This window comes from Podarcis raffonei, chromosome 3, assembly GCF_027172205.1.
Source record: "Podarcis raffonei isolate rPodRaf1 chromosome 3, rPodRaf1.pri, whole genome shotgun sequence".
Taxonomy (NCBI): domain Eukaryota; kingdom Metazoa; phylum Chordata; class Lepidosauria; order Squamata; family Lacertidae; genus Podarcis; species Podarcis raffonei.
The window spans coordinates 37228415-37372593 of record NC_070604.1 but is presented as its reverse complement, the minus strand read 5'-3'; the positions used below and the strand labels follow the sequence as shown (position 1 = coordinate 37372593).

General features: G+C 41.7%; 1 protein-coding gene across 1 annotated transcript; it reads left to right on the top strand.

The window, feature by feature from the left end:
• The first annotated feature begins 55714 nt into the window (after positions 1-55714).
• Positions 55715-142910, top strand: LOC128411569 (protein eyes shut homolog). The gene is made up of 5 exons (XM_053384009.1): positions 55715-56486; positions 59768-59881; positions 133440-133544; positions 135180-135319; positions 142737-142910. Exons 1-5 carry the CDS (start codon positions 55733-55735, stop codon positions 142908-142910), a joined length of 1287 nt encoding a protein of 428 aa, XP_053239984.1. The 5' UTR covers positions 55715-55732.
• The last annotated feature ends 1269 nt before the right edge of the window (positions 142911-144179 follow it).

The window sequence follows — 144179 nt, the reverse complement described above, 5'->3', positions numbered from 1 at the left end:
TTTTTACCTCCTTAGACATATCCGGTTAATAGCTTTGTGGCACAAACACTTAGGACTTTGGGGATATTAATTAACAGCAAGCAAACCAAAGAATAAAATCAATTTATTCTCTCGATATATTAACATTCTTAAACGTTCCTCCATATTCTGCAGGTTGATCTATAACAAGCACATTTTCCTTGGCAATTGGAAAGTTTACTGAAACCACATGTGTGTGGTTTTTCCTGTAACCAGTGGAGGCTTACCCATTAGGAGAATGGGGCCCTGCCCCATCACTCTCAACTAGCACGTACCTGGCAGACAGCACTGGCTTTCAACTTCCTACTCCTTGGTGTCAGTGTCACCCTTGCAAAACCCAGCAGGTAGAAAGAGGTACAAAACTACAATCAGTTGGTTCTGCCTATACTAATTGAATCTAGTGTCACCTACTGTAGCCTTCTGCCCTACCAGCCCCAATGAGCACCAGCCTATTTTTAAAAAGCCTAAGCAAATTAAAATGCAGCCACAGAAGACGTATTCTGAAGAACGAAGTGGGGTGAGAGGCTTCTGTCTCTCCCCTCTCTTCTTCAACAATTAAATGTAATCTATATAAACAATTATATCAGTCGTGACATGTGCTATAGGACAGAGATGTTGAGCCACCTTCCTGACACCAGTATTACTGCTGTTGACCTGGATGGGGCAGGACAGGGGGGCAGTGAGGCTGGGGAGCACAGGCACACTGGCATGGACCTCATCAACAAGGTAGTGCTCCCAGTGGTGTACCCAAATGTCATGGTCCTAGTGTATGGTATGAGGACACATGAAGCCACCACATTGCTAAAGTTAAGCAAGTCTGGCCCAGTTCACTGTTTGGATGGCTGTCCACCAGAGAACCATATGGATGCTACCTTGGCTTTTCTGCAGAGTCTTACCATTGCAGGGGTGGAAATTAGTACTGTGCCCTGAAATATTAAATCTTAAGCATCTTAGATCTTTCTAAGGAAAAACTCAGTTCCCCATGAATTGTAAATGGCAAAAAAGAAGCCTCTTACTGTAAAAAGAGTGCACAACATGTTTACATAACTGTACTACAATGCCTATTTTAATCATAGAAACATTACCATAAGTAGCCATTGTATTTCTTATAGAATGTATTTTGTTGTTTCAGCCTTGGAAATGAGCTGAAAGTACACTGTTGCAAGCATTTATTTGGAACATTTATATGGTATATTCCCCTTTCTTCCATGATGGAATGAAAGTTCGCATGGGGTTTCTAAAGAGTCTCCCATCCAAATGCTAACAAGACCACAGCCAGCTTAACTTCAACAAGGTAGCTTATTGAATGGCCTCAGACAACGACCTGAGACCTCTGTAGAGGTTGAGAAGCAAGGAACTCACAAAAGCATCCAGGGGAAAAATGAAAAATTCATGGATCATAATGCTATCAGTGTCTACTAGTCATAATGCCTAAGCTGTGTCTCCATGGTCAGAAGCCATTGTATGCTTCCAGTTGATAGAAACCACATGGCCGGGGGAGTGTTCTTGTATTTAGCTCCTGCTTGTGGGTTTCCCACAGGCATCTGATTGGCCAGTGTGAAAACCAGATGTTGGACTAGATGGGCTATAGCAGGCTTCCTCAACCTCAGCCCTCCAGATGTTTTGAGACTACAGTTCCCATCATTCCTGACCACTGGTCCTGCTAGCTAGGGATCATGGGAGTTGTAGGCCAAAAACATCTGGAGGGCCGAGGTTGAGGAAGCCTGGGCTATAGGTTCTCCTTATGTTCTTAACTAACCTATAACTATTTAGTTTACACATGTCTAACTCCCTGTTGCTGTCATGCACAAAGGATTGCTCCAAGAATGTTTACAGTGTACTGTGTACATTTCACTCTCTCTAGTGGAATATTTCCAGTTATCTTTATGTCACCTTTCTAGTACAAGTATTTGAAATTTCACGGAAAGGTTAAAATAACTAACATTTCACTTTTTAAGTACTCCAAATTTTTCTATCACATGGCAGAGTTTTGCAAATGGAAGATAAATGGCCATTTATTCTTCTAATGCACATAGTTCAGCACATCTTACTAAAAATGAAAAGAACTATTTTATTGCTGAGACTACACAATTCTCCTCTGTATTGTGGAAGCAATTTTCTAATGTTTTATCACTTGATCACATTGAAAACTCAAATTATTATTCATTTCTGCTCATGCAACTAAACCACAAATAGCATAGTTGGCCATTCACAGCCTAGGGAAGAAGAAAATATAATAAATCTTCAATTTATTTATCATTATTTTTTTCTGGATCCTTTTCCCTATTTCAGCATAGATTATAGCAGCCACTGGGGACAAAACACTAACCAGATTGCACCATTATTTCTTGTGTAGGTTCTTGGATATTGTTTTCAAAAAGAGACCACTAAATTTATCTGGACTAGAGAGCTTGCTACATAAGATTGATCAAATTGAGAATGTGTTATCTGTACAGTGAAGCCTCCCACAAAATTCAATCCCTATTGTTTGAAGACAAGGGTGGTAAAAGGAGCTTGTGGTTTTTTAGAGATACACCAGCTACCAGCAAATAGTAGCAAATTATTCATGTGAGTACTGCTGATATGAATTACAAGCCCTGGAATGCATGTCAGTAAATGTGTTGTGCCAGAATGAGTAGAACAGTCCGTTTGGGGGGCTTAATGCGGCCCGCAGGTCAGTTTAATCCAGCCCCCACAGGCAGTTCCTTCCTGTGGTTCTAAAAAAAGGTCAGCAACTTTGGGGTAAAAAAATCCTAAAAAAAAGCTTAGCAACTTGAATCCTTAAAGAAGCTCAACAACTTTGGGGGGAAATCCCCCCCAAAGGTCAAGTTGTAAAATGCCAAAATGCAATTCTTTTATTTTCTCATTTATTTATTAGATTTATATACCATCCAGCATCAAAAGATCCCAGAGCAATTCACAAGATAAAAACACAAGATAACACAAGATAAAAGCACAAATAGTTAGGCAGGCAGACTGACATGAAAGCTAGGGAAGATTCCAAATTAGCACCAAGTTAAAGTCCCTTAGAAGTGTAATAGTTGCACTAGTAGAATGGCTTGCACAAGAGAAAGTGCAGGAAGCCAGCATGTTTCTCATGACTAGTTGCGCCACAGATTGTTGAAGGCCCAATACTTCACATTGCGCAGCCTGCTGCACAACTGGTTGCACAAGAATCTTCCTCTGGAGCCACTTTGTGCTGGATTTCATACTGGGCACCACTCTTTTTCTCGTTCTTATGCTGGCGCAACAGCCCTTGCGCTGGAGGTCAGGGAACATTGAACCCCAGCCGTATGCCATAGTGCCACATCTGATTGCCAGTATAAATGAGGCAGTCATGAACATACAAAGCATAAATAAACATGACATCAATCAGGCTTCCAATTTTCCAAACAAACAAGGTTTTTGATGGGGCCAGCAGAGAGCAAAGTGGGCTATGTTACAAGATTTTTCCAGGCACAGAGAAATAATTCTTGGGTACTGAAGACTTATGAAGAAATGTACCCACACTTTGGGAGTGTACATATACGGCTTAATATAACCCCTGTTCCTTTGCAAAGATGCCTTTAAAACTGGTAGCTCAATGTTAAATATTCACAAGGTGAGTGACACCAGATCCATTATAATTAAATCATATTAGAATCACTGAACTGAATCATTTTATAGCTTTACAATTATCTTGCAGACAATGTACTCAGTAATTTTTGCTAAATGCTTAAGTATCCAATTTGACCTGAAGGGTGCTGTTTTCGACTTGCATGATGGCTAAATATATTAATGTCCCAGAAAACGTTTCATACTCCATTTATTGTAAAATATACCATTTTTAATAGGTGGCATTGTAAAACTTAATGCTAAGATGTATTCTGTTCTAATAGCATTTACAAAAGTTCAGGCAGTGGCTCCATCCAAAGTTTCATTCATATTTCTAATATTTGTAAAACTACATGTCCATTGAATTTCTTATGTACATGGATTTATTTTAAGCTATCAAACTTTTAGAGAGACAATAATTATATTGATATCCAGTTATTATATTTTCTTGCAAATACAATTGTATGGCTTTCGCAGAAGCTCATAACACCGTACTTCCTATACACTTAAGAAAAGTACCGTATTTTTCGCACCATAGGACGCACTTTTTCCCTCCTAAAAAGCAAGGGAAAATGTGTGTGCGTCCTATGGAGCGAATGCAGGCTTTCGCTGAAGCCTGGAAAGTGAGAGGGGTCGGTGCGCACCGACCCCTCTCGCTCTCCAGGCTTCAGGAAGCTATCCGCTAGCCGTGGGAGACCCAGCTCTCCCACGGCTAGCGGAGCGCTGCATTAATCCCGAAGCTTGGGGCTTGCGGAGCTCAGCGCGCCCCAAGCTTCTGGGTGCCGGCAAGGTCTCCGCTAGCCGTCTAGACCTTACTGGCACCCAGAAGCTTGGGGCGCGCTGAGCTCCGCAGCCCCAAGCTTCGGGATTAGCGCTCCGCTAGCCGTGTCTAGGCTGCGGATAGCAGCCTGCTTCCCGGAGCGTCGGGCGCCCTGAAAGCAGAGCGCCCGGCGCTTCGGGAACACATCCGCAGCCTAGGCAACCCTGCGGGACCTCCCGCAGGGATGTCTAGGCTGCGGATAGCAGCCTGCTTCCCGGAGCGTTGGGCGCCCTGAAAGCAGAGCGTCCGGCGCTTCGGGAACACATCCGCAGCCTAGGCAACCCTGCGGGAGATCCCGCAGGGATGTCTAGGCTGCGGATAGCAGCCTGCTTCCCGGAGCATCGGGCGCCCTGAAAGCAGAGCGCCCGGCACTTCGGGAACACATCCGCAGCCTAGGCAACCCTGCGGGAGGTCCCGCAGGGATGTCTAGGCTGCGGATAGCAGCCTGCTTCCCGGAGCGTCGGGCGCCCTGAAAGCAGAGCGCCCGGCGCTTCGGGAACACATCCGCAGCCTAGGCAACCCTGCGGGAGATCCCGCAGGGATGTCTAGGCTGCGGATAGCAGCCTGCTTCCCGGAGCGTCGGGCGCCCTGAAAGCAGAGCGCCCGGCACTTCGGGAACACATCCGCAGCGTGGGGAGCCTTGCAGGAGTTCCCCGCAGGGCTCCCCATGCTGCGGATAGCAGCCTGCCGCCCGGTGCGAGGAGCGCCCTGAAGCAGAGCGCCCCTCGCGCCAGGCAGAGATCCGCAGGGTGGGGAGCCCTGCAGGAGTTCCCCGCAGGGCTCCCCACGCTGCGGATAGCAGCCTGCCGCCCGGCGGGCGGGGCGCCCTGAAGCAGAGCGCCCCTCACGCCGGGCATACATCCGCAGCGTGGGGAGCCCTGCAGGAGTTCCCCGCAAGGCTCCCCAAGCTGCGGATAGCAGCCTGCCGCCCGGTGGGCGGGGCGCCCTGAATCAGAGCGCCCCTCGCGCCGGGCAAACATCCGCAGCGTGGGGAGCCCTGCAGGAGTTCCCCGCAAGGCTCCCCAAGCTGCGGATAGCAGCCTGCCGCCCGGCGGGCGGGGCGCCCTGAAGCAGAGCGCCCCGCGCGCCAGGCAGACATCAGCCAGCCCCACAAGCTCGGGGGACAGCAGGGAGGCGCAGCGCCACTATCCCGCTGTTCCTCGACCTGGTTCGGTTTCCCTGACCTGCTCTTGGGGGGGAAATAAAGGGGAAATTATTTTCCTTTATTTCCCCCCCAAAAAACTAGGTGCGCCCTATGGTCCGGTGCGTCCAATCGTGCGAAAAATACGGTAACTCTGTGATTTATCTAAGCACTTTAAATTTGAATATTATTGAGGGGGATTCCAGAATGTTAAATAATAAAAAAGAGAAGAAAAAACAATTGTCACTGAGGGGTTTTTATTTTTTGTTTAAAGGGTTTCCTTATTTCAAAAAGGGAGTGGCTGAGTTCTTCTCAGTAGTGTGGGCTAAGCTACTCTGGTTGAAAGTGGAAACTCACATTATAGAAGGCTATAATTATAGAAATATCCTTAATTAACTTTTAATTGTTTTTATTACTTCAATCCATCTCAAATCATTATTTAAGATTTTGGTTTTATTTCATTTTTATGTGTATTGTGATTTAGTATATATTATTTATAGTTTAATTAATTTAATATTATTTTATGATTTTGCATGGTATATTTGCCCAATACCAAATCAGTTATTCTGTATATTGTTGTTGTTTAGTCGTGTCCGATTCTTCGTGACCCCATGGACCAGAGCACGCCAGGCACTCCTGTCTTCCACTGCCCCTCGCAGTTTGGTCAAACTCATGCTGGTAGCTTCAAGAACACTGTCCAACCATCTCGTCCTCTGTCATTCCCTTCTCCTTCTGCCCTCAATCTTTCCCAACATCAGGGTCATTTCATTTCATTTATTACGGCCATAGGCCCATACAGGTAAAAACAACACATAAGTGACAGCTTAAGCCGTAGGGGGGGAAAAACAAAAACAAAAAACAGTCGCTAAAACACCACTATAACAATAAAATACTATAAGATGGAAAGGCATACTACGCCTTAATTAGCTTGTAGTGCTCCTTGTCGTCGCTTTTGGGAAAGGACAGCGACCAGGAATCTAGCCACCTTCAGGGTCGTGTGGGTATCCTTGTCCTGCAAGATTTGGGCAAGGTGGAATTTTGGTGGGGTACCCTCTAGTTTCAGGGTCTTTTCCAGGGAGTCTTTTCTTCTCATGATGTGACCTCAGCTTCAGGATCTGTCCTTCCAGGGAGCACTCAGGGCTGATTTCCTTCAGAATGGATAGGTTTGATCTTCTTGCAGTCTATGGGACTCTCAAGAGTCTCCTCCAGCACCATAATTCTAAAGCACCAATTCTTCAGCGATCAGCCTTCTTAATGGTCCAGCTCTCACTTCCATACATCACTACTGGGAAAACCACAGCTTTAACTATACGGACCTTTGTCGGCAAGGTGATGTCTCTGCTTTTTAAGATGCTATCTAGGTTTGTCATTGATCACTACTATGGAAATTCTTGTTTTGGCATTTTACAACTTACATTTTAGAAATACAATGGTTGCTGTTCTTGTTAATTAAAAAAGTAGAAATAGAAGTCCCCTTCATCTATCTATCTCTGAGTTTACTGTGCAAAGTAAAAGGTAGCATTTTTCCAGACCACCACTTCAGTGTTGGAGTAGGCTAGGTGAAAGTGCTACCTTTTACTCTTAAAAGCACGCAGAGCCTTTTATTTCTGTTCTTGCCACTGCAGTGCTTAACATGAAGATCGGAGATAAAGATCTATCTGGCTGCTCTTTAGAGATCCAGCACTGGTGTGAAGAAACACTTTGTTTCACTCTTAAAGAGCAAGCAGAGTGCCTTATCTGAGATCTTTGTGCTACAGTGCTAAACAATGACCTGCAGGCGGGCAGGCTGGATCTGTGCCATGGTTTTGCCACCCCTTTCCTTATGTAGACACCCTGCTGTTAGTAAGTACAGTACAAGTGAATTCTTGCAAATGATTCACACTGCAAGAGGGGATAGGTGTGGAGTAGGGCAGAGGGAGTGAGATTTCCCCCCTCTCTTTCCCTGTTTGCACATTCACACAGATGTGCAATCTCCTTCCTGTTATTTCTCTCCATTCATATTCGCATTGCTTCACATGCAAATGAATCCTCACTTTTTGCACATGTTCCATCATATGCACACAACCCTGAGATTAAGAGTTGCATATTCTGCCATCCAAATACATTTTATCTCCCATCCATATCTATATATACATTTTCCCCACATGCCTATCTACAGACATGTATGTTTTCTCTGACACACCTACACATGCACATAGCATGAACCCTTCTTCCCACCCCACTTCTATCTTCCTGCATCTTCTGCTCCGACATCTCTTCCTCCCTGCCTCCACTTACTGGTATATATGGCAGTGGCAACTGCAGCTGCAACAGTGCCTGCTCTGCCATCCTCAAAGCTTGGTATGGATAGATGTGCTGCATCAGATATCTAGATCTCAAGTTATTGTAGTGGAAATGTGGAAGAAAATTGTATTTCGAGGAGTTAGGTGGCATGTCCCTTTCCCTTTAACATCCCCAGTTTGAGGTCTGCTGGATTCTTGTGTTTCTTGGGTTCTTCTGTGTTGCAAGTGCTGGCTGGATGCCGGCTGCAGGTAGTGGGAGACTCGCAGCCGCTCTGTATTAATTCCATCTCAGGGTCCTGGGCTAATCATGAGTAATGCTACGTGCACTTGATTACATCAAGGCAGGCTATAAAAGCCATAGGTGGGAGGGGCCCAGGAGAGCTTCTAACCAGATCAAAGGACCTGATACTGGGAGACTGATGGTCAGGGTCTTTCTCCTGCTGCTCTACCTGGGGCTCCAGGCAGCTGAAGGGGAGATTGGGTAGCCCTTGTCGGGTATGTTTTATTTTATGCTTTGCACGCCTGCTGTTTATTTGTTAATAAAACTGTTTTGGTTCCGCATCCACTTCCTCATTCCTTTTATCCTGATATCTTTGGAAAGAACTGCTGTATTTCGCAGCACAGTTATTCAAGGCTTTTTGCATCAACACTTTCAATTGGGAATGTATAGGTAGCTGCTGCAGACCAAGCAAGCTAGGTGTTACACTGGAAGCTTGGGTTTCTGTTCCATATAATAGCAAGTTAAAAGGTGCATTTGGGTACAACTTTGGAGTGGAGACCAAACCTGTACCCAGGAGCAGCTTGGCACAGTGGGGCAGGGAATAGCTGCCACTTACCAGGATTGGGTGGAGGCAGATTAAGATGGCTGCACTGATTGGATAGCATTGTGTGTAAGTGTCCAATTGACTGTGCTGGTGCCCTGACTTAAGGTTGAGCTTGCCAGCCCTGCCCCCATCCCAGTAAGCAGCCACAATTTCATTGCTGGGATGGAAGCTCTGTGCTCACCCCATGCCAGCCCATCCTGCTTGCTTTCTGCCCTTAGTGATGGCAACCACTGAGGATAAAAAGTCTCTCACAATCATTATATAGCCTCATAATAGATCCAGGCTTCTGTTTCTTAGACATGTTATTGTTTAGTGTTTGGAACAGGGGTGTTTGTGTGTCGTTTCACTAGTTGTCTCACATTTTGATCTACACAATGGCAATAATAATAATAATAATAATAATAATAATAATAATAATAATAATAATTTATTATTTATACCCCGCCCATCTGGCTGAGTTTCCCCAGCCACTCTGGGCAGCTCCCAATCAAGTGTTAAAAACAGTAGAGCTGCAAAACGGGGGTGAGAAGGCAGAGGGAATAAGGAACAAGACAGAAATATTTCTCAGACAATTGGTTTAATGACCATTCTTCTTGTCTTTTTGAAAGGCCTTAATTGTTTTATATAACAAAGATATGAATGCTTGCTATCGTGGCCATGTTTGAAGCAGCATAGCAAGACATAAAGTGGGGTGGGAATCTGTGATGAGTAACACAAAAGAATAGCAAGCACAGGATTTCAACCAACAGTTTATTATTATTAGAATAAGAAAACCAAAGCAATAGATAAGAAATACCTGTTACAAGCAGGCATCAGGATAAAGAGGCAGAAGAAATGAGTTCTTGATTGTAAATTGCTAGCAACTCTGCTAATACAAGATTTGTTATAGAAAATTAAATGCACTGTTTCTATCCAATGCCCATTTCCCCAGCCAGGTAATTAACTGTCCACTTGGATGAGTTGGTACAACTTGCTAGTAATCAGTCTCCTCCCACTTAATTTGAAAATCTGGGTAACCCCACCCTAGCATTTTACAGCCTATACACGGCTCAAGATTGTTCCATTAATCATTCTCTTTTAGTTGCTCTCATCTGTTGTGTGGAATGGAATTTGTTGTGCAGCATTGTTTTAATCTGAGTTTTTTATGGTGCTGTTTTATCCTGTCCTGAAATCATTTGTTACAAAGAGTAGACTAGAAATATGTTGAATATTGAGTCACTGAGTCACCACTCCCCCAACCTTGGTGGGAGGGATGGGCAAGCAGCCTCCAATTAGAGCCTTGGGCCACATCAGAGGGTGAATCTGTTCACTATTATCCCAGAAGACTTTGCACTCTTGTACCAGAATTCTTATCCTCGCATCTCATGCTCTCCTGGACCTTGTAAAACTCTTGATATGTAAGCAGCTAAGCTTATTATTGTTTGTCCATCTCTTGTAATCATATGAAAAAGATGGGATAGCTTTGTTCTCATCTTTGCTTGATTCAGTCTCTGCCCTTTTTGACTTCATCTTTAGCTAAGCAGTCTTTCCATCAGTGTCAGAACATTTGCTCACACGCACCTATAGATCATTCTTAAACTCAGGGAAGAAACAGAATATGGTTCAGATACAAAATTCAGAAGAAATATGAATGATTGGCCAGTAAAGATAAATATGGTTAATATTTCTGCTGGTGAGATCTTTACCAACCATAATTTGTATTGGAATTCTTTTAAAGACTTTTAAAAATTATTTTAGCACTTGTTTTTTGCAGCCCTGGGTGCCTTTGGGAAGAAAAGTGGGATATAAATTTAATTAATAAATATAAATATATCTGTATATGCTTTTCAAATTTTAAGCAGATACCTAAATGAGAGTGACGGTGATAATCTCTGCATGATATCTGGCAGTGAGATCTGCAGTCTACTAAATCGTGTCCTCCAAATCATGGAGAGCCACGTGTTGCGGTGACATCACCAAACTGCCTTCTTGTTGCTGGGGTGGGCCCATTTGGATGACCTCCGCACCTCATTGGTTGCCCCTTTGTTGCTGGGGAAAATTTTCTGTCAGTTGGGGTTTGATTGGCAACTAAGGGGCTACGTACAGTCATACCTCGGGTTGAAGTAGCTTCGGGAGGAATATTTTCGGGTTGCGCTCCGCGGTGACCCAGAAGTAACGGAGCACATTACTTCCAGGTTTCGCCACTCGTGCATGCGCAGACGCTCAAAATGACATCATGTGCATGTGCGGAAGCGGCGAAATGCGACCTGCGCACGTGCAGATGCCGCTTACATTTACCTCAGGATGCAAATGGGGCTCTGGAATGGATCCCGTTCGTATCCAGAGGTACCACTGTATTTAAGGGGCTGCACAAGGCGAAGTACTTTCTCTTTTGCATCGTGCAGCGGATCTCCCTCCCTATAATTTAAGGTTGTGTTTTTGACCTTGCTATGCCTGTCTAGGGGTCGTCTGTTTTTGGAAATGGAAAGTCACGATTACTTTGGAATCATATGCAGGGCCCTTTTTATTTTCTTCTTGTTCTCCTTTCTTGTAAGGCACACAGATAGTAGCTGATGCACTAATTTGAACAATTGATTGTTTGTACCACAGTGATGAATAAGGGTTAATCATCTTACAGCTGTTGCATTGAAAGACACATAATTTATGAGTGTGACTTGCCCTATGGTTTGTTCATTTTGTCAATTCAAAAGCCTACTGCTAAATGGTGTATTATACTACAGTACAATTAATTGAACAAGCATGTTTGAACATATATTGCTCCATAGGTACTATAAATCAGACTAATCTTAGTTTGCTAAGAGCGATTTTACTGCCTTAGATGTAGTTTTAATGAGTTTTTCAAATTCGCTAGATCAATTACTTTGAACTGCTTTGAACTGCAAACAAAAAAAATCTGTATTTTCTTAAGTCTATTTTTCTTCTCTTTTTAGCATTTGTATTAGGGTTATGCATTATACCTAGTATCTCTCTCTCTCTCTCTTTATATATATATATATATATATATATAAGGAAAAGAAAAGCATTTCTGTTAGAATTCCTGGCATGCCTAATACTCATTTACAAAGAATTAATGAAAGAATTTTGATGGCCAGTAACTGCTACACACCATTATGGCAATGTTGAATCGAAAATGCTTTGTGATGATGTATAATCTGAGCGCGTCTTATTTCCTTTGAGCAGCACCAATGAGTTCTGAATTACGTCACTAGCCCAGGTTTTCCTATGTTAACCTACTTAGCCCTGGCCATGATTCAATGATATGACATATATGTCAAATGGAATCTTTGTGTCTATTTTCTGTTCTGTGGCTTTAAACAAAAATTCAAGAGGGTAGATCACCCTGCATTTTGTAATGTTCAAAATCCAACTGCTAGCAAAACCTGTTTCTGCTCATTCTTTAATGACATAAGAAGCACCTTGCTGAGCCAGGCCAAAGAGCCATCTAGCCCAGCATACTTTTCTCACTGTGGCCAAGAAGATGGCTTTGGGGCAGTAGTGGGGCTAGTGGGGCTGTGTGGGTGCTGCTGCATTGCTTTCCTGTCTTCTCAATGCAGCATGTTGCTGCTGCTTACCGAGAAGGGAAGGGGCATGCTCAGTGTGGTGCAAGCACAACATGGATGCAGCATCAAATTGGCTCTGCCACAGCATCCACAATGTGCCAAGCTCCCTCTCGCTTGCCCCTCCCCTCTCAATAAGTGGCAGTGATGTGCCACATTTGGAAGACAGGAGAGCAACATCCCTGCCTGCACAGCACCATTTTAATGCCCATTCACCCAGTCTGGAGAGAACCTCTTGGAGTTTCTCACAAACTCTTTTCATTTTCACCACACCGAACAACCTGGTGTCAAAAACAAGCTTGACCACCTCACTGCTCATCCCTAAATCTGGGCCATTTGTGAACAGGTTAAAATACAGAGGTTCCAATAGCAAACCTTAGAAGAACCTACCTACTTCTTTGTTTTTTTCACCATTGTGAGGACTGTCTATTTCTGCTCTCTGCTTGCTTTTCTTTAAGCAGTAACTGTTCCATGAGAAACCACTCCCCTTATCCCATGACTACATAGCTTACTCAGTGCCTATTGAATCAACCCTATCTTGCCATGCTTCTTGACATTCTGAAAAAACCTTGAAAGGTTAGTTAGATGGGGCTTTCCTTTGATGAAGCCATGCTGGTTCTTTAACTAAACCTGTATGATCAGTAGTGGGTGGCATTGGTTGGGAGGAGGCGCTTACCTGAATGCCCAGCAGTTGAGTCACTGCTGTTTACTGGGAGGGAGAGCAGGGGCAAGGTGATGTGGAGGACAGTATGGTGCAAGTGCACCAGTTTGTTATTAATTTATTGGAAAGTGTGAACTAGGTGAGTTTGCCTCTTAATTGCTGCCCCATCCCTATATACCACATTTGATTTCTATTATCATTTTCCCAGGGCAAACATAGAGGACATAAGGCTTGAAGCCAGGTATCTTTCATCCAGTTCAAACAATATATTCACTAGACCACACCTCCCCATTGTTTCTTGTAAGGGTTAAGGTTTTAAGAAACTGGCTCTTCCACGGTAATGCTGAGGGAGACTATAGCTTTTCTGTTAAATGTAGCATGTAATGGAATTTCAGTGTCCATTTTAACTTGGCTCCTTAGTGAAGTAATGCTGATTTAACTTGGCAAATCGTTTGCACAGTAGATATTTGTGGCATGTTCGGTGCCCACTAAACACTGCAGGAATGATCCAGCCAAAGCTAAGCACTTTTAAGTCCCATTGTTTTCAATGTAAGTTAAGCATGTGCTTGTTTAACTCACCTACAGAATCCAGTGGAAATCAAAACTGCTTTAGCTGGATTGTGATACATATACTGTTGAACTAACATACTGACTTAAGGATAGTGTTGCTACATCTTCTTGGTTAATATGTAAAACATCTCCACAATATGCCTATCCTGTTCAAGTACTGAGGGCTTGGCAACTATAATTGTGACCTTTCTTCCAGCGGCAGCCCAAGTCAGTGACTACATCCCCTCTAGAAGTAATAATGAGCCACCAAATACACAGAGACTTAAAACAAACTGAAAATATGAGCTATTTTACATGCTTTTAATTCAACTGCCACTGCCACCGCCCCCATCCCCTTCTGCTATCAGGTTTACATTAATTTGCTCTCTAAGCTCACATTCCTTATCTGGTTAATTAAGGACCTTGCATTTTTCATTCCATTGCATTTTATATACCTTATGACAACTCTAACCTCTCAAATACAGGTCTTCTCATGCCTTCTCCTCCCTTTTCTTCTGGTTCCTATTTCTAAATTCATTGGCTCCTCTGGACTTTGCTGTCCTCACCTTGATTATGACCACCCTGCTCCTCAACTTCCCTACATCCTTGTAGAGTCCTCAGCAATAAAATGTGCAACACTTTTGATAGACATGTAGCAATCTTAGAAGCTGAGGTGTGAATAATCCTGGAAAACAGATAAGTTTTAAAAAAGAAAACTTATGTATTCTGTGTCCAGGGCAGCTGTTTACCAGCTCCATCTGGTACGCGGCTGAGACCCTACTTGCCCACAGACTGTCTTGCCAGAGTGACACATGCTCAGATTATCTCCCACTTGGACTACCGCAATGCACTCTGCGTGGGGCTACCTTTGAAGGTGACTTGGAAAGTACAACTAATACAGAATGTGGCAGCTAGACTGGTGACTGGGAGTGGCTGCTGGGACCATACAACACTGATCCTAAAGGATCTTCACTGGCTGGCAGTACATTTCTGGGTACAATTCAAAGTGTTGGTGCTGACTTTTAAAGCCTTAAACAGCCTCGGCCCAGTATACCTGAAGGAGTATATCCACTCTAATTGTTCAGCCCAAACACTGACGTCTTCCTCAGAGGGTCTTCTGGTGGTTCCCTCACTGTGAGAAGTGAAATTACAAGGAACCAAGCAGAGGCCTTCTCAGCAGTGGTGCCCACCCTAGGGGGTGTCCTCCCTGTGGAACGCCCTCCCTTCAGATATCAAGGAGATAAAGAACTACACAACTTTTAGGAGACATCTGAAGGCAGCCGTGTATCAGGAAGTTTTTAATGTTTGATGTTTTATTATGTTTTTATATATGCTGTAAGCTATCCAGAGTAGCTGGGGAAACCCAGACAGATGGGCAGGGCATAAATAATAAAAGTATTATTATTATTATTATTATTATTATTATTATTATTATTAAGAAAACTCCTAATTTAAAAGCTGCTTCTGAATTAATATGAAAGGGGATCACCCATAATTATTTCCAACCATATGTGTAAGTGATGAGATGTTTATTGAAGGGTGACTGTGTGATCCCAATTCAGCCTGGGTTAACTTTCAGTATGCCACAGGGCACATGCCACAACTGTACCAAATGCTGAGGAGAGCTAAAATATTTATCACATGCTCAGGGCTGTGCCTAAGATGAGGGAATATCTAAGTGATATTGTGATGTATACACATGCTGTCATCTTAGTAACTGTTTCACGGAGCATATCACATCGAGTTCATGAAAACAATATGCACCTTAATGCTTTTTAGACTTTTTTTTTTAAAAAAATAATACATCAGCTTTTACTATTCTTGCTCTTTAGGCCTATATTACCTGTATAGATGAATCTACCAAATATGTTTCCCGTATAACAACTTTCACTCATCAGTCTATCCATGTAATAATTGACTTGATAAATAATGCTCCCCAAGGCAGAGTGTAATTTGGAAGACATTATTCGTAGCAATAGGTTTAACACGCCTTGCTTTTGTAATTAAAACAGGCTACTCTTTCACTTCAAAAATCCTTTAACCATTCCCGAGGAGGATAGGAAAGCTCTGTGATTTAGGAAATCAATATAGAGTTTTAGCAGAGAAAACACAAATTGATACCGAGACAACTGGTTCCTTAGTGGTTTGGTGACCAAAGCTTGTGGCAATAAGGTTAATTTTTAATCTTGTATAAATTCTCTACTCCTGAACCTAAAGTACTGTATTAAAGGATTTGTGCTCGTGCAGATTTAATGACTCTTCTAAGCTGAAAGAATCGCTAATCAGCACCATTTAGTTTGCTCGGACTTGTTAAATCACTAATAGAATAGAACTGCACTTTTTAAAAGTGCTAAGAGATTATTAATATTGCTTATTTAACTACTCAAGAGGTAAGAAAAGACTAGACCGTAGTTGCAAAGCATATCTTAACCAAACATGCTATAAAAACAGAAGTCACCCCAACAAAATGTTCACTTTATGATGCCTTTTCACCTGAGATTCACTCCCATACTTTAGGTCCTGGGTGAGGTGGCTGAAAGTTGAATTCTCATTTCTTCCCCTGCAAAGCCATAAGTAAGTATTTGCCTTCCATCCTTTTCCCCAGACAATGCCTCTCTGGATGTTCCATTACACCACAAAGCGTGTTCTCCAATAAATGAGAGCACGTGTTGCGGTGTGGGCCACCAGGCCAGGCCTCTTGTTGCCAGGCAGGTTAATAGTTGTTGCCTGGCATTGTGATTGGATAACCGGGTTGCTGGGGCAAATTGTATGTTGCAAATTGGGTGGGTGGGACCATAGTCTTTAAATATTGGCGCACTCTGGTTTCTCTTTCTCTTTGCAGAGTGCATCGGATCACCCGCCCGCCCGCTCTCTTTTCCGGTTGACCTTGCTTTGCCTGTCATGGGGTCGTCTGCCTTGGCGCAGGGGCCTAGTAGGAATTTTGCCATTTGGTGATTGGCTGTGCCATTTGGTTTTTGCCTACTACTCAGCAATTCGTCACAACTTGTAAGGTTGCGGTTAGGCATTAGTTATAATATGCTGGTGGTGGAGGGGTCAGGATAGGCTGTGCCTGCCCCTCCTATTGCGCTGAAGGGAATTCCGTTAAAGGAATCCTGGGGCTTGCCACAATTTCATCCAATCCCTGTCATGGGACCAGGGCCGCCCAATCCCTGTCATGGGAATCCCTGTCATGGGACCAGGGCCAGCAAGCTTTCGGGGAGCTGCTGGGGTGAGCGGCGTGGGTCCGACGCTTAGCTCAAATGACCCCCAAGTTTGACTTTCTCTTCTACTGGCTACCGATCGGACCTCGGGATGTCAGTTCTGTCCCAGGCGGGGCGACAGATAGTCATAACCAATGTCTAAACAACCACTCACTGATTTTGTATTTTAATAAAGTTGTGGCCAAAATAGTGCCCAAAAACCAAAACTAAAATTATGTGTTATGTGTAAAGTTATTTGAGGGGTGGCCTGGGGACCTACACACGCAACCATGAAATGATGTACAAAGATAGTTAAAGTATTTTGGTGGCAAATGTTGTTATCAAAGAATGGGGTTAAAATGCCTAATAAATAATAACCTCATTAGAAAGCAACATCATGTAATTAGAAAGCAACATCATCTAATAAGGATACCTATTTACAACAACAAGCTTACAATAAATATGCATTTATTTGTTGTAAGGAAGGTTATCTCTGAAGCTGGTCAACAGAGATGTCTCTGCTCTTAAAATGAAGACCTAACTAAGCTTGACAGAAAATTAAATATAATCTGCTGCTCTGTCATAGTGAAAGAGCATATCTAAAGTACGCCAGACTTTCTTTTCTTCCTTTGCTCACAGCCATTTAATTGTCTCCAGCATGACTGGCCTTTCTCCTGGAGCTCAGACCTAATTAAGCTAGAGCTAGACACAAGGCCTGGAGCAAAGATCTTCGGCTGCCTGGACCAGTGTTCTAAAAACATCCAGGGAGATAACGAAAATGCCTTTGGTTACCCAGATGCAGTTGAAGAAAATGTCCTTTTAAGACCACCTTTGTTCTAGCTTCCTCTAGCCATTATAGCTATGAACTTGATGTTTTTGAAATGCACTCCTTCAGGTTATCATAGTAGCTGTAAACACAGTATCTGAACTGGTAATCTCATCTCTTTATTGCTGAAAATATCTGAGTGAGAGTGAGCAAGCAAGAGATGTTGCCCTCTTCGTTTAAATAGGGTGTTGGAGAATTTGCATAAACAGCAACATACTGGAGTTGAGGTTGCAGGTCAAATTATCTGCAAGTGCAAAATGTTCCAACTCCTCTTGTTGTCTATCATCATTGGTAACAACTAGTCCCAATTCTGCAAAGAATTGGGTTCCCAGGCACAGGGCAGGGGACTTCCAGTGGTATAAATTTCAGCATGTATGACTGCTTCCTGAGGCCTGTCTGATGGCTTCTGGTTCAAGTTAGGATTGCTTCCTAAATGTTTTAGATAAGTACTATAACATTCATCAACACATCTCAATACTTTGCTGAACCTATTCCCCTGAAGTCTGTGAGATCCAAATGCATGCAAAATAAATAAATTAAAATGAAACATTAGCATGATATTCCCCTGCCTGGAAGTATTTGTTTTCATTGATTTGTTCATTGTTTTTATGCTTCTTAAAAATGAGGACAGAAAGAAGAGAACAATGCATGTTGTTGACAAAAGAACTGTGCTACTAGACTTATCAACATCATCACTTTTCTTCTGTCAAATTGAAATTTAAGATAGGCCAGGCAGGTGATTGGTATGTGATGCATTATGCCTGCAATGACTTCCTTAACAAATTAAGCTTAATCTTTGGTATTACCAGATAACTAGATAATCTACACTAAAATCTACCAATGTTTGCATGCATGCTCATCCCACCAACCCCCAGAAGGCCTGCTGTCCACATACAGAATCCAAAGACAGGCAAAATTCCTTTGAAACTAACAAGAGCTTAGCAAATAGTGAGCCACTTCAATGCCATTGATTTCATTTAGGGTCTGTTCTCACATTACCCATTTTTACATTAGTGGAACGGTGCAGCCCTTACTCCACTGTGGCTCAATCCCAGTACTACAGAAATAATAGGAATGCACAAATGATACGGATTTTACGCAATCCGCTGCCTGATCTTCAAGTGTAGTGCTAGCATAACAAAATGACATAGGCAGCTATTGGCCCACCCCATGAAATTTCCTTTATAACAACCATATCAGAATGGCACATATGAGATCCACAGGGAAGTAGCAAGATAGCCAATCCAGTACCTTAAGAAAAAAAATCACTGCAAATGCTTAACATTCCCCAGATGGCACATTTTAACCTATTTCATGCCACGATGTCTTGACAGCTAGGCACTTCCCAATCAATGCTTGAAAGTTGTGATGCCATCTGTGTAGGCTATGTAGTGCTCTGTCAAAAGTAAGAAGGTAGCAAAAGAAAAAAGTAGAAATCTAGCGCCTGTGTCATTTTGACATGATAAAAGTGCCTTAACGGTGCTGTCACAGGAAGAGGAAGGATTAAATTCTTTTTGAATTCTGTCAACCTATCACACTTCAAGATTCCCTGCCAAAGAGTAACTCCATTGGTTTGCCCAAATATCATATAAGAATCAGATGAAAGTTTGTTTATTTTTGTCCTTCTGTGCTGCAAAACTAAAGAAGAGCTTTGGTTTGCTATTGTGCTATAAACTTCAGTGCATCCTCCTCCCCCTTGTCTCTGGTAGGCATGGGGAACTTTGTTCTTTCAGATGTTGCTGGACTACAAGTCCCATCAGTCCATGTTTAAAGTCAAATTTACCTATTTCACACTTAGATAAACAATTCAGGAGATAAAACGCAGTCATCCTTGTGAAATTTGCACTTCTCTGAATTTTGCAATGCAGTTCTGTGGCCAAGTAATGGGTACAAAAATTCATATAGGGTACAAAGCTAAACTCTGCACAAAGATGCATATATTTTTGAAAATAAGACGCCGATTGCATTATATAAGGGGAAACTGCTTTGCAAAAAATGTGTATATTAGGACAAATTTGCTAAAATGCTAGTTTTGATAAGGACTTTGTTTTATCACAAATTTATGTGGAAATTAAAATTGGGGGGGGTGAGAAACTGAGAGAAACTGAAATGGACATATTTGCCTGTCCCTCCTGGGCAGACTAAGTGTTTTGTATGAAGAAAGTCCCAGGTTTAATCCATGGAATCTCTAGTGAAAAGAAGCTTTGGTAACAGGACCTAAGAATCTACAGAAGTGTTGTCACTTCAGGTAGACAGATCTAGGCTAGGTGAATCAATGGTTTCATTCAATATTAGAAGTCAGTTTCATATTCCATCACTTTAGTCTACTTGGCTGCATTTACTGCTATTCACCATGGCCCAATTCAGATAATGCTCTCATTTACCTTTTTTTTAAAAAGAGCAGTGCAAAAGTGAGATTGAACATTTCTGCGCAGCAGCTTGAGACACCTTGTCATGCCTCGGACAGCCCTAGATGATTTGTGAGTGTGTTTGATGTATGCAGTCATACCGCATAGCAATTTTACCCCCTTCTGTGTGTGTTCACCTTATGCCAATGTTATCCCCAAATGTTAACATCTGAGGGTGTCAGAGGCAGAACAAAAACACCTAGTGGCACCAAAGTATATGGAGAAAATATAGCAGTTTATCATCTCAGCTGAGCTGTTGATGCTGTCCCTCCTAAAACCTTGGATGAATTTTTCATGGTCTTCTTGGCCTAATGACAGATCAGCTCTCAGCCAAGCCTAGCAACAATACAGATTTTCCACCTTTTGACCTTGTCTTGTCCTTCACTGCTACAGCTGAGTGCTTCAAGGGATACACAAACCTTTTAACTCATAGGGGCAATGCTAGATTTTTCTGTACTGTACTGAAAGCACACAGTGCCAAGTCTGCTGGGATGAAAAAGAGAAAGGTTTAGTGACATGGGATGAAAAACTATTTCACTTGGCTCTAGATTGGATCCTCAGTCATTTCCTTCTGTTTTACACTGTCTATTTTAGCCTTTGGGGTGTCATTTTTCTCCTGGAACCCATTTTAAGATTGCAGATCCGTTTTACACTGAACAGATCTTCCAAACTCACTAACATCTTAGCTTGGGTAGAAATCTTAACACCAGCTCCACGTTTGTTTCAAACAGAAGTACTCGTAGAGGAGCTAGATTTGTTTTTTAAAGGACAATAATTGTTGCAGTACAAAAGCAACACTGCAAAACAATAATATCCCAAATCACCAAGAAGAGAAGTGTTAGGATAGAAAAATGGGCAAATTCTAGGATGTGGAACCATAATGGCTGTTGTTTTCCTGTCTAAGCCCTTTATTGCTTTGTTAATTTGATAAATATTTCCCTGTGGAAATGAGAGGTCTATAAGTAAGGAAATTCAATAAGAGGAGAGACAATAAAAGTTTGCAGGAAGGTAACAGTAAACTGTGCACAAAATGTCAACAGTGTCTTACAAGCCAGGAAAGCCAATTCTCTTTTATACATTTTGTGCCTTAAATCTTTCATCATCTTTTTTTAAAGAAGTTCTCACTAAGTATCTAACAGTGACAACCCAATTTTCAGCAGAATAAAACCTTCCTCTTCGCATAGATATTCATTTAACAACAACAATAAATCTAATGCATTATTCTGCTGTATCTAAAACATTCCTCTTCATGCATCCCTGCAACACAAGTTTGGCAAGTCTGTCCCCAGACTATTTTAGGTAATTGCAGCAGTGAGAGGTGTAGAAAATTAATAAGTCAAACTTAAGTCATTTGCCGGGTGGGTGGGGGTTGTGGCAGGCAGGGCTGAGAATATTTGAACAAACACCAAACAAGACCTTTACTAAATATAGATGATAAAGAAGAGGTAAAAACAGAGGTGTTTCATAAAAGCCTATGTGTGGAATGATGCATTCCTATAAAAGTAAAATATTGCAATAGCTTCCAACTGTTCAATAGGAAGAAAATTGAACAGCATATATAAGTTTTAAATTGGTCACTCTAGTGTGTTCTAGGGGTGTGCATCAGGTTCAGCTGAATGCTAAGGTGAAATTGAATGCCTCACAGGTATTTGGGGCTTGTTAGAAGCAAAGCAGGACCTCTGTGAGGCGACATTAATTGAAGTGGAGGCCCTTGAAGCACTTTGTGGTACCCTGGTGATTCAGACATTTTTAAAAAGTTTGCAGACAAATTATCTACTGAAATTAATGTCTCTAAGCTTGTCATCATGCCATAACTGCAGGGTAGGGTGATGGGGTCAGGAAGAGAGAGAACAGACACCAGGGTGGGGATAATAATAATAATAATAATTTATTTGTACCCCGCCCTTCTGGCTGGGTTTCCCCAGCCACTCTGGGCGGCTTCCAACAAAGATTTGGAACACATGTGAGAATGTGCATTGAAAGTAACACTAATTCATATCTAAATACAAATTGCAGACAAAAAAAAAATCATGTTCAGATTTGTATTTTGATGAGCATCCTTTTCTCTATGCACAAATGTTTGAACATCCACATGCCAATTATTTCCCACTGCCTTCAGTAGGAATTAAGTCAGGCAGAACCATCCACACCAGCAGAACAATGCCCATATTGGAGGGTTGAGCAAGCCTGCCTATATGGATCCTTACCTTTGGGGCTTAATTCAGGGTTTATTTCAGTTTAGGAATGAGGCAGAAATGTGATAGTGATTAACCACTGGAACAGATTGTCCCAGAAAATGGTAAATCAAGAACAGATTCCTTTCTATAATGTGAGCCAAGTGATTTGATAAAGTTAACTTCAACAGCTTGTATTCTACAGAGAGCCTTTGCTTTTAGGATATTACAGTACTCAGGAATGAATGTGCGTCTTTGTTTTCACAGCCTTCAGGTCACATTGCCTCCTTCTGAGGAGTGGGTAAGTGACACGAATCCTTCAGCATCATGACTCAGATATCTGTGACTTGCAATATGTCCACAAAGCTATTAACTGAGGTTTCAAGAAATGGTTTTGCAGGGGCAGGCTAATAACATAGGGATATTAGCTGGATTTCCAACCTGCTTTTTACTAAAGTGCTTCATAATATATCGCCATGACTCATGTTTGTAGGTAGCAGAGCAGAACAGGGCATGGTGAATCCCACTTCTAAAGCAGATTTGATTGACTAGACCTTTGCAGATATATTTATTTTTGCAGCCCTCAACTGGTTTAATTGCACTGTTCCTCCATCTCTCAGATGGAGGTGTGCTTGCTCCACCCCTGTTTAGGAGCAAGCCTCTTGAGTGGTGCAGCAATAAAACTGCGAGAACATTGGCAAAGCTAAGCAGGGTCCAGTATGGATTCAAACTGGAATGGGAGACCACTTGTTGAGATTCCTGCATTGTAGGAGGCTGGGCTAGATGACCCATGGGGTTCCATCCAACTCTACAACTTGGTGATTCTATGTGTCATGAAGTGGCAGGACAACATGGAAGAAGAAAAGGATCCTGGCGAGGGGTGTAGCTGGGACTGGGACACATTGGGGCAAGTAGGGGATGGGGAAGGAAGTACTCACAGGGTGACGGAGGATGGCAAGGGGATGGGGGTTAATGCACAGGAACCAAAGCAGCAGGACCCATCACCAGAGTCAGTGGCCCTCTCTCCATGAACATGGCAGGCTCTGAGGTATAGGGAGCAGTGGGAAAAGCTGGGCTTCTCCCTTAGCTGGCCAGGTGGAGCTCACTAGTTCTAAGAGAAAGTGTGTGATTCCTCAGCTGGAGTAGGCTTTGAACAGGTAAGGGTCACATGCTTCATCAAGCCCAACATGCAAAGTACAAAAGGTCAGCAGTGCTTAGGTGCTGGGTCTGCTCAACTGCCCATATTGATGGGCCTTGTATTGGCTGCTCCTGCACCTCTCCAAGCCTGTGCTTTGGGTTTGACTCTGGACTGCATCCTGACTGCTGGAGTTAAGACTTGGCTACTTGGATTGACCCTGGACTGTGTTTCCTGAACTTTGGGTTTGGAACTTGTGTGGATTGACTGCTGGTCTTTGAACATTGGGCTTGGCATACTGGCTTGTGCCAGGTAGGCCAGGGGTTCAGGACACTCTGAAAAAGAGAGGTGAGGGAATTTGGCAAGGTGGACACGTGGCTAATCAGAGGATCTGGGTGCTTGACCTGTTTATTAATCATTCATTGCAATTTGTTTGCAGAGTGGTGCAGCTGTATTTGGTCTTTGTTGAGCACTTACAGTATTCTGAGATTTTTGTTGGGCAGTTATATGCTAATGAACAGTCATCCTGATAGGCTTGACCATAGTTTGACCTATCCCTTGGTGTGTTTCTATCACACCACCCACCATAAGCTACGCAGGCAGAAAGTCTGTATTCCACGTTAGTCTTCCTGTTTGTGTGCTCATCCTTGTTCTCTTCTCCTGCCTTCAATGTTACTTCAGGTTCTCCAAAGAACAACTAAATTCTCCTATGTATTTTCCCTTCCATTCCCCCCCCCCCCTTTCATGATTGGGAGCTCAAGATCCTCAAGAAGGAAAACCACATTGTCAGGAAGGAATTTAAGCCCTTGTTTTAATTATGCTATGATGCCATACGTGTTTACCAAACAACCACCAAACAATTAACACCCTACTCTCATTCTCACTGTAGATGACATTGCGGGGAAATGCTGTAATATGTGGTGCTAGGTTCTGATTAGCTCTCACAAGTCACCAGCCAAGAGAGTCGCATTTGAACTGCCAAAGCTATAACAAGAACCAGAGAGATGTGGTTCATCTTTCTTGGGATTCATCTATGAGCTGGAGCTGCTTAATTAACTATCACAGCTTCTTAAGGCGTGACATTTTCTCTGGATGAGACAGGCATCCAACTAACTTAGGAGCTCAAGCACAGCTTGAACTAATATCCAAAACGTTGGAGAGATACTGTCAATTTGCATTACAATATATTTTATTTAAAAAGTAGCTCAGTTGCCTAATGGAATGCTTTGTTATTCTCCTTTATAGTAGGGACGGTTCTGATGTGAGAAATCATATGATGAACATAAATAGAAAATACTTCAAAGAAAACAATAAAAGAAAAAAGAAAGCAAAATAAAAGAAAGCAAAAGGGGTCACGATCCAGTCGAAGGAAAGTACTTTTAAATGCTCCCCAACAGGACAGTTAAGCATGAAATCTCTCCCACATAGCTCAGTAAAATGCTTATTCTTAGCTCGGTTGTACCTGTGATATTTGTCCAAGTCCCAGAATCCAAAGGTTGATTAAAGGAAGTGTTGAAAAATCAAAAGATGTATATTGAAGAGGTGCACAGCAGCTCAGGGTGGAGGCCAAATTTTGAAAATCGGCATGATTCAGGCCCCCTCCAAGTTGAAGCATTGTATAGGATGAGGGCTCTCTCTCACAAAGCAAGAGAGTGCCTGGTTGCCCTGTTTTTATGAATAGCTATATGATATTGTATATCTTCCTGTGCCCCCTACACACACTGAGGACAGCAGCACAAGAACAGGCCTTTTCAACAGTGGCTCCCCTTTTGTGGGATGCTCTCCCTAGGGAGGCTCGCCTGGCACCTTCATTACATATCTTTAAGCGCCAGGAGGAACTTTCCTCTATAACCAGGCTTTTGACTGATTAAATATTGTTTGGCCTCCAAAATGTTTTTTGGGGGGGTATTTTTTTGTTTTAATTTTATTATGTGTTTGTGTTCTCAGTTTGTATTTTTATGTTGTGAACTGCTGTGCGGTATACAAATTTAATGAATAATAATATATCCCTAGATCCATGAGCTATGCAAGAAGTAGGTGCTATCCAAAATGTTGCCTGTAGAGCACTGAAGAGAGATGGCTATTCCTGTTGTTGTTGTTCTTCTTCTTCTTCTTCTTCTTGTTGTTGTTGAAATGGGTGTGGTGCTAAAGCTGATGGGCAGTGGGGATTTGCCTTGTTCCAAGAGCTGGAAGTGGTTTTCACTGAAGCCACTTCTAAAATAGAAGCTAAGTGGCAAGGGTGCACCATGCTCCAACCAAATAAACCATTGGGAAATGACGAAAATTGGTTTTATTTCACCTGGGTCAAAGACCCAGTTTGGCACCCCCCCCACACACATACTCATACATTTGTGTATACACACAGAGAGAGAGAGAGAGGGGGGGGCTGGGAGCCTCAATGGTGGCCCTGTGGAGGCTTCACTCAGAGCAGAAAAGCTGGCTAGCTCCCTGCCCCCTCCGACTATGGCACTGAATTGGGAGCTCACTTTCAGGTCCTTTGAAACTGTGTCTTTGCCTGGCTCACACCTGACATCAGGTGTGGACTGGATCGGCATATTGGAAGCCCTGGTGAGCCAAGTTTTATTTCCCCCATAAATCCCCTGAACACATTTGGCAGGCTTAATTCACTCTGCAGGGGCTCATGTGACTGCCAATTTCATCATCTTTGGGCAAAATAGGAAACGTTATATCTGTTTTTAGATTCCCCGTATAATGAATGTGGAAACACAGAGCTTCCTTTTATTCAAAGTGATGCAGGAGCCAAATTAGAAGGGCAAAGTAGGAAGTAGAAAGTTCACAGAGAGACTCAGAAACGGATCAAATTTTTAAAAATGCTATTTTTAGATGCTATCCACACCCCTAATACCGCTATGTGTGAACTAGGCCAAGATTTAGATCCAATCCCAAGTACACTTACCAACTAATGCCTTCTAGTCAGGTACACTTGGAATTTTAATCTACACCCTTACATCAAAGCACAAACTATTCCACTATATATCCTTGTGGTGAAGGATGGTATATAAATCTAATAAATAAAATCCTTGTTCCTGTGAAGTCTACTCTCTATATTAAGTATCTCTCTTGAAACATCCTATCACGCATAATTCAGCTTCTACTTGGAAGCAAATTCTGTTGAAATAACTAGAAATTTCTTCTGAGAAAATACAATAGGATCAGCTTGTTAATTGTGTAATACAATCGTGTCCATCACAAAATCCATCTCACAGATTACACAATCATAATACCACCATCCCAGCTCCAAACAAATACAGGTACCAGCAGCTTCAAATATGCACATCTGTCTTGATAAAGAAACAAAATTTTTTTTTGCAAAAAATGTGTGTTTATTTTCTCTCCTGTTTTAATTAACATTTTGGTACTTATTTACATTCTCAATTTAATTGATGATTATGCACTCTACATAAACATTTTAGAATGCCTTCTCTTGCGTTATTCAGTCTCCTATCTTACATTACTTCACTTGTTCTTCTGCAGAATTGTTACACACATTCAGGAGAATCAATGGAGCAGTTCCTTAATTCCTAAGCTCTTTTATCCTCTCATGCATGCAAATAAGTGAGGTTGTTTGTTTTGTTCTGGATACACTTTTAGAAATAATTGCATTTTGTCAGTGATGAATACATTAAAAGTAATTGCTCTAAAAGAGCTGTAGGTCTGGATAAGGTGGAAGATGATAGAATATAAATGATTTCTGTTCATCCATTCATGATTCCCCCCCTGTTGTGTTGTCTGTTATTCTAACAATCAGCTTAATTCTGTTGCTATTTAAACATATTCTAGAAAAATAGCCACATATGGAGGTGTATGTATATATACACATAATATACATAATATTTTAAAATGTTTTCTAAGCAGTTTCTTATTTATTAGGAAAGGAAGTAACAAGCTTAAGGTGACAGTATATCATTTTCCTTCAAGTCTTATCAAAAAGATTGTTGTGAGAATAAAGGTAAAGGTAAAGGTACCCCTGCCCGTACGGGCCAGTCGTTTCCGACTCTAGGGTTGTGCGCCCATCTCACTTAAGAGGCCAGGGGCCAGCGCTGTCCGGAGACACTTCCGGGTCACGTGGCCAGCGTGACGAAGCTGCTCTGGCGAGTCAGCACCAGCGCAGCACACGGAAACACCGTTTACCTTCCCACCGGAATGGTACCTATTTATCTACTTGCACTTTGACGTGCTTTCGAACTGCTAGGTTGGCAGGAGCTGGGACCGAGCAACGTGAGCTCACCCCGTCACGGGGATTCGAACCACCAACCTTCTGATCGGCAAGTCCTAGGCACTGTGATTTAACCCACAGCGCCACCCGCGTCCCAGAGAGCCCTTAGACCACCTCATAAAAGCAAAATGAGCAGAAATGAACCATGTTTAGAAAGGCAAATCCACATGCCTGCATTCTGATCGAAGTATGATCTGTTGAAGGCAGACATGGGAGGTTTATGCCAAATTGTGGCATGAAGCAAAATACTCCCCATCTCTGCTTTTGGGGATATACGGAAGCAGAATCGGATCAAGATTAGAGTGTTAGACAGAGGATAGTTTAAGCTTTTCCAACTCCATTTTCCAAATGTTTGTGTTATTGGAGAAAAGCACACTTGGCAATCAGTTTGGTGGTTATTGCAAAGCAGTGGTGTTGTGTGGGAAGCACCAGGTCACCTTCTGCAAAAGCTCTAGAAGTAAAAATATACAGTCATTGGCTCCTAGCTAGGGACAAGATCTTTACGATCTACTTCCAAGATCCACTGTACTTCAGAGAACTGATGAGAAGTTAAATTTCTGGGTTCCCACCCCGCCATAAAACCCACCTGGGAGATTTATTTCATAGCTCTTTTTCAGCATAAAAAAAAACCACTTTGAAAAGGATGGAGAACGGAAGAAAGACGACACACTGTTATACACATCTTTGTCTAATGCTTTAGGGAATGCTACTGTTCATGCAGAAATTAGCAAGGGGGCAAGTATCATTGCCTCTTGCCTCTGGAGACTCAAGTTCAAATTCTCATTAGTTCACAAATGAAATCATATTTGTTGAGCTCATCTTAGCTGCTGTATGTCCTTATCATTAAAATACAATATGCTTCTACATAATTGGTTTGGAGAATGAGACACAGAGAATGAAAGTGACAGCCTGGATTTGACTGGGTATCTACCTAAAATAAAATGCAATAGTGTTGTATTCTTGTACCGGCATTGGATCTAAGGCATATGTACGCCGGCTCCCTTGGCCAATAAAGCGAGATGAGCACCGCAACCCCAGAGTCGGCCACGGCTGGACCTAATGGTCAGGGGTCCCTTTACCTTTACCTTAAAGGCTCTCTAGCTCGTTTTTATTTTCTTCAAAAACAAAACTAAACACCCCACATCTAGCGGCTTGGAGCAGCTTAAAAAAAGTGCAGTGCTTGTCGGAGTTGCTGAAACAGTTTTGGCAAAAGGCCCTTATAAACAGCAATATGTTCTGGCATGCCACCACTTACTGGATAATTGTACAGAGAAAAAGATGGCTGCCCCTATGTACCTAGGATGGCAGCATATCTCTCTCTCCACCCCCACCCCACCCAATCCAATGCTCTTGGTAGCTGCCATGACACCAGGAAATGCAGCATTTGCCTGTAAATTGGCCTTAAAATCCACATGGGTATTTGACCGAATTGACTTACTGATCTGCTAGTGAGCAAGGGTCAGGAACTGGATTAAGACTATTCCGTTCATCTTTACTGACAAGTGGCTACTGAAAGTGACATAGCCTTACCTGAAGATGCTGGAGATTGAAACATGATGCAAAGCATGTTCTAATGGTTCATGGGCTTTGCCTTAACAAGTTCATAAGTGCTTTGTTGAAAATAGTGATTCCTGTTACTAGAAATAGGAATTGGACCATTCCTAGAAAAAGTCCACCCTGGACCCATTGGTGTATGGCAACTACTGCCTGGTCACAAATACACACTTTGGGGAAAATATGTCCAAGAGGATTGTGGTGCAACACTTGCAAGTATTCTTGGATGAAACAGATTACCTTGACTCATTTTAATCTCAGTTCAGTTTATGGGATTGAACCGGCTTTGGTCACCCTGATGGATGGCCTTTATTGGGAGAAGGACAGCTGGGCATGTGATGCTACTATTCTTACTTTATCTCTCAGCCACTTTTGATACCATTGGCCATGGTATCCTTCTGAGCCAACTTAGTGGGATGGGTGTTGGAGACATTGTTTTACAGTGGTTCCAGTCCAGTCTCCAGAGTTGCTTTCAAATAATAGCTTTGGGTGATTGTCTCCTTTCTATATGAAACCACTGGGAGCAGCTGTCAACGGGAAAGCAATTGTCTGAAGCCCAAGAAAACTGCTAATCTTTGATATTACGTGTTCTGTTCATTCAGCCATACAATTTCCCTGACCCCAAACATTGTCAGCTGTGGCTGCATTACACTTAGATTGTAGTTCAACTGGTTCTTGGGAGAAATTTTTAATCGTTAGAGCACTTTGACAACAGAATGTCCTCAGATCGGGACTATAGTATGTTATTTACAGCTGACACCACCTGACACACTGGCTATTTCAATCACGCCATTATTCTTTGTCCCATCCTTTAGGCATTCTCAGAGGTTGCCATTTGCTGATCAATAGTTGCAGAGCTTTATTTGAGAAGTAATTCTGGTAACGAAATGGAAAACTTTCCCCCAGAGCTTGTAGGAGACTCTGAGGCTCTATGGGTACATATTTTGCAACTAGCCAATTTAATTACATTCTTCCCCACTTCATACAAGCAGTCATGCTACTTAACAATGAAGTACAGCTTTCAATGGCCTGTCTACAAAATAATAACCCAACGTTGTGTGATTTCTTTTGGCGTGCTTCCTGTTTTGTGCCATTTGCTCTTCAGTAGGGTTTCTGCTTTAATTTGGACAAGGAAAGAGGGTACAATATGCTCATGTAGAGATGTTAGAGAATTGCATAGTAAAAAAGAATAATAATAAGATGAATTGTGTTGGGTTTGATTTGAAGATGTTGAATCTGTCAGACATTATCTCCAGTTTATAAAAAAATATTAACCATAGGAAGTAGGAAGTAGTATAATTCCAAATTGTTGCTCCTACAGGCTTTCCATGTGACTTAGCATGCATTCTGATGTGAGGAATTTTGTGTTAGTTTTCCTAATTATAGTGCTATATTCTGAACTGTTTTCCAATGTTCCTTTCACACTTCAGGACCTGTTGTGTTATGGAACTTTGGTTTTTTACCCACACACCGGGATGTCATGTTAATTTCCATTCACACCACTGGGCGTCTTGTGACACAACAGTGAATATCACTGGACAACATCACTAGATCCCCATTCTTTCTGTACATATGTTTCCCCCAGGAAAACAGCAGAAAAGCAGTACATGCCAGTATGCCGTCACAAATTTAGTCACTTCAGATGATTTTCTCAGCTAAGGGGGCTGCAAGCAGATTTTTCTAGAAGCAAATTACAGTGGTACCTCTGGTTACGTACTTGATTTGTTCCGGAGGTCCGTTCTTAACCTGAAACTGTTCTTAACCTGAAGCACCACTTTAGCTAATGGGGCCTCCAGCTGCTGCCGCTCTGTTCTCATCCTGAAGCAAAGTTCTTAACCCAAGGTACCATTTCTGGGTTAGCAGAGTCTGTAACCTGAAGCGTATGTAACCTGAAGCGTATGTAACCCGAGGTACCACTGTACATGGAAGTGAAAGCTAAGCATGCACTGTATTCCACCAGTTTTCAGGAAGTGCCCTTTACCTCATGTGAATGCTAAAATATAATGTGGAAATTAACAGTTAGGGAAATGTTGGAAAATGGAATAAACAGCCATATGAATGCAGCCATGATCACATTTGTGAGCACTCATCCTCAAATGTTCATTAGTAGGTTCAGGGGGAGCAGATCGCTCTTCACAGCTGTTCCTTGGAGGAATGGTGCCTGCAGTATCACTTTCCCTTTGCAGATTCTGGGACTGGTAGTCCTAATGCCAGTGCCCAGTAGCAAAAGATGCTCAGGTTATACCACCTCTGCCACTGGCTGCCAACTCCAGATGAACACCCTTCCCCCACCCATCTCTCACTCAAGCAATCCTACCAACCACATCCATCCTCAACTTTTCTAGTCTGTCACACTGGAGAGAGCACACAATGACCTCTAGTTAGAGGGTCCTTCCACAAGCTATCCAAATGGCGGTGGGCAACCTCACCCTTTGGGCGACCTGGAGGTCCTGGAACTCCGCACTTCATTGGTTGTCACTGAGGCTGATAGCAGTTTCGTTCAACCTGCATTTTTGTTGTAAAGAATGACAAATCTGCCGCCTTTCAGTTTATGCCACTTCTGCATGTTCCATCCATAATTCCATTCGTTTTCCACTTTAAATGGTGACTTTTAAAGACACCTGCCAAAATATGTCTGTTTTGATATGTTTAAGCAGCAGACTATCGTCACAGTATTTAGAGAGATGCAAAATTCAGTGAATAGCCAGGTTCCAATTCTTGGCATGAGGCTGAGAAGTGTGGCTCAGGTAATTTTGTGTAGAAACTCACAAAGATTGAACTCCTCCAGCTTCCCTATTCTTCAATTCAGTTAGAAGCAGAGGAAAGACTGTCACAACAAGAGAAAGGAGCATTTGTTTCAGTTATATCCAATATTCCATTAATGAGCTGCTGCTTTTTCTTTTTTAAAAAAATAATCAATTACCTAATTGCTGCTTATTGTTATCTAACTCAGCAGGAGCTTGGCATGCTACATCTTTCTTGTTAGTTGCATTTTTTAAAATTTCTGTTTTTACTTACTATGCTATTCTGAGTGTTCATCTGGTGAAAATTTGCAGCAGCTCCCTCAGACAAACAAAAAATGCTGTATTTCTTCTTTCTTCTAAAAAGTGATGGCTCAGTACCTGTGAGATTACAACTTGTTTTTTTAAAAAAGAAGAAGAAGAAATCCACACTGGATCCATAAACCATACCACAGTTAAGAAAATGCAACCCTAAAAGCTTACACTCTCCATAGTTGTCACCCTATGACAACTTCGCCTTGCTAAGTTATGTGAACTGGGTTATGATTTCCATATTTTTCCCAATGAGACTGTGGCTGCAACCTGCTTTGAAATGTGTAGTGACTTTGATGAAGCTTGCTTCTGAATACATATGCTTAGAACTGGGTGGTGTGTAGAAAGAGGGTTTGCTTTTGCTTATTGAAAAGAGTAGGAACTCACAGAAAACTAGAGTTGGGAGAATCTCAATTGTTGGTTCTCCTGGTTTCTAGTTTTTCCAACTTTTCTAGTTCTCCACATTTCTTCATCAGTTTTTAACTTTTAAAAAAATGTTGTCAGGTGTGTGGTAGGAGTATGTGGTAGGAGGGGGAAACAGCCTCACAGGCCAAATTGGGAGCCATATTGGAAAGCCAGGTGGGGACCCCTGCTTCATTGGAGCCAACCAAAATTGTGGCCAAAACATCACAAAAGTATTGCAAGTTTTCATAAGCCTGCCACACTTTGGTGACATTTTGGTTGGTCCAAATAAAGGTCTTGCCCAGCTGTGGATTGTGGAGTTTCTTTTCCTGTAGACTAAAATGGATACCTTTGCTTTTTATACACCGTATGGTAAAACCATGAAAAAAGACCCATCCAATATCTTTGCCCTATTGCTAAGAAAGATCCTCATGTTCTCCATGTTAAATATGATTTAGCACTCATCCTTTGAAAATATGATGGCAAATGTGAAGCAATAATTCACACAGAAACTGACTTGATCCTCTAGTAATACATTTTCTTCTAACACCCAGGCCATTAGGCGACAGTTTAATGCACACTTGTTGAAATATTAATATCTTAATGTATGAGCAATAGTTCACAGTAACTTGTGTGACAAACAGGCCTAATAATTTTCAATAAGGTGTGCATAGTGTGTGACAACTTTTTTTAACCGACATAATTTGCTCTCTGGGCATCCCTTTCAAGTTCTTATTTCACTCCTCCCCCCTCCAACTGTAACTTGATCTTGCCATAAAAAGGCATCAACACAATCTCTCTTGAGTGCCCTTTCTAATGCTGCAGAGTTCAGGTGGCTCCCTGGAAGAGTAGTTCCATGAGGCAAGTCAGGTGGTTGGAACTCAGGTGACATAACTGCAATGACACCTTGGCATGCAAAGACACCTTGGCAAGCAGCTGTCCAACTGAATTGTTTCATGTGGTTGGGGTGCTGGTGACATTGACCCCGGCATCTGGGATGCTGGAACCCCTCAGGCACCTGCTATGACAATTTAACTAGGTGTGTTAAGGATAAAATCACTCATATGTGGGCTGACCTGGATGCCACAGTTGTAGCAAATCCTAATCAGGTGTCCAGTTTTGTTGCATCAGAATTAGCTCCGAAGCATAAGGATGTGGATAAGATACTTGCAACTGGGCAACCCACCACATGCTCTCTTGAATCTTGGCTTTCATGGCTATTTTGAAGAAGCTGAATGGAACTGATTGGATAGATCCAGTGTGTGGATTGTGCATCTTTCCTTGTGTGAGGAGTGGGTCCATGGTGTCCTTAAGGGGACAGTTGTCCACACACTCAAGAAACCCACATGGGTCCAGGCTTGATTATGAGACAAATAATGATGGGTGGCCTTTATCAGGAAAGAGATGGAGTGACTAACTTTTCCTCAGAGTACATTAATTGAAGTTAATGGCTCTGAATAAGCCATCTCCAGTCCTTCATCTTTGACCTACGTGTATGTGCAGTGTGATCAAATGCCAAGAACTTCTAGAGCTCTGTCTGACTTGCACATGAAGTACAGTTTATAAGAAGGGGATATTTACTGAAAACCTCAGCATATACTGGGTCTTTGTTTTTTCCTATCATCTGCTGCCTGGTCCCTTTAACTGGAATTGCCAAGGTTTAGACCAGGGAACTTCTGAATACAAAGCATGTATATGACCAGTGAGTTGTGGTTCCTCCTCTTTTCATATTTGAAATGAAATACAATGTTTGAGTTCACATATTTTATGTAATCAGTCCTCAGTGAACCTATTCGTGCCTCATAATTTTGTTTTGTATATTCCATCATCTGAGGTCCCTCAGCATGTCCACCTCCAGAAGGCTATTTGTGCTAAGAGAATGAAACTTGACACTGAGTGCCTCCAGGTTTTGTTAAGCTAATGCATTACCCTACCTATCATTACCTTCATTAGTTTTATCCCTAGGACTTTTAGCCTAATTTGCCTCATTTTTTATTTTATTTTTACTAGAGCCTACAGGCTAGGGAGGGCTTATCAATCTTGGATTAGCACTGAATATATTGACTGGTCAAGTGGGGAAGAAAATACCCAGCGAAGATTCAAGTTAATCTTTTTTCCACTTCAGGCTATCTGAAAGAAGAGACCGCAATGGGATTTTGTCTACAGTGTAAAGCGGTTAGGGTGGGGAGAAGCTTGCACACTATTGCCAGTGCTTTTTATTCAGATACCTTTTTGAGCAGCTTCTTGCTGGAGTTTAAATTAACTCTTCCTGACCTGAATGGCATAGCGATCAAACCTGACAGTATTTTATTTAGTTTGGGATTAGAATTGGAGTCATGGAGAGCAAAGACTTTCCCAACGCAATTGTATTGTCTGTGATTTGGTCTGGACTTTGCAACCATCCCGTATTGATTTAATTCCTCACTACATTTTAAAGAAGTTGTGAAATCACTTATTAAACTTTTCCCAATGAAAAGGGGGGGGGTTGGGGGGTGAGTGCATATATGGTGTAGCATACCCATGTGTGAAAAAGTAGTGCCTTTTGTAGTGTGAGGTGCAGCTCTGTTGTGAGGCAAACACAGCTGCCAAACAGTGGTACCTCAGGTTACAGACGCTTCAGGTTACAGACTCCGCTAACCCAGAAATAGTACCTTGGGTTAAGAACTCTGCTTCAGGATGAGAACAGAAATCGTGCTCCGGCGGAGCGGGAGCAGCAGGAGGCCCCATTAGCTAAAGTGGTCCCGCAGGTTAAGAACAATTTCAGGTTAAGAATGGACCTCCAGAATAAATTTAGTTCTTAGCCCGAGGTACCACTGTACTCCCAAAAATATGTGCTGTGGATAATACCAGTCTGCCCCATCACTGTCTAACAAAAGAAAGGAAATCCTGCAGCTCTGTTGGATTTCAACTTCCATCACCTCCAGCCAGCATGACCAATGGGTGGTGAGAGTTGTAGCCAATCATTTGAATGGCCATAGTTCCCTCGGCACTTGTCAGGGATTGGACTCAAGAGGGAGAGATGGAGGAAGAGTAATGGTGGGGACTAATTACAGCAGGGCTTTGAGGAGTTTGAGAGAAGTCACTGCTCAGAGATAGACGAACAGAAGAGTTGGGCGGTGTTAGAAGAAGGGGGGAAACTGCCACAGGGCAGCCATAGGTCACTGGAGAGTATTTCTGATCCCCCTTCTCCCAGAATGTGCTGTTCGTTAAGAGTGCAGGAACAAAGGAATCAGAGTGGCCACCGTAAGGGAGGGAATGCTGTTGTTAGGGAAGGGGGAGGAGGAGCCCAGTTTGGAGCAACACCATTGTTAAGGCTGGCTGTGTTCTTTTGTCTCTCACTGTTATGATTGAATGAACTTATTAAAAAGGACTCTATTTTCTCTGCTCTTGCTGCAACTGGGGAAGGAATAGCTTCCCAAAGCCTTGACAATATTAGTGTTACCAATCCCTCCCTCCCATATGTATATTTAAAACCAAACAATACAAAATAGACAGGTCTGGCAGAGACCCGTCTATCCAGCTAGGAGACCCTTTAGAACAAAAATGTATTCAATTGTTTCTGGAAAGTACAGAGAGTGGGCACATGCTGTATCTTAACTGGACTGCTATTCCAGAGAACAGGGACAGCCACACTAGAAGGCTTCTGATCTATTTAGAACTTGCAGGAAAAGCTTTCCCATAGATTGCAGTGATCTACTGGGTGTAGAAGGGATAACACGGTATCTCAAGTCATGAGCTGTACAGGGCCTTATATGTTAGTACTAACACCTTGAAAATTGAGAAATAGAATGAAGAATAGCACAAATGAGTGCTGATTACTGTGTCATTTGCTTCCAGGGGAGGGGGAGAAATGTTTGCAAATGAGTGCTAAACTTTGCTATATTCTGCTGTTTCTGGAAGTGGCTTTTGCATTGTGTGAAAGCGCAAATATAATGTGCAAATTAATAATTAGGGAAACATCAGGGATGCATTATGAACTGCTATGTGAACGTGGTCAAGGTCTGACAGCCATTTAGAGAGTGGAACTGTAATACAGAAATTATAAATAGTCCAAGAGAATTTGAACAGGTCATTGAAAAATAAACTCTGTCTTTTGGACTATACCCATAATTTGAAGAAAATCTATATTTATTTTTCATTCCAAGTAACCTTTGGAGAGAACACATTTGGGCTTTGTGGGAATTAAGTCTATTTCCCCAGGCATGTTACTGTTTCCTTTACCAGTAGAGCTGTAAATAGAGATCCCCTTGAGATCTTAGAAGTTCAGCTAAAGTGAGATGTATTATAGCATTCTTGTTCCAACATGATGCTTCTCAGTTCTCAGACTCTGGTGTCACATCTAATCAGTATCAAACTATGAGAAGCATTTGATGCCTGCAGCTTTGATTTTATTTTCTTTGGACTACATCTTTAAGTAAAACATGGCAGCTTACTGTAGGGTAAAGTTGATGGGTACTTCAAGGACCCTACAGAAGTTTCACTGGATGCATTCCAGACATTAAGAACGTGAGAGTTGTGTTTTCCTCTGTGACAGCCATGGGTTTTAAATCCCTCTGAAATCAATGGGGCTTATAAGTGCATAACTTTGGCTCTATCCCATAATGAATACACTGTAATGTGTATTAATACTGTTAAGTATATGTTTTTTTAAACAGGCCATTGATACTTAAAACATAACATAGTAGGCCAGGATGATCAGCAGATGCTTTCTATCATGGTTTGTTCACAAAATGTCAAATTATATCATTAATGAATCTGAAAATGCCTAAGTCATGAAGTTATCAGGCATGGCTACTTAATTCTGTCGAAGGCTAGCAAATTCTCTTACAATTATATCAATAGCTAAATAAAGATTTGATCATTAAAGTACCATTTAGCATTATACTTCTCTCTGCTCACAGTTTGGATCTTCACAGTCTAGATTATGCTGGCAGCAAAGTTCTTGCTGTGAATCCAACCTTTGTGAGCACCTCTCTACACAGAGAATTGCTTAATTGAGTTAGACAGCCCCATACTCTGGTTGGTTTCAGCTAGTGCTGTGCCAAAATCTATCATCTAGGTTCTCAAGCTTTCAATTCTATTTAAAATAGTTTGGCATTTATCTGCCTCATTCTTGGGGCACTTGAGAATTTCAGATTTTGGTGGCTGTTGGGTCTTGAGCTGACCTTATTATTGTGAAATTGCCAGATGGTGCATGTGCTTATCTCCAGCACTCTGCAGCCCCACTGACTGCCCATGCTTCCTGATCTAGAAAAGTCCCATGGGAGAAGTTACCTCATGATGCCTTCTCCTGGGCTTTAACTGAAACATGAGCACTCAGAAAGGCTACAGAGTGCAGGGGTCAGCAAACTTTTTTAGCAGGGGGCCGGTCCACTGTCCCTCAGACCTTTTGGGGAGCTGGACTATATTTTGAAAAAATAAAATAAAAATGAATGAATTCCTATGCCCCACAAATAACCCAGAGATGCATTTTAAATAAAAGGACACATTCTACTCATGTAAAAGCACACTGATTCCTGGACCGTCTGCGGGCTGGATTTAGAAGGCGATTGGGCCGGATCCACCCCCTGGGCCTTAGTTTGCCTACCCATGGAGTATAGGCCTCTGGTGAGATGAATTTTTTGAATGAGAGAAAGGACAATCACAAACACCATAAGGTAAGAATGACCAATTTCACTGAATCTTTATCTTAAGGTTGCAGCACTGTATTGACCTGAAATGAAAGATAGAATGCACAAAGATTGTGAGCTGTACTTATTAAAACCCCTCCCACACAAGATTTCATTGACGCTTCCTACTTTGAAGAAGCTTACACTGAGACTTGAGGTAAAGTGGAACAGGGGGAGGAACCTGTTGAAAATTGGGTTTTTGAAGCCAAAGTCAAAGTTGCTTCCTCCAGCTTGGCCACCAGGCATCTACCACCAACCTCTTCCCTGAGGCTGACAACTTCAGATCTCTACTCTGTCCTCATTCTTCTGTGAACAGGATGGGATAAAGAGATCTGCTTCCCCTTTACATCTTCTCTGGGTGATGGCTCAGCTTGTAGGGAGAGCAAGAATGGAATATTCAGAAAAGGGAGCTTCATCACCCCTCCAATCTCTCTTCATATACCTGCATGAACCAAAAATTTGTTGTGAAACAGACTGAATATAACCACACCGATCGCCTAACGTTCTCTGTTGTGGTATGGAAAGAGCTCTGCATGGACAAAGAATTAATCAGATGGTGGTGTGAACATCTTAATTATGCATTTTGCTGCTCCTTTGAATCTACTCTTGATCTTCACAGTAAAGCAGGTCTTGCTTTAAAAAGCATGAAGCACACAAACTTCCTTGTTGAAATGAACTGTAAGGACATTTGTAAGAATCAATGTTAGTGCTCCAATTCAATTTCACACACTAGAACCAGACCTAAAACTTCTAAGAGATGTTGATTTTACTCCAGTTATAATCGCCTCTCAAGAAGATGAAAGAGTAATCAGATTAGCAAACAAAGGTTTCCACCATGTAACATACCTGTCAGATTTTTAAAAGCCAAATATTGAAGTAGGAAAATTCAATTTTTAGTAGATAAGAAAAGGGGTTTTAGAACTGACCTGTCTAAAGAATTCATGATTCACAATAGGCTCAGGAACTTTAGAAAGAAGAGAAATGCCGAATATAATCCTGCCACAAGTAAAGTTTGAGGCACTCAGGTCCAGTCGAATATATGCATGAATTATGAGAATAGGAGTGCAAGTACACTAGAACAACCGTGAAGCAATGTCTCTTCACTCTTGCATTGAGTTACACTGAGGTATTAATTTTCTCTATTTTCTTGCCTTTTTAAAATAAACTTTTAAAACTATTATTGCTACACTATTTTTTCTTCTTTAAAGGAAGCTTTGGATTTGCTACATAATGACTCTGAACAATCACAGCTACCTGTAAATAGAAAAGAACCCTGAAAACATAGGGAGCAGGAAATATATTTAGATAAGTTGCAAATACCCTTTACCACACACACGCGCACACACACAGACACACATGGCAGAAGCACAGTAATAAAACCATCATTTTTTTTGACTCTAGAAAGCATAAATCCAAAAACCAGACCGACAGAACTGTACAAATGATTCAGGGTCTGGAGAGATCAAAAGGCCTTTGTTTACAACACTTTCATCCTTTTTCCAGTGCAAGGCAACACCACCAATAAAGCTGCACTTTTTGTTGATGTATGAAAGTAGGAAGCAATGCTTACAATTTGCCCCCTCCATCAATTATAAAGGCTTTTCAGGGCCATTTTATGTCACATTCATACAGAGTAATTTTCTCCCTCAAAAATATAAGAGGAAGCTACTCTGTATTGAGAGTTTTTGAATGGTTGCCCCCAAACTCCCAAGTCAAAGGATCTAAGCTCCCAGCATAAGAGCATAATAAACATTAACCTTATTAGACCATACAAAGATCTGTCTACTCCCCCCCCCACCGCCACTTATTTGTACTCACAAAGCGTGTTCTCCTTCATGGAGAGCACGTGTTGCGGTGGGGTCTGCTGAGCCACCCCTCTGTTACCAGGCAGGGTCTCTAAAGATGGCCTGGGGCAGTGATTGGTTCACTGGGTTGCTGGGGTAAAAGTTATGTTGCAATTTTGGTGGGAGGGGTAAAATGTTTAAATACTCTGCACGCAGCCTGGAGCTTTCTCTTTGCTGTGTGCAACGGATCACCCGCCCACCCGCCCTTGAGTAAGGGGTTGTTGCATTGACCTTGCTATGCCTGTCATGGGGTCGTCTGCCGTTGGGGCAGGGGCTTGGTAGGAATTTTGTCCATCTGGCTGATTGGCTGGGCCATTTGGTTTTTGCCTACTGCGTAGCAAATCGTCACAACTTGTAAGGTTGCGGTTAGGCATTGGTTATAAATTGGTGGAGGAGGGGTTAGGATAGGCTGGGCCTGCCCCTCCAAGGTTGCTGCGGAAAGGGAATTCCGTTAAAGGAATCCTGGGGCTTGCCATCTTTTTGTCCAATCCCTGGAATGGGACTAGGGCCGGCAAGCCTTCGGGGAGCATGCGGATGAGAATTGAGGGTCTGTGACTCAGCTCCATTTCTCCCCGACTTGCTTTCCCCTGCACAGTCTTTCGGTGGTGCCCAGAAGTCAGTTCTGTCCCCAGGCGGGGGGACAGATAGTCTTAACCAATGCCTAAACAACCACTCACGGTTTTGTATTTAAATAAAGTTGTGGCCAAAATTATGCCAAAAACCTTAAACAAAAATTAAGTGTGTGTTGTGAGTTATTTGGGGGGTGGCTTGGGGACCTCGACACGCAACGATAAATTTAGAAGCATGAATCTCAGTGTTCCATTTAGATCTGATAGGCAACTGTTGTTGATAAAAGATTTTCTCATTCCTATCTTGTTTTTCATTTGTCTGGTGACTATACAAATTTATCACTGCTTATAGGGCAAAAAAATTGACCTAAAATTAAATTTTGAAGCAAAATTTGGAGCTCTGGCTGAGGGAAAATATTTGAAAAATTTGGAAGACGGGGGGGGGGAGCTTAGCCCTATCCCTTAAAAATGTTAATTCCTACTAAAGAAAATAGCAGGAAACAGTTTTCCCATTAGGTACTTATAAGAAGTGTCTATAGCAAATACTGCCTAAAATTGAAAAAAAACTGGATGTGTTTTGAACTGAAGCTCCTATTCCAAGTAAAGTGTTCTTTTTCTTCTTCTTAACATTAAATGCCAAGTGATAAATTTCACATAAATGAAAGCTTGATAATGAAGCATGCAATTTTGGCTTCACTCTTTGAATGACAGTAGCAAATAGCATTCAAAACTCCTTTAAGAAGTCTCCAAATGGAATGTATATGCTCCTGTGTATTGTATGAAATGTCAGCAGTATACACACACACACACACACACACACACACACATACACACATACAAGTTTATTATTTAACACATTGCAAAGCACCATTTAGTATATCTGAGTGCAGAACATTGAAATAGCTTTTCTGTGTGGGTGGGTTCACTCAAGAATCCACTCAGGCTAAAAGTGGTAGGATTTTATTATGTTTGATGGGGCATCATTGATGTGCATCATCTTAAAGCCACCCACTGCTGCTTTAATTGCTTTGGCAGTCTTACTGAGCCAATTAATATCAAGTCTCTCCAAGATTCAAGCGTTCTGAATGCACTTCATGTAGTGCATTGTTGTATCCACATCACGATTTAGGCTTTATTGTTACCATTGGAAAACCTTGAAAATTCTCTGAAGATTATGGATCACATTTACGTATTTTGTTCTTCTAGTGTTCGTCTTGTCATTTACTCCAGGAAGCTAATTAACCATAGCAATTTTTTTCTTAATTATTCATTTAAAAATATTATTTTTGCTGTACTTTGTTAGTGAGGAGAATTTGGAAATCCACGGCACACTGCACTTCCTTACATGAATGAAATGGTTCTATCAGGCATGCTAGAGTAGGATGGCAAATTGTTCAGTCTGCAATTTGGGAGGCATTGCTTCAACTGCCCATAAACCTGAAGGCTGTTCCTGGCAAATTGTGATGGCTTCACCATTTGTCTCCTTACCTTCCTTTCCTTAGATGGAAAAACAGGCTCCATCTTCTTCCATGAGGTAACTTCATACCACATGTCCCATAGTTGTACAGGGTTGTCTTTCAACTCCCTGCGTTATATCGAGTCCTTCCCATTCTTACTTTGCAGTAGGGACAGGGATGTGGGATTTAATTTTATTATCCTGCCATCTACTTTAACTTTTAGTATACCACACAAAGTACTCTTTTTATATAGAATAGGAGAGGAACTCAGAAAGAACAATCAGTGTTAGACCTTGAATTTATTACAATGATACTCCACCTAGGAGCTCAACACAGTATATAATAACAATAACAACAACAACAACAATAATAATAATAATATTTTTTTCTGTTTGTACCCCGCCCATTTGGCTGGGTTTCCCCAGTCACTCTGGGCAGCTTCCAACAAAGATTAAAAATACATTAAAATGTCACACATTAAAAACTTCCCTAAACAGGGCTGCCTTCAGATGTCTTCTAAATGTCAGGTAGTTGTTTATCTCTTTGGCATCTGATGGGAGAGTGTTCCACAGGGCGGGCGTCACTACTGAGAAAGCCCTCTGCCCGGTTCCCTGTAGCTTTGCTTCTTGCAGTGAGGGAACTGCCAGAAGGCCCTCAACGCTGGGCCTCAGTGTCTGGGCAGAATGATGGAGGTGGAGACGCTCCTTCAGGTATACAGGACCGAGGCCATTTAGGGCTTTAAAGGTCAGCACCAACACTTTGAATTGTGCTCGGAAACGTACTGGGAGCCAATGTAGGTCTTTCAGGACCGGTGTTATATGGTCTCGACCGCTGCTCCCAGTCACCAATCTAGCTGCCGCATTCTGGATTAGTTGTAGTTTCCGGGTCACCTTCAAAGGTAGCCCCACGTAGAGCACATTACAGTAGTCCAAGCGGGACTTGGCTCTTTCCTCCCATTTCTTCCTCACAACCCCTGTGAGATCAGTAAGGCTGAGAGATTGGTGATTGGGTCATCTGCTGAGTTTCACAGCTGATTGGTTATTGGAACCCGGGTCTCCCCAGTCCTAACCCAACACTCTAACCCAGTGTTTCTCAAACTTGGGTCTACAGCATTTTTGGACTACAACTCCTATCATCCCTGACCACTGGTCCTGCTAATTAGAAATGATGGGAGTTGTAGCCCAACAACCGCTGGAGACCCAAGTTTGAGAAACACTGTTTTAACCACTACACCATGTTAGCTCTACTTTTTATTTAAAAGGCCAAGGCAGAACTGTGATGGTAGCAGAGAAGGCACTGGGAAGCTGTGGTCAACATTGTCTGTTGTCCAAGCAAAGATCCAGGTCTGACTCAGGCCAGAGTAAAGCAATTGTGAAACCTGGATGGGTGGAGCTAAACTGGAACCTGGAAAGGGAAGATATTAGAACTCTCTCAGTCTTCTTCACCTTTGGGTAGATCACCAGTAGAGGTGATGGAGGACACATCAAATGGCCCTTAGTTCTAGCCTTGGCTGCTACTGACACTTTGCTTCTGAAAGTGTTACCCTAAAGTTTCTCAAAAATGCTGAGGCAGGACTTTCTGGTGGAACACTGAAGTCAGCGGGCCGGATTCAGCTAATTAGTCCCACTAACAGAAGCCTGCACAAGGACTTCTACTAATGCAAAGGGGCTTCTCCCCTGTACACTCCCTGCACCCCCACATTTGGCTTGGGTTGTGCATGGAAGAAAACCCCGAATTGTAGGCGAGGGGAGGGGAGAACATTCAGTCAGTGCTTGTGCTGACAGAACTTTTGCTATTGGGTGATGTTGAATGTCTCTCAGAATCTTGAAAAGTGCAGTTTCTGGCCTCTACATCACCCTAGCGCAATGGGAAAACATTGCTTCTAATAATTTCCATAAACTTGTCCTGCCGGTCATTAGTACTACAGTGACAATGCCTTTTTTAGCATTATAATAAGCACGTAGCCTTTGTATTTTCTTCAACTGCCACAGACTTTGTTCTAAGTCCTTGGAGATAATATTTTCTCCACAAAGACTGAGGCATGAAAAAGCTTGCTCTTGCCGGACTTCCGGGTTAGCGCCATCGGCTAATGGCAGATTCCCTCCGAGCTCCGGAGGGAATCAGCTCCGCAGGATCCGGGTCTTGCCGCTGCGGCGACGCGGGGACCCTCAGAAATCACAGGCGCTGAAGCCTGTGAACTTGGTGACTCGGCGGGCACCATTTGCGCCCCCCCGACCCGCGAAGGAGCCTTTTTAAAGGCTTCGGAACGGGGGACGGGGTGCGCAGCGCGGTGCTGAGAGTCGACTGCTTCTCCTGCGGAGTGAAGCCGCATGCCATGGTCGGAGAGCGCTGACTTCTTCTTGTGAACAATTGGACTCTAAAAGCAACAACCTGTGAGTAATACGGAAATTGGATTTGTAAAGAATTTTTTTTTTTTTTAATTAGGCACGATCGGGGAAGGCGCAAACAGGAAGTCCGTCTCCCCGTCTTATAAATAATCTAAAGCAAGGACTAGCTAACTAAGGTCGAGAGAATTTCTTCTTCTTTATTGGGTAAAAGACATTAATTTCACGATTTGGCAGTATAAGTAATTTCACTGGAGGATAAGAGCTAATTTTGAGAGCTGAAGTGCCACCGCCCCGGACCCGGGGGTGATCCGCGAGAGAGCCTGTTGAGGAGATATAGAAGAGTTTGACAGCTGTCAAATTAGCTGTCAAGAAGGAAAAAGAGAACTTTGTTTCTGCTATCTCTGCTGGATATATTTGCTACAATTTGGTTATATTTTGTTGAAAACAAGGAAGAACTGATACAAACTAACTTGATTTTTGGATTTGAACTGGAAGGAAGTTAAAGTAACCAAAATCCCTCTAGAGGGGATTTTGGGACATTACAAGAATGGCTGAAGGAGGAAAAATTCAAGCTAAATTGGACAGAGTGTTTCTTCTCTTGGGAAAGTTACAAGGCCAAATTGATGTTTTGGCTACAAATGTTGCAACTCTGGACTTAACAGTAAACAAATCCATTGAATTTGATAAGGACTCGACTCATGAAGTCCATGCAGCTTGACAAGAAGAGAAACTTGAAAGATTTGAGAGTGTGGAGAAAGAGATATATGTTGTTTCTGAGGAAAAGGAAGGAGGAGATGTAATGTTGCAGATGACAAAGGAGAGCCAGAGGCCTGACATGATGGCTACAAAGGAAAATAAGTACTGGATGATGAAAAACTGTTTTGAATTGAAGATTGAAGAATGGAGAGATCTCCTTAGAGATCTGAAGACCTATGGATTACAAATTTGATTAAGGTGAAAGTTGGAGCTTTTGGGACATTTGGACTTAAAAGGAGTAAAAAACAAGATTCAGGCTCCACTTTTAAGTATGGAGGTCTGGCTGGAAGAAATATGGACCCTATCGGGACAGAGCTTCTCCGAGATCTGGTGTTTAATATTAAGGACTACCAAAAAAACCGGCAGAGAGGAATTGAGAGAGAATTAAGAGCCTCAGATGTGAGGTCTCCAGGCTGATAGTAGACTAAGACTGATGGACATTTGTTGGGGATTGAAACCGGGAAAGGGGGGGGTGGGGTTTGGGAATCCAAAGCGTGCAGAATTATAATCTGTTTTTTTTTATTTTGTTTTGTTATTAATATGAAAATTGGGGAATTCGTGGAAGGGAATTTGGGTCGACTTTAGAAAAAATTTTTAAGAATGAGCACTGATGTTTAAATACTGATGTTTATAAGTTAAAATTGGTTTGTTTGTTTTTTAAATGAATTAAATATAAAAAGGTCAAAAATTGGGGGCAAGAACTTGTTGAATTAACAATTTGAATTGGAATATAAGAAGGGGAGGTATGGGGAAGTCAGGGAAATATGTTATTGAAAATAAGGATTGTAAACTTTATGTGTTTTTAACTTTTTTGTTTTTTTCTTTTTGACAAAAAAAGAAAAGAACAAAAAAAGAGAAAAAGCTTGCTCTTGCGTTATGAAAGTATAATATGTGGTGTTAAGCTGCCTTGTGACCCACTAACCCTTATTATTACTCTGGTTTGTTATTAAAATAAGTTCGTTATTAAAATAACAAACAGATCAGCACCTGCCAATTAAGTTGCTTTGTTACTGTAAAACAAGTCAAAATGTGGCTATGTTGTGAGGTAAGGCACTCTTTCTCTACCTGCTACCTTTCAGCTGCTTTGGAGAAATCCCCACCAGGCCCACAATGGTTGGGGTTGATGGGAGTGGTGCTCCAAAACACCTGAAGGACACCAGGTTGGGGAAGGTTGGTGGAAATAATTGAGGGGCTTAGCCATCAGAATACTGATTTGCAGTATTGTAGAGTTGGAAGGGTACCCTCAAGCGTAATCTAGTCCAACCCCCTGCAATGCAGGAATCACAACTAAAGCATACCTGACAGGTGGCCATCCAACCTCTGTTTAAAAACCTCCAAGGAAGAAGAGTCCATCATCTTCTGAGGGAGTCTGTTCCACTGCTGAACAGCTTTTACTTTTACACTTCTTCCTAATGTTTAGTCAGAATTGCCTTTCCTGTAACTTGAATCCATTGCTTAAATGCCCTTCCAGTGTTTACGTTTGCTTTTCATTTGCATTGTGAAGTACTGTTTCTGTAAAGTCCTCCCCTGAAACCCCCAAAAAGACTGACCTTTGTATAAGTGTTCCAGTTGGGGAATGATATCATGCTAGCAAGGGCTTTCTGTGCATGGCATTGGAATATCCAGAAAACATTTCCTTCCATCCCTCCATGTGTCCCAAGCACCTTCCCATCAAAGCCCACTTTGTGCCATTGGGAAGGATCCCACTGATGAGAAGGGCCCTCTTTCACAATGGAAAACACTTTCCTGTGGTACTAAAGCACCCTCAGAACAATGGCTGCAACTCTCTGTGTGATTTCTGCTGAGACAAATGCCCTACCATATTTTACTGCACACTGATTACTTTGAGTGATCACAGAAAGGGCATTTTAGCTTTTCCTGTACCCCCCTGGAGGGGGTGGGTGGGGAGATGCAGTTTGATTAGGGTGGCTTTTCAAACCTTGAAAGGCAGGCCAAGTTTTATTGCTGTGTCTTAATATTGAAGAGGAAATATCCAATGAAGACCACATACATGTGCTGAACGAGGAGCTTCGCTTTCAGGGAATAAAATGAAGTCCACATAGTAATATAGATTTTCACATGGCCATAACCACTTTCTTCCCTCTGGTTTTAAGAAGACTGCACAGAAGCCCACTGCTCTCTTGTTCACTTATTCTCATTTTTATGCACAGAAAATGTCAAGTAAGTTGAGGGTTGCTCTGTGAGTGGCAACTTTGTCAGAACAGTATCTTGTATTCAGGAGTGAAAGGGAAATGCACTGTCATGGATTGCCCACGAGGCAGCCCTGACATGAAGCTTCCTGTCTGAGGCAGATGCTTCAAGTTTTCCCAAGGAACAGAACTTGGAGACACAAAGGGAATATCCAGGTGCTGCTGCTACAGCACTACACATCGTCATTGTACTATGCCTTCCCTCTCAATAAAACAAAACAGGGTTTAAGACACTGAAAGTTATTATTCATCCAATTACTTCTTTAGAGCTTTTCCCTGCACTTTTATGATCTGATTGGAATTAATCTAGCCATGAGACGACATAATCTGGTTAGTTTCCCTCTGAGGATTTTGAAATGCAAAGCTTTTGTTCATTAGTTCATAAACGAGAAAAGGAAAATACTCTGCACTCTGTCTCTTTTAAAAAGGACATAGTTTACTGGGAGCATTATTATTTAAGTTCACACAGGAGCGGTGTTGATTTCATCTGAAATGAAAAATAAACCGATTTGAGGCAGATATTCAAAACATGCAAGTAAATAAACACACACACACATATTAGTGAAGATGAGTACAATCCAGTCAAAGTTAGAAACCTAGGAATATGCCTTGTACAGAGTTAGACCATTGGTCCATCTGGCACAATATAGTTTATAATGATTGGCAAGTTTCAGACAGGGGGTTTTCTTCCCAGTCCTACGATCCTCTGTATGGCTTTGAGGACCATGTGCAGATCATATGCTCTTCCATTTAGCTATGACACTCCCTCACACTTTGGCTTTCCGCTGAATTAAATGGGAGAGTAAAGCACATCCCTAATTGTCCAGGTGTGTTCAGTAGAAATTTAAAGTGCATAAAAAAAAAACCAGAAAAAATATTCTAAGAAAGGTTATTATTAGCCCCCTCTACACTGTACATATAAAGCAGCACCACAGCACTTTAAACAGTCATGACTTAGAATCATAGAATTGAAAAATTGGAAGGGACCCCAAGGGTCATCTAGTCCAACCCCCTGCAATGCAGAAATCTTAGCTAAAGCATCCATGACAGATGGCCATCCAACCTCTGCTTAAAAACCTCCAAGGAAGGAGAGTCCACCACCTCCTGAGAGAGATCGTTACACTGTCAAACAACTCTCACTGTCAGAAAGGTTCCCCCCCTCCTTTCTTGAAGCCATTGGTTCAAGTCCTACCCTCCAGAGCAGGAGAAAACAAGCTTGCTGCATCTTCCATGTAACAGCCCCTTAGATATTTGAAGATGGCTATCATATCTCCTCTCAGTCTCCTCCTTTCCTGGCTAAGCATACCCAGCTCCTTCAAGCATTCCTCATAAGGCTTGCTTTCCAGAGCCTTGATCATCTTTGGCTTCTCCCAAAGAATCATGGGAAATGTAGTTTGTTAAGGGTGCTGAGAGTTATTAGGAGACTTCCTATTTGCTGCACTGAACTACAGTTCTGAGAGTCAATCTCTCTTACCAGGGAACTCTGGGCATTACTGCTCACAGCCATTAGCACCCTTAACAAAGAACATTTCAAGTTTTCTTTGATGGAAGCCATGACTGTTTAAAGTGGCATGATCCTGTTTTAACTGTTTTATGCAGATTGACCATTAAAAGAGAGGCAAAAATGATAGCTTTGCAGGATTATAGTATCTCATAATTTGTCTGGGTTCCACCAATACAGTATAAACTTTTTTTTAAAAAGGAAGAAAAATAATTTCCCAATGAATTTTTGTTTTTATTAAATTTCTTTCCCTGAAGCTTCTCATTGCATTGCATGCTCAAATATTCTTGAAGTGGTAAGATAAAATATAGAGTAGACAAGAGTCTTCATGTTGATTATCTTCAACCACCTGATATTCTTCCTTCCTTTATAGACAGGGCAGCAGGCTCCCTATGGTTCCCCTGTGCTGCAACTGGACTCTTTTATCATGTTACACTAGGTTTTATTATTTAGAATTTAAAAAATGAGCCTCAGGCTCTGTAAGAACACTGCTTCCATTTAATGGTTGATCTGCAGGTACTCAGACACCATGCTGGGCAAAGTTCAGCATTAAAACTGTCCTCTGTAAGTTATATGTGTTGGGACGCCATGGAAAAAGATTTACTGGGTGTATATATTCAATTTTGTTTCTCTTCAAAAGTAGGAGGGTCTAATCTATTTTGTCAGGTGAGGAGTGCTAAATTTACCTTCTAAATCGAAGCATCCCAGAATGTTGCTTAAAGGGCTATCCAATGAACTTGAATACTGGAAGATTCAGGACAGGCTAAATTATTAACTCAGCACATAGTTACACTGTGGCATTTGCCACCATGGTCCATAGAAATGGACACTGACTTGGGCAGCTTTAAAAGGGGGGTTAGAAAAATTCATGGAGGATAAGGCCAGCAATGGAATTCAGCAACTGGGATACCTATGGATGCCAGTTGCTAAGCAACACAAGTGGGGCACGTGCCACTGAGCTCATGTCCTGTTTGTGTGCTTCCCATAAGTATCTGGTTGGTCACTGTAAAAACAGAAAGCTGAACTAGATGAGTCTTTGGTCTGTTGCATCAGGGCTCTTTTTATGTTTGTATGAGCTTCTAGATAGCATAAATAGAGGCTTTGGTCTGAAAATGGCTTGTGTGAGAAGAAGAGCCCTTCCACATGACATCTTCACTGAATTCTTCTGATTTCACTTGCCATTCCATGCTTTTCAATATGGTCCATTGGTATCTGTGAACTGGAAAATCCCATTGATGTTCTGCTTTCTCTTATGTGGGTTTAACCCAGCACATTTTCGTGAGAACATCTTGTAGGAGATGCCTACCACATAATTTACAAACAGGGTAAAATAACAGCATTCATTAGGTAATAGGTCCCCGTCACACCTAGGCAATGTAGGGGAAATATTTGGATTTTTACATTTTGTCAGGTAAATATAAAGGTAAAGGACCCTTGGATGGTTACGTCCAGTCGAATTCAACTATGGGGTGCAGTGCTCATCTCTGCTTTCAAGCTGAGGGAGCTGGTGTTTGTCTGCAAGCAACTTTTCCAGGTGATGTGGCCAGCATGACTAAACCACTTCTGGCACAACGGAACACCGTGACGGAAGCCAGAGCACACAGAAACGTCATTTACTTTCCCACCGCAGCAGTACCTATTTCTCTACTTGCACTGGTGTGCTTTCGTACTGCTAGGTTGGCAGAAGCTGTGACAGAGCAACAAGACCCCACTCCATCGCATGGATTTGAACAAGCCCAAGAGGCTCAGTGGTTTAGACCACAACGCCACCCACATCCCTTTTTGTCAGGTGTACTACATAGAAATACCTTCTTGAACTGGAGAGCTACAGTGACTTTGCATAAATTAATTCCAACCTATTGGGAGGGGGGAGAGACAAGCAGCAAAGAAGGGTAGTGATTTAAAGTGAATGATTTTGAAATAGTGCTAGCTCAGTTCAGTTAGGCACAGAGAATTATTAAGGCTCTGGTGTTTTAATTCAAGATCAAATATCCTAACAAGCAAAAATGTTGTGCTTAAAATTGGATTTCACAGATGGAAAAATAGCTGTATTGCTACTGTGAGATGGAAGAATATAAAAGATCATTCATCCAAAAAGAAGTAATTGTGACTGTCTTAAGCTCATGTTTAAACTCCATAGAGGATTCTGCATATTGCTTTATATGATGCAAGGCAGCTGATGAAATATGTTAAACAAAACCAGTCCATGAATAAAAACCTGTACAAAAATATTTTCGTATATACATCTAGTGTTCCTACATAGAGATGCAATGCAAAATTAGATTATGTGAAGTGATATCTTCAAACTTAGGAAATATTTCAATTTGATTCAAGGCCTGCCATAGGGTTGTCATAGCAATGAACAAGAGACAGATGGGACTTACTTCCGAGTAGACGTTCATAGGATTTCTCTTAAAGAATATAATTCACCATTGAAATTGATGTATATTCATACTGATCCTGATCATTTCATGGGGGCATACACCCAAAGATTTTTAATATCTTGGTGCCATAGAAATAATAATCCAGTAGCATCTTCTGCACCCTTTGCTAGTGACATAAAGTAAGGGAGGTAAGGAAGTGAAGCCAAATCCTTAATTCATTCCAGAAACAATTCCTCCATCTGTATCCAACAAGTCCAATGAGTTGAAAGGGGTTGTCACAGAAGATCTCAAGGAATAATGATTTACAGTGGGGGAAACTGAAATGACAATGGGGAAAACTGATTTCTGGGCAGAGGGAATGACTAGTAGAAAGTGTCAGAAAAATGACAAAAGAAGGAATATAGGTTGAGATATATATATCAGTATATAATAAAGGGAGTTAGGAAATCAGCTAGGGCCACATTTGGCCACATTTGGATAAAGTATTGAAACTCTGATATATATATTCCAATTGCTTTAATAATTAATTAAATATATGTTGCATTTAATGATCCATGCTCTGGTCTGAGTGGTTTCACAAGTAAATATATCTCACCTGGTATGGAAAGGCCTCAGTGGTATATCATGATCAAGTGGCATACATCAAATTCTAGTTCTTGCTTCACTGGTGATGGATGTTTTGTTTTGTGAGAATGTGATTATTGGTGCATTTGTTGTGTTGCATAAATGTCATTTGCCACTTTGAGAACATTAGCTGAAAATCACAACATACATCTATTTTTTTAAAAAAAGAGGGAGGGAAGGAGGGAGTCCTATGGCTCCCTGCAAATCAGTAGGTGGGGGTAACCAATATCTAAGTAAAGTCCAGACCCAGTAGCTGTAAGGTCTACCACGATGGGCAACCTGGGAGCAGGCCTTCATCATAATTTAAAGAACAAGAGGTAACTCTCCACTCCTATCCCTCATATGGGGGGAAATGAATCCCCTTTACTTTCCCTATGAAAATAAAAGGCCCCTGAAACCTATTTATCGGCAATCTGATAAGTTTAATTCACTCTGGAGGGACTTCTGGGCCTGTAAATTCAACCCAGTTTGGCCAAAAAGGAGGCAAAGTTATAGTTTTAGATTCTTAATTGGCTTCATTATAGTAAATGAAACACAGAACTTTATATGGAGAAGCTTGGAATCTGAAATGCAGACAGAAGCAGAGTGACCAGAGAACAACTCAGAAGAAGATAGGATTAGTTTATTTTTTAAAAAACAAACATGTCACAGATACAGATACAAGGTGAATATTGGTTGGCTGTTTACATGTCTGTCATATATGGATCTGCAGTCAGTGCCAAGCAAAATTTATCTGGTTCTTGTACAATTATGTAATACAGCCCCCGTCCGCCCTTCCTCCATGAATGGACTCTTGTAGCTTCTATAGATCACCTTGTTAAAAGCAATTTTGTGCATTTATTCATGTTCAGGCAAAAATAAGTTTATGTAAGCATTTCTAAGCCTGAGGTATAACATCTTTAAGTGGGATATATAATGTATATCTTTTGGATTTTTGTGATTAAGCAGCCTATAAATGCTGCGAGCTTGCTGCTCAAACCTGGAGGTGAGGGAGAGGGAGATATAACAAAGTATAAGAAACAAACCCAAAAGTTTTTTTATATAAAAACAAGAGTAGCCCATCATTAAAACAAGTTTCCCCAAACAACACAAGACTAAGAGTCACATTAAATGAATTTAACTTACCAGCAAAGGCTTAAAGAAGAACTTCTAGCTTGTCATTTTACAGCATGTTGACTTGCTACCAACCTAAAAGGCTGATATAAGCTATGGCAGATTTCAGGTCAGCTGCCTGTTGGGGATTTGGCTGAATTCTCTGTGGTGGGTATATCTTTCAGGTAAAACTACATGCAGTTGCCACATCCAGATTTCAAAGCGATGTGACCCATGATTTGCATATTACGTTCATGTTTGCAAGTCACCATGCTTAAATTTGCATCACATCCAGCTTCTACATAGCGGGAATCAGTGCTTTCAAAGAGTTCTTTGGCTCATGATCAACCCAGCCTTTTCCCCAGACAAAATAAGTGAAATATTCACTGAAAGGAAGTTACTATATTATTCTGTTACAGTTCCTGTCTTGACAGACAAAAAATGTGGCTGCCTGATGTCTAGTGCCCCAAATTCAAACTTACAACGAAAAGCTGTTCTTTGTACTCCTGTAATGTAGGTGATAGGTGGGGAAATACAGACGCAGATCCTTTTTCTTAGGCATATGAAAGGAGCAATATCTTATTCCGAAATCACAGTGTATTTGCATTGAGTACGGCAAGCACTGTCTTGGAATTCTTAGATGTTCCAGCTTGAAAGCAAAGGCAACAGAAGCAGCAGAAGGCAAATCTAATGTGCATTGCTAAGTATTGTTTAATAATATAATGTGTTTCTGAATGGAATAATGAAATCAGCAAAACAAGTGATAACATTTGGACCACAGAGGAAAATATATTATCATAGAAATTGCTCAGAAGCAGTCACCACAGTGCCAGCACAGCAGCAGACCCAGCAGTTGGTTATAAGAACTGCACATGGAAGTTTCTGGGTCCCATGTAGGCAACTCAGGATAGTGTGTGATAAGCAATTAATGTAAATAGCCTCTTTTTCCTGGGTTTCCCATTTACGTTGAGAATCCCTGTGTATTTTTTTTATGCCCACATTATTTGAACGGCATGCATATATGGTTCTTCCAAGTGTGTTTACAATTAAATATAGACTCAAGAATTCTGTGCTGAATAGGTTGGCACAAGTGACTAAGTCTCAGGGAACAGTAAACAGCAATTATTCATCTGTTCTTTCCTCTGATCATAAATATGATTTCCTACCAAGAAAGTCCCTGTTTGAGGAGATCCAGCCCATGATGCTTTCTTGAATACAGTTGTCCTTTGTCATAATCAGTATCCATCTGTGTCGGCTACCAGTGTGCGTTTCCAAACATGCTGTTATCAATAGCTTTTACAAAGGCAGTAAAGCACAAGGAAGCTTGGAAACACCAGAGATGCTTGAGGAATTAAGTGTTTGCAGATTGTGATACGAACTGATTTATTCACACCTCACAGATTTATGCGTGGATTGGGATTTCGTTATGCACCAGCACTTGCCTCTCCCAAATGTTCTGATCCAGTTCTTGACTCAAGAAACAGACTACCAAAAAAAGTATTTGAAAAAAGACACATCTGGAAATGCATACGTTAACAGTATATGCAATTAGAAATAAGTATATTGAGAGAAAGTAAATGTTTTAAAAATGTACCTAAATGCATATTTAACAGCACATTCTGGGCAGCTTTAAAATAAATAAATGCATAGACACATGAACATAATCTAGCCAAGAAGTAAATTGGTTAGCCCATCCATGAAAATGAAGATGCATTGTGGTTTGTTTGTTTGTTTGTTTGTTTGGGCTAGTTCTGAAAACATACCAGGTGGGTATGTTTATCTCTGCAGCCAGCAGATTTGGTGTCTGGTTTCACCAATACACATTTGATATCCAACTCCATCATTTCTTTCTATCTAGATACAGAGAAGATCTTGACATTCTGAGACTAGAAAACTGCCTTATGTGGATTATTTTTCATTTAGAAGGCAAGTCTTACTACAACTTGCACACATCTTGGTTACACCCAGCTTAAACCATGTTTACATGCTCTGTGTGGGACTGCCTTTGAAGTTGCCTCTTGAAGCATCAGTTGGTACAGAATTCATTAACTAGGTTGCTTGTGGGAGCCTGCATTAATGATCACATGCAGAGGTGGGTTTAGGGCAAAGCGACCAGTTCTGCCGCACTGGGCACTGAGCCTAGGAGGTACTGCAGGGCGTTGCAACTATGATGTAGGGAATTGAGTAGAATGGAAGGTGAGAGGTGGAGGGTGCCAAAATTTGGCCACGCACAGGGTGCCACTGAAATTTGAAAAACACCAATGTTATACTATCTCTCCAGTTGAAAATTGTGGCTTTAAATTTAAATGGCCTAAACTATTTGGGGCTAGAATGGACTGCATGCATTCGGACTGTAATTACTGGGGAAAGCCTTGTACTATGTCTCATCTTCAACAGAGCCAAGTCGAGAACACAGTTGAAGGCACTCTCATTGCATTTCTTCTTGTCTTCTACAGGGAAATGGAAGCATGGCATTTCAGATGAGCTTTTGAGACTGCTTTAGCTTGCTTGCCACTGGATGTTTCTGTTGCTGTCCAAGTTTTCTTGCTGATGCTTATATTTTGTTGTATATAATAGCTGTGCAGGTGGAAGGGAGTCTGAACAACTGGGCATACTCTTCCCTGCTTTGTTGATGATGATGTTTGATCTTAGCACTGTGGTCTCAGTGCCAATATTTTATCCAAAGATATCACATTGTTCATGCATGCATATCTTTATCATTTCACAGATGATAGTGGAACGTAAATGAAAGGGCTCTAACCGTGCAGCATTTGAAAGGATCACTCCTGTCTTCAAGAAGCACAGTTGTAATGAGGTGCGCCCATTTTTTCTCCTAATGAACAATGAAACTAAAGTCAATCATTGTTGTGATGGTTCATGTCTTTCAAGGTTGCATTGTTGACGGGCAGACTGCCTGCAAAAGGTCTTCAACTTCAGAATGGAAACTGCAGCCGACAGTACATATAGTGAAGTGGTCCCTGACCCAAAACATCTGTTCCAACTTCTACGCAGATTGCTGGAATACTGATGTGAATGCTGTAGAACATTCAGCTTTGAGTCATCCCCAGCTTTGTCCTCTACAGCTTCAGTTGGGAGATGCGCTATTTGTTTCCTCTGAGCCCTCTTTTCAGTCTCATGGCATGAACTTGGCAAATGTTTCCTTGGAGGAATTCATCAGGTGTCCTCAACAAACTGATATTCCTCAGCTGCAGATGATTTTTGGTTGCAGGTTAAGTGGAATGCATCAGATCGACCCCCAATGGCTTAGAGTTGGAACACATTATTTCACTGAAGTCCCAAGCCGAGGACCACCTTTATGTAATTTAGGGCTGAGGCTGAATGTGACAGTGAAACCACATCTTTGCCAGCAGTCTCGAAGTGCACCCTTTTGCTCTGGACGGGGCAGATGTTTAAGTCACATCTGGGAGGAAGCCTACAATTGCCACTGTAACCAGCTGTATTCGGGACAATTCTGCCAAGAATTTGATGTGTGCTCCAGTAAGCCCTGCTACAACAATGCCTCCTGCATTAGAAAGGGAGTGAAAGGAGAACTTGATGCAGAGTCCTATGAATGTATATGCCCCCCAATGTTTGCAGGTAAGAACTAATGTGTTTCAGGACTTAAATAGACATGTTATTTGTCATGTGCCTTGGTCTTGCATGAAATATTTCTTTCTTTCTTTTTAAATAGCTCACATAAATTGGGACCCTGGTGCAAGGGAAGAGGGCTCTAACATTTTGTTCTTGCCATAGTCCTAATCAGAATTCCCCTCCCAGCTATTTAGAATGGAAAAAGCTCCCATAGATAACAAAGAGAGACTTCCTTTCATTGTGAACAACAGCCATGGGGGTGGTGGAATTTTGACCAGGACTCAAGTGGGCACGAAGGGTTAAGAACCCCTTCCCTCATGGTATGTTTCCAATCGACTTTGCAATCTATGCTTCATCTATCATCTATCTATCTACCGTATTTTTCGCTCTATAGGACGTATCGGACCATAGGAGGGGGAGAACAGGAAAAAAAACAATTCTCCCCCTCTCTGCTCAGTGCCCCTTCAGCGAAGCAGCAGGAGAAATGGAGCCCCTTCTATTTCTCCTCCCGCTTCCCTGAAGGGGCGCTGCGCAGAGAGGGTAAACTGTACAGCGCCTCTCCAGCGAAGCGAAGCCTGGAGAGCAAGAGGGATCAGTGTGCACCGACCCCTCTCACTCTCCAGGCTTCAGGCGGCTATCCACAAGCCTTCGGAATGCAGCGGGAACTCCTGCTGCACTCCGAAGGCTTGCGGATAGCTGCCTGAAGCCCCCGGAGCGCAGCCTTTGAAGCCTCCGCAGAGCAGCGGGGTGCCTTCACCCTGCTGCCCTGTGGAGGCATTGGGCAGCTAACCCCAAGCTAGAACAGTGAGACGGAGAGCTGCACAGCGCTCCGTGTCCCTGTTCTGGCTTTGGGCTTAGCAGGGCAGCCTGCATTCACTCTATAGGACGCACACACATTTCCCCTTAATTTTTGGAGGGGAAAAAGTGCGTCCTACAGAGCAAAAAATACGGTATATCTATCAACTATCATGCACATAAAATCAAACTATGTGAGAAGCATAGTTGTTTTGGAAATAAAGAATAAAAATAATGCATTAAAATATACTATAGCAATGGATTAATGAACAATAGAAATGTGATACACCAGGGGTGTGAGTGGCTACTTTTAGCAAAAATAAACAAAATAAGAGGAATGTAGACACAATGGGCTTGTTCAAGTACAATGCCAGACCATGCTTGACCATTTATGACCCCATTCATGAGCACAAGGCTCCGACCATGGTTTGGTCTTTACTTCTGGACCATTCTAAATTATAAAAATAAGTAAGATATCTTCATGGTAACATATGAAAATGTCCCGAAATTTACATGAAGATTATTAACAGCAGCAACAACAAAAAGAACCTGAGATCATTTCTCCTGTCACTAATCCCAAACACTCAAAGGTGGAAATAATTTTAGTTGCTATCTTGAGGATAATAAAGCATCCTTTATAAATAATTGTAGTATAATTAGAACCAAATGCAATCTCCTCAGAAAAGTGACGCAGGATTTCTTTTAGAATGAATTGAAAACATGTAGGCAGGCACAGTATGGATTCTTTCAGTGCCTGTTCCAAATGAACTCAGTGTAAAAATTGAGCTTGACCCAGCTTCATTTAAAAGCCCAAAGAAGGATTCTCAATCACTTCAGTAAGAGCAGTACTGAAAATTTTAGGAACCAGCTGAGTCAGGCACAATGAGAGCTATTTAATAGACTGTAGTAGCATTATAGGCAAAACCTGAACAACCTTTGTGGGAAGAAAAGAAGGCAGTGAGATTAAAACATTTGATTTTGGGTTGTAGCTCACAGGTGTGAGCAAGAGAACAATGGTTCTTATACTTTAATTTTTTTGTTTTTCAAAAAAAGCAATAATTGCTCAAGTGTGAATAACAGTACAGCAACAATTCAAATGACAAGCATAATTATACGGTATTTAGTCCCATATGCTGTAAAAGCGCAAGCAATTTATGATCGGTAATTTCCAGTAAGCAGCATGTTTAAGCAGAATTCATCCTAAAACTGTCTGCATTTCCAGTCAGCTGTTAAATCATGCAGAAAAATAAATATTAGAAGGTGCCTTATATTTAAATATTTGAAGGTTGTTTCCTGCTAAATTTAGAGCATTTACCTTATAAGCATCTTGTAAACAGCGATGAGGAACCTATGGCCCACTCAATGTTGTTGGACCCTTGGTCATGCTATCTGGGACTGATGAGAGTTAGAGTCCAACAACATATGGAAGGCACCATGTTAGCTACTCCTAACAAGCATGCTGACTTGGGATTGCCCTATTGAATTTAGTGACACTTGAGTCTGAGTAGACATGTTTTGGCTTGAACTGTTTGCTATAAAAATCTAAGAACTGACTTCCAGAATCTACCCACTTTCTGTTTCCAAAAGTAGTTTTTGGAAGTATCTTATATGCCTATGAGTTGTTCATGAACATGGCATAATGGTAGTGGAAACCATTTCCTATTGATCACTTCCAAGCATGCGGTAACAGAAAGTTCAATTTTATGTGTGGTGTTTCGCTACAAAACCTTTCTTCAGGTTTATTTGGATTTGATTATTTGTATCTTTTCTGGAGCAGTGGCATGGCTGCAACTTCTTTTCCATGACCAGTCCCACAATGTTCTGATAGCATCTACCTCTAATGCAAGATGGTAAGGGCAGATCATGTACAATGATGAAGCCTGGTTCTTTTGGAGGTGCATAATCGGTATGGTGTGCCAACAACTTGAGATCAGGATACCTGAAGAACCACCTTTCTCCTTACTGCCCTGCACAACCATTACGATCAACTGTTGAGGCGCTCCTGGTAATGCCACAGCTTATGGAAGTGTGGTTAGCAGCCACTGGAGGAAAGGACTTTTATGCTGAGGCACCCACACAATGGAATCATCTTCCCCATGTGTTTATAATTCACATTATTGATGTTTAGGCAATTTGTTCTCCTGGTCCTTTGCTGGTACTTGATCTCAGGACATTATGATGTTAACTCTGCCTTAGTATTCCCATTCTTTCTGTATTTTAATACTTTGATATGTATTGTAATATTGTTCTACACCACCTCGAGATTTGATTTAGGAGATGGCATAAACATGCCGTTAAGCAGTGATGATCGGGATATACTTAATTTACATATGGGAAGAATAGTGTGGAAACAACCATGGAGGGCTCAGAAACCATGCTGCTTTTGATAATGTTTAGTTGAAGGATTACTAATTATTCTCTGGACGAAGCATCTTTTTGGGGAAGGCGAGTCTTCTATTCATTTTTCTTTTCTCCCTCTTTGTTTTCATAAGGAAAGAACTGTTCGGAAATCATTGGCGAGTGCCAGCCACATAGTTGCTACAGTGGCAGTTGCCACAGGGTTTCTTCAAATACTTACAGATGCCAGTGCAATAAATATGCTGCAGGTAAGGAACAGATTTACAGGTTTACACAAAAAGTTTAGCCATTAGCCATTACAGGTTAGCAATTCAAAGTCAAGCGGGGCAAAGTAAAGCAGATTTCTACATTTTGTTACTCTTCATGTTTCCTGATCCATGACTTGGGTCAGATCATGAGTCTGTTTTAGGCTGCTTTGAAATACGCAGTCCTGCTGATTGCAAAATGGTCTGAGGATGCCAATGCTGTATCTGTTGTTCTACATTTGTATTTCTGCGTGGATTTTAAAGGAATGGAGATGCAATGGATGGACTTAGTCCTATCCTGATACAGAAAAGGGAATAGGGAATAACCTTACATAGTGGGTTCATCCATCCCTAGCTGCTTAGCACAGGAGCATCAGCATAAAGATGGTTTATTTTAAATATAACCCAAGTATTTATTAAGTTAATAAAAAGAGGAAAAAAGCAGGTAAATATTTTTTTACATCCCCCACACCTTGGAAAAGAGGCTGCGACAGGGAAGCAAGAATTTCCTCAAATTGGTAAGGGGATTTCAACACACTGCTAGACTCAAAAGAACTTTATGTGGATTTTTTTTTCTTTTTGACCTTAATTTAAACAAAACATTTTGTGGCATAAACTGTACATTTTGTCAACACATTAAGTGTTCTGCTCAAGCTTCGTGTTAATTTCTGATGAGGTGCAGCAAGGATATACGGCTGAATTGCTCATCTGGGCTCTTTCACACTAAGGAAAATTGATCTACTGTTTGTGATTTGCCTCAGGCTTCAGTAGGATTCAATAACCGATTTACAGACTGCCAATCCAATACTTTACCCAGCTGATTAAAGCATATCTCTAGTGGTTTGAGAGTCAGAGAATTGCCCCCATTCATGACATCTTGCATTTAAAATTTAAGAGAAAAGCCTCGAAAGCTAGCAGGTTCCCTTCTAGGCATGAAAAAATATTCACCACATTGAATTGATTAAAAATAAGTCATGCTAAATTGGCCATATCAAAAAGAAAGTTGTGAATGTGGCCAAGGGTTGGAATAAATACACAGAAACATGCAGTTGGGATGAACTAAGGACTACTTTTAATATTAAAACATGACATTAAAACATACTAAAGAGAAGTGTTGGTGTGGGGACTAATAAATACAAGGCAAGTGCTAACTGCTCTATGGTGGCCAGCCCATGCCAGGACAAATAAAGCCCCACACTCACTCTGAAGGTGAGGAGGAAGGCCGTCCCACATCACCACCATCCAGGCTCCCCAAACCCTAGGTGGATGAGGTATATTGGACCCAAAGGCAGATCATATCCTGCTTTCAGGCCCTGAAACCCTGGCCTGCAGGCCTCAGGACTTGCCCACCACCCCCAAAGGTGCCTCAGAGGTCACCAAGCTGACCTACTGTTTCCATTTCCACACCTTCATGCCAAAGTGACCAATTAAACCAGTTAAGCTATTTAACAACTGCTGTATCACCTAACACGGTATGAAGTAGGTGGAAAGCCCAGCCTGAATGACTAGATAGCCAGCTGGCCAACTTTTCCTGTTTTCCCTCAAAGCAGCACCTTAGTCAGAGTATGGAAAAAGGGAGGGTGGGCAAGTGCAATGACAGAAAGAAGGAGCAGGCAGGAACAGTCTATGTATGTATGCTTGGCTGACTATGTAGGCTTGGCCACTCTACCTAACATATTGCCATGCACAGCTGTGTGTGAGGACACCCCTTTACCACCAAGAAAAATGGTGGCTGGAGCTCCAGCATTAAAAGTGTGCTGTTTGTCAGTCAAATTTAAATCAATGCAACCCAAATGTTTATGTGCAAACGAATCAATGTCTAAATGCTGCTGCTGTTGAACTCCGCCTTGTGACAAAGAATGTTCTAAATTGATCAGCTACAAGGTACAGCAGTCATTTATTCTAACATTGAGAAATATTTCTGTTCTGCTGTATACAGTTGTGATTCAAGGACCCGCCCGCCCCCCCGGCTTGGGGATAAGAAAGACACAAGGACACAGTATATAAGGTTAATGGGCTAGAAAAGGCCACAACTTTATTGATTACAGCATGTGAGAGGTACTGGCTTAGGCATTGGATAAACAGCAGAGCTTGACTCCACCCCCTCAGGGAGGGGTGAGTCTAACAAGGGTTAACCACCAGTAGGGGGAGCCTGTTGATGCAAATACAACTGTAAGCTCTTCCCTGATGTCACCGGGGGTCATGCCATGGCCCCCAGCCACACAGGGCATCGGACAGGATCCACGACCGCTGGATTCCTTTAGGAATACCCATAAAGTGAAGGGGTAGGCGATAGCCACACCCTGCCCTTCCATACACCAACAACATATTCCAATGCCCAACTGCCGGCAGCACAATGAGGGGAAAGAGCTGCCACGGCCGCTTTTGAGTGGCTAAACCCCGCCCCCGAGCTTCCCTACAATTGGAAGATTGATTGGGGAGTGTGGCGCGGCAGCAACGCCCCCTGCGAAGCATGGGAACGGCTCCAGATCACAACCCCTCCCCTCTGGGAGGAGGAGAGGCTTTACTGAATCACCAGAGTAGACAGTAGACCTTGCTGGCTAGATCCAAAGAACTGTGAGTGGAATGAAAATAATCACCAGCACTGCATCACAAATCCTTGTACAAGAGTTCATGCAAACCTTTAATAGCAGTTCCTTTAATAGCTCCATATGCAAACCTTTAATAGATCTATAGCAGTTCTTATCCATCCGTGTTCTAGTAATGAACGGTCCATCCCATTTCACCACCTGAGGTGAAATGGAAAGGTGTCATCCCTGCCCCTCCTCCCCATCAAAGCCCTGCTTACTGGGATCAGCTCCAGGGAAGTAAAGAGAAGTGGTGACAGTGGTGAAATCTTGTGAGAACTCTCCAGAAGTCGCTGCCACCACCATTGATTATTCTCCAGTGGTGGCAGAGGTGGGGCGCCTACAGAGCTGCCAACCCTTGGGATTCTGCCACCCTAGGTAGCTGTCTCAGTCTGCCTCATGGGTGGGCCAGCCCTGGTTCTAGTGCAGAGGTGGGGAACATTTTTCAGCCCAAGGGCCACATTTCCCTCTGCGAAACCTTCTGAAGACTACATGCAAGTGCTGGGAAGGGCCAGAGTACATATTTTGATGTAGTTTCACTTTTCGTGTACAATGTGTAAAGCAGCCATGAAGTGAACAGAAAGTCCCTTTTGCATGCAAGAGGACACCTTTGGATCCAGGCTTACGGAATTTTACTTAGAAGTAAGGAAAGAGACAATGTGAGATATGGATCACAGATGACCAGACCTATTATAAGCCGAGCCTGACCTTTAAAAGAGTTTGCTCTTGGCTCATAATAATTTCAGAGTCACCACATTGGGATAATTTGCTTGATGTGATCACGTCCTAGTTTCAGACTTTTCAAATAACCCCTACATACAATTATTGCCCATTTTCTTATGCTAGATATCTTACGCTAGAATCTGACTATGATATGCAGGGGGGGGGGGGTTGGCAGAAAAAGGAATAGGGTATATTACTACTACAAGACATCTACAGATTAGAAGATTATCTGGATCTACATAGGATAAGGTTGCCCCAGTCGTTACATTCACTTCACAATTTCTTTTAAAATAAGGGAATTGGATACCTGACCATTATGATGTCTGTATATTAACGGTTGTGGATATCAGGTAATTTAGCTGCATATTTCCATTTTTATTTTTTCCCCCTTGGAAATGATCTTATCCGCTTTGATCCTTCAAGTATAGAGCAAGTTGTAAATATAAATAATTACCCCAGTTCTAAATGTTGTAGGTTACTACAGGGACCTTTTTAAAAAGCTGGTAGTCTCAGAAGAAAGAACATAAACATAATATTGTGCTTGCATTCCCATTTATACTTACACTGTAGTGGCAAGATGAAGGAAATGAAAAAGGAAGTAAATTACAGCTTGATGTAATAGTAGCAGAATATATATTACCAGAATATATATTACCAGAACTGCAACAAGCTGAAATTTCACATCAAACTAATTTTACCGTACAGTGATTTATTTTTCCGTACCTCCTACCTCTTTGATTGCCAAGACATTTGTGTGCAAATAAAAGCTTTCTTCCTCACAATCAGTGTTTTTCCTCAGTTCGAAGTTGTTTTGAATGCTAGTTTTGTGCGGCGGGAGGTGGGGGGAGAGATCACAATTGCAGAACCTTATTGCAGGAGCACTCTGATTGGTTTTTTAGGACTTGATTATAGCATCGTGATAGAAAAGTGATTAAAATGGCAAAAGTTTACATTCACATTTTTATAGGGCCGGCACTAATGCCTGTGAAGTGTAAATGAAAAGCATGCTTCTGATTGATCGCAGTGACTGTGCTGAGTCAATTTACAGATTATTGTGATAAGGAATTATTCCCTTTACCTCCTCAGTCCCCAAAGCAACATGCCATGCTGGCAGCAAATTACCAAAACTCAGCTTAGTTCACAGATGATTTGCACATGACGTTCTCTTCCCCACTACGAGGTGAGATCAGCAATCTGACAGCTCCGCTTTTTGCAGAAAGTGGCAAACAATGCTTATTCTCTCTTCATTCTGCATTTCTCTTTTTTATAGTGGATTTCTGCACATTCTTTGTTTCAACATTCTTCTTCAGAAATGTTGATTTGTGTAAAGAGAGAGAATGACCATAGCCAGGTGTTTGAAAACTTTACCTCTCCCAAGGCCAAGGCGGAAATAAAAGAGAGAAAATGGATCAGGCTGATGTCCATCTCTATTTTGGTGCTGAGGCAGATGCACTTAACAATTAACAAGTAAGGTGTTTGCCCTCGGAATTTGGCATTCAGGGGTATACAGCTTCTGAACCTAGAAGTTCAATTTATCTATTGTGGGTAATAGCTGCTCACAGATTAATGGAGAATAGAAATGAATATTCTTTTAACTAATCCCCTTTAAAGCAATCCAAACCCAAAACCATCAGCGTAGTTTAGAGGTTCTCCTGGGTCCTTATAGCCCAGCCAAATCACCAAGATAATCCAGATGAGCACTGGTATTTGTGTTCCCATGTTACAGAGGCCTGACTAGCCTCAACTAGAAGTCAGACATGTAGTATTGCCGGTCTTATGCTGTGGAACACTCTTCCAGTGGAGATTAGATTTGGCATGCTTTTTTTTGTTTTTTTACTCTTTATGCTGACAGGACTATAGAATTGCTTACATCTTTCTTGAGTTGTCCGTCATTTTAATTATGGTTCAGTACTGCTTTTAATGGCTGTTTGTGTTTTTTATATTGCTATACTCTGTCTTTACATTTTATGAGAGGGTGGTATATAAATACATTTCATAAATAAACACACACACCTGTGGCAGTGAATGTCATAAGTTAATTACGCACTACATCGAGCTACTCTTCTCTTTGGTTTTCTGAACACAAGGCCAGTCAATTGCAAATCAACATAGTATTGCATTTATGGTACTGAAAAACACTGATTGGCTGATCCGTTGTGGGGGCTCAGAATGCCTAGTTGCCCAGGGAAGAAATCAGTTTGTAGTGTGCGGGATGGGACAGTTGTCTAATGTTACAACTTCACACAGGACAGACTGAGGACTGGACTGAAGACTCAGGGTGTAGAGAAGATAAGGGGCAATCCAAAGGCAAGGGAGTCGAGGGAAGAGTGCAAAGTAAGGTTGCATTCACACAACACTTTACTCCATTTTCATGACATCCCCTGAACTGTTAATTTCCACATTATATTTGAACTTCCACACAAAACGTGTTCTCCCTAGCAGAGAGCACGTGTTGCGGTGGGGGCTTACAGGCCACACCATTGTTGCTGGGCGGATGTTTGGAGAGACCTAGGCAGGGATTGGTTAAATTGGGTCTCTGGGGAGATTTGCTTGTTGCCAATTTGGAGGAGGGGACAGAGGTTTTAAATGCTGGATGCCCAACTTTGGGCGTCCTCTTGGCTGCTTGCACCAGCTCACCCGCCCACCCTCCCTGATTTGGGGGGGGGGTGTTTGCTTGACCTTGCTATGCCTGTCATGGGGTCGTCTGCTTTGGGGGCAGGGGCCTGGTAGGAATTTTGTCTATCTGGCTGATTGGCTGGTGCCATTTGGTTTTTGCCCACTGCGTAGCAAATCACCACAACTTGTAAGGTTGGCGGTTAGGCATTGGTTAAAATTGGTTGGTGGAGGGGTAAGTGCCTACCCCTCCAATGGTGGTGCTGAGAGGGAATTCTGTTAAAGGAATCCAGGGGCTTGCCATCCTTTTTGTCCTAGTCCCTGGCATCAGACTTGGGCCGTGCAAGCCCCCAGGAGCATGCGGGTGAGAAGTGAGGGACTGATGCCCAGCTTCATTTCTCCCCAACATTGTTTCCCTGACTGGCTTCCGCTGGAATCTGGAAGTCAGTTCTGTCCCTGGGGCAAGGACAGATAGTTGTAACCAATGCCTAAGCAACCACTCACATGTGTGTATTTAAATAAAGTTGTGGCCAAAATCATGCCAAAAACCTTAAAACAAAGTTGATGTGTGAGTTATTGGGGGGGGGGGGCTTGGGGACCTCGACACGCAATGTAATAGCTGTTTCCAGTGGAGTATACTGCAAGTTTAGCACTCATTTCCATATTGTTTTCACAGGTTTATTCTGGAAGCAAATAACACAGAAGTAAGCACTAAACTTGCACTATAATTCGAGAAATGGCTTTTATATCACGTGAATGCTTAGATTGCAGAACTTAACAGTTAGAGAAAAGTAAAATAAACTACCATGTGAAGGCAGCCTAAGATGGCGCTTTCACCGCTGTCTGTAGAAGCCCTGTGTTAGCACAGCTGCTGCTGAACTTTGGGGGTGGACAGTGAGTTAATACCACTCAAGTGACTACTTTTGTCCCATTTCATGGCTTGTTGCACATGAGTAAATAAATGCCTTCCTGAAGGCTCAGGTTGCAGTTCATTCTACGCTCAAGCATGACTTGGCAGCACTGGCAGAGAGACATCCTTGCTTATAAGGGGCTCACTTTCCAGTGGGAAGTCTGATTTGTAGTGGAAGATTGTTGTATTGCTTTGCAGGCTGAAAAAGAGCTCAAAGAGTGTATTTCTAATGAAATCATAAGAGTGGTGACATCAGGCTTCAGGGAACTTTGCTATGTGCCTTATGACGGGGTATTCTGGACTTACAATTAAATAGGCAAAAGACAGCAGCCTTTATACAATCTCACTTTGGCTGGATCTCTTGTGCCCAAGAAACTCATAATTGTGTGTGATGGTACAAATCTGTACACTTAATAAAAACAACTCTGAGCCTGAGCCAGTCTTCACTCTAGTCAAAATATTTCCAATTATTCTGGCTGAGGTGAAATTGTAAACCACAGCCCCTTTCCCTGAATCTGTTTAGAAAAACAGAAAAACAAAGTAATGGAGTATTAGCTGATGTCTTTCCAGTCTGGTGCCTTAGCTTGTGAATGGATGTGAATCAGATGTAGTCAAGTGTAAAAACTATTTTCTTTTACAAAGAGGTGGGAAAGGATTTAATATACTTAATAAGGTCAGACACATTCATCATTTTGTGCTTTGAATAATCAAAAAGACTCATGCTTCTGGAATTTTTTTTCCCTTTTGCTCTACTTTACCATCTTTCTATTATCTCTTTCCCTTTCCTTTTCTCACAAAGGCACATTAAAAATGCTGAAAGCGTTGTTTTGTTTGAAATGGATTATGTGCTTGCAGGATGAACTGCATATTTATAGCTTGGTTTTGAGGGTGGGGGCAGGAACCCCCACCCCACAATAATAGTAGTCCTGTTCATGTGGCTGCTGGTATCGAGGGCAGAATTTATCTCTAGCAACCAGTTCAGATGTTACAGAGAAGCTGACTAAGCATATGGGTTTGATTGGCAAGCTCCATTTTGTGCATTATCAAGGAAAGTGCAATTGGTTCACACTTCTGCTTTCCTGACTTGCTGTAGTTTCTGCATTTTTTGTGAACTACAAAAATGTTCACTCATGAACAGGAGGAACACACGATGCTGCCTTCTGCCAAGCCAGACCATTGGCCAGCTTAGTAGATACACTAACTGGCAGCTGCTCTCCAGAGCCTCGGGAAGAGGGTGTTCTCTCAGCCCTACCGGGTGATGCCAGGAATTGAACCTGTGACCTTCCGCATGCAAAGCAGATTCTATACCACTGAGCTGCAGCCCTTTCCAATGGCATCTGTAGGAAATGTACTTTTGTCATCCAAATCCTTCCTGGTGCATGCATTTGTACAGGCATTACCTGGATCTCATATCAGAGCAGTAGCTACAGCACTTCCTCAGCCATGAAGCTCGGGGGAAGGCTTTGGATTTACCAGTAGTGGTCGTCACGACCTCAATGAATGAAGCTTGATAGTCTGTAGGGCTCCAGCACATGTCATGCCAGCATTGGTAAACAAGCTTGTCCCATCAGGTTTGGCATTTCCATTGGATGTTGGCCCTTCAAGCAACTTAATCTACAAGATTCTCACCACATACTCAAAAGTGAATGCATATTTGCAGGGGCAGAGGATGCTTGAGATTATTCATTGAGTTGGTATGCTGGCTAAAAAGTTTCATACTGCTCCAGGTATGTGTGTGAACAAAGTGCCCACCTGGTCATGAATTTTCGCCTGTTTCAAAGGGAGACACTGGTGCAGGTGTTGCCTTGCTAATTTGCATAGACCAGATATAGGAAACCATTGCTGGACACAATGGTTATTTACAAGGACCACAAAATTAATTTGCTCCTGTAAAATCTTACCTGGGAGGAAGCACCATTGTACTCAATGCACCTTCAGAGTAGATATGCATAGGATTGAGCTGTACAGGGTGATTAATCAGTAGGTTAATCTGAAAAGTGCCTAATCTGCAGTATTAGCACGGTTCATATGCATTTCATTAGTTTTGTTAAAAGCAGAGAATTAATCAACTAAATAATCCATTGGTTGACAGCCCTATTTGCGCCTGTGTTGTGTGATGTGGAAGTGTCCAAGCAAGCAAGTGACATGGAGTGGGGAGGGCAGGATCCAGCTGGATATAGCCTTTCTGAGCTGATTCAGATGTTCAAGGGAAGCCAAGATTTCCTAAACGCTCAATTAATGCATTAACCTCCACCATGTCATCTCTAGGGAAGAGAGCCATGGAGTGGCATGAGTATAAACTTTCCATAATTAGGAGAAGAAGAGCCAAGGTCACATTTACACTGCTCTCTTTTTCATCCTGTAGAACTTTATTCCAAAATTCTTAGTGTAAGGCCAGGGCATGCAGTGCATGAAGATAAACCAGATAAGTGGCAGGTTGTATAGACAGCGGCCTGAATTTATTGCTACTTAGCAGCACCACTCACTCTGCATTTGTGTAAGCAAGGTCTCCTTTACAAGAAATGATGGACTGAATATTGACAGGGACAGGGATATGACAGTCTCATCAAAACAAAAAGGCAGAGAGAAGCCTGCCTATATAAAGCTTCCTCTGAAAATTTGTTTACACTATCGGCCCATTTGTAGAAAGGCATACAGTTATTGTGTTCTTTTGAGAACTGACGTATAATAAATATGAAAGAGGGGGTGGAGAGAAATACAGAGTGACAAGAAAATGGAATGCAGAGGTGACTTACGGAAAGTTGACAAAACAAATGTGAAGAATTATAGGGATTCTGTAAAGAATACAAATATTGTAAGCAAGCTATAGTAAAACTGACACAGAAAATAAAGACACTCTCATAATGAATAACAGGCAACATAAAATTATAAGCATAAAAGCAGAGACCTGTTTTTAAAGAGCACTTGGGTGAACTATAAACCCACATTTTGCTCTACAGGAAAGACAAGGCAAATGGTCTTTGAGAGATGCTCCTGTAAACAGGTCATCTCAGTTTGTTTTCTTTTTGATATATTTTAAAAGCAAACAAACCTAGAATCAGAACTTACTACTTTGGTTGCCTCCAGCCAGTTCCTGGAAGCTAGAATTGCTTGAGGAAGTCAATCTTTGTGATTTCATGTGCAAAATTATCTGCACCTCACAGACTAATGTCTCACAATCATAACCCCTTGCACACACAAATGGGAAACAGCCAATGGAAACGGAAAAAAGGAGAACCATTCTCAAGATACTGAAGAAAGAGTATTGCACAGTCTTTTAATGCCTGACATGTTTTGGCAAGAAACAAAAAAAATGAAAACACCATAGGCAAAATTCATATGAGTAAGGCCTATTCTGGCCAAAACACATTGGTTACTAATAAAAAAGAACACCACTTCTTTCTTCAGCACAATGCTTATTTATTTCAATAAATGTCCAGTTTGGCCTTCAAGGATCATGTCCAGATTTCCTTGCCATCTAGCAGCTGGAGGATGGTAAACACTACAAGGGCATTCTGACATCATGGATGCCACAGAAATACACTTTCAATAAAAGAGAGAGAGAGAAGCATATGGGATATTGTAGCATACCTTGTAACCACCTGTTTTTACAAATGAGCACACACACACCCCACACACGCACAAAGAAAGGAATGACTTCCAGCTGTTCCTATCTTTTAAAGCTAATTGTGTTGCAGCTTGTACAAAAGAAGGAATGTCTGTTGCCATCTTTTTTCTTAATATTGCAACAGATGGGCAATAGCAGTAGCAACCGAGAACACATTAATGTGTAGATATTGAGAGCATAGAAGGCTGCTGTCAGGTACCGAGGATGCATATGAAAAGGCCAGCTAAAACTATGCCCAGGTTATGGTTATGAGAAGACTAATAACTATGACACAGTAACCAGTGTAGCTATTTGCATATGCACTCGCTCTCAGTCAGCCTTGTAACCAAACACCTGCACTCTTACATTCATCTTTTAATGAAGTCTCTCCTGGACATATTTGTATTGCAAAGCAGAAACAGATGCACATCCACATTTCAGCACTGTCAGTGACCTTGCAGTGATAGGGCATGCATTTTAGGAAATTCTAAAGTGCCCTATCCTATGAATGATGATGAAAACAGAAGCTTCTCTTCACAGGAGAAGAAAACGTATAAGAAATTGGAGGGCAGATTTTGACAGAGCGCTTGTTGCAACAGTCAGCAGAATGCACTTGATAGACATGTCTCATCCTCAGCTAGTGTGACAATAAACCCTCAAGGATGTTGGCAGAAATATAGGCTCTAATCTAGCAGAGGATCCCGCAAGGGGAAGGGGAGGAGGCAATTTTTACCTGATTACCCCTGAAGTCTCCAATGCCTTTCAGAAAATATGTTCTGAAGGATTGGAGGCTCTCTGGAGGTGGTGCTGTGGGCTGTGGGGATGGCTGTGGTGGCAAAAATTGACTTTCCCCGCTTCCACTGACAGGAGTCTCCACTTGTTCAGAGCAATAATTCAGAATATTAGTAGTGAAACAAAGTTGGAAAGGAGCCTTACATTTAGATTGCAGAAATGGCTTATCAATCTTCGCCATGACTGCACTTACGGACATTCCATATACTTTACTATTACCAGTGGCCTTTAAAGCCAGTGGTTGCTCTGTGCAAAGATCTTTAATAGCATGTTGACAAGCGAGAAGTGATTCACCTACTTCCAAAAATGCCTTTTCTTTCCTGTGCACTAATAATGAAACAAATGTCAGAGCACTCCCTGAAAGCAGCTTTGCTTATGAAAGACAGGGAGAGGGAGAAAGAGCTATTAATTTCACTCAGCTAAACTCCCAGTTTCAAATTTGGAAGTAGAGCATTAAAGGAATTTTGAACAAAGCGGGGTTCATCGCAATTAGAATTTATCATTTATAGAAGCGCCTAATATGTACTAGGTACCATACAAAACTAGAAAAGCACAAGTCCCTGCCTTCAGGAACACCTTTTAAGAAAGATGGGACTAAAACTAAAAAGGAGTTGGTGGGAAAGGAGGAAACTTTGTGCTAGCTGGGAGACAGAGCACAGGGGGGGGGGGGGAAGGGAGGTGAAGAATTAACCTTGGAGTGGGAATGGATTCTGAAAGCCAGTCAGAAAAAGAAGAGGGCAATGATTGAATGAAATGATGTGGGTGTTCTTTAATCGTTTCTTAAAGTGAGACAAATAGGAGGCAAGCTGAATATTTAGAAGGAGAGTCCCCTACAGGAGGAATATTAAAAAGCCATAGAGATGAGCAGTAGAGTAAGGAAGTGGAGTGGTTCTATTCAACAAAGTGTCCCTGCTCAGCTAAGGACTTCCAGTTGTACAATAAAATGTCCTCTTCCTGCCCCCCGCACCTATACTGGGTTTCCCCCCAACCCTCCAGAGCAGGTGGGGTGAGTTGGGGTGCACAAAAAAGTGGAAAGGGGAGTTTCTGTTGCACATGCAAAAGTTCTTTTGCAAACAGGATTACTTCATTGTATACAGCTGCATGTTATGCAGGCAGATTACTCTCTGGAACCGGAGGCACCAAGAGAGAGAACAGAGAGAAAGCAGTGAAGCTTGGTAAGAAAGGGCAAGACCAAAAAGAGGAAAAGTTTGTTTTAAAATATACAAAATAACAGCGCATGTCAGAAAAAGGAAACACGTAGGCTTGTATCCAACTAAGTTAGACTTGAAGTGGACCCACTGATTTCAATGAATCTGTTCTGAGTAGAACTAACATTGGATTCAACCTATTAAGCATGAAGATAGGAAAGTTATGTGGGCAGCAATAGGGCTGAAAACCAAGAAACAGGGCGGCAAATAAGAGACATGTCAGAGAATCAGGGTTGGAATAAGGGGTTCTGTAAGAAGGAAAATGCTGTGAGTAGGAACATAAATAAGGGGAAGATAAATAAGTACAGAAGGGACATGGGTGGCGCTGTGGGTTAAACCACTGAGTCTAGGCCTTGCCAATCAGAAGGTCGGCGGTTTGAATCCCCGTGACGGGGTGAGCTCCCGTTGCTCGGTCCCTGCTCCTGGCAACCTAGCAGTTCGAAAGCACGTCAAAGTGCAAGTAGATAAAAAGGTACCGCTCCGGCGGGAAGGTAAACAGCGTTTCCGTGTGCTGCTCAGGTTCGCCAGAAGCGGCTTAGTCATGCTGGCCACATGGCCTGGAAGCTGTACGCCGGCTCCCTCGGCCAATAAAGCGAAATGAGCACCGCAATTCCAGAGTCGGCCACGACTGGACCTAATGGTCAGGGGTCCCTTTACCTTTACCTTAAATAAGTACAGAAAGGAACAATCATCTCGAATATGATTCCAGAAATTTCAACCAAGGCATCCTAAACAATTAAGAAGAGGAAGCTAATGAAGCAATTTTGTAATTTTAGGGGGGGGGGTTGTGTATCCAGCATCATTATATATTTAATGAGAAGGTGTTTTATCAATCCCATTTTGAAACAGAACTGCATAGCTCAGTTGCTTAGAGCATGATGCTGATAACACCAAGGTTGCAGGTTTGATCCCCATATGGGACAGGTGCAGAGGTTGGACTAGGACTAGGTGATCCCCAGGGTCCCTTCCAATTCTATGATTCTATGCATCTAAAACAAAACAGAGGAGAGCAGACATCTATGTATAGACAGTGGAACAAAGCAACTGTTGCAGGCACTGTGGGGATGTTTCTGGACACCATTATTATCATGGGGCCACTGGAATTTTCCCAATCAAATCAATAAGTGGTTTCAAGCAAAGTGCAGCAGCTCAATGATTACAATGGAAAGACTTTGTTCTATAGAAAATTCTGTCACCTTTGAAACTGTGGGAAGGAACCTAATGTGTTTAATTTCGTGGTAAAGTTTAGTAGCATTGGTGGAAATAGTTGTGAAATTTGTCGCTTTGCACATCACAGCTATGCTTAAAAATGCATTCATTGTTAAGCTTGCTAATACGCAGCGAACAAGCGTTAATAAGTATGAAAGGCTCAAAGCAAGGCAGGGGGAAAAAAAGATTAAAGAGGGAAGGAGGAAGAGATGCTTATGAAACTTAAGGAGTGATGGTGATAAAGCCAGGTTGGAAAGAGATTATGAAAGCACGCAGACAAATTCTCAAGGTGCTGAAAAGAGCTTGTATGTACTTGGAACGGGAAAGACCATCAAATTCTGAAACCAAGCACACAGGACAACCTGGGGAGGAGAGGGTGAATAAGCCTGAATTTCAATAGTTCTCAGCTGTTTTAGTGGGATTTTAATAACCTTTTACTTTCCTCTAAATATATTGGCAGAATTCTAATAGCTTGCAATTAAACTCCAAATAGAAACATCAGAGTTGGAGATGCACCTGCCGCTCTAGTTTATTGGCACCACAATTCACTATAGCACATGCAAGTTTAATGAACTACTTTTTTTAAAAAAAATCTTATCACAATCAGACAGTTGCTGACCTCAGGCTCTGTTAACATATGGAGCAAAATATACAGTAAGGATGACAGGCCTTACCAAAGGCTAAAACACATGCATGTGCCACTCAGAGTATTTGTTTAACAAATCTTGAAGGATAGAAACCAGCCACAGAATCAAGAAAGAGCTTCCTCTTCACTTTCCTCCTTCGCTTCAGGTGTGCAGCTTAGGACCCACTGCATTTTACATTTTAAAAAGTACCGTATTTTTTGCACCATAACACTCACTTTTTTCCTCCTAAAAAGTAACAGGAAATGTCTGTGCGTGTTATGGAGGGAATGCCTACGGGTGGCATGCCTACGGATTTTCCTCCTCTAAAAACTACATGCGTGTTATGGTCGGGTGCGTGTTATAGAGCGAAAAATACGGTATATTGTAGTTCTGTGTTGTTGGGTCTGGTTTCAAACCCTGAACTATCTTTGTAACAGAGAGCCAATGAATTGCAAGGACAGGGAGGATCCATGAATAGATCTTTATTTTACCTAAGTACATGTACAGAAAGAATGACCAGTCCCGGAGGACTTTTGGTAACACAGTGTCACCTAACAAAGTTCAGCACCCTTAATAAACTACAGTTCCAAGAATTCAATGGAGAAAACTGTTTAAAGTGGTTTGATACAGCTTTAAATGTATAGTGCAGATGGGGCTTTCATCAAAAACTTGTTCTTTTGAACCGATTGCACACTGCCTAGGAGAGAATGAATTGGGTCCCTAATTTCCTGATTTGCACTGGTAAAGATCAGGGATAACACCACACTGACTTTTTCTTAAGGACATCTGTCTTATGCACTTAGATGCAGGAAACAGAGCAGGATCAACTGGTTTGCCTTTCCGTGATTTGCAACAGATTCTTGCAAGAAACAACAGCATCAGCGAAATTAATTTTTCTCACCTGCTGAAATGAAGAAAGCTAACCAGTAGTGGACTTGACCTGGAAAGTCTAAAGCAGGCTTCCTCAACCTCGGCCCTCCACATGTTTTGGGCCTACAACTCCCATGATCCCAAGCTAGCAGGACCAGTGGTCAGGGATGCTGGGACTTGTAGTCTCAAAACATCTGGAGGGCCGAGGTTGAGGAAGCCTGGCCTAAAGCCTGCCTGTATCTGATTCAGAATTCCCCATGCAAAGTTGGAGGGGTTTGCAACTGAAAATACATAGATCAGTAGATATACTAGTCACATAATGCTTATAAGAATTAAATGTCCTAAGTGAAGATGATCTAAGGAGGAAGCACTTTGTTCTAAAGGAGGGGGGATTTGTGTAGTGGTAATCTGTGTTATATGTATCATTTGAAGCAAACATTCAGATTTAAACTCTTCAGCTTTTAGTAACCAAGGTGGACTTCTTTTTCCGAAGTGGAAATTTATATTAGTTGCTCACTTCTAAAAATAAATCCAGCCTTCTTTATGAGCGTTATGGGTCACATAGTTCTTTAAGACACACTATAACCAATGTTTTCTGAGAAACCACAAAAGCTAAAAAGGTACCGTTAAAAAAACTTAAGCCCTCATTCTTGTTATTTTATCATATCACAGGATGTCAGATTTCTGGAAACCCTAAAAGTGGTGGAATTGGCAATTAAATCACAAAGGTTGGCACTGCTGACTGCTGTTGAATCTCTACCACTGCTTTTGCAAAGCTCTCAGTAGACGTGACATGAAACAAAAACACAAGAAAATGAATTTAGTTTAACGGCAATGGAAAGTGTGAAGGAAGCACAGTAAAATTCATAGAGCAATTTGTTAAAAAGAGAGAGCGAGTGAGTGAGCAAGAGAAGTTAGATGTGCTAAACTCCTGTACAGATTTCTGACAGGTAACAAGTCCCTGTTCTACAAATGACAGCAAAGGCAGGTGAAATAAACATATGTAAAAAGTCGACGGTTGCCTGTTTATTAGGTCTTATTATGCATTCACACTAAGGTAGGTGACATTTTTCATTTGTTAACATGTGCTTGATTTCTCTTTGTGTTCTAATATTAAGTGTCCTGAACACTGCGTGCTAACTTGAATAAAATATGGGGAGGGGGGCAGATAAGCCCTGCCACACATAATTGATCACAAGACTTGGCACACAAACACTATTTGAATTACAATGCCCATCAACTTTGGGGGGCCCGATGGGACCTCGGCCTCTAGGAGTTGGCTCCTATGCTGGGTATACCTCTTGTTTTAGTTCCAGAGTGCTTAGGATTGAGTGTGGGGGTCTCAGTGTTGACCTTCTAGTCAGTGACAGTGGAAATGTCTTTCTTTCTTTCTTTCTTTCTTTCTCTTTCTTTCTTTCTTTCTTTCTGAGAGCCAGTGTGGTATAGTGGTTAAGAGCAGTGGACTCGTAATCTGGTGAACCGGGTTCGATTCCCCGCTCCTCCACATGCAGCTGCTGGGTGACCTTGGGCCAGTCACACTTCTTGAAGTCTCTCAGCCCCACTCACCTCACAGAGTGTTTGTTGTGGGGGAGGAAGGGAAAGGAGAATGTTAGCTGCTTTGAGACGCTTTGGGTAGTGATAAAGCGGGATATCAAATCCAAACTCTTCTTTCTTTCTTTCTTTCTTTCTTTCTTTCTTTCTTTCTTTCTTTCTTTCTTTCTTGTAAAACTGTTAGCACTTGAAGATGGGGCTTAAAAATGGCCAAAATGATTGTGGTTTTGCCCGCCCCCCCCCCGTTGTTTGGGCAACACTTCCTGACTTCCTGAGTACAGCATGATTGCCTTGGCAGACAAGGCCCCCGTCTTCAGTCAGGGGACTGTGTCTGGTGTTGGGGAGAATGGGTACCTGGCTCAACCAGGGACATTTTTGTTCCCTCAGTCATACCACAGCAGACCAGGCTCCACTTCAAAGCAGTCAGTGCTGCCAGATTCCTTTGGGGACTTGAGCAGGCCAAATGGTAAACTTTGGCCCTCTGGAGAAATGCATGCATTTGAATCATTTTTACCCATCAGCTGACAAGTTCCCCAGTGTATGTAAAATAATCAGTTATAAGACAGGCCCTCCACTTAGGCTTGCAACCTAGAAGGCATGACATAAAAAGAAGGGAAGGAGACAATCTCAGGCACCTGTTCTAAGCTGTGGTGATCTTATTACGAGCAGCTGGAGTAGAAAGAGTTCAAAGAAAAAAAAGATCCACAAACCGCAGAACTTTCAGTTGAGTCAATGGAAGGATCCTGCTTCTCGTCTCTCCCTCTTTTGTGGCTTGGTGGGATGGCTGATCTTAGGTAGGAATGGACAAATCTGTCTTAATATCCAGTTCTCATTTTCCCCATTTTAAGTTGAGTTTGTCACTTTTGTGCATCAGCCAGCATTCTTTTTTAAAAGTTCTGAAAATTCATCAGGATTTTCATGCAAATTTTTTCTTATCTTTGCAAAGCAATTGTACCTAATATATGTATGGTATCTTCCCTAATATTTGCATTTTTATGCACACTTTCCTCTTATACAGACACATACACACACAAACACAAATTCTGTTACAAAATACAGAAACTTCGGGAAAGTGTGAATTTTGAAGAAAAGTTGTGTTTTGGTTTACCGAGTGTGTAAAATGCAAACCAAATTTAATTTCTCCCCTGCCCCTATTGCCAGGTAACAGCAGAGGGAGGGAGGAGCTTGATGGCAAAGTGACACTACTTTGATAACATTTCCACTGTGGTTTCAATTATTGTAGTTGTTGCAAAAAGGGGTGGTTGAGAGGGATTGCCTTGGGGATTGCCTTTGCATGTGTGAACCCAGTTCATTGTCCCCTTGTGAATCAGTTGCTTAGTCCAGATTGTTTAACTGAATTGTGGAGTAAAGTTTTTATTTACTTTTGTAAACGTGTAGTTAAAGGTTCCTTGCTAGATGGAGGAGACTTTGGTTCAAGCCGCATTTTAAAATGAACTGACCAAATTTACAGTTTCTGGGTTTATACACAGATCAGAACATGGGCAAATTGCACACTTCTCTGAAATTCCAAATATGTGACATATTTTAGGGGGAAGTGCTTGGACAAGTGTATATAATTTAAACGAGTGTGTGTATGTCTTAAATATCTGCAGAAAGTGGGACAGAAAGACATTATGACTAAACATGTGTGAAACTGAGACAGAACAGAAAATAAGCTGATCCGAACATCTGTATTCTCTGCAGACAGTGATTTCACATTAGTTTGTTGTAGGTATCTATTATTTCTCTAGTTTAAGGCCAAAATGCATATATTCCAGTGTGTTGAAATGACCTGACATATCAGGCAATAAAACATGCAACAAGTAACGTGACATTCATTTGACAACTAAACAGGAGTTCAAGATCATATCAAGCAGATGCAATCGAGGAGTACATTGCATTCTGGTCTCCTTTTGTTACTTCCCTCTGGCTTTTTCAGTTTTCTCCTGAGTTAATGGGTTCTCAACTCTGATACCTGATATCTTGTCTTGCCATTAATCACTCTGAAGTTAACAGCTAGTACACCTTTCAGCAAGAGCTTGACTTTAACTCCATCCAAAAAGCAATGAATCAAAGTCATGGAAATATAGGGTAGTACCACTTGAAATAAAAACTACTTCCTCAACACCCGCCACTTCATAGCATTCGGTTACACTAAAACAAAAAAGGTACTCAATAGAATAGTGCATTTTTTAAAAAATCCTGACAATTGGACAACCTGTTTGTAAAAGCTTATGAGTGTTTTAAAGGAGATGGAAAAGACACAGTGTCCTTTTAGGTTGTGCATAACAAAAGAAAAGATCATTCTGATACATACACATTTTTACAGTTTTGGATTTCTGTGAAATTATTGAAAACCTGATTTCAAAAAGGCAGCAAGAAAAGTAAAAGGTAAACAAGACATGAGGAGGAAAGGATGGGAGCGAGCTTTTGTTTGTCAGCTAAGGAAATGGTTGAATTCTGCTAGCTTCCTGGTAAGTATGTTCCTCTTGCTTACTGGTAGGGAGGGGTGCAGTGGCAGAGAGGCTGATGCAATTAAAATGTATGTTCAGGAGTGCCAGATTGTTTGGTGTGTTTGCACTGCACCAGCCTCAGAACTATCTCCCCGCTCTTCACTCCGCTAAGCAACAGTGAACCACCTGCAGAGAAGCTAGCATAGCATCTCTATCCTACCTGGTGAGCCAGTTCTGATTATGAGGCCACATGTCATAGCAACTGGTGGTTTGAGGCATTGTTTTCGTAGTTGTAGCACTTCAAAAAAGCATCCTATATTATTCCTTTGTTCTCCTGTCATTCTCTGCCTATTATGTTTCTGCTACCCAGTTATCAGTGTCAGGTGGACAGCATAATTTTCAAGTGCAGAACAAGTACTACTTAGCAGCTAGAAAGCACTCTGCCCACTGCATTTTGAACCATTTGAAGTTTCCAAACTATCTTTCATGCCAGCCCCCTGCCTAGCATTGCAGTATCCCAATTTGGATGTTACACTAGACATTACAAGGTGGAAGGGGGCAAAGTGGATGTTTACCATTTTTGGAGCAAGGGGGTGTTTAAAATAACTTCAATTTTGGGTCCGCCGAACTATTTTGTTTATGTAGTGCTTTTGAACTGTCCATCCTCAAGAAAAAAGGGATTAGTGCAATGTGCAAGCTCCCTACTTTTAATGCTCAAAACAGCCCTGTGAGGGAGGTTATATTAAGAGAGAATGGTTGCCCCAAGGTCACCTAGTGACCTCCATGGCTCAGCATAGACTTAAATTTGCCTCCTTTGTTCCCAGCCCCCATTGCTAGTCCCATGCTACACCACACAGGCTCCAATTTTCCATTACATCTCATTCTTTTTCTTCTACCCTGACATCTTTGCTCCTTTTTTCTGGATACCTGTTCCCCAGTAAATTTAAAATAAAATAAAAAGCATAACAAAAGTTTACTTTCCCCATAGCAGCTGCAAATTAAGCAATCCAAATCTGGATTTTCTGCTCGTGGAATTTCTGATTGCTCAACAAAAAAATGTCACCTGCCTTGTCAATACTAGTATGAACTACATGTGATTCACATATAGTATGCTAAGATCAGGACTGGCTTTTTGAATTCTGATCTTTATTTGGGCTTAGAAGAAATAATGGACAAGCATCTATCTTTGTATTTATAACAGATTAAAAGGTCAGTGCTCCCAATGACAGATGCTGTGATTCTATTCAATCATGGTCAGAGATGGAGACATTGCTTTTTGAAAAATGAAAAGGATCTACTGTGTCAATGAAGGTCAAGTAGCATTACAGAGTCACTTCTAGTGCTCGGCTATTCAGTAAAAAGACAACAGCTGGGAAGCAAAGCTAGACAAATCTCTGTGACAAGGCTGCATTTTTAAATAAAACATATTAGCTAGCAGAATTTAGAAGATAAGGAATTTGAGATGTCATATTACTCAAGGCTCTGGGCTCTGCTAAAAATAGTTATGTTGAAATATAGCTACTTATTATTCCTGTAGTGCTTCCGTAACAATCTTAGTAAACTAGCTCAATTTAGGTGCATTTTCTTGTATTTATACCCCAATGCAACTTACTGGAATCTGCAGTGTTTATCTTAAGCAAGCAAAAAAAATCTTGTTTGAACAAATGTAATTTTGAAAATGACAATGGAATCTGGGAGGGTGGCCAGTTTTACCAGACAGAAAAGTTAGATAAACTAACTTCTTTTCCTGTATACTATCTGACAGCAAGACATGATGCTTTAGCTTTCTTCTGGTAGTAACCAATTTAGATTTCTCATGGTGTACAACCTGTAATAGAAAACACTGCAAATATTGTACACAAGCAGTGCAATCCTATGCATATTTACTTGGAAAGTAAGCCTGGTTGTGTTCAGCATGACTTATGCCATAGTAAGTGTATTTCAGATCACAGCCTAGAAGAGCCTGCTGGGTTAGGCCAGTGACCCATCTAGTCCAGCAGCCTGTTCTCACAGTGGCCAATCAGAACCTTCTCCAACTCTATAGTATCCATTTGATCACCCGAACTGCACACATTATTCCAAATGTGGCTCAATTCCTTTCCTAATGTTCCTTCACGTGGATTTTGCCTTTTTCACAGCTGCTATATACACTGGGTCAATGTAGTCATCAGGCTATCTACTATGGCACCACAAGCATTAGGTAGGGTGAGGCTGTGGGGATGCAGCGTGGGGGCACACCCCCACCTCAGCATAAGACACCCCACAGTGTATCTAGCCGCCATGCCCACTCTCTGACCTTTGCCTCCCTCGCAGAAAGCTTTGCTTAATGTTCCACTTAGCTGGAGCATGACGAAAGAAGCAGACTTTCGAGTATCAGGGGAACATTTGGGGGAAACACCTGTCTGACACGTGTATCGCTAATGCTGGAAATACGTTAAGTTCAGGGTGGTTTCACTACTGTTTCCAATTGTTGACTTCTGCTAATAAAAGGAGCCTCGGCAGAGCTAGCCGGCAGCTTGCTTGGAGCTTGCTTGCTTGCTTGCTCCTGCACAGCTCACATGCATTCAACTCCCGTGCCAAACCATAGCTGTCAACTTTCAGATCTGAAAATAAGGGATCAGCAGCCTTGAAAATAAGGGATCAGCAGCCTCACCTGTCCCGGGGACAGTCTACAGGATATCTAACAATCCGGGATAGCAGCGGGAAGCAGCTGGAAACGGCTCTGGAATAAGGGAATTTCCTGCCAAAAAAGGGAAGGTTGACAGCTGTGGTGCCGACTTCCGTTATTTCTACATGAGGCAGCTGCCTCAGGCAGTGGAAGCCCTAAGGTGACACCCCTGTGGGTGCCATGCCTGTTCTGCTGGCTCTGCCAGTGGCAGAGAAGTGGTGCTGGCATGAGCACCGATTTGGAGTGAGATCTCAGCAACTTCAGCCAAGATCTCACAGAGATCTCCCCCACTGGTGCTGATGGCAGTGCTACTTCTCCACAGGTCGTGGAGGCAGCAGGATGGGTAGTGCAGGCAGTGGCGGCAGGTCAAGCGGTGCAGGTGGCAGTGGCAGGAGCAGGTATGATGGCATTAGTGCTGGTGGCGGCTGCAGCAGCAGCAGCAGCAGTAGGGCGGGGCAACACTTCCCATTTTGCCTCAAGCAGCAAAGTGGAATGCACCACCCCTGATTGCCCCATTTCAAAAAGGTGAAACTGTAGATATTACTTTGCTCTAGTAAAGAAAGAAACGAAACCAGGGACATTCCTGATCCTTGCTCCTGAAAACTGTGAGGTGGCAGGGAAGTCTGAGGTGACATATTGTCTTCTTGATCATGCAAAGTGAGACAGGGCAACACAATCTGCTTACCCCCAGGAGAGGAGCACGATAGTAAAAGTTCACCGGTTCACACTGTGCCCAGACAATATTCGTCAAGCTGTTTGCTGGACATGAATCTATGATTCTGACCTTGACCAGTGTGCTGCAGGAACTGTTCAGGGTGCCTGTGGCAATTAGTGTATCAGCATTACCAGCATCTATGCAAGACAGAAAGCTTCTACCTTGTCAGCAGGAAATAAAACGTTTGCTGTCAGACAGGGATTTCACAAGCTAGCTGCAGTTCTCTCTCTCTCTCTCTCTCTCTCTCTCTCTCTCTCTCTTTGGTCACTGATTGATTCACTTTTCTCAGGTCTGTTCTTGTCAGAAGGGAAATCTTGCCTGAACACAAACAGATATGGTTGCACAGTTGTATAAAATAATCAGATCCCTCTGTTTTCATAGGGCCCCTATTCATGGAAGGCAATAGTCATTCTGTCTGTGTCAGATAAAGAAGCTGGATGAGTTCTACTGCTCCCCAGTAAATCAGTTGTGGAATTACTTTGGCTACATAACTGGTAAATAGCTAAACGTGACATACATGATTTTTTTGTGATCAGAAGCTCATGATACTCCTGGTGCACAGAAATAAGTTTGTGAAAGTCAGTCGGAATAGAGGATACAAATCCACATGCCTATGCCATTGTATATCCTGAAGACTCAGGGGAAGTAAAATTAATAATGCACCTATCCATATGCCTTGAATTTATTTAATACTAGAAAATGTCAGAAGATGAAATAGAGATAATTTTAATGTGAAGCTGGATGTGCATTCTCCCCACCATATAGAATAACCAGGAAAAAGTTGTTAGAATACCTCTGCCAAAAGATTGACATTCATAGAAATGTGTAATATTGTACAAAGAAGCTCTACTGCTAAATTGAGGTAGATTTTATTAAATAAAATAATTAAAAGCGATGAAAGAAAACTCTGCATCATTTTCAGACTTCCAAGGCAAATTTCCTCTAGATTTTATCCTACATTCTCATCAGTCATGAGAATCAAGAAACCTGGAGGAAACAGAACTGTTGAAATGCAACCTTTCTTTTCAAAGCGGGATACTGCAGTTGGGTCTCATGCTCTACCACATTAGCTATGTTACATTCCATTAGTTTTCCAGAAGTGCCTTTGAAGTTGTATGAAGATTCAAATATAATGCCCAAAACCACAGTTAGGGAAACATCAGGAATGAACTGCCATGTGGATGCAGCCACACTCTAGCAGAGCCTCAGATTAGCATGGTATTTTATAGATTTAAGGGTGATTTGAATAGCTCTAGACATTCATCACAAGGTCAGTACTAAGAGCTATCAGAAAAGCAGGGCTGCACACCCCACCCCCCCCGTGCTGCACATTTGCCCTCAAATCCGCACATTGAACATGAATGCCTGAGGAGGGGGAGTTTATATGCAAGGTCCTCTTGAAGTGGACTCAAGTGAATCTCAGATGGGCAACTGGAGCTCAAGAACTATGCAGAGCATGATGCACTTCCCCTCTTGGAAAGAGAAGGGATGGATCATACTATGGTACAGATTATCACCCTTCAGTTGTTCCTGACAACAGTTTATGGAAGGCAACCTGCATTGTTGGTGTATCAAGTATGTGAAGCACAGACAATCCCTATCCTCCCCAGATGGGTGGGTTCCACTAAGCATAGGGATGCCCCCCTCCTTCCTGAAAATGATCATTCAAATAGGGGTGGGACTTTCATGAGGGATAAGCTGTTTTGCAAAAGGAGATTCCTATTTTCGCCAATTCCCCAAACACGTGCATTAAATGAAGTTCCAATATGTTTGTGAAATGTGCTTTTGTGGTGATTCTAGGGCTCATTTCATTTGTAGGTAATTAAAGGGCATAGTTGCAAAACTGCTAAGCACAACTGGAATATTATTTGACTGGTGACACTGAGCATTCAATAGGTCAGAAGAAGCTGCTTTCTCTAATAAATTAAATCTGCATTTGATTGCTTATTATTAAGCTTTGGAAGATTTTAATCAAACAGAGAGCTGTAATATCAATTGCTTTGAAGAAGACAGTTTTACAGTGTCATTGATATTTATTAATTAATGTAGCTATATAGGCTTTATAAGCATTTAATGGCACTTAGTAACTTTAAAGGGAAGTTCGGGATAGTTAAGAGTTTAGAAAGGCAGAACTTTTAAAAATAAAATAAAATACAATTCTGACTAGGGAGAAGAAATATGAAAAATATCCTGTTCAAGTGTTCATGCAGTCTGTGAATTGGGATGTATATATCTATATAGATTTCTAGAAAATGTTACATTGCTTGTCCCCATCTATCCACCCACACACCCGCCCCAAGAAATATGGCCTCTCTTGAGGAATAGATGGAGAGACTGATTTGTATTCATATGGTAAATCTAAACCTATACATGATCATCTATACAGTGCATTTAATATGTGGATACAAGTTTCCTCATGCAAACCAGTCAGCTGCACCGATCATTTACAGGAGGGGTGAGTTCTGTGTCCTTTGTTGCTGAACTCCAATTTATATCATCCTTGAACATTGGCTAAGTTGGCTGATGGGAGTTGGAGTCCAACAACATCCAGGGCACCACATAATAAAATTGTTTCTGGTCTCAATGGCATCATAGCTACATGTTATTTACTAACACTCAATTACTTCCCATGTCTTAGCTGCACCATTTCAAATGGCCAGTTTGAATAAAACAAAATATTGTAAGTTTTGTTCTCAGCAAGCACAGCCCTGTCAGACTCTTACTGTCTAGCAAAGTTACAATATGCTTTGGGCTTAACTTCCACTGCAATGATGAACTTGCCTCTGAGCAATATACTGTTTCAGACTTCATGTGGGAGCTCACTTGACATAATTCTACTACATACAAAAACAAACCTTTTTGCATAGAAAGGGTGTTTTAACCTGTCACAGAACCAGCCAATGAACTTCATTGTAATAAATTTATGATTATCTTCCTCACCTTGCAAATGTGAAGACTAAAGGCTTGTCTAGTCATGAGGAAGCTCCTCTCCCCACACCACCATCAGAATTTGCCAAATTTGCTCCTCCCATCCCACCACAACCAGGGCTCTTTTGTCAGTAGAAATCTCTCCAAAAGAAGATACATCAAATTGTTCCTATAAATGGCCCATCATAAAAAAACAAGAATATTTTTTATGTCAATGCAACTTCAACACCTAGGCTGCTGGGATTTTCAGACTGGGGCGGGGAAGTAGTTTGGCTTATTTCCTAGTTAATCTATTGTTTGTGATGGGACTTCATCCTTCCTTGCATCCTCTGCAACTCTCTCATCCCCCGATCAGCTCCGGAGGGCTCCCCAACCTGCAGAAGCAAATTCTGGGAGAAATAGGGAGTTGCAGGAAGAGGAAAGGAATACTAGGACCCATATGAGCAAGCAGGAGTCCATTTCACAAGTAGTACATGACAATTGGATATTATCCAACATCCTATCCTTCTGGCTGTAAATATCCCTTTGTAAGCCTTAGATAATAATGGTGTCATCATGTTTCCCCCAGAAAGCTTAGAGATGTTGTAAAATCCATGCCCCCAACAATTAAAATGTATATTTTTAATTGCAAAAAGCATTGTAAAAAGTATAGTATTTCAGTGCTGCATCTAAGCAAATTTATAATGTTTGATTTATTATGTTGATCAGTATTTTTCTGTATGTTTAAACCCCCCTTTATAGTCAAATAAGACTCACTTATTTCAGAGTTAGTCCTATTGACCTTACTTCTGCATAAACATACATATGATTAGGCTTCCTGTGATTGAGAGAAGGCTGTTGCATTAGAGAAGTTTTAAAATATAAAAAACAGAAAGTATAATAAAGAAATAAAGGAAATGGAAGGTTATCTTAAGTCACCATAACCTTTAGAAATGTATTAGCTGGCATATGCTGCTGTGAGATTTTGAAGGTATAGAAATATATCATCATATTTGAATTATGTTTTCTTCTAAGGATCAGGACATCATTTGATTAGTTTTTTCCTTAACAGTAATAAGTCATTACAGAAATGTAGTCTATCTCCTCAGCTATAAAAGCAACCGACTGAAAAGGGTTATTTTTATCAATTAGTTTTCAAAGCCTGCTACAAAATGAATTTCTTTGCAGATAAATCCTGGGTAATATTATATTCTCATATTAGTTTGCTTCTATTTTCCTTGCTAACAAATATTCAGTTACTCTCCAGAAATATGTATCATGTATACAAGGCAATTGATAGTTCTGCTTCAGTGGCCAGAATATATGTTAATATGAGAATATCAGTTATTCTACTTGAAAGCAGAATATATAGTGAGAGTTAGAGTAAATGTGTACATATGAACATTTATTGAATTGTGTGTCGTGAGCCAGATTTCTGAAATGCTATCGGTATGCAGCATGTTGACTGCTGGAAGCAAATATGCTCCTATGCAAGCACTCTTTTTCCCAGTCTTAAATTTCATGGACTGATATGCCTCCAGAAGAATTAAGGTGATAGGATAGGAAGCCTAACAAGGCGAGCCTACATTTTAGAGTCTTTGTGTAGAGCAGGTGGCGGAAGGACCTCCAGAAGTTTTGGGACTCCCATTTCCCATCAGCCCCAGTCAGTTTAACCAGTGATTGAGGATGATGGGAGTTGTAGTCCAACGCCATCTGAAAGGCTACCCACTAGTGTATACAGTGCTTCAACATTCAAAGAAATTATGCATAGCAGTACTGTGACTCTCCATTGCATGGCTGTTCCATAGAATATCCACCACATAGTACACACTGTGGCAGGGCACGTTACACACTGACATAAATATAGTCTGCAAGCAGGTAGTGCAAATCTTGTGCCAATGAAAGCTGCATTCTGTGTCCTTAAAAATATATATGCAACATAAGTCAGTTTGCATTATTTCTCTTCCTTGCATAATTTAATCTTGTTTGCTTTGTTGGTGCAATTGGTGAGTGTAGGTGAAATTGCACTAACCTCTTGGTCTGTGTCTCAAGTTGCCCATCTCCCATGGGTAAGATGGCAGCTGCAGTTGATTGTTAGAGACAGCTGACGTTTAGAGGCTGCTGGCATTACTCACCCACCCTTCCTTTTTTCTAAGGAATGTATGTATGTGCATTGGTGGGTATAAAGCCAAGGCCGCAGTCAGTGGTGGTTAGAGGCCCAGAACTTACCTGTATTACTATTACTGTTACTGAGCTGTACTGTACTGTATGCAGAACTGTAGATAGGATTGGGTTGAATCTCTCTGTATTTTTGGATTTCTAAGACCAGAGAACTGTAGTTAGTAGAATAGTTCAGGATACACCAGCATCTCTTAAGTTTATGTCGATAGTGTGTCGGACTTGTCTTGTGTTTTGAGATAATAAACACTTTTGCATGGAACTGTGGGGGCAAGGAGTTTTTTCAGCTGTCAGCTTTGGTGTGTGTTGGAACAGAAATCTCGAACAGCCTTCTACAAACACAGAACTCATTTTCTTATGTTTTCAATGTTTTCTCTCACACACACTATCCCTCTCCACTGCTTGCCGTTTCATGCAGCCTATCCAGGACTCTCAACATCAACTGCAAATGCTGAAGTACGGCACAGGAGATTTTTGTCCCATTGTCCATGACCCCGCCCCCTTCCCCCCTGCTTATCCCCTGACAATTTTCAGTGATATGGGGCGTGAGGGGTGAAATAAAATGTTGGCAATACCACTGGTATGTTGTTGTTGGCGGCATCCGTCTTTCTTGGGAGGCAATGAAAGAGTGTGCCTTCAGGAGTAAAGTCAACCGGTTGGAGTAAAAGAGTCAAACCACTGGTATGTCTCTCTCTAGAACAGGGTGTGAGCCACTGGCAGGTCATGACCCTCCTGTGCTAGAAGATAAGCCATTTCCCCCCATCTTTAGCACAAATGTTGCTAAGATGTTCACCGGAGATGTCAGCTATATGATTTAGGCATTTACAGAGAAGTTCTTCTGATATCAGTCCACAGATTGCATTGGGAAGATTAACATCTCCCATTTAATTAAGAGCTCTGTTTTCAGGTCAAATTGTGTCTTGCATCACAGGCCCATTCCCCCTAGATGTGCAGTTGAACGCTTACTGGATCTCACTAGAGAGCTGTTTATTTGGAAGGAATACAGTTTTATTTGCGTGTTTTATGTTTCCTTAGCAGAGCTTTCCATCTTAAGGGCTTCATTTTTGTCTTCTCCTTTATGGCTTAAAGTATTCACCTCCCCTCGCCCTTCTATAAGCACATTGATCCTTTTTAAAAATAGTTTCTAATATATACATGCATGGGAAATTCTCAGACTTCACCAGTATAAGTGGGTTCAAATAACTAAAGTGCTTCCGCAATAATGGCTTGGCTTTGATGGATGTCACAGCATAGCTTGCCCCTTAAAGAAATCAAAAGGGTGCAGAAGTTGGAAATAATGGAGTGGAGACATTTCTACAGCATGGAAGGGAAAATGGTACAAATGGGAGATCATGATCAGACAAGGTGACTGCTGTAAAGAAAGCACCATCTCTTTAATAACTACAGAGTATGTGAGAATGTTAACCCTGAAAAAGTGTGAGACTGCATGGCAGTCAATGTGTAGGGCTGACTTTCATAGGAGAGACAGAAAAAAAGAAAAACACCCCATAGCCAATGCCTGGGAAGGCTCACTAGAGACAGGAGATGGTTTAATTGGAAATTACAAATGGGAATCATGGGACTTGAACTTCCTTCTCTCACACATTTCAATTTAGCAGGCAGCGTAAACTACAAATCTCATGCTCCCTGGTAGGAAATGGTCTTCCTGAGCATGCTTAGAGCACATTTCCTAATTAAGGAGAGGGTTGGATGGTCTCTCCACTCTCTAACAAGTGTCTACATTTCTCAGTGTGGTCTACCCCCCTCCCTCCAGCGCCAATGATGATGGCATGACATCTATTGTCCATGAGATAAAGTTCATGTTTGAAAGGAAAAGTTTCAGAAAAGACTCTCTCCATACTTTTGGCTGTTTCAGCAATGTTTCTTACATTTATAGGATTTCCTTTAGACTGCAGTTTCCTTTCACGCTTCCCCAGAGAAATCAGCGCCATTTTACTGGTGCCCTAGTTAAGAAAATCTATTCTACCTGTTTTTGTATCAGCCTAAATTAGTGATTAGGAGACTATACTGCAAAGTATATCAGCTTATTACAGGAAAAGGTTAAGAGGCATTTGGCCTATGCTCTAGAGAGAGATCAAATTATCCTAATTTCCGAGAAAAAGCAACATTTCTTCACTTTAAGCTCAAAATGGGTTCTAAAGCTGTAATATTATGCTCAGGTCACAGCCATATGTAATAGACGCTACAGCTGTCTTTGTTTTATTTTTGCATGAGAACAAATTTCTAAAGCTTTCCTGCTGTTAGGCGAGAAAACAAGACAAATAAAGGAACAGGAAATGCACAATATCACACCCCCAGAAGGATTTTTTTATTACTGAAACTAGGATGTAATTTTATGTTAATAGAACAAAAATAGTATGGCAATGCTGATAGGGGCTTCTGGCTTTTTGTTCATGAGGAACAGGTACGCTGGGTTTGCTCCTGCCCCGTGTGTGTGTGTGTGTGTGTGTGTGTGTGTGTTGACATTTGCTTCATTGGCTAGCTGGGTGCTTTTTCCTCTGCTTTTTACAATCTGTTTACAGTGTCTGTTGACCATTTGAGGGATATAAGCATAGAAAGCTGACTTATGCAAGATCAGTTTGTCTATTGCATCCCGTATTAGCTACTCTGAGGCACCAGCTCTCTGCAATCTTAAGCAGAGGTTCTTCACATCACCTGCTACCTGCAGTGGCTTCCTGTGTGATGCCAAAATTCAGTGCCCCTCCACCTCTCACACTCCATTGTAAATCATAGTTCCATTCCTGAGGCTCTGCGCCCAGTGCAACTGAATCGGTTGTGCTCCTCTAAATCTGTCTCTGCTACGTGTCCTAGCTCCTGCCCCAAAGCCCAATACGGAGGCCCTTATGTGTGAGTAGGAAGAAAGCTTAATTCAAGGCTAGCAATTGTATCGGTTAGATGAATGCCAAAAGTGTGGCTAGAGAGTTCAATAACAATTTTAAGAGTCCGAGCCCGGATAAAAGCCACGAAGATTCAAACAGGTACACCCCTCCTGCTTGGTGAGGCCCAGCTTGCTCACTCACAAGACTCTCCCTGTGAGACTGGTCCACCTGGAGGTTCAGACTTATCCAAGGGGCATGGGTCTGTTCCCAGTAGCAGAGGTGCTGCCACATTCTTGCAATGGGACAGAGTTCAGCTCTGCAGGTTTCTCCTTCTCCAGCTGTCCAGCCCCACTTCGTGGCTGGTCAACACTGTCACCCATTGCTTGGGGACCTCTCTGCTCCATGGATGGGACTGGACAGGGAGCCAGTGTGACTGCCTCCCCAGCCTCTTTGACTGCTCCCGGTTGAGGGTGTCTTCTTTTTCCTGCCCTGACAGCTCGTCTGACAGCAACTGCCACCCTAGCCCTGACACAGCTGAGAAAGTGGGGTTTTTAACTGGAGACTCCAGGGATTAAATGTGGGACCTAATGCAAGTGACACATCCTACCACCTAGCGAACACCCCTCACTTCGCTGACAGTTCCATGGATAACTGTTTTTGGCCAACTATTATCATCTAAGTCAGGCTTCTTCAACCTCAGCCCTCCAGATGTTTTGAGACTACAATTCCCATCATTCCTGACCACAGGTCCTGCTAGCTAGGGATCATGGGAGTTGTAGGCCAAAAACATCTGGAGGGCTGAGGTTGGGGAGGCCTGATCTGAGTGTAGAATCCTGAATAGGGTGGAATAAAAAGTGGCAGACCAACCACCAGCCTACGAGATATGCATGTGTCTGTGGATGGGTGTTCATTTTTGTGTGTGTTTAATTTCCCACTCATTGGTCCTTATCAGGGAGAGGGGGGTTAGTTATGACAGTTCCAGGCTAGCATAGAAAGAGCCCAATCTTGGATGGATGGGCCTTGCATCAAGTGGATCTATGACTACTCTATCCTGACTCTGCTCCAACCCCATAATACCCCATTTTGGGGCCTAATGCAAGCTACCATTGAGAAAAGAACTGTCAGCAGTAGGCCTGCATACATGGAGCCAACCCCTGTGTATATTGTTATGTATGGAAATCATGAACTGGTGTATTTCAACATGTTTACGAACACTGGGCTTTCCAATACATGTAGTTAGGAAGATGGATATGGGGGTTTGGCACGTGCTGCCACATGTGATTTTCTGTATATCTGTGGAGGGAAAACGTCATGGTAGAAACAGCCTGTATTTAAAGGAGTTTTAAAATCAGTTGCATAGTCCTCTTTCAATATATTAATGCAATACAGTGCATACAGTATTTTTTCAAATGTGTATTAGCAAAAAAAAATCTCAAGAAGTTTTTTATGGGGGGGCTGCCACAGATCCACATTTAATGTTGAATGTAAATGTTCTCATTTACGTCAGCCCTGTACAATAGACATCAAGTATACTGCGCATGAATCCTTAAGATGCACACAAACATCTATAATAAAGCCATAAAGCACATAAGGTCCCCTGTAAGTGGCTCCCTATGGAGACTGTCATCACTTGATAATCCATTATTCTGCTGTAAGAGTAAAAGGATTTTCTCAATGCTACTGCTGACCTAAAAAAATAAAGATTTGTACTGTGACAAGAGGAAAAGTCTTACAATTCTTATGACATTGCATATGAAGGCTGAACACAGAGAAACCTTCCACAGGATGCCTTAATGTAAGAATGAGGAAACCGTGGCCACCCAAGTGTTAAGAGGCCACAGCCCCCATCAATCCCAGCCAGATGGGTCAAGTATGTGGGAAACATGTTCACCAATATCTGGAGGGTTCCTTGTTCTTCATCTCTGCTCTAAAATGTCATCAAGGCGATGGTCGACAGTGGGGACTAAAAGGTAAATTTGGAGATTGGATTTTGCTATAACTTTCCCTAGTAATTGGTGCCGAAGGAAGTTCTAAAGAATGCTGGATATGAAGTCTGGAAATCTTGAACACAAAATATTTATCCTAGATAATTGGGGAAGCAGACATGAAAATAGAAACACGATGGTGTGCGCATGGAGATTAGAGTAACTTTGTTGATTTGTTGACTGAGCAATGCAGAAAGGGATTAGTGTGATTTCAAAAGCACATTTTACATAACTCACTGAGGCTACATCATTTACGGTATGCAGGAACCTTGGAATTATGTTTCATTTAAAAAAGCTAAGAAATAACAATGTACTGCTATTCACTGCTGATGAAGCGACTTATGATTTATCTTTTCAGCAGCAACTTCAGGTTCAGATCTGAATACGAAAATGAATAGAATGCCCTTATCCTCTGACTTTGCCTTGTTTGTTGCTTGCTGTGTATCATTCCTTCCTGAGCCCAGCTCCTAGCAACCAGCTAATGCAGTAAAATTAAGAGTAAATCAGTGTCCTACTTGATCATGCCTTGTGATGCTCACCCTTCAGCACAGTTCCTTTGTCCTTTTAATCATGTAGATTAAAGAAATTCATATGGATGTAACATATGCAGTGTCCTGAAGCACATTCCTTTATGCACAACTGCCTCAGAAATCTTAAAATTTCATTAGAGGCTGACAAAATAAATTTACTCAAGCGGTATTAAGACACAGTGGTTCAGATATGATCTCCATATTTTCTCATTTTTATGGAAAGATGTATCGGTACTAATGCAGAAGTGTGTTGTGGCTCAGTGTTCACTGCGCTTTCCAGTTCAGTCGCAAAAAAATAGTTCTGTTTGTCTTTGCTACGCTGAGATACTTAAGAAAGTGTGAAAGATGTGACCTTACCTTGGTCTCTGCTAATGAGCCTAAGAATGTGTGTGTTACATGCAGTCTCCAGTATGAATGGGCAATCATTAACATCAAAGTGTGTATGGACAGTGGACTCAAAGCCTAATATTTATGTATGCTATAACAAGAAGAAACTGACCAGAATGGGAATGGGAGGAAAGAGACAACATGTTTTAATTTCTTTATTATAAGAGTCATTCCCTACGTCTTCTATACCCAATACAATTAGCAGTCTGCCATGTTGTAAAGCAGCAATAAAATAGAAACAGCAGCGGTGAGATAATAAGCAGCAGCCAGTATATCAAAAGCAGGCGGACATTTCATAAAACACGCACTTCAACAAAATGGTCTAAAGCTGTATATGGAAATAAAATATCCCACAGTCCTCTGCATAATGACCTGAGGGACGAGACTAAGCCCCCGTCACCTCTCTCCTTTGTTATTGTGAATGAATAAGTAAAGCATGTAGAAAGGGGAGACTTATAGCTCACCCTCAATGATGAGTGGTTCCCAACTATACTTCTATGGACTTCCCTGGAATCCTGGAGCCTGGTTTTACATGTTTCCAAGATCCAGGGAAATCTATGCATGAAGACTTTTCTGCACCACACATCCATAGTTATGCATAAGTGGTGGGGTTAGGAGGAGTTCATACACCTACAAGGTTGGTCCAAAGGCATGGTGCTGTAGGTCCTTCCTACCCACGAAAGGGGCTACTGACAACAGTGAGATTCCTTCTGTCTCCTACATTCTTAAGGAAAAGTGTCAAAGTGGATTTGGAGGTTCCTGCTCAGATGAAGCATCCAAACCATTTCAAGTGAAGCAGAAGTGTTGGAGGTCGGGGAAGGAGTCCTATTTGCATTAAATTGGGAAAATGTACTAAAATCATCCCTCTCCCAGTATCTTAATATCCTGATATTCAGTCTCTGGGTGTTTTTGGACAGAAGCTTGGTTTGAAAACTCAGCAGTGAGAAATCACAAATGGCTCATTTTGGCAAAAGTGTTTGTTTTGTTTTGCCTTGTTTACAAAGAGTAAATTCAGATTCAATTGGGGAAAAGGTACAGTATGGCTGTGAATGACTTTCATGCAAAAGAAACACCAGTCCCACATAAACACCTGTCTAGAAGCACCCTGTTCTTTCACACACTGGTTCAGGCATGTCTAAAACGGAGAGTGACTGGGCAGTTGCCCTATTTTGGTAGGAAACTAGACAGCCCCTTTCAGTATTTGACCTTGCCTCACTACAAAAAAATCCATGTGGAAGGCAGGCTAAAATGTAACCATGGATTTGTGTGTGTGTTTTTCCTAACAGACAGATTCCTATTTTTGTTTTCTGCATTCATTTCTTTTAAGGCCCATTTTGTGAAGAGCGTTTGGAACCATGTAGCTCCCAGCCATGTCAGAACAAAGCTGTATGTCACAATCGTCCTTCTGGCTACGTTTGCAACTGTCCTGCTGGATTCACAGGCTACAACTGTGAAACTGATATCAACGAATGCTTCTCAGATCCGTGTCAAAATGGAGCCACATGCACAGATTTGCCAAATGTAAGTGTAGCTGCTATGTTGTAGTGAATTGCCTGTCCTGGCCTGCCATACCGGAAGGTGCCTGGGACAGCTTCCAGGCACTCTGCTTTTTGTTCTGGTACTGTAATCCAAGCAAAATCTGCTGTACAGCTTTCTTTGTAAGCCTGTTGTTAATATTCTAGTTTGGGTATACAGCCTCTTCGTTGCCTCTTCTTCTTGAGATAGATAGATAGATGATAGATAGAATGCAAACTGGGTAGGTCAGGATATTTTATCAGGAGCAAGGCATTTTTGCAATTGTACGTTCATATACTAAAATCAATTTCCATAGTGCTCTCTGCATGTGGCATTTGTGTTGTTTGTAGTTTTGAGGATAACACAACAGGTGCTCTAGGCCTTGGGCAGAATCCTTTAGTCCATTTTCTGACCTGGGGGTGAAGTGGTGACTCAACTCCCTTCCTGCAGTGGTGTTAACAGGGTACCCCGTTAAGCCAGTCTTGAGGGAAGTCCATAGAGTTTCCGTCAGCATTTGGGATTGGGCCATCTGCGTAAACCTGTGTTTTGTGAGAGTCTCTTCCTCCCCGATGAGACCCTGTCATGCCACAGATCCCCGCCACGCAATGCTCTCTTCATGTGACATTTATGTTGTTTACAGTTTTGATGATAACAATACAGGTGTTCTTTTCTTTTTATTGTCTTGATTTGATCTCCAAGAAAAGAATGTTAGTGAATGTTAGAAATTAATAAAGGCAAGAATTTAGCTGATTTTTGGGAAGTGCTGAAGTTGCTAGGCCAGTGGAAAAACACAGACCAGGGTCTCACCTGGGGTTGAAGCAGCTAAGCATGACAAACGTTCCATCAAAGGAAAATCCTTGGGTCTGTGCCAATGGACATTGCCAAGGTTATGCTGAGCGATGACGTGGGTTACAGGAAAATTGTCACCTTTTAAAACTAGGCCTGGAATAGCAGGGAGAAGCGGACGAGCATTGAAAAGGGGGCGGGGGTTGCTTGGCAAGGGGTTTTCTGGGAAGGAGAGGCAGGAGGTAGGGAAAACCTAGATTTTAAATGTGTGCTAATAAACTATCATTTTTAAAGACACAACAGTCTCTGCCGCATCTTGATTCCCAAAGGAAACACGAACCTGAATAAGCACCTGGAGCCCCCTGGAATCTTGCTACTGCTCAGCAGAGATTGAGGGTGGAGTGCAACCTTTGTAACAATATATTATTTGGTTATCCCCCCCCCCCGCCATCACCTCTTAAAGGGGGAAAAAGAGAGTCTTCTCAAAACACAATGCTTTTTTTTACATCCCTCTTTATTAGTTATTGATTTCCTCCCCTTGTTGCTTTTGTTGTTGCTTAAACTAAAGTGCAAATTGAGGGGGACAGAGAAAAAATCTGATAGCAGAGCGGTATCTTGAAAAGTATTCTCTCCTTCATCTTTCGTGTAATTTAAAAGGTTTAAATAACAAAGGAGTAAATACCTTAAAAGATAAACCCAGCTAATCATTGCCTCAAAGCACCAGAAGGAAGACATGAGATTTAAAAGGGAATTTAATTAGGTCACAACTTTATTCGGGATCCAGAAGGATAGGGACTCCAGTCAGCAATATCATTACAGACCTAACAAAACTGGTATGTAGAAAGTTCACCTTTCGTGTGGTCCCCTTCCCAGCCACCCCCAATCATCATCCTCATTGCTTATTTGTATGCCACCTATCCATAGGTAAACCATGATCAAGACAGCTTATAACACAAAAAGATTTACTTAATTCCAAAAGCAGTCATAAGCCATAAATAAAAGCATCCCAATAAATATGCAAGAAACATCAAATAGTCCCTACACAAGCCGTAATAAGGTCTAACAATAAAAATACAACACATTAACACCAATAATAGCAAAAATTTAGCATCTTCAGAATTAAAACTTGACCCCTACCAAAAAAACCAAACAAAGAGGATACTGAAATGAGATATAATAGCCATCTTCAAATATGTATCTCAAGGACTACCACATGGAGGATGAAGCAAGCTTGTTTTCTCCTGTTCTAGAAGCTTGGATCTGAACTAATGGATTCAGTTACAAGAATGGTGGTTCTGAGTAAACATCAGGAAGAACTTTCTGACAGTAAAAGCTGTTCAACAGTGGAATGGTCTCCCTTGGGAGTTGGTGGCGTCTCCTTCCTTGGAAGTTTTTAAGCAGAGGTTAGATTGCCACTGTCATGTATGCTTTAGTTGAGATTCCTGCAGCGTTGGACTATATTACCCTTAGTGTCCCTTCCAATTCTACAATTCTATGATGCTATGATTCTATTACTTTGAGAGAGGAAAAAACTTAGTAGGGTTATAATGGATCAGCCTCCAAGGTCTTACACAGTTTTTATTTTTACAATCAATAAGACTAAGGAATAAACCATCTTTACTGGGAAGTTGGTCCCACTAAATTCAGTGAAACTTAGTGTATATTGCAGCCTTTACAATACAATTCTATACATATTTACTCAGAAGAAAGTCCCACTGTGCTCCCACAGATAAGGGTGCATTGCGTTACTGCCCTCATTTCTTAATGCTTACTTGATGGTATTTATCCACCAAAAGTTTCCATTGAAATGTTCAAGGCAACATATATTCCAAAATGATCTAACAATATTCTGTGAACTGTCCTGAGTATAGGGCGGTATATAAATTCAATTAACTATTCCCATCAGAAGTGTTAAATGGCAGGCTGAGAGGTATCCCTTATCAAAACAGGATCTGTGTATGCTCTCAGGACGTCGATTACATGAGGCATATTTTATTGCATTGCGGACAATATGATCAAGCTAGGGAACTATTGATTAAACCACTATTGGCAAATTGGCCGGGTCAGTCTGAAGCCTACTATACCAAATATCTTCTGGACAACAAGTCCAATGATATCACAGTGGCCATGGCAAAGTTTCTTTCACTGGTCATATGGATCAAAGATCAACATACACATGACTAAACAAATAACGCTTCGGTCTCCCTTCCCTGGGGGGTTGTCTGTATGAATCTGTATTTTATTCTGAATCAATGTTATGGGTTGTTGGGCCGCAATAAAGATTATTATTATAAATTCAGTTAACAACAACAATGACATAATTAAGGATATAAAATTACTATTGCAACAGATACAAAACAGTAAAAATGGTTTTTTTAATGATCATTATTATAACATTATAGGCATGACAAAGAAATAAAATATTGGTACAACCAGACCTTAAAGGGAGCATTTGGTTCCTTAGATGAAACCACAGTGCATAACTTGAAAATGCAGTGTTTTTTAAAATGCTTACATTACAGATCAGTTACTTACTGCTACCACAATTCAGAAATAATCAAAGCAAACAGTAAAACAAGAAGGTTATTCTGAGTGCAATCCCTGAAGTATTTTGCAATCCTCTGAGAAAAAAAAATACAATTGCTGAAGGCAGCTGCTTAAAAGATACAAATAACTTTTTCCCGTAGGCCAGTTTATTGGATTTATAAAAGGAGATTAAAATTACATCCTTAAAATTGTATAAAGGTAGAGCATATCCTACAAGCTACCTTCACTTGTAAGTTCTTAAATGAAAGGGGAAGGGAAACGCTGTATTTGTGGAAATGGCTGTTCTGTTAGTAGATGAATTAAGGAGACTCCCCTGCTTGAAGAAGACTGGCCCTGTCTGGTTGCGGACCACAGCTGGGAGTTCCTCCTCTATTAATGGAGGTTAAGACTATCAATGGCTGCTTGCCACAATGGGCATGTTCTGCATTCACTCTTGGAGATTATGAGGAAATTAAAGACTGGTGTGAGATAGGAACTTGGAAGAGAAGACAGGAGACTTTCAAAGGCTTTTACAATCCTCCCCCTGCTTCCCTTGATGAGAGGGAAAGGAATTTTGACAGATGGGTGGCCGCATTTACCTGTCAATTGTGGGGTGTCATAATGTCATGTGATGGGGGTGGCCTCACCCACCTGACAAATTTGGCCCACATGGTAGATCCAGTTTGGCAAAACTGCTGTCTAATAATAATAATTAATATTTTTTAATATATATATATATATATACCCCACCTGTGTGACTGGGTTGTCCCAGCCTCTCTGGACGGCTTCCAATAGAATATGAAACATCAAACACTAAAAACTTCCCAATACAGTGGTACCTTGGGTTAAAAAATTAGGTCCGTTCTTAACCTGAAACTATTCTTAACCTGAAGCACCACTTTAGCTAATGGGGCCTCCTGCTGCCGCCATGCCACCGCCGCACGATTTCTGTTCTCATCCTGAAGCAAAGTTCTTAACCTGAGGTACTTTTTCTGGGTTAGCGGAGTTTGTAACCTGAAGCGTGTGTAACCCAAGGTACCACTGTATATGGCTGCTTTCAGATGTCTAGGATCTTAAAGGGCAAAACATTAAAACAGGCCAACCAAACTATTCTCCTATACTTAAATTTAGCTATACCATATATTTGTTAGAGGCAGACCAAGTTAGGCCCAGTTACCATGGTTTACGAGGCCCATTAGCTGATGCAGGCGACTCCTAGACATCCACATATTTTATTCTTTGTTTGCCTTGTACTAGATCCAATGACAGTAGATACGGAGACAAACCAGTAAACACCTTTTGCTGTTAATTCACTTTTCCATTTAGGCACGCACAAAAGAGTCAAGTGCTTTTTCCTCAAGTTAACTATGGTTTTGCCAAAACAGGAGTGACCTGAAGGAGGGGTGGCACCATCGCCCTAGCCTCCCAGCACTGAGTACTGGGACGCCATAGGGATGGGACAGGGTGGCAAGGTTGGGGCTGAGAAGGCATGCCAGCAAGAATGCCAAATTGTCTCTGCCAATGAGCACATACCACCCCAAGCTCACCACTATCCTGCTCCACCCCCTCACTCTTCCCGTGTGTGACTGTGACATTCCTCTGGGTCACTCCTAAGCCAAGGTTAAATTCACATCATTTGCTCCCTAAAATGCTTAGAAGGGAAAATCAAATGAGCAGGTGGTCTAACATAGAGGATACTTATCTTAAGTTTTTCAGTTCACCAATAATAATAATAATAATAATAATAATAATAATAATAATAATAATGGAACATTTATAAGGAAATAGTAGCCAACTCTTCACAGGGATGTGCCATAATAAAATTTGAATTCTTAGAGCCTAACATAAATTTGAATTTACAATCCAAAGCATGCCCCCCTGAAACTTCCATTGGTACATGCCAAGCAAATTGGCAGAGAAGTAAATTAAATGCCTATATGAATTTTTTTTTGTCCACTGGTAACACATCTTCAGGATCTCTAAAGGTCAATAGAGTGTGTGTGCTGACAGTGGTAATTTCTGAATTTTAGCAAATAGGTTTTAAGAAGTCTCTCTCTTTTGCAGGATGTGGCATGTAGTTGCTTGCCAATGTTTATAGGCAAGTTCTGTGAAAAGTTGGTGACATTTTGTGAACCATCCCCCTGCCTGAATAATGGTTCTTGCATAGCTGAAGTGGAAAGCTATCATTGCAGGTGAGTTGGTTTGAAAACTTCTTTGAATGTTCATGAAATATTATGAAATTGGATGTTAGAGGCAGGGATGAGGCAACTCTTTCATTTTTAGCAAGGCCTGCCCATTTAGCAGTGATGTGGTATGTGAAACTGGCCTTTGTTTTAGGTGGTGGGGGAGATGAAAGACTAAAAGCTAAAGCCTGGAAGAAGCTTTTCTTTGTTTCATCATGAATTTTGTAAGATAAAACACATTGTTCTGACTCCGGATTCTAGCAGAAGGAGGTAGAATGCCAGGCATCCTGTTCCATGTGTGTATGAAAACAGCTTTGAAAAGGGAAGGATGTGGGGCTTTTTTTCCAGTGGGAACTCACCAGAACTGAGTTCCAGCACCTCTCAGGTGGGTGTCATTGTCATTATAGGAGGACAAGGGCAATGTTCGTGGTGAGTTCCCTCTTCTATAAAATGAGCACTGGAAAGATGTAGGTATATATTCTTAATTCATAGACCTAAAAAAATGTTTACCATCTAATTCATGTTAAAAATAGTCCTGTGCATATATATACATACAGATCTGAAGGAAACCAGGTATATGGGTAACTAATTCCATTTTTGTACAGATTTATAGACTATTTCCTCACACCATTAAGAAGTACAATTTGTACTCTTCACACTTACTTGACTTTTATTTGGCTCCCTTAAAGTGGGTTCTGTGGTGCATTTTTCAACTGCAATAAACAAACACCTTTTTTAGAGAATTCATGAAAGCAAAATATTAGGAATCTGTGGTTCTGAAAAGGATGGCAACACATATGAAGCCCAGGTGTTTGATGGATGTAGTTCTGTTGGATACAGCCCATAGTAGGAACAGAATCCCAATGTGAAATGTTCATAATGCACATGGAGAAATAGCAGAGGATAAAAGCAACCTCAATCTCAAAGTCCTCAGAGTTTCCAAGTGTTCTCACTGAACTGCTCACTCAGGGCAAAACTACACACTACCACTGAATTTTTTTGTGTATCCAAAGTCTCGTTTAGGTATATAGGTAATGGAAGTATACTAAATCAGGTCTTTGGTCCATCTATTGTCAACCATGATGGACAGTAACCCTCCAGGGGTTCAGACAGAAAAGCACTCTGAAAAGTATGTTTTTTTTAAAAAATGAATGTGTTAATATTATAATGCATTAATGTTTATGTTTGTAAATACACTGTAAGAACAGAAAGCAAGGACACTTGATGCCTGATCTGAAAAAAGGAGTCTAAAGCTGCAATTCAATGGAATTCTATTTTCCCTCCATTGATCATTGCCAGATTCAGATATTTTACCTTAACTTGTTTGGATAATTGTTTCATCCATGGATTTGGACATTAATTTACAGCAGGCTATAATTATTATTTTCCCCCACCCAGAGTGTGCAGGGCCTGCCTATTGCTGAAAAAGCTTGTTGACATGCCATTGGTTCTGCTTCAGGCATTCTTACAGCTTGTTTTTAACAGCCAGGAAGTTGCCTCAATGACATTTATTATTGCTTAAATATTCATTGCCAGAATCATAATTCCTCTTCACAGCACATTTCTTTGTGATTGAACTTTAAATAGTTTTGGATTTCAAACAATTCGCTGAAGAATTATAACAACTCAATAATGTTGGTGGTTAGTCCCCCCCCCAATAAATAAATAAATTGTTGCTCTCTCTTACACACACTTTTTTTAAAAAAAAGTATTTATTACAGTTTGACTGCAAGTGGGGATATTTATGAAAATCTCCCTATTTGACTTTTGCCACAGTTGTTGGAGTTCTAAGTTCCCCTCATAATTACACCCTAATATGAGAAGAACTATTTTACTGGTCCCCATTTCACAGTGGTAACAAAGCAGCAACTTGTTGCAGATCTCAGCTCTGGTTTATAGCTGCATTCTGGAATAAAAATCCAAAAAAAATAAAATAAGAAGCAGACCACAAGGATGTGCTGAACTAATAGCTGACCATTGAATCCTTCAACTTTACTGGGAATTGCAGCTGTCCAAGTGTACCCATGTTCAGAATTGGGCTGCTGAGGAAAAGCATGTTGTTAACTGTCCTGTGATCTTCATCCTGTGAACTTCGGATGAAAGGCAGTATAAAAATTTAATAAATAATACTAATAATAGTGCCCAGTCAGATAGCCATCAATAGCAGCAAACAGCCTGTTGAGAGTTGGCAGGGGATTGAATCCAGACTTCTGCTCACTCCTCCTGCCCCTGGATTTGATGATTTGGCTGCTTGGTTCATGCACACTCAGCAGCTTACAGAAGGAGATGTTTAGGACAGGCTTCCTCAACCTCGGCCCTCCAGATGTTTTGAGGCTACAATTCCCCTCATCCCTGACCACTGGTCCAGCTAGCTAGGGATCATGGGTGTTGTAGCCTAAAAACATCTGGAGGGCCGGGGATGAGGAAGCCTGGTTTAGGAACTTTGTGAGACAAACCCTTGCTGCTCTATGTGTGCAAGCCCTAAGCAAGTTCAGGGAGAAAGTATATACAAAGCCCAAAGAACAGTGTTATCTTCCTTACTGCCATTCCATATCAAGGGCACCATTTTCCATCTCAGTATACAGCGCATTCAAGGAGCCCTAAATCATAAAAGATTGCTCACATTTGCTTGGCATTGCTAAATGTGACACTGCAGTGTTTTGCATCATGCTTCTTTTCTTCTTCAAAACCCTACAAATTATAGCCTCGTTCATTTTGTTCCAGCTGTCTTGTTTTAGCAATAGCTGATCACTTACCAGTGCTCATTCTGAAGATATTTTGCTACCTATATCCATCACCCTATTGAGTTGCTATCAGCCTACTCTTGCTTTTCATTTGGAAACAGTCGTTTCCTATTCTAAACATAGAACCAAACAGATTCAATTTAATTTTCCCCACTTCAGCTGTGATGTATGACTAGTTTGTATCCAAATTTCATATTTTTGGTCTTTATATCATGTGCAGGGTTGAATTTAATATAGCATCTACCCTCCTGAAAGCAAATATTTTAGTGGGCGATACAAACAGTTATGGGACTCAGCTAGAATGGTAAAGAAAAAGCAATTGATATGTGTTGTATATGTGATATACCTATACGTGATATAGGTTATTAGACCTTTAAATATCCAATTTAAGATGTTTACAATGCACTCTGTTGCTCCCCTGTCTCTACCCGCTTCACAATGAATAGACTACAAACTTTAGTAAGTTTAAATGCTTTACTTACATAATCTGAGGTCTCATTCATGCTTTAGCCAATGCTACAGCAAAGTTAACACAGGTAAAAGCTTATTGAGTACAAAATACAAAGTAAATCTCTAAATGTGGAGTCTGGACTCGGAGCAAAGCCCAGGTATGTTTGTCTGCTCACATGGCATGAAAGAGAGAGAAAGCAGGAAGAGTAAGCTTTTCTTCCTGTCTCTCACTGACCCTACTCCAGCAATTTAGAACTCTGTGGACCTTAACTCCTTCACATACTAACTAGCAATGTTGGGTTTGACTGCAAATCTCTCACAATAATGTCTGAAACCAGCAGGACAAGTGAGAGAGGGAGGCATTACCTTCCTAACTGTGGGTATTGGCCACACCACAATGCCACAGATAAAAACAGCTGAATCATTTTCATAAATTGGACCTCATGAGCAACCAGAGAGCAAAATGTTTTTTTCTTCTTAATAGAAAATATATAGCTATAATTAAGCAAATAAAACAATGGGTATGGCTTTATCCATTGCTGAAGCTTGCACTATTGTTTCCTCAAGTTATTGTGAGTCATTATTGACCACTGTTAGCATATCCATTGTTTAATGATCATTAGCTAACTGTTCTAAACCTCATTTGTCATTATTTCTCAGTAACAGAGCCATCTGTTATAATAGCTTCTTAAAGCTGCTATGCAGAGTTTGCTGTTAAATATCTGTTTAGCTCAAGGTTGACTTTATTCTTGAGCTTCCAGAAGGACTTCAATGGATAAAAAGACAAAACCCATCATTATTTACCAAAATGAAGCTAAACTGGCTAAGTGACTGCCGGTAGGTGGCATGAATGTGTTGTCATTTTTATTACATTTTGCACAAAAAATAGGAAACGTATTCTTGCTGGAAGGGCATTGTTTGGTGGATCTCTAGAAGCTAATTAAATGGAATTAGCAATTCGAAATTCTAGTCTTCTGAAATCTTCTGGTGTATTTACAGCTGCATGCCAGGATATACTGGAAGGAACTGTGAGGAAGTAATTGACTACTGCAGTCTGCTCAGCATCATCTGTCTGAATGAAGGATTGTGTCTCAATATAATTGAAGGATTCAGTGTAAGTAATTAAATATGGTAAATGAATTCAAAAATATAAAAACCTCAGCCAACCAGAGCCTTAGAAATATGTATTTCGTCCCCTGAGAGTCAAGCAAGAGCAACACATTTATGTACTTTCTATATACTCGAGTCAATAATGCAAGAAGTATTAATTCTAGTAATATGGATTTTTTATTGCTTCCTTTCTGGGATTCTATTTTAAACTGTATCAAATAACTGGACAACAGTTTTTAGCCTTGCTAGAAGATATGGCTAATTTGTGGACCAATGCCAAATGCCCACTTAGATAGAAATCACATTTGTATCATAATATTCATTCCACTAAAGACATTTGAATGGATTGTAGCATTATTACCGAAGAAAAGTCAGCAACTTTGTCAATCACTTAATCAAACAAATTGTAAGGAATTAAGCAGATTGCACAACAGCTTGACAATAAGCCTTTTTGAAACTTTTCTTTCCTGATGTGTGCTCAACTTTTAGAAATTAAAGAGTGGCAAAAACACAGGATAGGGATGGAATAAAACGGACTGATTTTGGATCAGGTCTGTATTCTGAGTGATGGTGGTATCTGGGTCCTTTCTAATGGTTTTGGCAGGAGATAAACCATTTGGATAGGACCTGGTGGGGGTCTGAGTCCCATTTTTAATGGTTGCCCCAATCCAGTTCTTCCTCTTTCCTTAAGAAAAAACTTCACTCACCATGAAGTTGTTACAGTAAGTGTCACACTTCTAACATTTTTTTTAAAAGGTGCAAGTACTGTGTACCCTTGAGTACCCCCAGAAAAGCACTCCCCCCAATCCCTGATTTCAAGTACAGACTGTGCCCATCCATCAACTTGGAACTGATGTTTCACTGTGACTTCTGAATCTGGAAGCTGAGCAGGCAGACTATCCCATTGTATCTGCTTTTGCACGGCAAGAACACTGATGATTCAGAACCAACAATGTGATTGATTGAGAAACAGCGCTGTCATCCCCACTATTTTCTTCCAAGTGTTTTATTTTCACTCTCTTTCTGTCTGGTGAGCTTTTTAGGCCAGAGAAATCATCCAGTAGGTCCCGATGAAATGTGGCATCTGGAAAAAATCACTAAAAGTGAGATGCAAAATGATGCACATCTCAAAGCACTTTTAATGGAACACTCCCGTATCCAGACTTGGCTCTATCAGGGATCCAGCGTGGAGGGAACACAACTGAGTGGCAGAGCAGTCAGTTCCAGAAGGTTCCATGGCATCTCAAGTTAAAAGGAGAGTATGTAATTGGAAATACCACCTTCTGAGACCCTAGAAAACCACTGCCAGTCGACACTAGACTAGATGAAGAAAAAACTGGGTGTGGTATAAGGCTGCAGTGTCCTATGTTCTTCTGTTCTTGGGATAAATCGTGGCACGTCACAGGTTGGGATGGGCAAATATGTCAGTTTGTATTTCACTCACTTTCTTGTTTTTCCAATATTCCATTCATGTCTCCAGATTTCCACATCAATCTGTGAATTTTTTTTAAAGTCATCCTTTTTTTTAAAAAAAAGTCTAGCATTTTAAGGTGAAGTTCTCATAATATACACATTTCTGTGTAATTCAGCCAAATATATACACTTTGATCTTAAAATTAATATTTTTAGCTTGTTTGCTCTCACTTAGTGGAAAATGCTGAGAGGACAAATCTGGTGGTTTTGTACATCTCCCCCCAGCCCTTTTCCATTTCCTTTTCCTTTTCCTTTTCCTTTCTGATTATATTTTATCCTGTAGGGATGTGGTAACAATAGCAGCAAAACTATTTTATCCCCCACTTTCCTCAGTTGCTTATGTCCCAAGCCCTTTTGCATCAGGCAATAAAATTAATTATGGTATGAGATATAGAAGGTATAAGTGGCTTAAATCATCTAGGTGAATGCCTGCCATCCAGCATGGTACAAAAAGCATGCTGTTATCAGCATGCAAGTTAAGTACGCACCAAGAAAGGAGAGAATGAAAATCACAACGGAAGCTTTTAACAAAAAGAAAGCAAAACATGTCCCAGAACTGAAGGCAAAGCTCTTTTAAAAAAATGTGATGACCCTAGGCAATAAGGTTGCACGATGGGCGTTATCACTTTAAAAATAAAAACAGCCTCCAAAAGCATGCTCCTCAATTAGGACGTGAAAGGTGTCGGCGTAGAAACTTTCTGAAGAGATGCAGCTAAACATGCTGGCACAGAGAAGGCTGAGAGTTTCTTTGCCTGAGAGAATAGACTAGCGGGATACAATATATGCTTGGAAGCCAACATGACAGGCCTTTGGGGACTGACAAATAATGCCGGTCAGACAAAGTAGGAGAAGCATGAAGAAGAGGATTAAAGGACTTGGCACGAATTATCGGTGTTTTTGTTGAGGATGAATATTGTGCTGAAACACAGAGCACAAGGAGGCACAAACAACCCAGGATTAAACTATCCCTGGTTCTTTTTTCTCTGTGACAGTCCCTGATGTGGCATCTTTATCTGGGGCTGTAGGCAGCTGCACTTGCCTTAATCCACCAACTTTAAGGATGTCTTTCTATGCCATTTATAAATGCTGCCCAGCTACCCTTTTCTTATTTCCTTTAGGTCCCCCCCCCCCCCGTTTTTAATCTCATTTCTTTTTTTCATCCGGAGGGTACCTGGCTGCATATTTACATATAGCCCATGCACTGTGTGTTATAAAATGCATTCATGCAAGTGAAATAATTTCAGTGAATTGAAGGGTCGTGCTCACAGGCATATGTTTTAGTATACCTTGAAAAACATTTGCTCTCATTTTTACTGTTCTGATGTTAATTTTGTGAGTGCTGCCGTTTATGAAACCAAAATGGCACTACCCATACATGAGGGAGGTTTCGGCAGGCTCAGGGAAACCCCAAGGTTTGCAGAAGTACCAAAATAGAGCTGGACCATGAAGAAGGCTGATCGCTGAATAACTGATGCTTTTGAATTATGGTGCTGGAGGAGACTCTTGAGAGTCCCATGGACTGCAAGATGATCAAACCTATCCAATCTGAAGGAAATCAGCCCTGAGTGCTCACTGGAAGGACAGATCCTGAAGCCGAGGCTCCAATACTTTGAGAAGGCTCCCTGGAAAAGACCCTGATGTTGGGAAAGATTGAGGCCAAAGGAGAAGGGGACGACAGAGGATGAGATGGTTGGACAGTGTTCTCGAAGCTACCAGCATGAGTTTGACCAAACTGTGGGTGGCAGTGGAAGACAGGAGTGCCTGGTGTGCTCTGGTCCATGGGGTCACGAAGAATCGGACACAACTAAATGACTAAACAACAACAACAGGAAGAAACATTAAGGAGGAGGGACTCAACAAGGGCTGAGCCTACTCTGTGGCCATGGAATGGAACTCTGAAGGTCAGCATGTTCATAACTAACAAATGCACGTACTTTGCCCTTAAGGTCAGCCTACTTTTCTATGGACTGGAAAGTGGACAATATAACACCACCTTTTAAGAAGAGGTCCACAGATAGGAAATTATAGGTTGGTTACCTTAACATTTTTTTAATGGGAAACCCTGTGGAAAACCTTATTCAGGACAGATCTACCAAGTATAGAATAAAAGTGAGTATTGCTGAAGAAGAATGGTGGCTTATGGGGGTTGGGTGGAGAAGTAGTGGCACCCTCTGTGGGGCTGTCTTCATGGGGTGGGGATTGGAGCAAGGTTAGGGGAGCTCCGTGGCTGTGGTAGCTTTTGCCGTACTATTGTCAAAAGATTGTTACTGCCTTCAGTGCTTTATTCACCACTGCCAACCAGCATGGCTTCCTCAAAGGGAGGTCCTGTCTAACCCTCCTTTTATAGTTCTTTGAGAATGCTGATAGGCATATGGATAGACGGGTTGAAGCAGACATTTTGTATTTAGGCTTTCAAAAATATTTTGATAAAATCCATCACCAAAGATGGATAAAGAGTAAGCTTAGCGGTTACAGGATAAGAAGAAAGGTCCATTCATGTTAAGCAACAGGCAACAGAACACTGGAATAAATAGACAGTTCTTCCACTGAAGGGACATAGAAAGTGGACCCCACAAGAATTGGTATGGAACCTATGTTTTTCACATGTTTGTGAACCTTAAGATGGAGATAGCAGTGGACAGTGAAGTAACCAAGATTACTGATTGCATCAAATTATTCAAGTGGGGGGCACGGATTGTGAAGAACTTGAAAATGATTTCTTCAAATTGGGTGAACAAGCATGAAAATGCTACAGCATGCAATACCTCTGTTACAACATGTGCAATGGCTGCCCATATGCTACCTGGTCAGGTTTAAATATTAATGTACAAAGACCTGAACAATTTGGGTCCAGGATATTTTAAAGATTACCCAAACCCTTATAACCCAGTTTGATCAAAAAGATCATCTAGATGAGTGCTGTTAGTTGCCCCATATGTTTCAGAAGCCCAACTAATTTCAGCTAGAAGTCAGGCATTTGGTGTTGCTAGTCCCACACTATGGGATGTTCTTCCAGTAGAGATTTGGCAGGCACACTTAATACTAACTTTCAGATGTCCCTTAAAGACCTTTTTGTGCTGATAGACATATTCTGTTGTTCAAATTTTCTAAAGATGAGCCAGTCATTTTGCATTGTTCCTGTACACCAATGTTATATTTTATATGAATTTATAAATAAACTCTTTTGTTTATTTTGTTTACAAATAAACAAAATAAAAGGAATTCAATTGATAAAAGTGTAAACTGGTGGTCTTCTTCTGGCAGTGGGACTGCCAGAAGAAGACCAAGTTGAAAGAAAGTTTGCTTGTGGTTTTGGTTAAGGAGTGAGGAGTTAAAACCTTAAATTGGCTACTGCTTGGAAAATTAGATGTCCATTTGTTTCAACTAATCCTTGTTTTGAAAAACCGTGGGGGAAACACAGTCTTGATTGGACAGATGAACTACTTGATAAACAGAAGATAAAGCTAAAAGATCTTTCAGTTTCATGAAATCCTACTGTGTTAACTTCTACCAGTTGATATTGATTTACCAATTATTGCCAGAGAGCATGCTATCGATGAACTTCAGTATGCTTCTCAACAGCTGTAAAACTGGAAGTGCCTTGGCCTGTTGAGGATAATCACTGCTGAAATCCAAAAGGATGCTTAATCTTGTTTTACTTGCTTATCTCTTAAGTATATTTTGTGAGAAATACAGCTGTTGCTACCACGCCATGGGAAATTACACGTTACAAGAGAAAAGCCTTTCCTATTGCCTCCCAAGGGAAGTCTGTCTGTCCTTTTCTTTACCAGTGGGAATTTAAAAATGGAGTATAATCACAGGCTCTGACTAGATTGCTTTCCACTGATACAGTTTTGTTTCATTTTTACTGATAATGGCTGTATGGGACTTTCCACGACAAGGCCTCTGAGTGTTCTCACTCCCCTCATACATTTGGAGACAGAGCCCAGAGCTTTTCCTGGTCTCTGGCCTTGAACCTAGAGGCCCCATCTTACCACAGAGAGCAGTTGAGGACTGCTTTTTCTCTCACTGTTTCACGTTTCTCAGGTCAAGTTCATTTTAATCTTAAATTCTGCCTTTTAAGAAGTCTTCACAAGTTCATCAGTATTTTAGTGTGCAATTTTCCTTATGTTACACATATTTGGTATGCAATATTTGGTTGGAGAACTGCATTGCAAAATTCAGAAAATTGCAGATTTTAAAGGACAGCTGCATTTCAGTTTACGTATTGTTTTAGGGGGATGCAGATTAAGCAGGTTTTCATTAAAATGGTGGACTCTTTGAAGGCTTAGGGTAATACATAAATGAACCTTTGGGGAAATTGCTTGCAAACTTAAGACTTTAGCTTGTTCCCAGATCATTGTTCCCTCCCTTTCTACAATAGATAGCAACCATCTAATAGGGTAGAGCTGGAGAACGTATCTCCCCCAATGTCTGCAGCCAAAGTCTGACAGGTGGGTGGAGTCACCCACCTGCCAGTCACAGTGATGTTAGGTGGCTCTTTTTCCTTTGTCTGCACAGTTTGAAATCCAACTGAGCCACATCTTTATTTGCCCCACACTAGACACCATATATGATGTCAGGTGTGATGTGGATGACCACGGCTTGGCCAAAAGAGCCTCACAGACCCCACTGCTGCAATGAAGCATAAGCCATGTCTGCATGACCTGAAAATCATGAAAACCTAATAAATGGGGCTTTGTAAAAACTGGAAAGTGGTTAATTGCCCTTTATTCCCAGAAATCTGGCTGAAACCACTGAGATAAAGCATTTCAATATAGTGGGTGGAAATTACCTAATGAGTCCCATTAGTAGAAGCTGTCTCCAAGGAGTTCTTCTTGTGCAATGGGGCTTCCTTCCCTTCCTTTCTGCAGTGTGCCCTGTGCCCCCAAAATTGGCTTTCAGTTCTGCTCCCAATGCTTTGTGGAACCTCTAGACAAGATTTAAGGAGCTGGCAGGGGGAAGAGATGTAGATAAATTTCCATTGCACAAGGAGAATTCCTTCCATTGACTGAACATTCACTGTAGCTGTACATTGCATACAGCAGTGTGTGATTCTAAGGAGCTGTGGGTGCTGAGAAAACAGTAAACATCTTGCTGAGAAATCTATAATAAAAAAAATCACATTCAAAGGAAACATCATCTGGCTTTAACAAAAGTTTTCTCTTTAAGTGGCAGCAAATAAGGTGCTAGAATATTTGAATGCCATCTGTGCTTCTTCAGTCAAAATTTGTTTTCTAAGTATTAAAATAAACCCCAAATGAACAAATAATTGATATATTTGGCATAATACAACTTAAAGCAGTTGGCTAGAGTGAGAAAATTGTTATGAATATTTACAAACATCTCTACCAGCTAAGCAAGAAGCTCAAAAATATTTTAGTGGTGGTGCTGGGCAAATCTGCTACTCTCAGTTGCCATTTTCATGTTGTTGGTTTCAAATACACAATTGAATTTATTTACTTTCAAAGCAGTTTTACAGTTCCTCCTGTTGCTATGTGCTTACTGATGGCACCAGCAGTATGTATCTGTGAGGCCAGTTTGACACTGCCATTAATTTTGCCTGCTGCATTTATTTGAATTTGCTGATAGAATGGACTGGGGTGACAGTGAAAGCTCAAAGTCACTGCCAGTTTCATTACCTGACATTAATTAGTCCCTTTTCTGTGACAAAATGTTGCTAACAGTCTCTGCAAGAAACGTTTAAACATTCTACAATTGTCAGTGCAACTTACCTCATCATCAGCCATTGTAGGAGTGGAGAACTGAATCTGGACAGCTGCCAAGATCCTTGTCTCCCTTACTGCTAGTGGGCCAAAAAGGACAGGTTGCATAGGGCTAGCAAAGACCTATGCATGGTGCTTTGGAGTGCTGCCAGTCAGCTAATCACTTCAAAGTGCTGTGGAGGGCTTTGTGCAAGGAGCCATCCCTGGAGAACTTCATAGTGCAGCAGAACCCACCAAACTTGAATTTAGCACCTATCAGCAGATAGGTGCAGTCTTCACATTCCACCTTCTGCCAGGATTGGCTGTATTGTGGAGTTCCCTTTGATGAGCTCAATAGGATATCAGATCCCAGCAGACTCGCTATCATCACCAATCAGCTGATTGCCGATGACAGCAAGCCTTCCTTGACAAAACCCAATCAGGAGCCTTAAAGTTGCACGGGATGTCAGGTGTAGGGCAGATGGGCGTGGTTTAGGGGAAATTGCCTTGTGGACAAAATGAAACCTGTGCTGAGCCAAGTTATAAATATGGGAAGTGAACTGTTTCAAGTGTGCAGTCTCTTCCTATGTGGAAATTGTTTCCAAATCTATTTAATCTCAGGTGACATGGGAAGGTTAAATTAATAGGAAGAATAGCTGGGCTTGATTAAAATATTAGCAAGATTCCACCTCCCCCCCCCATTGCTTTATCTGAAATTATCACCAGGATCAATACTCTTAACTTCTCTTTGAAACCTTCTATTATTATTTCTCATCCTCAGTGGGGCTTACTATACCTTGAGTAGATAATAACAGGATGCAATTCATAGGTTGTTAAATCCTGCTTCCAGATAATTAAGAAAGATGATCATCAATATAGGAGCTGACATAAAGAGGATAAGATAAATAATTGATACACAAAGTTCCCAGAACCATCATGCTGATAATCATGGAGAGAAATCAATAGCAAGCCACACATTGCAAGTTCCTTTCATCTGCAGAGGAGAAAGATAAGGACACAGGACAGCTAGCTGAGAAGCCAAAAGAAAGGAGATTTGAAGCAAAACTTACAGAGCATAGCACGAAACAAAATAGTTGGGGAGACTGGAAGTGTGATTTACAGCTTATTTTTTTCTTACCCACCCTTCTCTCTCTCACACAAAATTTGCTGTGGACCAAGAATCAGTTGATAGGCAAGGGAAAGAATTTCAGCTGGTAGCTGGGAATCAGCATATTAGCCTTCCTCGTAACAAGCAATGTGTTGTCTTGTTGTTCACTAGAATTTGTTCTTATGTTGCTGCGTTCTGTCATAACACAGCTGGCTCTGGCTCTTCTGCATCTGGCAAACACCCTAGTCAGAGGGTAAACACAGTCAGAGTGCTAAGGTGGCTCAGATGTATAGGCTCATGGGCGAGCCCATCTACATGTTTGACTGCTGGAAGCTGGCAGAAGGGGCCATCAGTAGTACTGGTTCTTCTAAACTAGAGTTCCTCTCCAGAATGGCCTGCCTCGTCCAACTGAATGGGCTGCCATTAATATTGGGGTCTCCACTCATTCAATACCAAATTCTCTGGGAACTATCAGCTATAAAAACTGTGGGCTGTTAACCCTGTCTATCCTCTTTCTACCCCCCTTTCCCAGCTGTGGGACACAAAGCTACACAATGTGGAACAATATGCATCAGTGATGTGTAGCAGGTAGCTATAGAACACTCCATGGGACTTATGAAGAGGTGTCAAAATATAGGAGTATGGCTGTTGTGAAATTACACTGGCAGCAATCCAAAATGTTCAGGTGATCTGATGTTTGGCAAAGTCCTGCTTGTTTTCCAAATTTTGAGGAAGAGGGGAGGAGACCTTGTAGCATCAATATGAGGAAACTTTCCTATCTAAAACCACTGAGAATCTATTAAGTTGAAATCCATGGTTTCACTGAGAGTGGATCTTTGAACTGTGCAAAAAAAAGTCCAAAAGAAGATTATAGTAATTTCTTTTGCACTTTTTGTTGTGTTCCATGTTTTCTGGGGTTTTTTGTGTGTTGTTTTTTGAGCAGGTGAATGGGCCACAGAATTTGTAGAATGCAGGTTTATATATCATAGCACAACAATGCATTTTTTCATTTAGGTTTTCCATTGAAATGCTTCCCTTACATTGCCACCCTAATCATATTTACTTAGAAGTAAGTCCTATTGAATCCAGCGGGGCTTATTCCAAGTTAAGTAGCATTAGCATTGCAGCCTCAGTCATTTTGCAATGCACTCTTTTTCCTCCATTCCATTTGCTAACAAACTGATTTGGGCATTATGTAAAATCAATCAGCAAATTTTCTGTGTAATATGTTTGTACTCATGCAAAGTTTATTAATTGACTATAGACACCATAAATCAATTCATCTGTGCCTCTACTTTGCATGATAATGTCAGATGCAATATTAGTCAAGCTACCCTTCTTTTTTCTAGTGCCTCTGTGCTCCTGGATGGACAGGAGAATTTTGTCAATTTGTGGGAAATGCCTGCTTAATTTACCCGGACAATTGCTATGCTGGGGCTACTTGCGTTGATGTAAGCCAGTCAAAGTTGCAGCCACAAATTAAATGTGTGTGCCCACATGGCTTCACAGGTAAGAAAAAAAATGTCATTCATCCGGTGTGTGTTTTTAATGTACCCTGCTTTTTGAAGAGGGTTGCCACAGTCCGGTGCTGTTCTGGGGCTCCTTCCCTTTGGGGCACCTGCAGGATGCTGTCCCAAAGGAGCCACTAGCCTGATCCAGCTGCAGAGGTCCTCTGTTGCTCTTTGGCATTCCTCAAAAAGACCTGTCCTGCCTCTTCCTGCCCTGTCTCCTGGATCTTTGCTCCTTCCAGATCTCCACTCCACAACTTTGATGGCAAAAACAGCTTTGAGGCTGCCTGTATAGGGACGTTTTCAATGTGTGGTATTTGGTTATGCTTTTATATTTGTCGTAAGCCGCCCAGAGTGGCTGGGGATAAATAAAATAATGATAATAATAATGATAATAATAATAATGTTCCCAAAGCAGCTTACAACCTTCAGTTTAAAAAATCTCCACCAGACAATAAAATATAAGAAATCCAAAATTTATTGTAAAAAGAAACCAGCTTTAAAAGTGGAGTACACAAACATAATATAAAACATAATCCAGATCATAAAAACAGTTTTAAGACATTAAAAAAGAAACTACAACAGGAACTAATAACTGCATAAATAAGATAAAATTGGGAAAACTTTGGAGACAAGTAAAGTTTTTCAGCAAACATCAGCTGTAACGACGTCGGAGCAGCCTTCCTTTTAAGGGAAGAAAAATCCACAACACTGGTGCGGTAACGCTAAAACGCAAGCGCTTGGGTCAAAGCATGGTTTATCACAGGGGCATGTAAAACTACCTTTAACAGATCTATGTGAACAAGGTGGGATGTAGAGGGAGAGGCAGCTGTTCAGATACCCTGGACCAGAACCGCATCAGGCTTTTTACTTCAGTAGTAAAACTTTGCATCTAGTGCTGTAGATTCATATAACAGGAAAAGGTTCAGTCCTTCACAAAACTAGCACCCTTAAAAATCAGAAATAGGTCTGAGGTGCAGAAAACTCCCCCATTTTAAATACGTATAGAATGCTGCTTTAATGCTCCAGAAAATATAGATAGGGGTGTGTGTGCGTGCGCGTACACACACACACACACACACACACACACACACACACACACCAACTGGTTTGCATGAGTTTTAGCATGTGTTGATTTGTGGCTGAAAGCTTATAACCCATTTTAGTATAAAAACCTAATGGTATATAGTTGGGTGGTAGTGTGTGTGTGTGTGTGTGTGTGTGTGTGTGTGTGTGTGTGTGTGTTTGTGTCAGGTCTCATTCATGACAGATAATAACATTCCACATTATGTGTGACCTCTTCAAGGTCACCCTTCCATATGTGTCTTGTACATTAATGATAGCAATTCCAATTTGGTTGGTTAAGTGCAGGATCAAAAATCCTATAATTATAGGGGCCTTTAAAAGGTGATCTATTCCATCTGCTTGCTCTTGGGCAAAGATAATTGTACCTAATTTTGTCCCTTGGATGTCATTTGCAATTTGTGTGTGTGGGAAAGCAAACCTCAAGAGAAACCGAGTGCTATTTTCTCTTTGCTTATTTACTTTGCCACATTGCAAATCTCTTTCTCTCTCACACTGAGCACCTTTGATAAGAAGAAAATGCACTTTTATATTTTTTTAGCCATGCTGCTGCATTCAGAAGGAATAATCCTGCCTATATAAATGTGCAGAAGCATGATCTGTTACCTGTGCTTGTAAAGTTTATTGCATAAAACAAAATAGGCTGTTTTTGAATTTTTGTGAGGAATACTTGACCAACTGCATTAAAAATATATATATTTGAAGAAATTATACGCTGGGGGGAGGTGTTTGCTCGCCCCAGAACATTGGTATCACTTTAACTTACTGCGTTCCATCATACCTCTCCTCCCTTTCGACTGTTGCCCATAGACTGGCCTTCACCAAAGCGAGGTTTAACGTTTTTCCCTCCAATGTCCTGAGACATAGATTCTCAAAGGGCCAAGCCCCCGCCGTGTGCGAATGTGATAAGGTGACGCCGGAGTCGCTCCAGCACATTATGTTCATTTGCCCCTTGTTCAATGTGCCACGGGCAAATTTGTTGGGATCAATCATTCAGAAACTAGAGGGTACCCCACCAAAATTCCACCTTGCCCAAATCTTGCAGGACAAGGATACCCACACGACCCTGAAGGTGGCTAGGTTCCTGGTCGCTGTCCTTTCCCAAAAGCGACGACAAGGAGCACTACAAGCTAATTAAGGCGTAGTATGCCTTTCCATCTTATAGTATTTTATTGTTATAGTGGTGTTTTAGCGACTGTTTTTTTTTTTCCCCTACGGCACAAGCTGTCACTTATGTGTTGTTTTTACCTGTATGGGCCTATGGCCGTAATAAATGAAATGAATGAGTATATTTGAAGAAATTAATTAGATTGTTTTTAAATTTAAAAAGAATGGTTTTGGAGTTCATAGGACACAAATGTCAAATATGCTTTATAAACTGGGTCATGCATTAGAAGTTGCATCAGTCATAGACAGATCAACAGAAAGATGCAGCTTAATAAAAGTCTGCATGTATTTGAATGCCATTGATGTCATTGGGACTTGCAGTGCAGTCCTGTACATGAGTTTCCTCTCAGGCAAGAGGCTACATGATTGCAGCCTTCGGCCTATTTCTCAATACACATGACTAGGACTTCACTGCAAAGCTGTACCTGCACCAGTTCTCCATCTCATGTTTCTTGGCTTAGTTTGCCCTTCTTTGAGGCAGGGTCAGCATTTGAAATAGGATGATTTCCTGAGACTAATGTTTAACTTGTCTGATGCTGAAACTAGCGGTCAGAGTAAGTGGAAGAAGAGACTGCATAATTTGCTCCTCAAAGCCTTCCTTGAAAAATCACCCTCAGTCTATTTGGCTATGAGCATAAGGAATACAAGTTTATTCAGATTTCAACAGGATTGATGAATGGTTTGGGGGCAGATATCCAGTGGGGTGCTTTAAGGATCAATGCTAGTCCCAATGCTATTTAGCACCTTTATTGATGAATTGGAAGCATGGTTAAATAACACATAAATCACGTTCAGTTATTAACACCAAATTGGGAGTGTACTGGAAATGCTTCTAACAAATATAGTGTTCAAAGATATGATAAATACTGCACAGTTTTGTTTTGTTTTGTTTTGTTTTGGGGGAAAATAAGATGTACGATTTGTGTGACATATCTAAAATATGAAAATTTAATTTAAATGGCAATTAATGGCTGGCAGTAATTTCAAAAGTGAGCACTTTTCCCCTTAAGAAGCAAACAGTGAATTCTACTGTGCAATCTAGATTTTTCAGTGATATCCAAGGACTCAGTGGCTTGAGGCATTCTGACTTCTGTGTTCTGGGCTGTGTACGGCGTATATGAGAGGAAACTTCAGTTTAAGTGTGTGATATATTTAAAGAAGTAATGGTAAGCTTCAGTATTGGAAGAGACCACAAGAGTCATCTAGTCCAACCCCTGCAATGCAGAAATCTTTTGCCCAATGTGGGGCTTGGACCCACGACCCTGCGATTAAGAGTCTCATGCTCTGCAGACTGAGCTATTTGTATAGCTGTTCCTTGATCCCCCAGTCTTACAAACCAGCGCATGGTTTAATTGTGCATAGTGCGGAATGCTTTTCGGCACCATGAGGCCTGATCACGCAGCTTCAGGGTATTCTTGGCAGCTGCCTGCTGCATCTTGTATCATTCTGAGATGTGGTGGATAAAGAATATGGCATAGTTTAAAAAGGGGTGGCTGCTAGGAGGCAACCAATACTATGACAGCTGTGAAGAGGCAGGCAAAATTAGTTCTGCTGCTGCCATCGCTGCAAACCCTTATAAAAACCCGTTCAAGAAAGAAACAACCAATGGGAGCAACAACATGAATTCAGTGATAAAAAAAGCCAGGTTAAAGCTCTCTCATATTGGCTCGAGCTCCACAAACCCAGCAAACTAGAAGCTAAGGCTAATGCCTTAACATCTGTTAATGCCTTAACAAATGTGTCCCGTGATGAGGATTAATAGACCTGCAGTTTCGTTGAGCAATGTCGCAAATTGTGCTTGCTTACAACTTATCCTCTATGTAAAAGATAAAGTACATTTTTTTTAAAGCACCTGAGCCTTTGTATTGTAACCCCCTCATTTCCTTGTTCTCTCTGGCCCAAATCCAGACTGAAGGCCTGGGACTGGCAAAGGTGCTCCACATTGTCCTGGTCCGGTATTGCCTTAGGCAGCATTTGAGACTACCTGCTATAGGAATTCCCTATTCCGTAGGTGGGGAATCTCCCACCCAAAGTCCAAATGCAACCCTACAGTCCTCTCTATCTGGCCTTGGGAACTCTCCTGAGGCCAGATCCCTCACTGACCCTGCTCTGCATGTCCCTGAGCATATATGACTCCCATATATAATTGGGAACTAATTCTGGCCTACATTACAGAGTTGTTGTTTGGATTACTATGGCAATTCATGCAAAACTGATTAAACACTCGGGAAACACACTATGTGGTGTGATTAGCATTATTATCACATTTCATTTTATCAGTTTGTAACATTTCCCACAGACTTTATTACTGAATACAAGATATATGACTTGTATTTAAATACGGCCACAAGGATCGCATCACATTATTAATTTGTAACTGAAGAGCCAAGGGAATATATCGTGAATTTTGTCTGATACTGAGTTGTGAATCAGCCTTATTTTGTTTTGAGTTAATTCCAACTTTTGCATTGTTCCAACCAGGACAAATGTATTTTGCTGTATTACTATTGTTATTCAATGTCGCTCTGTTTGACACATTGACTATGGGATTATTATTGTTGTGTGTCATAGCCTTTGCTTTATATGCAGGCAACATGCAGACTGAGTCTGAACTAGACCCCCATGCACACAGCAAGACTCCCGTTCTCAAAGGGTTCTGTGGCTTCAAAACACCTCTGTGAACTAAAGCCTTTAGGGCAGAGCTCCTGGTAGAACAGAGGACTTTGTGAGTGGAATGGCTTCGTTAATTACCTGGTGCAAAGATATAAGTACCGCTACTGGCTAGGACAGAAAAACAGTCTGTGTCTGTACATGGACACAGATGTTACTGCTTGAAGGACAGGAAAACTATCTGGGGGCTGTGACCATGTTCTTTGTCACCTCTTTGGCTGTTAAGCAGCTTTGGTGATGGGTCACATTAGGCATGTACTGTATAATCACCTGATTGCTCCATAATGTCTTGTAGCTGGTATTATAAAGTGATTAATGGTTACCAGTTAATGCACATGTGTAAGTTGGTGCAAATGTAACTGTGATGGGATGGTGAGCTGCTTGTGCGTAAAATCCTAGTCCCTCAGAGTTTGGCTAAGTCCACAAACCTCTGTCTGTGACGGAGCTCCTTAAGCATGGCTCCATCAGTCGCTCGTTGAATCGGACAGTGGGCGTTTACGGAACTTCTTCCAGCATAAAAGCTCCTTAACGGAAACGCGTCTTCTGGACTCTCGGCGTGACAGTTTCCGGCGAGGAGTGGGTGTCCCTATAGGAGGTCCTGAAACCTCCCCACTGTTCTCGCTTGAAGTGTCTCTGAGCCCTCCCTCCGACTCACTTTCCCTTGGAACTCCACTTCTCCCCCTGCTGGTTCCCTCCTCAGCTGAATGGTCTCTCTCACCCTCCGTGAGCCCTTTCACCTCCTGCGCCTCAGATGGCAGTTCCCTGACATCCACCTCCCCTCCAGGGCCCCCTTCACCCCCTTCCCTCCCCTCCTCTGCGGGAGGCGAGGGAGCAAAACCCCTGAAAGAACCTCCCTCATCTTCCGAAGTTTCGAACACTTCCCTCCACCTGTTGCTGTTTCCGGTTTCCAAGTACTCCTCCTCATCGGAGTCTGTTCCTTCTTCCAACTCCGATTCCCTGAATCCTTCCAGTTCCTCCTCATCGTCGGTGGTGCCAAAGTACTCCCTCCTGAACCTCGCTACTGGCTGAGGTTTCCTGGGGAACCTTTGGTGGAACGTTTCGATCAAGATCTCGTCACTGACCTCCTCTGCCGTCACCCAGGTGTTTTCCGACTCCGGTTCCCCTTCCCACGCGACCAAATACTCCACCCGATTACCCTTCCACCTAGAGTCGATGATTTCCGCCACATGGTGGCTGCTTTCCCTTTCTTCTAAGACTGGCCCCCGTGTGGATACCCCTTCACCTTCCCCCCTATATGGTGACAGTAATGACCTGTGGAATACTGGGTGCAGTTTCATGTGGTTCGGTAACCGGAGTCTGAAAGCCACTGGGTTGACCTGTTGGATGACCTCAAATGGTCCCAATCTTTTGGGTCTCAATTTCTTGCAACCCCCCTTGAACGGCAACCCTTGGGTTGATAGCCAGACCTGACTCCCCACCCTAATGGTTTCACCTTCCCTTCTGCTCTTGTCTGCCTGCCTCTTATATTCTTCTTTGGCCCTTTCTAAGTTGAGTTGGAGTTGACGATGGATCGCTTCCATTTCTTCTACAAAATGTTCAGCGGCCGGGACACTCCATCTCTCCCCTCCTCCCCCTGGAAACGCCCTGGGGTGGCACCCATAATTAGCCAAAAAGGGGCTCATCCCGGTGGACACATTCTCCGCATTATTGTAAGCAAATTCTGCTAGCGCCAACTTTTCGACCCAATCGTTCTCTCTGTCATTTTTTTTTTTTTAATATTTTTATTAAACAATTTTTATGATCATACAAGCAAAACATACATAAACAAACAAGAGACAAAAACAGAACATAAACAAACAAACAAAAAGAAAACAAGTACCATTTCATATCCTAATTTCTTGAACCTTTCTTCTTCGACTTCCTCATGCCTCCCATTTCTGTATTCCAAATTCTAATCAATTGCTCAGCAAATCTTCCCTTATTTTACTATAAATTTTAGCTAATCATCCTTATTCTCCTTGTCTTAACCATTACTAATAGTAACCATTTACTTTAGTCCAACATCATTCTAACTGTCATTAATTTTATAATATTTCTTTAGATAGTCCTTGAACTTTTTCCATTCTTCTTCCGCTGCTTCTCTTCCCTGGTTTCGGATTCTGCTCGTCATTTCTGCCAAACCCATGTAGTCCATCACCTTCATCTGCCATTCTTCCAGAGTGGGTAGATCTTGTGTCTTCCAGTACTTTGCAATGAGTATTCTTGCTGCTGTTGTAGCATACATAAAGAAAGTTATATCTGTCTTTAACACCCCCTGGCCGACAATACCCAAGAGAAAGGCCTCTGGTTTCTTGGGAAAAGTATATTTAAGTACTTTTTTAAGTTCATTATAGATCGTTTCCCAGAATGCCTTAATCTTCGGGCACGTCCACCAAAGGTGAAAAAATGTACCTTCCTTTTCTTTACATTTCCAACATTTATTGTCAGGCAAATGGTAAATCTTTGCAAGCTTGACTGGGGTTATGTACCACCTATATATCATTTTCATAATATTTTCTCTTAAGGCATTACATGCCGTAAACTTCATCCCGGTGGTCCACAACTTTTCCCAATCAGCAAACAAAATATTATGACCAATGTCCTGAGCCCATTTAATCATAGCTGATTTAACCGTTTCATCTTGTGTATTCCATTTCAGCAGCAAATTATACATTTTTGACAAATTCTTAGTACTGGATTCTAACAGTTCGATCTCTAATTTTGATTTTTCCACCTGGAAGCCGATTTTACTATCCAATTTAAACACTTCATTTATTTGATGATAATGCAGCCAATCTCTCACCTTCCCTTTTAATTTTTCAAAACTCTGCAATCTCCATTTATCCCCTTCCTTTTCCAAGATTTCCCAATACCTTGGCCACTTCGGTTCCATGTTTAACTTTTTAACTGCCTTTGCTTCCATTGGCGACAACCACCTTGGGGTTTTATTTTCCAGCAAATCTTTATATCTGACCCAAACGTTCTCTCTGTCATTGACATAACACCTCAGGTATTGTTGGAGGATACCGTTTGCCCTCTCCGCCTGCCCATTGGTCTCAGGGTGCCTGGCAGTCGAAAAGTTGACCTCTACGTGCAACAAGCTCATAAGTTTCCTCCAGAATCTGGACGTGAACTGTTTCCCTCTGTCAGAGACCACCCTCAAGGGGGCGCCATGCAGCCTAAAAATATGTTCTACAAACAATTTCGCTGTCTCTTCCGCCGTGACTGCATGTGAGCAAGCTACAAAGTGACCCATCTTAGTTAACAGGTCTACTACGACTAGTATGGCGGTTTTCCCCTGGGATTTAGGCAGATCAGTCATAAAATCTATCGATACCGCCTCCCACGGTCGTTCTGGTGTGGGTAACGGTTCTAATAACCCCGCTGGTGCCCGCCTTTCTCCTTTGGCTCTCTGGCATTGGTCACACCCTCTCACATACTCCCGTACATCCTCCCTCACCTTGGGCCACCAAAACTCCCTGGTCACCAACCACATGGTCTTGTGTTGCCCAAAATGCCCCGCTGTGGGGTTGTCGTGCAGCTGTTTGAGTACTCTCCCCCTCAATTCCCCTTCGGGTATATATAGTGCCCCTTTGTAATACAATGCCCCGTTTCTTTCTTCAAAACCTCCGGGGTCTTCTCCCTCTCTCCTTAAACCTCTGAGCTTATTCTGGGCGTATTCATCATTTACCGTTCCCTCTACCAGTTCCCTTTGCCCCACCCAGGCCGCCCCACACACCCAGTGGTCCTCTGGGATAATATGTCTCTCTTCAGGCGCTCCCTCCCCCTCCAAATATTCAGGTTTGCGTGAGAGAGCGTCCGCTCTGATGTTTTCTGGACCTGGCACATAGCAAATTTCAAAATGGAATTTGGAGAACTCCTGGGCCCACCTCACTTGTCGTTGGTTGAGCACTCGTGCCGTTCTCCAATACTCCAAATTCTTGTGGTCCGTACACACTTGCACCTTATGCTGTGCGCCAATTAGTAAATGTCTCCATCTCCGGAACGCTTCGTGAATGGCGAGTAGTTCTCGGTCATATACGGTGTAGTTCCTCTCGGATTTGTTCAGCTTACGCGAAAAGAAGGCACACGGTCTCCATTCCGACTTATTGCTCCCTGGCTGAAGCAGCACCGCCCCCACCGCCCGGTCTGAGGCATCAGTTTCCACTCTCATGGGTTTTTGTAAATCCACATGCAGGAGCTGTTCTTCCGAAGCGAATGCCCTTTTCAATTCCTCAAATGCTTGCTCCGCCTCCGCCGTCCAAACGAATTTCTTCTTGCTGCTTAGACAGTCCGTGATGGGAGCCGTTAAGTGGGCAAAGTTCTTGATGAATTTACGGTAAAAGTTCCCAAACCCTAAGAACCTTTGCACATCCTTTTTCGTTTTCGGTGTCTTCCATTCCAGCACCGCCTGGACCTTGCCTGGATCCATGGCTAATCCCTTGTCTGATAAGCGGTACCCCAGGAATTCCACCTCCTTGGTGTGAAACTGACACTTCTCCAATTTCACCCACAGCTGGTTTGCTTGCAGTTGGCTCAGCACTTCCCTGACATCCTTTACATGCTGCTCCTCATTCTCTGAATATATCAGCACGTCATCGAGGAAGGCCACGCAATTCTTGTAGAGCAAAGGTCCCAGGACATGGTTCATGAGCGATTGAAAACATGCGGAGCCTGATTGCAATCCGAATGGCATAACTAAATATTCAAAAGCCCCCAAAGGGGTGAACATGGTGGTTTTCCATTCATCCCCTTTCCTCATTCGTATCAGGTTGTATGCCCCTCTCAGGTCCAGTTTCGTGAATATCTTTCCCTTCCTCACCCTGGTCAAAATGTAATCAATCCTGGGCATGGGGAAAGTCACTGGTTCTGACACGGCATTTAGCCGCCGGTAGTCCACTACAAGCCTGGGTTTATCCGTGTTTTTTTTGTCCACAAAAAACACTGGGCTCCCACCCACCGCTCTGGACTCTCTGATGAAGCCCCTCTTCAGGTTTTTATCAATAAACTCCCTTAACTCCTGCATTTCCCTGTCTGACATGGCGTACCGCTTGCCCACGGGGAGCTGGGCCCCAGGGACCAGGTTAATTTGGCAGTCAAAGGCTCTATGCGGTGGTAGTTTATCTGCTTCCCTTTCGCTGAAGACCTTGCTCAGGTCAGCGTATTGTTTGGGCACCTTCCCTTTGTCCGCCACTTCCGTCCCTGCTAGAAAGGCTTTTGCCCCTTCTGGCACCTTTCCCTCTCTGCAGTGTTCCAGGCAATGCGCTGACCCAAAGGAAACCACTCTCTGATGCCAGCCCACTAGCGGATCATGCAACGCTAGCCAGCTCATTCCCAAAATGACGGGAGCCCCTCCCAGGGTGGCCACATTGAACGCTATCCTTTCGGTGTGCCTGGCCACCCTCATAACCATTGGGACGGTCTGTAGGCTAACTTCTCCTCCCAACAGCTCCCTCCCATCGATCGTGGTCACCTGCAGGGGGTTGCTTAAAGGGAGTATCTGTATCTGGTGTTCAGCTGCAAACTCCTTACTCATAAAATTACAGGAGCTGCCTGAGTCCAACAGCGCCTTTGTCTTTAGTGGGTATCCGTTTGCCAGCTCTAGCAACACCTCTATTACCAGGGCTGGCCTTGGAGGTTCCGGAGTGGGCACTTTTACTGCTCCTTGGCCTGGCTGCAGTGCCCTGACGGTGGCAGCCAGGCGTTGGCTTTTACTGGCTCCTGGACTCCCTCCTCCTTCCCCCCAACAGCTCCCGCCATCCCTTGCCATTCCTTTCTTTGCGGGCAGACTCTGGCAAAGTGACCTGGCTGCTGGCAGAGATAACATTTCTTGGCGCTCTTTCCCTCCCTTCACTGGGATTTGAAACTACGCGCGCGCGCGCTGTTCCAACTTCCATCAGCTCTCCTGGCGGGAGATTTGGCTCCGGAATCTCTGGAATGCGGAAATCCCTCCAACGCTCTCCTTTCCCCTCCCGCTTCTCCAAGGCTCTTGCCTCCTGGCGCGCTCCAATGGTCAGCGCTGATTTGGTCAGCTGGTCCATAGACTCCGCCCTGGGCGCCCGGGAAAGTTCGTCTTTCACCGCCGAAGAAAGCCCCTCTTCAAAGAGCATTTGAATGGGTTCCGCCGATAGGTCCCACCCCAATTTATGTATCAACATTGTAAACTCAGTCCAGTACTCACGAACCGATCGGCTACCCTGTTTACAAGCCATCAATTGTCTGCGCACCAGTCCCTGTTCAATCTCGCTGGAAAACATCAAATCCATGGCGCGAAAAAACTTCCTCGTGTCCTTCAGCATTTCACTATTCCCTGCCATCAGGGGTCTAACCCAGTCTCTCGCCCCCCCTTCGAGATGGCCAATCACAAACGCCACTCGCGATGCCTCGTCGGGAAAGTCGTCAAACTGCAGCTCGAGAGCATACTGCATCTCTGTCCTAAAGGCTTGGTAGTTCCTGGGGTCCCCCCCAAAACTTCTGCACCAATCCTGGCATCTTTCTTGCTAGTGTAGCGCCTTTTGCCTTTTCTGCATCCTGCGCCCTCCTTTCCTCTAGCCTCGCCGTTTGCAGTGCTAGCTGGACTTCCAACACCCTGTACCTTTCTTCCAGGCTTGGACCCTCTCCAGCTCCTCCTGCTCCCCCGGCTCCGGCTGGGTTGCTCATGATGCCTCTCTGCACAAGCTGCTTTCAGGGACTGTCCGATTGCTGTGATGGGATGGTGAGCTGCTTGTGCGTAAAATCCTAGTCCCTCAGAGTTTGGCTAAGTCCACAAACCTCTGTCTGTGACGGAGCTCCTTAAGCATGGCTCCATCAGTCGCTCGTTGAATCGGACAGTGGGCGTTTACGGAACTTCTTCCAGCATAAAAGCTCCTTAACGGAAACGCGTCTTCTGGACTCTCGGCGTGACAGTTTCCGGCGAGGAGTGGGTGTCCCTATAGGAGGTCCTGAAACCTCCCCACTGTTCTCGCTTGAAGTGTCTCTGAGCCCTCCCTCCGACTCACTTTCCCTTGGAACTCCACTTCTCCCCCTGCTGGTTCCCTCCTCAGCTGAATGGTCTCTCTCACCCTCCGTGAGCCCTTTCACCTCCTGCGCCTCAGATGGCAGTTCCCTGACAGTAACAGTCACATATTTGCAAAAAACATAGTTCAAAAAGCAACATGATCCTGGCTGCAGTTCTTTGTTGTGCCTTACCTGTGAGTGTCTCAGCTATGCCTTTGTGTAATGTGTGAAGTCACCCTAAGAATGCATGAAGATCAATATGGCTTTGTCAGAAGGTCATGCTGCAAAGTGGATTTTTCACTTCTTTCCATTTCCAGTACTCTGTCATCCTACCAAATCTCTCTTTTTCCTCATCTTCATACTATTCTCCTTTCATGCCATTGCCTTTCCTTTAAACAACCTCACCCTGCTCCAGTTGAACTGCTGCTAGTTTCTACAAGACGGAAATTAATTGTCATCAACCATAAATAACTTGCAACCTCCAGCATGATTTGCTGATCCTTGTATATGAATTTTGGATGAAACTGCATTCCTATTTATATAGATGATATATGTAAACACACAAAGACCTCAGACTACAAAGAATTGTCAAATTTTATATAACAGATAATATGTCTCCTTTCTTTCTTTCTTTCTTTCTTTCTTTCTTTCTTTCTTTCTTTCTTTCTGCTATCCATGGGGAGGGGAGGAGCATTTATATACAAATAATCCTGTCATCACATTGGAGAACTCATTTACTCTGAAGTATGTTGTGGTAATTTGTTGCAGCATTTACTCTAGGAAAAGATCCAAAGACCTGAAGAGCATTCATTTGTTTTGTTTTGTGTGTATTTAAAACAACAACAATCACCTGGGCTTGATTTCATTGAGTTTCTCTGACATTACAAGGTTGTGGTTCTTTATTCTGAGCAAAAACACCATTGAACCTGAACTCTGAATTCAAACTGATGAATTCTTACAGAGTGCAGTACATTTTAACATCAATAATATTATTTAAATTAACAGAATTTTCCACCTTTAAATCAAGTGTCTAATACACCCAATCAATTTCTGTCAATATGATCTCTCTGCATGCAATGAAAGATAGTAATTAATTAAAAGAAATCTCTTCAAGGGCAATTGGTCAACTATGTAGTACGTGAGAAAGAGCTGACAGGGCCTGTTCCCCCTCCCCTCTCCTCAATATCATAAAATAGTCGTCGTCTTCTTTGGAGATCGCTCATGGCTGAGTAAGGTTGTCTTCCATGAACACGATCTTAATGATGTGTCCGTAGGTGACTGTGGAGGCCATTTCTGGATACATAAAATAGTATGTATAAAGTAACTCACAAGGCAGATGAGGAAAATACATAGTTTCAAATAAAATATGTGTTCTAGAAAACTATATGTGCCACTGATACTTACTTTTTAAGCATGTGAATACTGATATATAACCAAGATGCCAAATTGCTAGAGCACCTAGAAGGAAGAAAAGCAGAGAAGTGTTTTAGATAGAAAAGAGCACAATATTGTTGATGCAGCAGGCATTTGGGAAGGCTCCCAATGCACCATCATACACAATTCTTACTATCAAATATGTGGTGGAAGGTAGTACAATGTATGGATCAAATGCTGGACTTAGTCCAGTAGGAATAGGGTTCACATCTCTGCCCAGCCGTGAAACCCAATTCTCTTCATTTCCTATACAGTGGAACCTCGGGTTGTGAACATGAGCCATGCAGGAGGCACGCTTGCATCCCACAGTGCCATCAATGCACACGCGTGGGTTACGATTTGGTGCTTCTGCGCATGCGCAAAGTGCCAAAACCCAGAAGTAACCTGTTCCGGTACTTCCAGGTTTTGGCGCAGTGTGCAACCCAAAACACGTAAGCTGAAGCATCTGTAACCCGAGGTACCATGGTACACAATGTCTTTGTACCATAAAATAGGAAAACCCCATCAAAGTCAACCTGAATATTTTCCCCCCCATCAATGTGAAAAACAAAACAAAAAATATTTATTTTGCTAGTTGGTCCTTAAATGCTGCCAGGCTCAACAACTTGTCACCTAGAGTTTGCCAAGTTATGTGCAGCAGCAAATTCCACTTCATGCCATTCTTCTTGCTCCCCAAGCTGCACAACAATGGTGGTAACTTTTTCTCCAAGTTAATCTCTCAACATGTTTATGTTTAAATCAATACCCACAGAAATTGCAGTTGGGCTTAACCAGGAGATCAGTTTTTTGAGCAGAGATGATTCTTATGTGCTGTTATAGCAGAGGTGGTGATGTTATCTCCTCTGAGATATGGAGGATAGAGGATTGCGTTCTGACCAGATTCATGGCTTCTCTCCCACCCTCCTCCCCACTCACAACAAATCACTGCAAATCTAGGAGCAGTGATTTGTGGACAGTAAATTATGTTGAAACATTCCTGAAGTCAATTCACATTCAAAGACCATGAGAAGGCAGGTGGAACAGTGGAGAAAATTTGATTTCAAGCTCTCTAATGGTCTACTGTGTGGTTCTGAAGAAGCACTTTCTTGCTCTACCTTCCAACATCAGGCAATAATAGTAGAAGGAGCTGGGCCACATAGTGCAGAAAGAATAAGCAAAAAGGGCAGAGATATTAAAGGGGAGGGGTGAAAACAAGGGTACGTAATCTGGAGTAGGGTGAAACAGAGTGCACGAAATTTCATGTTCCTAGTTTGGCAGTTGATCGCATATCATAATCTGTTGTTTGGCCTGCAACTATGGTTTGACTTCGCAAGCCATTTTTTGGTATAGGTGTAAGTTGCCCCACTGTTTGTCCCATGGTCTGAAATTTCAAATACTTTTATTAGTATCTCTCGGCTGCAATCCTAAGCATAGGGTTGGGAAGTGTGCCCACTGAACTTTCATAATTTTCTATTAGGATTGTTAATGTAGGAATATTTATTGTATGCAGATTCTAAGTAAGCTGAAGAGCATGTTAAATGATAAGTATATTTTGAAACGAAACACTAACTATGTGTTGGAAGCATATCAGCCATTTAACAATATTTGTTTTCTGCTACTAACTTTTTAAAAAGTGTGGTCTTTATTTAGTTTTGAAAAAGTAAGCATCCCAATGCATTTTAAATTTGTTCAGTGTCAGATCCCATTTAAGTGTTGCCTAAATTTTGGTGCAGCTGTATTGTTTATAATTTATAAACACTCTGCCATTAAAAGCAATTAGATATTAAACTTTAATAACCCATGTTGTTGTGGATGTTCTATAAATCAGGTTGAGAGTGTTCAAGCTACAATTTACACTGCTTTTGTTTCTGAACTTCTTTGTAGTGTGAAGTAAATGTCAAAGCAAATTGGGTATCAGGGAAGCAAAAACTGCCCAAATTTGGAAAGCATAGATAATAATCTAGTGATTTGTGCCCCTTTTTAGCATTGTATACAGAGGGAAGGAGGGAAGAGGGGAGGAGCAGAAAAGGAAAGCAAATTGGAAAAGGCTGCTTTGCATTTATTTATAAATAAATAAATAAATAAATAAATAACAATAACAACCCCAAATCTGTCGTCTAGAAAGCAGTGGAATTTAGGTAAACGGCATTTCCATATACTCTGGTTTCCGTCATGGTGTCCTGTTGTGCCAGAAGTGGTTTAGTCATGCTGGCCACATGACCCAGAAAGCTGTCTGTGGACAAACGTCGGCTCCCTTGGCCTGAAAGCAAGTTGAGCGCTGCAACCCCGTAGTCGCCTTTGACTGAACTTACCGTATTTTTCGCCCCATAGGACGCACCGGCCCATAGGACGCACCAAGTTTTTTTGGGGGGAAATAAAGAAAAACATTTTTATTTTCTCCCCAGGCGCTTGTGGGGCTGGCAGCGGGGAGAAGCGATCTTCTCCCCACCGCCAGCCTTCAGACCAGGTCCAGGGAGAGCGGGAAGGCGCCCTGCACCTCCCCGCTGTCCCCGGAGCTTGTGGGGCTGGCAGCGGGGAGAAGCGCTCTTCTCCGTGCTGCCAGCCTTCAGACCAGGTCCGGGGACAGTGGGAAGACGCGCTGCGCCTCCCCGCTGTCCCCGGAGCTTGTGGGGTGGCAGTGGGGAGAAGCGCTCTTCTCCCCGCCGCCAGCCTTCAGACCAGGTCCGGTGACAACGGGAAGACGTCCTGCACCTCCCCGCTGTCCCCCGAGCTTGCGGGGCTGGCGGTGGAGAGAAGCACGCGTCTCCCCGCCGTCAGCCTCCAAACCACATCGGGAGACAGCGGGATCGCGGCGTTCCACCTCCCCGCTGTCCCCCGACCTTGTGGGTCTGGCGCTGGGGCTCTCCTGAAGCCTGGAGAGCGAGAGGGGTCTGTGCGCACCAACCCCTCTTGCTCTCCCCTCAGCGAAAGCCTGCATTTGCCCCATAGGACACACACACATTTCCCCTTCATTTTTGGAGGGGGGAAGTGCGTCCTATAGGGCGAAAAATACGGTAACCGTTCAGGGTCCTTTACCTTCTCTCATTCCTGCCCTCTAAACATCTGGTCACAACTCTTGCTGTGCTCAATGAGTCTGTAACAGCACTATGAAGGAGACCTAGGTTAGTCATGGCTTATTGGTAAACAAGTGCCTCCACTAACTTGCCCAGCGTGTTCATGTATATGAGCTCCGAGTAAGCTTCCTTAGAAAACTTGGGTAATCTGCAAAGGGTGGTCCATCCTGTATCCAAAATGCTACTCTCCTGTGTTGCTTTTCCTACCTGAATTTACCTGGGATTAGGTGTTCTTAATACCCGAAAACACACTAGGCTAATATGCTAACTTAATTTGTTTTACCAAACACCTACTGTCTTGGGATACAGTTTCTTGACTCAAGGTATACAATGCTAAAAACAAAACAAAAGAAGATTAGCTGTGTATAGCCACAGACACTTAAATCAGTAAATAAAAAAGTAAAGCCATTTCAACCTATTTATTTTCTTCACAATCTGTCTCCCTTATGCTCAATCTACCTGTTAGAGCAAAATCACTTGCAAAAAGATGTCTTCTTTAATTGCATACATAAACACCCTATTTAAGTGTTTTTATTGTTGCCGTCCTCAATTATCCACCCCTCACTCAAGAACAAAGTGATAATTAGACATCAAAAGCCAAGCAGATTACTGTCAAGATCTCTCTTGACATCCATTTAACACTTAATCAGATCTTAATGCTATAAATTATGTGTTTCCAATCTGTATTAAAGGTTAAATAAAAGGTGTAAGAGTTCAGCATTAACTTGACTTCATCATAGGCAGAAAAGTTATAAATTTTTATTAGAAGAATCACCTAAAGTACAATTATTTTTGTTATTTTATATGTAATGCCTTTCACTTACTATGGCGGTTCACAAACAAAAGAGCAAAATAGTGAGTATAAAACAATTATAAAAATATAGCTTCCCATAACTAAAATGCATAGTAAAATAACTTCATTAAACATTAGCTCATGCATAATGAATTTTTTTTTTGCAAATCATAATTTATTCTGTATATTTCTCCACCTTTACTAAACCCCACCCTAATACTATACCATTGTCATACCTCAGCTATATATTCTATGTGGGTTGCTTAGGAACATTTCTTTTTGACCATGTTCAATATGATTTTTCATTTTCAGAGGTTAACTTAGTTAAATGTATGTACATTTTAGAAAGTAATTTACTTTAGATTACAATTGCTGTTTATACTTGACATGATTCCTCCTGGGCAACAATAGCCTTGTGGATTTGGCACGCCTTGCTTGCCAATAATATTCTTCTCTTCCTTAGGTAGACTCGGTTATAGATTACTCTCTGAGCTGATCTCAAGAGACCATTTTCATTGACTAGAAAGGTTAATAGCTATCAAAATGGTACTCACAGTCACTTTGGAGGTTGCCAACATTTTGTTCTTAAGAACTATATACTGTGTTGAAATACACATGTAAAATACTGTCACTGGAACCAGGGCATAATCTAGCCCATCACTAGCATTAAAATGGAATCTCCTTTGAATATACTGTTACATGCCATTCCAATCTCCAAGTGGTGTGAGATTACAGGGTTACCAAGGTCTGTGCTTCCTTTTCGAACAAAGAGGCACTGCAGAGACTGTGATGGTGTATGGTTTATTTACACATCTATACGCCTGAATCCAATGGAGGGCTCTCCAGCATGACATTTCAGGAGGTTCTGGCCTCTCCTATAGCCACAGCATTGGATTCAAAGCAGACATCCTGCTCTTTTTTAATCTCTCTCCAGCCTACTGCTTAGTAACTCTGTTCCTTAACTCCTAACTGCTATTCTAAACTCTAACTCCCCCTAAAACAGTGGCATTGTCCTTCAAATTAAATACTCAACTGAGGGAGGGAGGAAACTCGAACATTTGCAAATGAGATTTGCCTTTTCATTCTTTGTGTCACCTAAATGGCTCATCTCCAGGCTAGCACCTCAAAAGGAAATTACCTGAATTAATTAGCTGTTACACTTGGATTAAGTCTAGCACATGGCTTCAATACATGCTTGGTCTGACTTTCTGACTTAATACACATGAGTGTGACACAAATCTTAAAACAAGCAAGTCTGACATCCCATCTTAACATACATGTTCTAATTAAATCCCAACAATACTAAGACCAGGCATTTAGCCCCCATAGATCTATAACAATACTATTGCAGTCACGTGAGCTACCAAAGGTATTTACTTTCAAATGCTTACAGTGGTACCTCAGGTTACATACGCTACAGGTTACATACGCTTCAGGTTACAGACTCCGCTAACCCAGAAATAGTGCTTCAGGTTAAGAACTTTGCTTCAGGATGAGAACAGAAATCATGCTCCAGCGGCGTGGCAGCAGCGGGAGGCTCCATTAGTTAAACTGGTGTTTCAGGTTAAGAACAGTTTCAGGTTAAGAACAGACCTCTGGAACAAATTAAGTACTTAACCCGAGGTACCACTGTATTTGCAAGGATCCTAGCATGTTGGGAGATCCTCCGTAAGACAGTGATCACTCTTGGACCTTTAGGAATCAAAGAGCATCTAACCAGATTGTGTGTCTCTCTGTGTGTGTTCTAATATGTATTTTATTACCTGTGACTTATATTTTACATATGGTACAGATTCTGAGTTAAAATGCTGAGCAATAGCCTACTCAACACAAAGTATTATGATGATAAGCCTAATATCTAACAATGAATAGAATTATCTCTCTCATTTTTTTGAAGGGGCATTTTGTGAGACAGATATCAATGAATGTGACTGCAATCCATGCAAAAATGGAGGTTCATGCAATGACTATGTAGGCCATTTTAAGTGTCACTGCCCAGTGGGTAAGTTCTCCTAGCTATCAGGTAATGCTGCATTCTATACCCTTGGGGATTAGGGTGGATACATCTGTCAATTTCAGTTTCTCTTTTTCCCCATCTTCAAGTTTGTACATTTCTCCTAATATACACTTGATTACAATTTTACTTAATGTGCACATTTTGCAAGGAATTTCCCCAATTTAGTGCATTTTATGTTACCTTCAGTGATATATGATTTTTTCTGCACATTTCTGCCTAATATTTTGTTGCAGAAATTAATATTGTGCATTTGAAGTGACTGGATGCATAGAAACTGAGTCCTTTTGAAAATAAGGCCCATAAGGCCCATAAGATTAATTAAAAACTTTACTTGAAGAACTTTCTTCAAAACTGAACAAAAACATCAAATATACATCCAAATAATTCCATGCAATATCTTGTGCTGTCCAGCACAGGCTCAGCATCTTAAAAGAATAACTTTAAACAGGACTGAGATCAAAACTCTGCCTCTCCCCCGTCCCAGCCTCCATTCTAGCCTGAGGCTGTGTGCTCCTACAGAGCTTCATTTCCATCCTTACTCACACAGTGCTATTTTTCTAGAAAAAGAGGTGCCAGAACTCACCATGAATGCCTCCCTTCTTCTTTTATAATGTCAATTGTGCCCACCTGAGAGGTGCCAGAACTGAGTTCCGGTGAGTTCTGGCTGCTTAAAAGCCCTGCTGTCACAGAGTCTGAAAACAAAGATCTCCAGCTACCACCCTTCCAAGATGGCGAATTTGCAATTCAATACCTCTCATGTGATAGAAGATTAAAACATCACATCAGAGCTAGCAGAAAACAACAATTGTTCATTATCAGCTCAGAGTCACTTGGAATACTGCAGTGGAATTTTCCAGTGTTGAACCCTTTCATCAATACCCTTTCATCAAGACATTCCCATTTCAGAGTGAATTAAACCAATTATACCTAACATAGATTCCGTTTTTTTTGTTTTTTGTTTTGGTATATATATTTTTGGGTTGGAAACTGCATTGCAATTTTTTGTAGGCTAGCTGTATTAAGGTATTGCTTCTAGAAGTGTGTAGGTAGATATGTATTAGAATGCAAAGTGAACCAGATTTCTCTTGATTGTTACTTCATGGCAATCTGTTTTCCAAACAGAACATTTTGCCACACAAACCAAACTCTGCAGGAATAAGTAAATTCTATATTATATCCTAACCATGGGCAGGTCTTCTATTACACCCTGATTAAAAGTGTGTAGAACTATCAGGGGCTAGCTAAGATTGCTTCAGGGACCAGTTCCCACCATCAGGATATTTTCTTTCATGAATTTTAATTAAGCTAAGCGAGAAAAAAACCCATTGCAGGCAGCATAGTTAGGCAGACCCTCTTGGGGAAAGTCCCATTGAAATTAGTGGAATTTACTTCCAAGTAAAAGTTCATAGGTTCTGCCTGCACACTGAACAATTCCATGTTCAAATATTGCTAAATGTTCCTTTGAAAGTCTCATCTTGATATATGTGATGTCCACAAGAGGTGCACATTGCGAAATGACTGAGACTGTTGATGCTGCCAGGTTCAGTCTGCAGTGTTTTAATATTTTAATAGAATTTAGATTAACGCTGCTTTGTTTTTTGAATAATCTCTGTGGCATAGGATTTGAAGGTCACCAGTGTGAAGTGGATATTGATGCCTGCTTATTTCACAATGTAAGCTGCAACCGTGGAACTCAGTGTGTGGACAAACCTTATGAACTTGCTTATATGTGTGGAACAGCATGCCAGGAAAACACAGAGGTAAGATTAGATAAATGCCTGAAGTGGCTCTAATAACTTTTTGAGAAATAAAATAAGGGCATAATCAGAACCTTCCAACCATAACAGCATGGCTTCACTGAGCGGTGGGGCTACTATCACAACCACAGCCCTGTTACTCAAGGTGACCAAGATGGAAGGTGGAAAGGGGCAGAATAATCGCCGTGCTCTCCTGGAGTTGCCACAGTGGTCAGGCACAATGTCATTGAGTGATTGCAGTGAAACTGGTTTGGGATCAAATGGACCCAGGGCCCCCATCCTCTCCCTGATTCTAGAATGCCCCATTTGAAGGCCTTAAGCTGCCTACTGCTGGTGGGGATCTCAATGAAGGCACTCCTGCCCACACATTAAGGTGGTGACGAGTTGCACCGATTGAGTGACATTTGAGTCACTGTTGACAGTAGCTAGGAGGCTAGCTTAGTAGGCAAAGCTGGGCAGAAGGACCATTTTGCACAATCTAAACCCTTCATAGGACAGCATAATAGTTATTTACCGTATTTATGTATTGTTCTGTCAGTTAGACTCTATTCCTAAATATGCTCCTACATGCATTGTGGGAAACTTTAGACTTTTGTGCACTGTGGAGGAAATCTGCTCTTCCCTATATCCCAGATTGAAAACCCTTGCTTGGCTATAACTTTCTTGTCCTCAAACTAGACACTAGGCAATAGGAGCTTGCAGGAGATTTAGATGAATCGTGAATCCCAAGCTACATCTGTCCAGAGAGGTTCTGGTTTTCTAATGTGAATTAGGATGTGTAAGAGGCATCTTACACTGAAGTAGGGACTCCTGAATTGCTTTGTGGCACCTTGGCAATTTGGATGCCAAAAAGGATGCTGCAGACAATTTCTCTGCTAAAAGTAAAATATCTGTTCTCCTCTGCCATTAAAAGATGCCTTCACTGGATAAAAACTTTTCTGTGAATGCAGGGGCACCAACTGGACACCCACCCAACAAAGTTTATTATATATTAAAATCCAGTTGGAACCACATTTGAAACTGAATACAAAATGAACCCCACACCATTTCAAATTTTAAAATGCAAATTGTCTTCTGTGTGTGGAAATTTTATTTCATTCTTCTTTTTTATTGCATAAATATCTGTTACACATGGCAACTCTGAAATGGTGCAATAATCATTATGGCCATTTAGGCTGTAAAGTGCTGATGTACTGAAGATTCTGATGGGAGCGACTAAAGCATTTTGGTGTAATATTTGTTAAAAGCTCTCAGACATGTTTAATTTATTCATACAATCACTATACAGATTATAATATTTCTGCTACTTGTACTCATATGTAGGTTTCTGGGCATTTAATCAGGTAAATTACTTTGTTTTCTGAAGTAAATGAAAATAGAGGTTAATAGTACTTATGAGATATATTGGTCTTCTGATTTTCTATGGCGCAAGGTTCAATAAATTAATAACATTTGCTTAATTAAATGAATAATTGCTAAAAATAACTCAGAATAGTGTTTGGCACCGTTTTGAATGCATTATGCTGCTGAAAGTTCTTGTAAGCACAATAAACCTCTTGCAGATTTCTGGTTATTTCTGTAGGTCCACCGCCGCATTGGGCTTTCTTAGACATTTGAACTGGGGCAGGATTTCACATTGGTCCTGCAGTTGACCTCTTTATGCCCCTAACCCACAGTGAAAAGCTGGGAGTCTGCTGTTGCCCTTCCTAATGTTCTGGCCTTTATTGCGTTATGGTACAACTTTAAACTTATTACTCATGCATGAAGTAAACATTTAAAATATGAAAACAAGTAAGTTGGTTCTGCAGATGGCATTTTGAACATTTTCTGCATATTTTATGATGTGCCAATAGCATTCAATGATCAAATGCTAGGCAAGAGAATAAGAAAGGATGAGGCAGGAGAGGCAGAGACGTAAGTGCAGAGGGGGCTTTCCCCTTCAAACAACAACACGCTTAAACTCCTTCAGTGGGGTTGAAGAAGCTCCCTCTGCCATTTTCTGCAGGTACAATCCAGGGGGAAAGTCACCCACTGGGTGATGTCCCATTGAATTCTTGTGTTCAGCTGTAGTTGATCTCATGGGCACAGAATCCAAGGTTAAGTTATAGTTTTAAGACATTAGTATAGCAGGAAAAGAGCCAAAGAAACGTTTTGCTGCAGAATAGTGTTGAGCAATCCGAATGATTAATATACTGACAGAACTTAGGAGTTTTAGAAATAATAAGATGCAGATATGGTTCAAAGGGCAAAAGACTTTGAGAACAGCAAAAAGGCACCTCCAGGGGCTCGTCTCATGAGGCAAATTACTAATAAATTTGCATAAAATAAGTATAATAAACAAATAAATGTAGTGAGGAAGGGCCAAACAATGCGGGAAATTCAGTGTGTCATCATATGTTTGTATAGATAAAAAGCAGTATGGGTAGTTTCAGTCAAGCTCAGGATCATCTGATTTGTTTAACCCTTTCCCTTTCCCTCCCCCTCCTCAAGCTCCCTTTCATTCATGCCAGAGTCCAGTTCCCCTCAATCTCACCCACTGCTACTGCTATGTTGAAGAAATGCTAGTGAGTTAAAACTGTCTCCTATAACACATTGTTCTGGACAAAATTTTCATAATGAATATTGTAGGAAGATGTCATATGTCTTTTCACATGCATGTTTACTTTTGAGCTGCATCATGCTGAGGCAGGTTACATATGATACAGCTGAAGAGTTAGGGAAATCCACACCCATGAGAATATTTAGGGCACACATATGTGGCACAGGATGGCTCTTCCCAGGGCTGGCCCTACCATCAGGCAGACTGAGGCAATTGCTTCAGGCAACTGATTTTGCATGTCTTGAAAAAGGATTGTTATATTATTTATTAGACTTGTTCATTACTTATTACCCAAAAGGTCTCCTACAATGTTAAACATACAAATATAGCTATAACTACTTAAAGGCTTATTGAAGTATTATTATTCCCAGAGAGCAGTGCTTGTGAGAGTTTCTGCCTCAGATGCCGAAGTATGCAACTTGGGCAGCCTTGGGGCCTATGCATCTAGTTGGGGGAGGGGAGGTTGACCATGATTCCTTGCTGTCTCTCAGGTAGCAAAATGTCTAGGGTAAGCATTGATGTTTCCCTCTATATCTGGGTGATTCCTTGGTCTGGGGGCAATAGGGGGAGCCCGTTAGATTCTTTGTTGCCCTCAGTGTGCACTGACACATTATAGTTATCTCTGGAAAAGGTCCATGAGTTGAGATCTTCTCCATTTTTATCCCTTCCCTTGGCTGTGTATAACAGATTTTCACAAGTACCCACTTTTCAGGACTGTGCAGGCTAAAGAGCTTGCCACGAAACCCTTCAGTTACAGATGCATTTCTGTTCAATTTTTTATATAAAGATTGTGTTGCTTTAGTCATACTGGTTTCCATAATTCTGTTATTATTATTTGTAGATTATTTGTTCCTCTTGCCCCATGAGTTTATGCTCCAGAGGGTGTATGTGTTGCGTGTGTGTGTGTTCAAGGCTGCCTCCAGAAGGCAGAATCTGAAAAGCTTCTCTGCAACTTCATAATACTTTGAATCTAAATCAAGGTCTCCATTGCTGCTACTGGCTGAACTGCCCTTTAGAGACCTATCAGGAAATTGACTGGTAATTAAAATTAGCTAGAGATATGGAAAGACTTTGGCCATCTTCCCCTCTGCAAGAAGGTTTCATTTTAACCCCTCTATTTTTTATTTATTTTTTATTTTTTTAAGCAGTCTGTTTTACCTGCTTTTAGATTGGAAACAATAATTTTAAAAATTGGCAGAGGAAGAATACTGCTATAGTTGCAAATAAGGGATTAATTTTTGCCAGCTTCGCTCAAGCTGACTAGTGGCTTTTTTTATGAGAAATGGCCCCAAGCATAATTTCAGAATTTAGCACTAATGACATAGCAAAAAGATCCAATTTTAAGGTCAATTTAAAACTTAATCAAAGACAAATTAAGATTGCAAATTTCTGCCAAGAGTTGTTGTTATTACACATCTCAGTAGCATTTTAAATAGGTTTAGTCTCAATCAAATTGAGGAAGTGGAAAGCTGGATGGCTGATTATCTCTCCCTGATTCACTCTTTTCTTCAGTGCACATCTCATTGATTAGGGGAAACACACATTGTTTTTACATATAGAAATATCATGCATTGCTGGGATTTTTGTGGTCTCTGAAAAACTAGAGAACGATATTTGCACTGGCCCTGCAAATTGGTTTTTATTTGTAGTGGATGAGTTTCATATCTAGCAGATCACACATAGCTGATGCCATTATTGTCAGGAAGATTTGGAGAAAATATCCAATTGGCTATGTACACACAGACACACACACACACACACACACACACACAACCATTCAAAACCCTATTTTATTGTTGCTGTTGTCCTTCATATTTCCACTGTCCTACATCCCAAAGCTAATTGCTCTTTTCCTCTCTTCTCCTAGCTATTTGCTTTCTTAGGGCCTTTCCTTGTGTCACATTCCCTCTACTCTTCTACAAAACAGAAGCTAGAAAATGGCAAAGTACGCACTTTGGAAATACTAAGTTACTTTAATGTGAGATGTGACTCTGAGTCATGCGCTCAGGGGATCAGCTACTGTATAAGATGATTTGCAGAGCATTTCAAACTCACGTCTGCCTACTTGACTGTTACAAAGGTGCCCATCTTCGCCATTTCCCCTTCATACCTCCTAAGAATGAGGGGGTAAGGTGGGATTTATAGGGGCTTAGCTGCACAGTGGAGAGAGCACTGATAGAAATTATTCTCTCGCTTTTCAAACATTCTGACACTTAGAATGTACTAGAGATGCTAACAGAATCCATCAGTACCATATCCCTCTCCAGATTTTGTGTTTATGTTTTCCAAATACATTTATTCTAGGAGAAGTCAAAAGCTTCAAATTCAGAATTCCAGTTCTTCTGGAGATGCACTGCCAGAATTTTGCATGACATTACTACTAAGAAATAATGGTTTTGTTGTTGTTGTTTTTAAAAAAGGAGGGTTAAATTATTGTTACAGTGTGAGGGCACATGCATATCTCTACCTGCAATTTCTGTCAAAATCAAAATGGAGCAATTCCTGCACTACCGGGGTTTGTGCTAGATGACCTTTGGGTCCCTTCCAACTCTAAGATTCTATTATTCTAATTTGAGAACCTGCACCAAAATATTGCATGCATTCTCATCTTTCCACCTAACAGGAGTGCTATTGTTGTGGATTCCAGCATACTCCCTTCCATTTCCCTTACCCAGATTCCTATTCCAACTGATCACTACATTGCATGGCTACTAATATTCCTAGTCCTCACTGGACTGCTGCTTATATTTTTGTCTTCTTAAAATTTACCTCCCAGACATCAGGGCTCACCCACAAGCAATCTCATATCCCCATTTTCTTCTCAGTGGCTCCATCTTTGCTCCAGTCCTATTAGCACTCATCACATCTGTTTGGTATCAGAGGAAGTGATCAACTGCAGTGTCAGAACAATAGGGGGAAGCAGAACCGAGGGGATCTGATCATCCCTGGGAACCTATGTACAGTAGGTTCAGGACCATCTGCTTATAGAATTAGTTTGCACAGTATGTAGTGATGATCAGTAGCTCACGTGGCAGTTGTGAAACAAATTCTTCTAAGAAATACCTCTCAACAGCTGTATTTATACTTCTGCAGGCAACACACCTATGATTGCCAGATGCTAAGAGCAAAGAGTAGAATAGCTTGCGCTTTATAAGGGCATCTGGATGGCCACTGATGGAAACAGAGTGCAAAGCTAGGTGAACCTTTGGCCTCAATCGGCAAGGCAATTCTCATGTCCTAAAAGCCCAAGTGTATTTGGAATCCATAGCAACAAAGCACACTCTTAGCAGTGAACCCTGTTGGACCATTACGTTCAGCAATAATTTTCCATATTGATTTTATCTTTCCATGAGAATGACTTTATTTGGCCACACCATCAATCCATTGCCTGCCAAGCATCTTTGGCCAGTTCTTTCGCTGCTTGCATTGAAATATATTAGCACAGGAACCTTGAAAGCGTGTCTCAAATTTGCATCAGTCATATTCACATTTAGCTGTCCAATCTTTAGGGACACAGTGGAGAATAACCCTGTCACAATTTACTGCCACGTGTATGCCTTCCTTGGAGATTATTATTAGAGTGTCAGTGTAACGCAGAAGTTAGAATGAAAGGCTGTGTGTGTACACATTGCCATTTGCTCTGGTTCTAATGTGCTCCCACCACTATTTTTTATGTTGCGTATGATGCAGAGCTCTTCTTCTTGTGAAATGCTGAGGATTATTGTGGTTTTCCCCCAAACCAGCTTTGTTAGGATTTGAAAATGTAAGCCATTGTTATGATTATGATTATTATCCATTTCATTTCTATATCGCTTTATATTTTAAGAAAAGAAAAATCTCAAAGTGGCTTGCAACCTACATTGAAACATCAAATGAAACAATCCACAATAAAACATTACTGAGTATGTTCAAAGCAACATAATTAACAGGAAACTAAAATATTGTCTTAAATATTTCAAAATAAAACATTACAAGGGAAGTCAACTGCAAAATGCACATTTAAAACAGCACAATTAGCAAGAGAATAAAATATTATCTTAAGCATAGAACATATAGTTTGCTGTTGCTGCCAATGGTGGTCCATGGCAGGAGGTAGCTGTGGAAGCTGAGACTTGATGACCTGGGGCTGCACTAGCATACAGCCAAGATGATCTCTGTGCTCCGCAGCAGCCTCAGCTATTGTAGCTGGAGTCAGTCACAGCCCTGCCCTCTCAGGCCAGATGACAAAAGGCTTGCAAGGCAGGGAGCTGGTCTTTCAGGACTCACAGCCAAGTTGGCTATTGGAAGACATCCACACCCCTTGCCCATCCATCGGTGTGGATAGACAAAAGGCAATGTGGAAACACATTGAAGTGTACTAATGTGTACAGCCATGGGCAAATGTGAGTTGAAAGACTGTGGGGTGAGGGGAGAACTCAGTATTGGCTGAGTATTAAGCCATTAATGTGTACATAACCTCAGGCTAGCATTTGGGCAACCAGGGTTCTATTCCCCACCCAGCCATGAGTTTAATGATGTGCCCTTGCGCCTGTCAACACCTCTCATCCTAACCAACCTCAAAGTGTCATTGTGAAGATAAAATGGGGATAAAACCTGAACTGCTCGAGGAAAAGGTGGTATATAAATGTTATAAAGAAACAAATAAAACGTATCACTACTATTAATGATGTTCCTGTGATGAATGGTATTACCAGTGAATTCTCAAATCCCAAGGAACTTTCTCTCCTTCGCTATGACTTGTTTTATAAATCTGTTTAACCCCAGGATATTGCAGAGGTGGAAATCTTTCCTTATATCTGAGTGTGTAATTCTCACTTCTAGTTGTGTGCAAATGGAGGACGGTGCTTCCACGATGAAGACAACCAGGGCTATCAGTGCGTCTGTGTTCCTGGATGGACGGGACCGACATGCCTGGAAAATATTAATGACTGTGAAGTGAGCTGGTGCCAGAATGGAGGCACTTGTGAAGATGGAATCAATGAATACAGGTACTAACATGCCTCTCTTATGGCAGCTTTCTCCATAAACCTTTGGGACATTACAAGAGATGATTGAAATATTGCTTCTCTCCCACTGCTTTCAACTGCAGTTAAAATGCCATTGCTGTTGCATTTATCGTCTTCACATTCTAGAATGTTATGGGCAGTCATTTGCAATAAACATTGCTGCTTAAGTAAAAAGAATGATCACCTAAGTCATATTTCACATAATAATAATAATAATAATAATAATAATAATAATAATGCATTGCTGCAAGAAGAAACTGAGGAAACTGAGGTACAATCTCTAACAAATATACTGTCTTCTACTACAAAGTAAATGAAATTCACTTTAGGAACAAGAAGGGGTAAAATAGCAGGAGCTTTGCATATAAAGTATATATGAGAAAAATATCTGTAGGGATAATACCATGCTAACTTTAGAAGACGTTTAGTCAAAGTTGGTTAAATGATACTTACTTATTTTTTGTATGCTACGGCTCTCTGTATTCAATTCAGAACAGTAGGGTAGCCTAGAGGAGGGATAAACAACCTTTTTGCTCCTGAGGGCTACATGAGGCAGCGGGTACTCAGGAACTGGAATGTCACTTGGCATGGCCATATGTGAGTATGGTCAGTTGGCAAAGTCATTGACACACTCATACACACTCAGCAAGAGGGATGGGCAAATCTGACCATTTCAGTGTCTCATTTTTCCAAACTTAAATTCAGTTCTGTGTGTTTCTACATTGGTTCTTTATTTTGCGTGTTCAGACCCAGAGATCTCCCCCCTAAATAAAGACACATTTGACTCAAAATTTAGTTTTGGTTTTTGTCAGAATTTAGGCCACAACTTTATTGATTACAGAAAGTGAGTGGTTGCATAGGCTCTGGTTCAACTAGCTCCCTACACCCTGGCAGGTAGCGTTGACCCAGGGCTCCAGCATAGGTCAGCCAAGGGTGAACACCTAGGTAAGTGAAAAGCCAGGAAGAGACTATGTTCACCCCCAGATATCCCTCTGGACTCTGGCACGGGCACAACCCCCTCCCAGGGGTTGACCAAACCAGTTGAGTCCCTGGATTCCTTTAACGGAATACCCTTCACATAGGGATGGCGAGACCATTCTCCCATCTCTGTCATCTGAACCAGTGCCTATCCGCCACACGAGCACCTACGCTCGCCGCCAACCACTCACACTCCTCAAACCGGGAGCACTCAGGGGCTAAAAGGCCCATGGGACCAAAGCCCGTCCAAAGGAAAAGGGAAGGGAAGGAGAAGGGATAA

Bases quoted from the DNA above. Each gene is read 5' to 3' on its own strand.
- LOC128411569 (XM_053384009.1), top strand. From the start codon at position 55,733: ATGAAACTAAAGTCAATCATTGTTGTGATGGTTCATGTCTTTCAAGGT. The intron at 59,882-133,439 runs GTAAGGAACAGA...ATTTTTTTGAAG, and splicing joins GTGCAATAAATATGCTGCAG to GGGCATTTTGTGAGACAGAT. The intron at 135,320-142,736 runs GTAAGATTAGAT...TCTCACTTCTAG, and splicing joins CATGCCAGGAAAACACAGAG to TTGTGTGCAAATGGAGGACG.